Below are 114,600 nucleotides of genomic sequence, written 5' to 3' on the forward strand. Positions count from 1 at the left end.
CGGCGCGCGCCCTCGTAGCTGATTTCTTTAGCGACACAAATTGATTTTTAGTGACAGATTTCTTGCGTTCCTAAAAAGCTATTTTCTTGTATATTAAAATGCGACTATATATATTGACATCACATAAGTTACGATAGTCGTCGTTTTTTCTAAATATCATATACTAAACTCGACATTTTGAATCATGCCTGCGCATTGGAAGTCCAATCTCGGGATCCCGAGACGGGCAGCAGCGTCGACTGTCCAGCCGAGAATGGTGTCGCTGACGATGCAATCTACTCCGGATTCAAGGAGGAAGGCTTCAATCTTGTTCTCCAGCAAACCCAGAGCTCTGCTGAGCTTTCCGGCCATCTCCATCGACGTCGTCTCACTGAAGCTCTCGATGCCAGGAGGGAGGCCGACTTCATCGGACGGCAGCTGGAGAGCGTGGAGCTTGATTTTGTAGCCGGCGCTGGAATCGCCATCGACGTCTCGCCGGAAGCGGGGAGCGTTACCGGTGGTGGTGATGAAGGTGACGTCTGCGCCGTGTCGGGCGAATATTCTGGCAATGTCCATGAGAGGGATCATGTGGCCTGGAGCCAAGGCTGGAATTAAAGCTACTCTGAGCTGATCGCCGGAATCCATGGCGGCCTCCCGGAGACTTCCCCTATTAGAAATGGAGAAATCGGATGCCATATTCTTTAGTTGAGGTTCTCCTTGGCGCTGCCCTACTTAAAAAGAGGGGCAAATTTCAATGTTACGCCACTTTGTCTAAATTACAATTAAAAAATAATACATCTAAACGTTGTCATTTGTTTCAGAAATACTCCTCCTCGTTTCAAAAGTTTTGACATTACCCTCAAATATCTTTTGACAAAATATCCATTAATATTTTAAATTGAAATTGACATGGAAGAATTTGAAACAATTTGACAATTAAGGTCTAATTTTACTGTGAAAGTCTTCTTCCTTCCATTTTAAAAGAGTTTTGCTTATTCCTTGTCTACCAAATTTTGTCATAATCTCCTTTTTAAAAAACGACAGCTTCTTTCATATTTTCTCATTTTAAAACTAATTCAGGCAAACCTTCCATGTTAATTGCCAATTCCTTCAAGATTCTGCCACGTGAACTAATTTTCATTTAAAGTATTCGAAAAATGTCAAATAGTATTTTTGAAACATTTATTAAATGTCAAAGGTGGCATTGAAACTTTTGAAAGGATAAGGATATTTTTGTTAAATAGATGATAAAGGTTAGAAGTAATTTTATAATTTAACTTTAAACTTTTTAAGATTGTGTGTAATAAATTTTTAAAAATAGTGTAATAAGTTTCTAAAATTTAAAATAAAGAAGAATATTGTCTTTATTGTTTTTATTGTATTAATTTTTTAGTACAAAAAATTAGGAAGATGAAGTTTGAACCTCTGACCTTAAATGAATAAATGCATATTAATTATTACTTAACTATACTTATGAAAATATTGCACTACCTAACTTACCCGCTACTTAAATACATAATTAAAATGGAAGATGATAACAAATATAAATTTTGTGCATGACCTATTAATTCAGACGGTCTAATATGTTATTAAATTTTAAAAGAATGTCTAATAAGTCAAAGATTTATAAGACACAAAATTGACAATTCAAGAACTTATATTTGATATTTTTTAATCTAGAAGACACAAAATTGACTTTTCACAGATCTTCTAAACACTTTTTAAAGTTTAAAAATCTATAATCTACGAAATAGAAAGTTTAGGTAAACTAGATATTAAACACTTTTTACCCCTCAGTATCAAAATAAACTCTAAAAATTTAGGGTCTCTTTGTTTCACCGTACGAATTCTATTTCTTGTTTTCAAATTTAATGGATTAACACCGAATTAAATGGATTTTATGCGTTCGGTAGATTTTTTTTTACCACTGTTTTGATTATGTGATCCAAATTAAATAGTATAAATTCTAAAAACAACATTTTTATATATGGAGTGTTTTCAGATTTTGAATTTGAAACTTCAAAATGCATAATTATATAAGAAAAAAATAAAAATTTTGATAAATATATTATTTCCTATGGTATGAGCTCATTTCATTTTATTTTATTTTTGTTATAAATTGTATAATATTGTAAATCATAATTATACAAAATTTATAAAAAAATGTTAACAGATTAATTAATATTATTTTAGATTGAACTAAACATTTAGTTTGACCGCTACCATCAGTTTATAAACACGTATTTAAAAATACTAGAAACAAAATACAATTTCGATTTTCATTTAATTTATTATTTTCGGATCACCAACTAAACGCACCCAACTTCTTGTACCCCTCACCCAAAAGGTCTCATACCAATGGAGATAATTGTCCTCTCTTATATACCCATGATCATTCCCTTCCGTAGTCAATGTGGGACTTTGTTTGCAATCACCTTACAAACCCAAAACTACACAAGCTGACTCAAACACTCGTAGATATAAAAAATAATAATAATATTAAAAAATCTGATGGGGAAGTTACTGTCATATGAATGTATTATTTTAAATTTTTTAATCCCTAAGAATCTTCCAACTCGAATAAATTCTGAAGGAAGAAAGGTTAATGCAAATTATAAGCGTGAAGAATATAGGTTTGCTTTTTATAGTTTGAGTTTAGATTTTCTTTGTTAATTTTAGTAGACAATTTTTTTTTCTTTTAAGTTTAACCTACAATCATTTCACCCTACGTTTATTAAAGTCAAATAAGTTTACCTTTTTTGTTTATTTATTGAGAAATTGGAACAATGAGAAATCAGAGTAATCAATGAAAAGTCAAAGCGAGTATAGCTCAACGATAATTGATCCGTCCCTCCCATATGTTGCACTAAAAAAAAGTAATCAATAAGAATAATGATATTAATCAATAATAACTCAGTGAAATGAAATATGAATCAACTAAATTGAAAATTTGTAATATTTAATCGCATCAACTAAAAAAATAATTTTAGTTGATTTTATAATAAATTCACATCAACTAACAAAATTATTTTTATTAAAGGAAAAATATTATTAAAAAATATAGGTTAATTTTATTGGTATATGTTATTAATAATAATGCTCTATTTCAATGAATAAAATAATAGAAATAAAAAATGACCATTAACATTAATAACTAGCTAACCTGAACATAACTCAATTGGTTAAGGCATATATTTCCGACCAAAAGACTTTGGGTTCGAATCTCCACCTCCACATGTTATTTAACTCAAAGTTTAAATGGACTATTTTGAATGATGCGTAGTAGCATTGAAAGATCACTCTGTGGCATTTAGATTCACTTCGACTCCTAATTCTTTCTTGATCATGAAGTTGTTGCTCTTTAAATGTCAATAACTTGTTGATTCATTCCAAGAAGTAAGAAGACCACGTCAGTTGATGTCACCATCAGACATACAACAAAACCATCTTTGTGTTGGGATTAGTGGACCCAAATCGACGTCGAAACGAGTCAGGGACGAGTCGGGATGAAGAAGGATGAAAAACAGATGAAGAATAATTGAGCTGCAAGGCAAAGTTGGCTAAGGGGGCAGTACTTAGAAGCTAGAATGAGACCTCTAGAGGGTAAATATCTATGGAGAAAATATTTGTGAGCGCTTGTACCAATCTCATATTAGTGGAACCCGCATTTGAGTGGAAGATTGGACATAGTCATTGTTGGGTGAACCAGTATAAAATTTTTTGTGTCGTTATTGCTTTCCTTAATCTCTTATATTTTGTGTTGGGTGATTGGCTATTTATCTGGATAACTATGAAATGAGGAATTATTGGAGTGCCTTAATTTCCTAACATTTTGCCCTCTCCGCCGTTCAACATTATCATAAAAGGAGAAAAAATTAACAGTAATAACTAATAGATTAAATAGATAAACAATGATCATTCACTCTACCCTAGATATGTGAGGTAACAAATAGATAACAAATTAAATATTCTCTCTACCCTAGGAATGTGAGGTTCTCTCAGAATATGGTTGTAGTTTTCAAGATCGGTGGTGGTTTTTTTTTTCCCTCAGGGTTCTACTTCAGGGCGTTGGTAGGATGGCAACAACAGACCTCCTGGAGGAATGGAAAATGTTCAGCCTCACATCCATTGAGGAGGAGGTATCGGTGGATGATGATGTTGGGGTAAGTGAACGATAGAGCATCGGTTAGAGGCTTGTCTGGAAGGAAAGCTTCTGCTTACGTGAGTTATATCGTGCAGAGTTCTGAAAAAGGTGCTACAGCCGTTATGGAAAGTTGACAATCAATTCACGATAGAAGGAATTGGTAGAAACGTTTTTCTGTTTCGTTTTGGATCAAAAAGTGATTGAGAAATGGCCTTTTAATATGAGACCTTGGTCTTTTAATAGAGCTTTATTCGTTCTTTAGAAGTCTCTAAAATTGGTTAAACCATTAGACCTCGAGATCAATTATGTTTTGTTTTGGACTCACTTTTACGATCTTCCATTGGTTTGCATGAATAAATCCATGGCAGTTCGATTGGGCAATGTAGTATGAGAATGTGAAGAAGTTGATTGTGATTAGGATGGCTTATGCTGAGAGGAGAGCTTGCAAGTCAACATAAGATATGATGTTACTAGAACGACCAGAAGGGGTATAAATATTAACATTGATGGTTCAATGGGCAGATGCTGGATTATGATGAAATACGAAAGACTTCCTGACTTCTGCTATCACTGTGGGACTATTGTGAATCTAGTCGAAGATTGCGGAAGCACTTGTGAGGGGATGGAACGGAAAAATGTTATTAGGCACCGTACGGCCCTTGGCTCTATTTTCAGGGGCACGACTGCGGAGTCTAGGGATAGTCTCTCTCACAACCGTAATTCGAGTGCAGATTGGGCCTGGACAAAGTATGGGGGATCAGTTGGTGAAGTTGGGGAGAAGGGTAGAGCAGTGGAGGTGATTAGAGAGCAAAACGGTGCTGAGGCATCCGGGAAGCGGCTAGAGAAAAAGACCATATTGGGTAGTAATTTGGCAGTTGAAAATAACTCTCCAATCCTTTTTCCTTCTCTAGAAGATCGAATGGGGAATTTGTCCCAGATTTTGTGGGGAGTTTGGAAGTGAAAAGATTTTTAGCTTATTTAGAGGAATGAGGAGGGAAAGAAGGGCCTGGCGGAATTAAGGATTTCTCTAAGATTGCAACAACTTACAGTTTTATGGCTTCTACAGCACGTGCAAAAGCAAACTTAGATGTTTCTCTGGGCCCAATCCCACTGGGCCCGATCCAAGTCGCGAAGGATGGTGCGGGCAGCCCAAAGTCAGTAACTCGGTGGAACGAAGGGCTCGTGCAAAGAAGGGGCCCATGGTGGAAGCTGTTGCTCAGATTGGACAGAATCGGGACAGCAATGGCCAATTGGGCTGGAATAATACCTAAAAACTAAAGATCGGCAGACGCTACTATGTAGCCCTACCAGGAGCCATGAAAATCCTATTCTGGAATGTCCGAGAGTTGGGGAACCAGCAGACATTGAGTCACTTAAATCCACATGTTCTTTTTATTTCGGAATCCAAATTTAATTCGAGCATTTTCAATAATCTAAAAGTTCGTTTGCAATATTATTGTTGTTTTGTTGTCGGTTGTTGTGGGAAAAGTGGCGATCTTGGTCTGCTGTGGAAGGAAGAAGTGGACTTAGCTATCTGATCGTATTTGCATTTTCACATTGATGCTTGCATGTCGTGGAACTCCTTGTCGTTTCAATTCTCTAGTATATATGGGAATCCAAAACTTATAATCGTTATCTTACATGGGAGCTTCTAAGACGTTTATATAATTGGGACGATTCAGCATGGGTTGTTGGAGGCGATCTAATGAAATTTTATATTTGGAGGAGAAACATGGGGGAGTAAAAAAACTTTATCTCATTGGAAAGTTTTCGTGAAGCAGTTGATGACTGTTGTATTCAAGACTTGGGTTTTTAGGGCTCCACTTTTACTTGGTGTAACATGAGGAAGAAAAATGAGTAGATCTGTGAGAGGTTCGATAGATTTCTTGGCAATGTGGCTCTCTAAAGTCTATGGACGAGGTGAGGGTGTTTCATCATGACTGGGCCAAGTCTGATCATAGGTCCATTCTCTTAGATCTCTCCGTCAACAATCTGAATCTAGGTCGGCGGGTATTTTCGTTTAAATTCAAGGAAGCTTTGATTAAATCATAAGAGTGCGAAAATATTATTAATACGTGCGATGACTGGGTAATGCTCGGATTAATAACAGTCTGGAGTGCAGTCTGAAAAATTGTGTCGAGACCCTTGGTCAGTGGGGAAAGAGGTTCAACACGTCCTTTAAATGCCAGATTCTTCATGTACATTCGACTATCGCCGAAGCTTATTCTAGTCCCCTCTATGGGATTTTGAGCTTATTCATAAGTGGAAGAGAGAGCTTGACGAGTTGCTTGAAACGGAAGAGATTTACTGGAAACAAAGATTGCGTGAAAATTGTTTAAATTAGGGCGATAGAAACACTAAATGGTTTCACAAATGAGGGACGTTGATAAGGCAGAACATTTTGATTCGGAGTAACGAATTGGACAATAAAAGGTGGTCGGAGGATATGGTTCAGGTAAAGAGCAAGTTTCTGTCTTATTTTGAAGAGATTTCCTCCTCTACAGGCCCTAGAAAGGAGGATTTGCTTAAAATCCTTCAGAAATATACCAGTTTCTGTAAGAGAGGGGATAAATGCAAAGTTGATCGCCCCTTTCGAAAGAAGGGAGATCAAGTGGGCGATTAAACAAATGCGTCCCACTAAAGCTCTGAGGCTTGATGGCTTTCCTATGCTGTTTTATCAACGATACTGGAGGTTAGTAGGCCCTCAAGTGGTGGAGAATTGTATGGATATGCTCAATAGAAGACGATCTATCAAGGAGTGGAACTCTACTTATATTGCTCTTATTCCGAAAATTGCAAGGCCATGTCAGGTATCTGATTATTGCCCTATCAATTTATGTAATGTTGCTTATAAGATTGTTTCAAAAGTTTTAGCAAATAGACTGAAGAATGTGTTGGATAAGATTATTTCGGAGAACCAGGTAGCGTTCATTCCAAGGAGGTTAATTTCTGACAATATTGTGATTGACCATGAACGCATTCATGCAACAAGAAGAAACGATCAGGTTCGAGTGGCCTAGTGGCTGTAAAGTTAGATATGTGCAAGGCGTATGATAGAGTGTATAGAGTGTAGTGGGTTTTTATGGAGAGAATCATGCTGAAGATGTGTTTCCATCTGAGGTGGGTGGAGCTGATCATAGATTGTATTATCACCTCTACATTCTCGGTGCTAATAAATGGAGATGCAAAAGGTCACATTATTCCCCGAAGGGGTCTCAGGCAAGGGGACCCTTTATCCTCTATCTCTTTCTCCTCTGCGCGGAGGATCTTTCTACGGCCATTTAGTGTGCCTAAGAGTCCAACAAGATTTTAGGTATCTCTTTAGCCCGGCCATTATGCCCAAATATATCTCACATTTTCTTTACAAACGATTGTCTAATTTTTTGCGAGGCCACAATTACCCAAATGTATGCTCTGAAAATGATGCTAATCGATTACGAAAAGGCTTCGAGTCAAAAAATAAAATTTGACAAACCTACCCTCTGGTTCTTGCCAAATGGTCACATTGACTTCAAGAACTATATGAAATTTGTTTTGGGTATGAAGTAATTATAACTTGGGTGATCTGGATCTTTGATAACTCTCATAAAAGAGTGTTTTGTGGTATAATTTGGACAATTTTGGTGTGTATATGTGAGAGTCCTTATCAAAAGACCATGGAAAATAGAAGAAATAATTTAGCTAAAGACCATGGAAAATAGAAGAAATAATTTAGTTAGGTCCCTAAGCTGTTAGAATTCTCAATTCCCTAATTTTGAATTAATTATGCTTAATCATGGATGTTTTGTATAGGAATTAGAGAATTTGTTGAGGGCAAACCAAGTGCTTCCAAGGCTGTAAAGGTGTTGTTGGAGCATGGCAAGAAGATGCATTTATGCTAAAGCCTCAAGCTGCTCAGGATGCTCTAAAGCGTGTGACTGTGCAGTAACTGATTTACACTAGTTTTACTGCGTCCGTACAGCTTCCTGGTGTTGTCCTAATTTTAAGGACCCAATATAAATAGAAGAATAGTGCCCAGTCGCCAAAGAGAGTCCTAGAACAGAAAATCTGTAGCCTATCTGTGGTCCGGAAGGCAGGCGAACTGCGCACACTGAAAAAAAGGACGTGGGCTGATTCGCTTTGCTGTCACCATCTTGCTGCTGAGGAAGCTACCATTTCTCTGTTGTCTTTTTCACCGATCGGCTCCATTTCTTCTCTACATATTCTTTTCTTTTCTTTCGTTATGAACTGAACCCCACCTTCGAGGGGGATGGGCTCGTTGTAGCCTTGTTGCTTGTTGTGCTTTAGTGACCTTAAATACTGTTTTAATAGAAGTATTTTTATTCTTCCGTCTCACTGAATTTGTTTGGTCAACTTATTTAGTGTGTTTTCTTGCTTAAGGCTTAGGAGAGTCCTTGTTGAGTGTGATTGCTTCTATTAGTTTTAGATTCCTCCATTTGAAGTAGGATGGTGAGTACTCAGGATGAGACTCACCCTATTGTGCTTATAGACTGATTTTATTGCTTGTTTTTATTACAATGGGAGTTGGGTTTAAGCATGTTTGGGTATCTCAGGAGATAACCACGACGGTTTGGGCATTCAGTATTTCTGATTTGCGAGAACATAGTTAGAATTTAATTGAAAGTCTCTATGGATTCGACCTCGTTTCGTGCTACAATCGACAATTTTTGTGTTTACTTGCACGTGTTGTCAACACGGTTGTGTGGACGCAACAATTATTTAGTGTATACATTCACTAATTTTCCTTTAGTTGTGAGGAAGCGAACAGTCTTCCCTCGAGTCTCCAGGAGCAAGAGCTCGGATTTTGCTATAATAAAAGATAGAATATTGAAAGTGGTTCAAGGGTGGAAATCCAATTTCTTTTCGGCATGATGGAAGGAGGTTCTCATAAAGAGCGTGGCTCAAGTCATTCCAACGTATGTGATGAGCTCCTTTAGGCTTTCCAAATCTTTTTGTGCAGATTTATCTCGTGCAATGGCTAGATTTTGGTGGGGCACGACGGAAGTGAGGAAACGTACCCACTTAATGAGTTGGGAGCAGATGCGTTGGTCGAAAGAGTTTGGGGACTCAATTTTCATGATCTGACGTTTCCTCAACTCTTGGTTTCCAAGGTTATCAAAAGCATTTACGTTAATGATAGCTCTATTTTGGAAGCAGGGGTTGCCTCTCACCCCTCTTATTTTTCTAAAATCGGGTTTGAGGAAAGTGGTAGAGAAAGGCTAAACAATTGGCTTCTTCCTAAACAATCAACGTTCCGTTCTGACTGGTGTTTACAAACCCAGCTCCTAATAAGCAGGTTCGGGTGATGGATTTCATAACCTCTTCCAACCAGTATTATTATTTATCAAGGCTGTAAGTCTCAAATAAAAAATAATGAGAGATGAAATTCTAAAGTAATTAATAATAAAAGTACATCTTTAGTATAAAATTGTTTTTTTTTTTATAATGTAAACTTGTATCTTTTAATCTAGATGCATTTTATATCTTTTAAAGTAATATAAAATGCACTCAATTAACTTTCAAACTCAGCAGGTGAAATTATACTATAATAACATAATCCAAATCAAAACTCAAGATTATAAAAAAAAAACAAAAAAACAAAAACAAAAATCAAAAGAAAAGAAAGAAAAAAAAATTACACCATTACATTTGAAAAAGATGAAAATTTGTAATAATTTATGTTTCAAATACTATCTTGGTCTTAGTAATTTAACTTTTATTAATTTTGATACCAATATGTTAATTTTAGTTTTTATATTTTAATATTTTTTTATATTAGTCCTTGTAATTTTAGTTTTTATACTTTAAATCTTTTTTTTATATTAGTCCTTTGTAATTTTCGATAATCTTTTATTTTTAAAAAGTAATCGTTGTTGTCTATCCTTTTTTATCTCATTTTTTTTTATTAAAATTTCAATATGACATTATATTCAATAAAATTTTAAAATGTAACCATAACTTTGTATAAGAGTTACTTTTTGTAAAATTTACTTTAAAATTTTAAAATTGTAGAGACCAAAACAAACATTTCGAAACTATAGGTAACGTATGGTTGGTTGGGGTGACAAAAGATTACAAAAGAGAGAAAGGATGGTAAGAAAAGGGGCCCAAATCACAATAGGTATGTTGCCCTTATTTTTTATCACATCTATATGATATTTTTTGCTTCCATCATGTGGCAGCCGTGGAGAAACAAACTGTGTGCTATTTGTGTTGCTGCACAAATATCAAAAAAGCCGCGTTAGTTTTTGTGGCAGTTTTTTAGAGGCAACGGCTCGAGGTTGGCAACATACAAAGGGGCAAATCGAGATCGTTTGGGTAATTAGTTCTCGATTTTATTGTGAGTGTTTTTCATTCTTTGTACCTAAGTATATTGGGGTTAAATACTTAGAAGTTAGAGGATTTTTATTGAGACCTCTAGAGAGTGAATATCTGTGGGGAGATATATATTTGAGGGTGCGTTGTAATCCAATGTCATATTATAGTGGAACCCGCATCTGAGCGAAAGACTGGACGTAGCTCATAAATCATTGGGGTGAACTAGTATAAATCTTGTGTCGTTTATTGTTTTCCCTATTTTTCTCTTGTATTGTGTGATTGACTTAGATAATTGGATAAAATTGTGGAAAGGGAAATTGTGTTAGAGTATCAAATTTCCCAATAAGTGGTATCAGAGCTGTAAGGTTCAGCGTCATGGGATCCAGTGGAAAGTCACATCACTACTTCGAGGGAGTTTTAAGATTTGACGGGAAAAATTTCGGGTTTTGGAAAATGCAAGTGACAGATCTTCTTACATACAAGAAGATACACAAAACCTTGAAGGAACGACAGGCTGGGATGACAGATAAAGATTGGGCGGAGATGGATGAACAGGCCGTAGCGATTATCAGGTTGTGTTTGTCAATGAGTGTGGCGAGTCTTGTGGTGAGCCAAAAAATAGCAATTGATGGGATGTGAATCTCAGAGCGAAAGTGGATCCTCGTTCATGATTTTTTGAGAAAACAAAACAAATGTTCTAAGATGAAAAATACAGGAGAAACTTACATTTGAAGAACTTTTCTTCAACGATTTCCACCCGAACACCACCAAATGATCTTCCGTGCTATCCTTTTGGGTCTCGAGATTGCGCTTGTGGGAGCAATTCTTTGGAACGAGAGGGAGAGTTTCTTTAGAATTTGCCACAACACCACTGTTATCACAATAAAGTGTGATGGGCAAATTCATGTTTGGAACGACTTCCAAATATGTCAAGAACTTTCTAAGCTAAACCGCCTCTTTTGCTGCTTCACAAGCTGCAACGTACTCAGCCTCCATGGTGGAGTCAGCGATGCATCCTTGTTTGATGCTTCGCCAAACTACCGCTCCTCCGTTAAGAGTGAATACTGACCTCGACGTGGATGGTAGCTGGAAGCTAGTGAGGGGATCCAAGGTAGTGGCAGTTGGCCACAAAGAAGCTTTAGTATATGTGTCTAGATTTGAAGTTGTTAGAGGATCAAAAAGGCAGAGGATGCACAGGACTGCAGATGGTTCAAGGCGAGATTTGAAAGAATCAGTAGCATTGACAACCAGAACAGATCAGAAGAATCTGTCATCAGTTCAAAGTACAACAACTAGGAAGTAAAGAGAGGGGAAAAAGGAACAGCTCAGTGAGGTGTTCAACATGTTGTCAGTTTCTAGCACCAGTTGTCAGACGGTTTGGCGAGCTGATGAAATCGCATAGGCGACAAAGTGCATCAAGGGAGAAGATTACAGTTGGTGCTGAGGTCGAGTGTAATGTCTTTAGAGTGGCAACATAATTGGGTGGGTGTGCCAAGTTATCAAAAGGGAAGTCTTTCTTTAGAGGTCGTTGGGTTCGATTGAGGAAGGAAGCATCGGGGACCACTTAGATCGAGTGGGAGCACGTGACTGTGTCTCTAGCGTCTGGGAGACTAGACCACGTAGGATTGCTCAGTCTCGGAGCAATCACAGACGGAGCTTGGATAGGTCCAAGCAAATGAGAGTCAGTTACTGTTGGTGCAGTTAAAACTGAGCCTTGGCGGGATTGCCAAGATGATGGGTTTGCAGTACAAGATTGTTGTTTTGTCTCCAAGTAGGAGATTGTTAGTTGTGGAGACAAAAAAGATTACAAAAGAGAGGCGACGGCTCGAAGTTGGCAACATATAGAGGGGCAAATCGAGATCGACATATTTGGGTAATTAGTTCTCGATTTTATTGTGAGTGTTTTTCATTCCTTGTACATAAGTATATTGGGGTTAAATACTTAGAAGTTAGGGGACTTTTATTGAGATCTCAAAATCTGTGGGGAGATATATATTCGAGAGTGCCTTGTAATCCAATTTCATATTATGGTGGAACCCGCATCTGAGCGTAGCCCATAAATCGTTGAGGTGAACCAGTATAAATCTTGTGTCACTTTATTGTTTTCCCTATTTTTCTCTTGTATTATGTGATTGTATTAGGTAATTGGATAAAACTCTGGAAAGGGAAATTGTGTTGGAGTATCAAATTTCCCAACACGTACCTCCAAAAGGATCGAAAACTAAAAGTATAGAGATGAAAATAGTATTTTAATTTTAATTTTATGAAAATTTTCTTGAATGAAATATCCAGTTTATTGTATCTCACCGAAAATATACTTTAATGTTGTACTAAAAAAAGGAAAAAAAAAAGCGAAAAATACTTTAATAAAAAGTTGTATTGTCCCTACATTTTTTTTTTTTTATGAAATAAAAACACACCACACATGGTGTTTTTTTTTCCCTTTTTTATAATATTCATCGAGTAATTATGTTAATTATTTTTTATAAAATTAAGTATAAACCGCATGTGGTTCAGTAGCCTGAAATGACAAAAATTGGAAAAAAAATTTAGTATTACTTGGAGTATCATTCTCTCTTACACGTACTATTTGTCATATCAGAATCGATTCGTTCCATCTATTTTGTGTATGGAAGGGAGTATGGTATTCCCATATATGATTAGTAAAGATCTTAATTACATAAAAGATGGAATGTATAGAATTTACACTTTTGAAAAAATTTATTTAAGATGGTACTCATCGCCTAAATTACAAAACTATCCTTTTGTATCTACACATTAATATTAATTGATTTTTAAATTCTAGAATTCATTAATTGGAAGGTTATATTTTGAATCTCATAATAATATTTGTTTAATGATACTTTCCAAAAGAAACTAAAATACTAAAATATCCAAAAATATCTCCAAATCCTCGAATTCGAAAACCTCCAAAAATATCCTCAAATTCCTCAATTTTAAAAACCCCCAAATTCGAAAATAGTGACGGTTCGTGTCTTCTTCTCCGTTGGTCGGGATTGTTCTTCCGACTGCTTGCTCCTTCTCCGACGATTCACCTCAATTTCGCCTGCTTCATCCGTATCCGACGTTTCACCTCCATTCGTCTGCTTCATCTGTCTCAGAGGTTTAGTATCCATCGCAGAGGTTTCTTATTCGTGTCCTCCATTTCGTCCTCTCGTCTTTCACTGTTTCCGGTGCCGAGGAGTGCGTTCCCTCATCTCCGGTCCCCACGTCCGTTTATCCCAAAATTAAGGTATGCATCCCAATATATCCTAGTATTTAATAGGTATATATATTATATTCACTATATCTATAATAAAATTTCATTTCAAAATTGTTCACAGTGTATACATTATATCCTAGAAATATACCGATGAATACTTAATTATTAATATTCTATAATAATACGCAATAGGTAAGTTATATCCTACGTTAACGGTGTATATACATAATGTTATTTACCTTACGAATCTTAGTAGATTTCAGAAGTACAAGTAGAATATATATTATAACCTATATATAACATAAACATAAAAATCAAATAACGAAACAACATGAACGTAATTGAATGCATAATAAGAAATATATATACAAAGAAATTGGGATGTCTTGGTTGGCCTTATGCAAAGAAATTGGGAAATAAAAAAAATTATTAGAATAATCGTGGTGGCTCAAATGTAATCAAACATTTTAACCAAACTTGTTTTAACAAAATTGGAAATTGGAAGGGGTTAATTGAGTGGGTAGAACAAATCCGAATCATTCTAACAAAATTGGATATTGGAAATTGAAAGTGGTTAATTGCGTGGGAGGAAAAAAATCATACGGACAGAGGCAAAAACCTTGTTTTAACGGAATTGGATATTTTTTGAATTAATAATAATGGTTGCGTCGATCAGTGAGCTATTACGCACTCTTTCAAGGGTGGCTGCTTCTAGGCAAACCTCTTGGCTGCACCCCTATCTCCTTTATCAGTCATTTAGGGGCCTTAGCTGGTGATCCACGCTATTTCCCTCTCGACGATGAAGCTTATCCCTCATCGTCTCACTCGCTGATCTTGACTCTTGTTATTTTGAGATCATATCTAGTATTCAGAGTTTGCCTCGATTTGGTATCGCTCTCGCGGCCCGCACCGAAACAGTGCTTTACCCCTAGATAAATCATAGAAAAAAGGAGTTAATTAAGTGATTAAGGTTGAAAATTTGAATGGGCCCCACAATTATTAAAGGAATCAAATTAAGAATTCAAATCTTTTAAATTAAAAAAAAACTATAATAAAAATAAATGTGATAAATAAGGGTAAAATCGATATTAAAAAAGAATCTTAAAAATGTAAAATTGAAAAAACATTTCTGAAATTAAGTTTCAAAAACAGCCCTCTGAAAACATTATCTCCAGAAATTTTCTCAAAAATCATCTTTTTGGATAAATTATCCTTTTGGTTACTGATTGTGGATTTAGTTAGATTATGGTTAGAAATATATTTAGGGAATGACGAGTTTCTGAAATAATAAATATAAATAATCAATTTAATAAAACAACAATAAAATAGAGAGATAAAAGTAGCATATGATTTTGGATTGAGTCACATTTATATATGGTATCTATAGAAAAATGTGTCACTTTATTTGTAAAATACAAATTTTTCTAATTGTTTGTAGGCTCAAAATAAAATACTCAAATCAATTCATAAGATTTAATATCATATTTAATAGGAATAGTAGATTGGCTAGATAAAAGAGTAAAATAAAATAATATAATAAATAAAAAAGTAATCATCATGAGTTAGCTCTCAAAAGAGCAAAATGAATTCAAAAAAATTTGATATCATGTTAATTAATAATAACAAATATATAATATTATAATTTTCATTTTTTTTTTCTTGTTATCACGTTTAAATGAAAATTAATACAAAAACTAAACCTTGAGGGAATCATTTTTAAAATATTCATTGTATAAAAAAATATTCTTACTTTTTTAAAAAAGTTAATATCAGTATATGACATCAATCATCATGGGTGATTCACCAAAAGAATTTATAGCGAATGATTTAAAATTCTACGATGGTCATCTACCTAGAAATTAATTTTCTATGTCAAACAATTTTTCTATAAAATTAATTGAGGTACGTGAAAATTGGGTCGAATACACATGACATCGAAATATAGATATACACCAATTTGAACTTTTCGACATTTTGAATCTGCCGCGAACTCACGACCCATAGAAGAGAGAGAAAAAAAAGAAAAAGAAAAAAGGAAAAGGTATTAATATAGGTTTTTCTTTGTTTCTGTACTGTGCTCGTGATTCAAAACAAATACCTTTTTCCTTTTTTTTTTTTTTTGATAAAGATTCAAAACAAAGACATTAAATTTATATTATTTTATTGTTAAATTTCATCTTATCCAACAAACTTTTAATGTAATCTTTAATCTAAAAACAAAAATATATATCTCATGGGATTTGTTTTTACGTAGGACGGTGCTCGTAATAAAACTATTTAGACAACTCCACTTTAAAATTCAATTTTTTTTTTCTCATTACTCTGAAAACAAACTTATTTAAATATTATTATTCAAAACTACATTATATTTAAATAAATAGTACCGTGTTAGCTCAGACAAATCCATGTATTTAAATGAGACAAGTATTATGCTTCAAATATGAATGAACTTTCTAATAGATCCATTGTTAACTTTTTAGTTTCATAATTACACTGTCTACCGCGTTACTTTACCTACTAAAATATCGCTCGTTTCCATCCTATATTGAACACTAAATACTATCTATTGATTGAAAGATCTTCGTCAAATACCAGACTCTGCCTTTTTTTTTTAAGAAAATCTTCATATGCAATAGTTCTACGACACTCATGATCAAAATCGACTCCTGGACTGACATTATTCAATTGAATCAACAACAAATGCATCCATGGAAGCCGTTATGTTTTGGTTGTAGTTGTTAATCCGTTTTCTCTCGATTTTCAAGTAGGGTCTGCAAGAGAGCTGATGTTGGTATTCGAGCTAAAACTCCTAGAATAACTCCAAAGATAAACGGGACTAAACGATCTATCGAAGCTCTGGAATGTAAAAATGCATCAATTAGTTTGTCTCATAGTCTTTAAATAATACTACTAGTGTCTCATTAGAGTTAACAACAATGACCAATTAGACACATAACTTTAGAAGTTTATGAACATATTAAAAAACTTCTTAAAGTACAATGACTAAATAGATAAAACTCTTAAAGTTTAAGAAAAAAATTTAGCGAGAAATATATACATATATACCTATAATATAAAATATATTAATAAAAAATAACTAATATTAATATAAATATTAATTAAAATAATTCTTATAAATTTATTATCTTAAAAAATAGAACAAGATGAATACTCTCAAATAGATCATCCTTAAAAAGATAGAGATAATTGTTTCCTTCATTTGAATTAAATAATATATATCGATGTCTTATAGTCTTTGAAGTCTTTGAAAAATCTCCTACCGTAAATCCTTTTCTCTGCCTCTAAATGTGTGAGTTGACCGCTCTATTTATAGAGTTTTTCCTAAGTTTTACGTAGATTTGGGCTAATTGGTTGGACCCTTTAATTTGAGCTTTGAGCTTGGCCCATCTAGTCAATTTTGTAATAGATTTTGGACTCTACTCAAGTTTGACCCGGACTTAGGTGTGTTTATATTTTAGACTCAATCGCCACCTGACATAATTTGATTATACTATTTTATGATCTAGTGAAGGCAGATGACTTTATTTGATCGACCAATTTTCATGTCAGGTCCCAAACGTAATTTGTCATTAATTTAAAATAGTGGTGTGACAATTTGTGATTTGCATAAAAATTACAAGTCAACCGTTGTTGATTTCTGATTTGACCTTAAGTTTAGTTTAAAACAAATTTGATTAAAAATATATATATTTAAACAAATTTGTGAAGCTTTTCTAGAGGTTGATAACATTTTTGTTGTTGTTATTTTAATTTGAACATAAAATTGTATTGTCTTTTTAATCTTGGCCAACATTTTAAATTTTGATATCAACGAAAATACCAAAATCTCCTAGGGAAATATAAGTATTGATAAAATGAATATTTTAAACCATTTATAAAAACGAGGAAACTCATTAAAAGAAACAACTAAATAAGCTATTTGCTCTTTCTAAATAAGTTAAAACTTATTATTATTAATATTATTACCATATTTGTATTTCTTGTTGATATTTTCTATATTTTGTCATTTTCTTTTACGATACAATGAAAATATCGATTCATTTCTTATATGAATGTTAACTCATTGACAAATAAAAATGTCTATGAAAATTTAATACGGTAATCTATACTTATTTAATTTTTCAAGTTTCATTTTTAGCCATTAAATTTTTAAAAAGTGATTTAAAAGATCCTTAAGAGCGTCATTTTTTTATTAGTTACATTACCGTCATTTAAAAAACAAAAACAAAAACTGACGACTTTTTTCTTCTTATTGCTGATTGTAGCATTTAAAAAATTAATATATATATATATATGTAAACCCTCCTTTTTGTCATTAATTTAAAGACAATCATATTTGGAAATTATATGGTTAAACTACATTTTTAAACAAATTTATTTCATTTTGATCTTTGGGTTTCTTGAAATCCTACCCAAATGAACCGAATGAACACTGACCTAACCCTTATATTTTCCAATTAGGCTCGGTCAATTCATTACTCAATCACAAAAACCTAACTCTCACTCTCACTGGAGATTGATCGAGATTTCTTGGTTTGTTGTGTGGATGTACAATGTCGCCTGAAATACGATAGGAGACCACAAAATTAAAAAGGAGAAAGAAAATGAAACGTGAATCCAACCACACGTGAAGGGGAAATTTAAGTGAAAAAATATATATTTTTTATTTATATATTATTTTCGATTTGGTTCAGGTTGAACCGGTTAATATTTTTCCAAACTTGCAAACTGAATCGCAAATTCAATTTTACAAAAAATTGACACAACCCAACAAAAAAATTTCTAAATTCAAATTTAATCACGTTGCCCAGTTTCTTGAATATCCCTAGTCGTTTGGCCCAAATCGGGCCGAAAGTACTATTAGCAAGCTTAGGTGTATTACAAAGAAATATTATACTATTAAAAAATTATTACAAAAATATAATATTTTTCAAACTATTTGTAATAAAAATGTAAAATTTATCAAATTCAATCTAAAGGCTAAAACTTTTATCCCACCTCACTTTTTCAAGTAAAAGATTGACCAATAAAAGCATGAAAGCACCCACTTAAATATAGTTAATCGGTTAAAACACCTTATATCCGACCACAAGGTCGTGAATTCGAATCTCCCACCCAACATGTTGTACTAAAAATAGATAATAACGAAAGCATGAAAGCCTATATATAGAGAGACGATGGGATGCTTTTTAAAAAATCACTTGTCCTCACTTATTCCACCTAAAATTAAAGTCATGGAAATCGTTCTGGTTTCTCATCAAAACTACCATATTCTTTCAAAGCGAGCCCTTTTTCTTTAATAACTTTTAAAAAGTAGAAATATTTTTAAGATATTATCTTTTCAATATCTTTTTGGGACCTTTCAATGTACTCGACATTAAATTAGTAAACCCAAAATAGGCAACCAGATGGATTTCTAACTATTCTTATCACAATATATTACATAACATGGATAACCAGTTTTTTCAACCAAAAATAAGTCTCTAAATCATTGCTTATTGATCCCAGAAATTCCTCAGTTGGGACATGTGTAGAAGCAATTCATCCCGACCTAACCCCGTGACGCTACTCGTCATGATCCAAGAAGGATGTACCTTGTAATTTTGTCTGATAAGTTGTTGAAAGTCCCTGATGTTCTCGTCGGGTCTTTTTCCTTTGCTCACCTTCATTTTGTCGCACTTTGTGAAGACAAATGTCATCGGTATCTGAAAAAACATGACACAACAGAAAACGTTCAGCAAATGCATCAGACAAGGACTATAATCCAACTAGAACATTTTGCACACATACAAAGCAATGAACTTAAAAGTTAGATGCCATACATTGTTGCGACCAAGCCAATTGGCACAATCTAAGTCGATTTTTTGAGGTGGAACACTTGCATCAATAAGAAGCAGCACAGCTACCAGAGTATCACGGTTTATAAAATAACCTTTCGTGAACGAGGACCAATCCATTCGAGCAGCTTCTGAGGCTTTGGCAAAACTAAATCGAATTTGTAGTATTAAACAATGATATTTTACAAGATGTAGAATAGAGATTGCATTATGTTTTATTCAAAAATAGTTTAAAAAACTATATCAATATCGATAAAATGTCAACAAAAGATCCCCTTTAAATACTATACAATAACAAACTCTTATACTGTTATACATTTTGGATCCAACATTATACTAGAATTTCAATACTCTTCCACACATTGTCCAAATCTTCCAATTCTATTGAAATACTTGAGAATGATGATTGATTATTCCTTGAGACGTCTTAATGTGATTCATTTTCAATCACAAAGAGGCAATATGAAAGATTGATTCTCAAAGAGTGGAGAAAAAATATTTGGGACTCGAAAGAACACAGACACATTCAAAATCCAATGGTTGCATATCAAGGAGACCATACAAGATGACGTAGCTGGAAAACAAGTAAAGAGGATCAAATATTTCACATAGAGGAACAAAATGATTCCAACCTAAGGCTCAAATATGCAGATGTTAGGAGATTTTGATTCTATGGGGACGAAGATTCATTCTTAGCTTGATTGCAAAAAAGAAAAGGAAAAAAAAAAAAAAAAAGCAAACAAACTTCAAATGGTAATGATTTGTCTCGAGTCAAGAATTGATATTTGTCTAAGAAGTGTAGTTCATTTTGATTCATCTCCATTTCAATACAGCAGCAGCAACAATTTTCTAACAAACTGAATAAGAATTTAAAATTTAATAAACTATCTGTTAGACCACCTATATTGAAGACTTATTCCAGAAGGGGTAGATTGGGAAATGAACAAGGAGGGGATAAAGGCCTAGAGAGAGAATGTGGGCCAGGGGAAGGGGAGCGTGTTGGTGCGAGGGGTTAGTTAAGGGCCTCGTAGGGTAGGGAGAGATCAGTCTATGCTTTTGTGCCTTGTACTGGGGTAGGAGGAGAGGTTACCCACCCTCTCGAATTAGTGGGGTGGCTTGTATCGCCATTGAGGCTTTTTCTTCATTATCAGAAAATAATCAAGTGAGGAGATATCTCACACTATCATGAGAAATTTCTCTATATCAAGGCTTGTGGACTCAACTTCAAAATGTTAGGCAATATTTCTAAGGTATTTCAAGAACCACTTTGTGCTGGTTAAAAATAAATCTTCATGTTTGACTACATATTAGAAAGCACATTTATATTCTCAAAATCATTTTAAAACACCGACTAAGATATCTGAAAGATTCATTGCTGAGTTTTTCTTGATGGCAAAGAATTCTTCACAATGGTCCCAAAACCAATAAAAAACTCACCCCACAAGTAGATGATGGAAACAAAACATCATAGTGAGAGTCCAATAGAGTCCGAAAAGAAATTATATTTATGGTCAAAAAATCATAGGCCAGAGAGCTGACTTCAAAATAAAACCAAGAGGCAAGAACACCTTTTAAATACATTACTCTCCATCTATCTTGCATAATGCAGGGGGCACAAATATAGCATTATACCACCACTACCATAAGAAAACTAATATTTGTCCCATAGCATAATTTTGAAAATGCATTTATGCCCTTTTTTAACTTTATATTATCAATTATGTTTTTTCTTATGAAATGCCTCGAGTTGTTTGTAATTAATCTCTTAAACAGGATTGTGTACTAGTTTGCCGATCGCCCAATTTTCCTACTAATCAAGAAATTATAGACAAGATACAGACTAGTATGGCCTACCCGTTCAGTCAAAAAGCAATAGAAGTTAGAAAGGGCAGGCAAATTCTAAGTTGCTATCAACTTAAAATACCAAGTACAAAACTTTTAGAAGAGCCATAGTGTATTACTGAGAGATGAACCACAGAGAGCAGATATTGGACTACACAATTAGAAACTTAAGACCGATACACTAACAGTTGGTTGCAAGAAAACAGTCATTCCTTCCGCTGTGTTATTCAAATCATATAAACATAAGGAAGCTCCAATGCTTCTCCAATACAAAATTTCAACAAAAAGGCAGCTCCACTATGCCAAAATTAAAAAGGTAATTGCAAAAATTTGTACAGAAACTTAACAATCATTATAAAGATGTACACGGAGGAGTTGAATCATGTAAATGCTAAACCAACGTGTTATGCAGAGTCGTATTTATTTAGTCTTTGTATTTTAAAAAGTTTCTAATAAGTCTCTAGACCCCCAATTTGATGTGTAACAGGTTCTTTGGCTTCCTAACACAGTTTTTGTCATTAGGTAAGCATCATGATTTCTAACCTAATCCTTAAATAATACAGTAAATATAGCATATAAGCATTAAACTGACTTTTAGACAAGTCAAAATTGAAAGTTCAAGTTCATAATGAATAAAAATAACTTCCAAGAAAGAGAACAGGAATTACCCATAGCCCGGTAAGTCTACTATGTACCAGCTTTTATTCACCAAGAAGTGATTAATCAGCTGCGTCTTCCCTGCAATCAGATGAAATTTCATAACCGTCAAAAACCCAGTAGCCACCAAACCTATCTAATCGCACATGGCGAATCCCCAAAATTCAAAACCAAATTCAAAAGTAGACAATGAATACAGAAGACCTGGTTTCTTAGACGTAAGCGCCACTTCCTTTTTGCGAACAAGGGCATTGATAAGGGAAGATTTGCCGACATTGGAGCGACCAAGAATCGCAAATTCCGGTTTATCATCTTTAGGGCAATCCCTGGCTCGAGCGCTGCTCTTCACGAATTCCACCTCCTTGACCCGAGAGTCGCCGGCGTAAGGGCCGAGCACAATGTTGGAGCCCGGCAGGATCATTTCTTCGGAGACCTCATCGGGCTCGACTCCAGGGGGAATAAACAGAACCGTCCGAGCAAACCGAGCGCTGTCGGAGATCGAGGGCTTGGCGGCGTTGGAAGCGGAACGTTTTAGGCCCTCCGGCGGAGGGTGGGGGGCGGCGGAATGCGAAAGTGGGGTTCTGAAAGAGAGAGAGAGGGGGCCGGGGGAGGTTTTTGGAGAGAGAGCGGCGGAGAAGACGGCTGCGAGAGGGAGATTCTGCAGGCGGCTCTTCAGTATCATTGCGATTTTGGCCGGGAAGACGGCAGTGGCCACCGAGGCAAGCAAGAAATTCCCAAATGCTTAAAAGGATGATATTTTGGAGGAAAATTTTTGGTCATTTTATTTTCATTTTAAATTTTAACATTTTTATTTTGTCGAATTCGTATAAATTTTCGAGAAACTTTACTCTAAATTTTTATTAGAAAGGGTTAATCTCCCACCTATTCGTTGTATTAAACGAAAAAAACTTTAAAAAGTATTACCCAAAAAGAAGTGCTTAACCTAAGTTTTTTTTAGAAGCCTAAGTCTTGGAGTTTTGATGCTCGACGCTACGTTTTATTGAGGGGAAATTGATCAAATGACCCGAAAAGATTTTGAATTTAAATATTAACCCAAAGTTTAAAAACTAGCTTTTCGTAATGTAAATGGATAATTATGCACATTGTTTTAAATGAAATTGTGAAATCTTTCGTTTGACTCTTACATTCTCAAACGTGGGAGGAATAACCATTGGAATTTTTTGCACTCAAATCTAAAGTTCGAATCTTCAGGGTCAATTTGCTTTTCTCTAGTGTATACTTTTTTCATCACTTTTAGGGCTAAACTTTTTGTTTTTCCGACAAATAGGGGGTAGTTTATGGGTATTATACAATGGTTTTTGATTGAAAAGATTGTTGGAGTTAGGGTTTCGGCAGGTTCTGAATGCGGTGGTGTAGCTAATCTTAAAAAATGAAGATGAGTGATTTTGATTTGTGAAGGAGGTTTCTAGTTTCTTGATGAAAACTCGGACGAGTTTTGCTCAGAAAATAAAGCAGTTGATATAAATAGAGACCAGAACTCGGGTTAGTTTGAAAAAAAAATACTCGCTTGAGTGGTATGAAATTCACATGAAGCTATTGGTTCATGGGATGTATCTTAGGCGAGGTCGAAGCTCTTTTTTTTTTTTTTTTACAATAATCGAGCTCGAAGTTTGTAATATAATATATATTATTTGTTATATTTTTAACCTACTATTCACACACCCTTTTAAATTTCATCCCACACAAATTGATCTCACGTGGAGAAGGAGCAGCAAACATGTTCAAACCACAAGTTCATATATAACTTTTATTAAATAACATAACAATTAATATATATATTACGAGCTTTGACTTTATACGAGATAAACTCGCCTGTAAACCAATAGTTACAGACGAATTTCATTCAACTCGGCGATTTTTTACGAACTTTGAGTTTTAGTCCATTGTTTCTGCTTTACACCTCACACTTACTTATTTCTTTATTGGGCATCAAAGTGCTCTATTTACTAAAAAAAAATGACAAAAATTTTAAAGCATAAAACTAAAATAGTGTATTAGGATGATGGGATTGTAACAAAATTTTCAAAGATTATAATTTTTTTAAGCCTTTCTTATTCAGGTTCTGCGTAGTCTCGTATTATAAGGCAAAGTTGTGGTGTTGTAGCTAATGCCTTGGCATTGTCCTCTCAAATTCTATTTTTGACTTTGTGCTACAAGCACTTTGGCACTGTTCTCTCGAGTTCTTGACTCATAATTACTGTTCGCGAGAAATTTGGATGAAGAGATTCTCAAATTAATGAACTTATATTTGTGTTTATGTATGTAGTGTTATAATTATCTCTAATGTATAATCATCCGATGTTTTCTCTCGAATGCCTCTAGCTTGTTGAAGGATCTTTGAAGTCTTTGGCTTTAACCTTGTTGAAAACTTCGATTTTCTTATGAAGTTTTCTTAGTCTTGTATAGCTTAATGAAGTTTTTTGGCTTGGTGAAGTTCATCAACTTGTAGGTTGATACGAAGTTGTTCTTTGGTTTGTTTAAGAAGTTCTTAAATTTGTAGTTAGATGAAGATCTTTGACTCTGTGAACTTTTTCCACTTATAGGTTGATGAAGTTCTTCGGCTTGTTGAAGAAGTTCTTAGGTTTGTAGCTGAATGAAGTTACACTATGCAGATTAGCGAAGTTCTTCAACTTGCAATTTGTGAAGAGTTTTTAAAGTTTTTGACTATGAGCTTGTTGAATATTTTTCTGCTTGTTGATGATAAAGAGAAGATTCAATTCTTGAAGTCTCGTAGTCCGATTCTTCAAGTATTTGTAGAGTATTCAGATATTCAAATCTACAACTTTTTAAATGAAAATACATATCTTAACCAATTGAATTATGTTTAGGTTGACAATTCTACGAGTTTTAACTATTGACATATTTGATAATATTTAATTACCTATAAGCAATGAATATCAAGATCAGGAAAACAAAGGATAAAATTCCGCCCCCACTTCAAAATCATATCTATATTCAATGATCATAGTTAAACAAAAAATCTGAAAAAGGAACCTTGGGCAAAGCTTACCAAACTTATTAATAATATTACATTACAGTATGGTCAAAACGACCGAGACCAATTTAATAAGACTCCTCCAATCTTTAGTGATAGTGAAACCAATCAAGATATATGTCATCGGACCCGATCTCATTCTTTTCGACCTATTTAAAACCATCGAAACTAACCATTATATCATATGAACATAGCTCAATTATCTGAAAAAATCGGAGTTAAAATTTAATAATAGCCTCTAATATCTTTCAGAGAATCCAACTCCAGGATACCCATAGTAAATAACAGCCCCCTCGCCGGAAAAATCCGTGCAAGCGGCGGAACCGGGGGGCGGGCTGGGGCGGGGGGCAGGCATGGCTTGGAGGCGGCGGTCCTGGAACTCGGGCGCCGCAGTTAGCTTCTGGACCACGTCCCGAAAGTCGACGGGGTTCACCTTGTAAATCTGCGGCGGAGTCGGCGGCAGCGGCGCCACGGCCCTGTTCCATGGCTTGACCGCCGGCGAAGAAGAAGAGGAGTGAGGCTCCATAGGTAGCAAAATGGAAGATTTTAAATTTATAGTTTTTTAAAACAAGAATTTGAAGTGCGTGTGGAAGTGATGGGTTTGTTTCTAATTATATATATATATATATATATATAGGCTAAGAGAAGTTAGATTATTTATTTATTAATTTGTTAATTTTGTTTTATTATAAGGTATTTTTGTGAATTATTAATAGCCGTCGGCGGTGTGTTTTTTCTTATTTGTAGCACGAATTTGACCAGGAGCAGCCATCTACCCATACACCCAAAAAGAAATTACACCATGCATCGCACGTGCTCACGTTCTTGGTGATGTGTGATATGACGTGTCGTTGACCAAAAATCCTACTTTGTTTTTGCTTTTACCCGATCGATTTGGCTACCGTGTGCTTGGTTACGAATGTATGACTGCACCAGAATTCTAGCTTCCTAAATATCGAGTTATCAATTTTATGGATCAAAATATTGATGTTGATGGATATTTTTAAAAAGTTTAAATTAATAAATAAATATTTTTTTATTTAAATATCATTAATATGTATATAGTAGTTAACATTTTGTTAATATTTTTCGTATTTTATTTATTTTTTTAATATACTCTTATGTTGATGTCGAACTCATAAATACATGTAAATGTTAAATGGACATATCGATGAGTCAGATGGATATTTCATACCATGCCATGAACTACACCTATATTAATAATAGAACATGGACAATGTCTATGCTAAATAAATTTTGGTTTGAATCCATGTTTTAAATGTCAGGTTTTAATTTCATGAAACTATCGATAATATGTCAATATCGATCTAAAAAAAATTATAAAAATAAAAATTTCGTAAAAAATATTTATATTAACAAACAAACATTCCACTATTTTTGAATATTTAAAAATGATTAATATTAATATTATATTTATATTAGTGATATGTCTGGTGTTAAAACAAAAGATACATGAAAACGTCCATATAATACCCTCATTTAAGTCTCTTTTATTTAGGAGGTCGCTTTTTTAAGATTTGAGATTATTATGTCTTTTATTTCATTTATTCTTTTTTTTTTTTTTTGCAAAGGATTTATTAAATTTTAAATTTTGGTTTTTGAAGTTTAAAAAAGATAACTGTTTATTTTCGTGAGGCTTTATGTAATGACGTGTCAAATGTTTAGGATGTAGGTACAAAACCCATATAAGCCGAAAGCGATTAAAAAGTAAGCCAATAGATGGTAAAGATAATATAGTGAATCATAGCCGAACAACTTCAACAAATTTAAGAACTTTGTCAAGTCGAAAATCTTCAACAAACTCAAAGTTTATGAACTAAAAAATATTTCAACGAGTTAGAAGTCGGAGACACCAATCTCCTTGGTACGAGAACAAACTCTTTAAACCTCAAATCAAGTCTACACTGGAGAGAAAATATTAGAGGATGCTACATTAGATATTGTACACTACATACATAAATACAAATCAAGTTTATTAATGCGAGTCTTTTCTAACAATTCCTTGCAAACACTCACAAATCCAACTAGGTTAATAAAACAATTATTTAAGGTCAATCTGTGCCTAGCTCAAATGTACTATCAAAGGCAAAACAATAAATTAATTTAAAAAATTTAAACACCCATGAATCCAACTAAGTTAATAAAACAATTATTTAATGTCAATATGAATCTAGCTCTAACCGGTAAATGAATGTACAACCCACCAAAAGCAAAACAATAAATTACTTTAAAAAATCATAAATAGTGGCTAGTGTTTAGTATTTAATCAATTAGTGGACTCAATTCAAACAATAATCACTCACTTTCCAAATAAGCAATCTCATTCCTCTTATGCAACCTCATCGATATCATTCTTATTTCATTCACTGGACCCACATATTTTCAATAATTATTTTACAACTTTTTCCATTTTTTTCTTCTAATAGTAAATAAGACTCCTAACTTTTTAGTTAATTATTTTGCAATTTCATTCTTCGTTTGTGGAGTAGTCTTAGTAATTTTTCTTATAATAAAGATTTATACAACTTTGTATTAGTCTATGTGATTTTATTATAAAATGTTATAAAATTCTATTTCATTTATTAATTATTTAATTTTACTTTATCATTATTAATTAATATCAACAAACTTGTTAAAACAAATTTTATTATTATTAAATATTACAACAATAAATTTTAATATAAATTTTATTATCATAAATATTAGAACAGCAAATTTTAATAAAAAACTTATTTTAACCATGGTTGTTCTAATAAAAATTATAATTATTATCCAATGAAGCTGAGACGACACGTGCTATAGCGCACAATATTAAGCAAAGTGCACCGAAGTTTGGAGCTGAGCGCACCAGGTCGAGCGTACCAAACATTTTGTAAGAGAACCAATCAACGAAGGAAGTATTAGCACCCTGTACCCGAATCCTGACACCCCCTAGAGGATTGCAAAGGACACCGCTACACCCCTATATCAATCATAGAGGGAATATAAATGCCAGGGGGCCAAGGGAATCATGCCTCTCTCTCCCTCTCCCTCCTCGCTTCTCCACATGAAAGCGACATTGCAACACAACTTAATTAAGGTACACGAGAATACCTACCCGAATTCTTAGACAATGTTAAGAATCTCACATTAAAAAGATAAGGAATCTAACAAGAGTTTATAATAGACATGGAGTACTCCTCTCATTGCCAATTCGTTTTAAGATAAATATTGATAAGTTCTCCACACACAAACGCTAACTCTCATTTGAGAATTTTGCAATGTACTCTTCGTGCCTCATATCCATCCCCCAGAATTAACTTAAGCATCAAAGTATATTTCGCAGAGCGTCTAGAATACTTTTTAGTTAATGTATTTGTATTTTAATTAAAAATCTCAATAACACGAGTTAGAACTAAGGAATAATTCTAGTAGTTATTATATATCTGATTCCGACTTCTCCTGCTCATGTAAACAAGTGAGCGAATCAAAAAGAAGAGCTCAACGAGACCTACGTGGTTGCTCGTGCATGATACAAAGAGCGATTATCGACATTACATTTTAGTAAATAACATCAATAAACTTTTAATTCCGATTCTAGAGCATTTCTAATAAATAACATCAAAGAAATAACATTCTCATTCTGATTGATTTCATTTTAATGTATTTTCATTCATATTCCTTTATCATTTTGATTGTCTGAAAAATATATTAGATCAATTCTTTCGTTGAATTTCCAAAAAAAAATCTATATTAAAAGATTAATAAACCAAGCATGTAAATTTGAAAGTTGTGTAAAAACATAACATTATTAATAACAAGATTTGATGATTACCATACTACAACAATGAAATTAGAATCATAAGTTAAAGTTCCATCCTTTCTTCTCAGAAGCAAGCATCCAAGAGACAACAGCAACAAAGAGCTGCTAAACTGCAAAATAAACCATACATTTGTGGGTCAAAACTCAACTTTTAATTAAACTAAAGGTTAGATATATGTTTTAATCCTTAATATTCGATTACTTTTTTCATTAACTCCTTAATTATTTAAGAAGTTTCAATTTTCTTCCTTTTTTAATTCAATCTCCAACTGAATTAATATTAAATTTTGACCATGATTAAACTTATATATGTCATATAATAGCATTAACATGTGGGGGTGCTCGATGAAGTGTGGTTGAAGGGATTAGAAAGGTTAAAATTGTTATTATATTGGTAATTAACCACCCACGTTAAGAAAAACATGTCAATTTAAACAACTTTCGGTGGATGTGGAGTCAACGAGTTCAGTCAAACAGCATAACGGTAGTACGATTCTATCTGTTCGAGTCTAGGTCTACCGGTGGGTCGTCCTCTGAATCACTCTCGCAAACAAAGCTTTTATCGACTATCAAAATGTCTATTTTAATATTTTAATGGCAATAAATAACTATTTCTTTAATCCTCTTTGATTTGTCAAAATAAGTTAAATTACAAGATTAAGTCCTTAATTAATATATCTTATATCTTTAAAAAGTATCTTACACTTTCAACTTTGTATTTAGTAGGTCTCTAAATTTTTTTTTAAAATGGACATATATTAAACATAAAATTTTAATGTCAAGAATTTATTATATACAATGAAAAGTCTGCAAAAGTCACTCAGAAATCTATTGGACACAAATTTTATAGATTAGAAAATAAAATAAAATTATTTATCCAATATTCAACTAAATCAAGTGGCTATACTATCTATTTAAATAATTAGAAACAAATAACAAAAGAAACTTAATATAATTCTTTTTCTAAAATAGAGACCAAAATAAACTTCATAAAAGTTTATAAACTAGAAAAGTGAAAAAAAAGTACAGATAATTATTTTGTTTCTAGATTTCTATTTATAAAAATTAAGTTTGTTTTTTTTTTTATATATATAATTTCATCAATAAGTTTTTTGCACTTTTGAAAGCATATTACAAAGAAAAAAAAATATTTTTTAAAAAAATACTCACCTAGATTTTAAAAACATTCATAAAAACTATATAACAAAACTAACAAAACAAAGAAATACGGATAATGGGAGAAACCAAAAATAAATAAATAAGTTTTAAATTCGGAAGAAAGCGAGAGAGAGAGCACACCATCCTTCAAGGAAACCGGTTTGTTGGTTGGGATGAGGCTGAGGCTGAATGTACTGTGGAGGCGGCGGCGCCGGAGGGTAGCCCTGAACAGGATACCCTACCGGAGGATAAGCATCCTTTGGAGGGGACCCTACGATCGATTACAAACAGCCAATTACTTATAATTCTATCATACATACATATATAAACGTGGAAGCAGCAAAAATCAAAATCAAAGGAGGGCAGCGTGTTAAGAACCTTGCGGTTGCGGTGGCGGAGCCCCAACCGGCGGCTGGTGGTGGTCGTAATAACTCATGATCGGAATTAGAACGCCGGCGATTTGCTGAAAAGAGAGAGAGAGAGAGAGAGAGAGAATGGAATACAAACGGAATGGGATTGGAGAGAATAATAAGTAGGAGAATTTAATTCAATGATTTCCCACTATACTAAACCAATGGATTGGATGTTGGTTTCGGTTTTGGTTTTCTTGGAATGAGGGAAACAAATTGCGCCAAGAAATTACAAACCCATTAATGGAGAATCAGATTTGATGAGATTCCAATCATAAAAAGAAACACGCGCTTTCCTTCCTTCCCCCTTTCTTTTTACTTTCACATCTCATTATCACCATCATCCCCCAAAATTATCCCTTTTACATCCTTATTTTCTACTGGTCTATCAGTTCGACGATAACATTTTGAGTAGTTTCGTAAAAAAAGAAAAAAAGGTAAAATATATTTTTAATCTTTGAATTTGGAGATAAGTTTCAATTTGGTCCATGAATTTCAAAAAGTGATAGTTTGATCTCGCACCTTTAAAAAATAGTTCTAAAAAGTCCCTGAGTTAACCTTCTATGACTAACACTAATGGAATGCTGACGTGATTTAGTGTGTTGTATATTCATTTAATTTTATATTACTTTTAACATATTTCTCTTTTCCTTTTTTATTTTTCATTTTATTTTTCTTTCTCTCTCTTCCCCTCTTTCCCTCACCAAGCCAACGTCGGCGTGATGGAATTTTAATTCCAATGACCTAGGTACTAAATAGATACCTATCTCCAAACTCAGAGACTAAAGGTATATTTTATCCTAAAAAAATTAACAAAGAATGAAAAATGTCAATAAAATATCACTAATATAGACATAATATTAATCCTTTTTAATTTGTTTAGAAATGTTGAAATACTATTTTTTATTTAAATATTTCAGATATCTCAAATATGAACAAAGATGTTATTTTAGTATTCATCATTATTCTGAATTTAATTACTTAATATACAAATAAGATAGGTACTCGTTGATTACCAATGATCTAAGCTCATACCGGAAAAGTACCATCTTTTTTTGGCTAATATCGTAATCATGAATTAATTTTCTTTGCAGTTGGTATTCTAGAATCTAATCATCAAATTTTCAAGAATTGAAAGTAAATTAGGTTTAATTATATAAATTCATGTAGTTGATGGTTTACTAGTAATAATATCTTCATACTGAGAGTGATTCGTGCATTTTGCAAATACATCACTTACGAAATTATAGTAGAATTTAATCGCAACAATTTTATAATTTTAAAATGTGATTGGTTGAATCAAAAGTTCACATGCCAATAAATAGTTGAAAGGATGCCTCAATTCTCAACCTATTCAAAACTCATGTGTTTAAGAAAAGTGAAATTTCATCCATCATTTCCCTCCAATCCTAAAAGATTTAATCCAACTTTTGGCCCTCAAAAGAAGAGAGCATAATACTACTCCAAACATGACTCATCCAACCAAGTCAAGCCAGGAATGACTTACAAATCCTGTTGGACATATCGATCTAAATCTACGGTGATCGAAGATTTGGTTGATGTCTGATTTCACCTGAATTGCTAATAATGTAGGGTTTTTTGGGATAATGACACTGACACACTTTTTGTCTAATAAGTTTTCTTTCGTTTGCTAGTTCGAAAATATACGGTCTTCAAAGACTTGGTTTATGTTTGATTGCACCTGAACTACTAATAATGTAGTGTTTTTTGGGATAATGACACCGGTACACATTTCGTCAAAATATATTCTCTTTCGTTTGTCGATAGTTCTAACCTGTAAAGTGGAAAATATGGAAAAGAAAAGAGCAACACACACCTTTCTTTTTACCGCCACAAAAGTTTTCATTTCTTAGACAGAAAAAGGTACAGAATTGCGGAAAGTGCCACCCGAGTTTATAGACCAATCAAAACCTGGTGAGTTGGTACGACCATCTACAATCAATCCTTCCACCTCACATCGTGTAGGCAATGGATGATATATCTTTACTCAGTTTCTATGCATTCGAGCTGAGCAATCCTAGCCAAACACCACATTTGCTCACTCAAAATCTTTACAATTCATGACTCCTCGCTTTAGATAACGCGTCGGTGATTATTTCTTAATACAACCAAGAAAACTACCAATCTTACAACTTGGTCTAACCTACAATTAGCTTACATCGCCAACATTTCTCATCATAATAACGATTATCAAAGTCTTAGACAAAAATAAATTGGAAAGATTCTATTTTGAAATGTGTTTACAGAAAATTCTGTTGGCTAAGTTAACAACAAATCACTTGAATTTCAGGCATTTGATCAACATGCTTCATGAATAGTACTATACTTATGCCAAGATCTCCTTTTTCTAAATGGAAAATTTCACAAGAATTTCAGCAAAGAGAAAACAGACCAATAATATCCTACAAGACAGAACAAAAGAAAGACTGGGCGAAGCTTCAAGCTGCAAATTATCAGTAAGATACATCTTAATGATCATATCAGATCAATTAACAAAGCTGAGATATCGATCTGGGAAAGGAAAAAGTAAGGCTAACAATTAAATTGAAGCCAATGCATCCCAAAAGGCTATGAGATTGGATTACATTGTGCAGTGATACAGTGAAGTGCTACAACATTCTCCCATTTGAATGACTAAACATATGCAAATCTACATGAACATATTTGTATCTTAGATAGATACTCTAAATCTAGCCGATGATTAATGATCGAACATACAAGGAAATACAAGTTAGTGGGTTTGATCAATTTGTCTAGAAACATCCTACTGTTTCCTAGAAAAAATCATGATAACTATGCAACATGTTTGCTCACGTAATCTTAGCGTGTTGTGATCAACCTTGCCTGATCAAGACCAATCGAGCCACTTGCGACGTTTTTCAGCTCTACTACTTTGGGGAGTTATGCTGATTCGATCAGCGTTGTCAACAAGCCAGCTGCTGAAGTCTGGTGAAGAAACTAATTCTTCCAAAGCTTTTTCGGTTGAGTCCTTGGTGAACTTTTCCCACTCGTGCTTTGAAAATTTTTTCCTTCCTGGTGTGGAATGGAATGTTGAAGGATATACATCTGCATCAGGCAAACGTTTGTCAACAAAACCTGAACAAGAAAGATGGCAAAAAAGCATTGCCTGACCGATTGACATTCTATCATTTCTACAACATTTGGGAATGCATCAATGACATAAATAAATAGTCACTGTTATTCTAGAACATCTTTTATTATTTCAAAAAGGTTACTGGAGATATTCGACAATACCACGTTTAGAAGAACTGCAGGACTGAAGGGCGAACTTTCTGTCTTGAGATCTATAGAACCTGGGGTCTTCGTAACTCGGGGGAGACCTCAAAGTGAATTCATCATAAGAATCATCAAGACGTGGCAAATCAGAGATATGAGATCTCTTGTGCATTTTCTTTGGCGATTTGAAAAAATTCCTGGAACGACAACAATCCACAATGTCATACATTACACACGAATCATAGTGCCTTATGATGTTGATAATGTTGACTTGCTATCACTATATATATGCATATATATATATATATATATATACACGATTAGAGGAAGAGATATATTAATTCATAGATTAACTAAGTAAAAAATTTCATATATCACGTTCTGAATTGGACAAGTACAAATTATTTATCAAATGGAATTTCAGAAATGATTCTTACGATAACACAAATGCATGTTAATTGAGCTTACATTTCATTTTAACTTTTAATGAATAATGCAATCTACAATGAGAACTAAAAAATGAATGGATGATACTATATGGCTCTGGATTTGGATAGAATACAAACTTGTATTGGCGACGAAGAAATCTCAACTTGAAGATTTTCCTCAGTATTGAAGAAGCCATTACTCCACATATTAAAACTCCCGTTGCCAGCAAGGGATCCAAAGAACACTGAAAGTAATTTAAATTTATCAAACAGGAAATTGTTTGAAAATGTGATAACATCTTATGCACTGATATAAAAGTTAAGATACTTTGATTCTACTAATTGGTCAGAGATTGTCTCATATCTGGGAAAGAGAAACAACAACAATAATGATAGTAATAGCTTAAGAATTCCAATAACATCCCGCATCCTTGAGGCCACATCAGATATCAGACATCTATAAAATTAATTTTTTTCCCACATGTCGTAGTTTTAGGTGATCTTCAACTTTATATTCAAATAATATATAGAACTTCGGGAGTTTCTAAGTAAAAGAGAGTACTAATAAAGAAATACTTTCCCACTGAAAGTTGTAATTATAATGAGAATACCTGAAGAATGAGAAGAGTAGCCAAAATCCGTATGGACCACGTGACAAAAAGTGATGTACTTGTATGAATTGATCCATCTTCGTCAAGGACAAATTTGTGGACTACCCAAAAGCCCAACCATGCTCCAATCAGAAAAATAAAAGCCAATAGAAATGCTGCAAGCTGCAATTAATAATTTAAGAAGCATTTAATAGCCCGGCAATTGTGTATTTGAACGAACTAATAAAAGAACACAAAAATTGTTACAAACCAGGAAAAGATGATTATAAAATGAAATACACACATATGTCCATACGTACAAGGCTGCAAAGAACAGCAGAGTGGAACAGATTATAAAGAGAGAGAGCATAGTAGGGAAGTCATCTGGACCTGTTAGTCATTTAACTTTCCCTTAAACGTCAAGAATTGTTAAAGATTTTCAATCGTATTGTTTACTGATTAAAAATAAATAAATAACTGCATGTGGAAAAAAAAATGTCTTGCATTAGGGAAGTGTCATTGATGTCCAAGTTGTCCAAGTTGACATACCTTGGGTCGAACATTGGATAAATTGAGGTAAACCTAAGATAGATATCCATGTCCAAACAACAGTCTTGATGACATGTTCTAATATGAAAGGCCTTAATTTGGCCATATGTAGTTGTTTCAAGCATATAGGCAAATTTTAGCCTAAACACATATACATGATGCTTTTCCAGCCAACATGATTACAAAGTGCCAATGCATTAAAAGAGAATTACATAACAAACTTTTGTAATTATATTCACAGCTGAAGTACAAGGCAAATATTCAAGATAGATAAAAAGATAAGTTACGTACAGGATTATACATGTCCTCACTTATACCCATTTCCAAAAGTATTTGATGCAATAATCCAGGTATGTAACGGAGGAAAAAAGATCCCAGACCAACCTGTGGTAAGATGGATTGTAAGTTGTACATTCAGTACTTCTATGATCACAAAAAGAAGATATGTGAGACTGACAAAAGGTTGATACCCACTGCAGATGCATATAGAAAAATTGCAAGTGAGCTCTTCCGACCAGTAGGTAGAAGCTTCATCCCCTGCCATTCCAGGCAAGAAAAAGGTATTATTACATATACAAAAGACGATGTGAGAATGCTATAGTCATTCCCATATATCTTTCAACCATGAGGGAGGGGGGGGGGGGATGGACCACGACCACCAATCCAATCCATGCAACAAATTTTCACACGTTCACAGTTTCAGTTTTACTTCTATTATATTGACCTAGTGACTTAAACTGCCAAATCTAACACAAATTATATAGAATTTCAAAAAAACATGAACTGGAAATACTTTTGAACTTGCAGAAACATACAAGAATAAATTTTGACTAAATTATGTAATAAAGGTAATTGGTAAGTCAATATTGAAAAGCAAAAAGATAGTATGCATCATGCAGTTATCATCAAGATCAACCAGTTAGAAAGTAGAAACCAAACTCTCAAAGACACCATAATATCCTAAAGCCAGAACCAACTTCCAAGTTACCAGAAACAGAAGATATTTTTATGGAGTTCAAAGTAGTGAAGATTTTATATTCCTTTTTATTCCATAAGAAGCATAATATTGGTTGAAAGTAATATGATATAGGAATTGAATTAAGATAAAAGAGAGAAACTAATCACCTGAAAAAGGATCATTAACACTATAAGCAGAACTCCAATTACCATGGCACTGCCATAATAGAATACCAATGACTTGCCCAGAATGGAGGCCGAACTCATCAACACCGTTCCCAGAATTAAAAAGATAATTCGATACAGAAAGAATTCTGCAGAAGGAGGGTGGGGTTAGAGTCTACCTTCATCCTGAAGTAGATATTTAGATAAGGTCAAAATTGAATTTATTTTCACTTTATTTTTCTTTTGTAATTCACAGCAAGCTTACTTACCTTCTTCGATCGATACCTCAAAGCTTTCCAAGGATAACCCAGATGTTCTAATATCTAAAAGCTTGTGGTCAAATGGCGACATGGATTGAATCCAAGAACCTTTGGCAACTTTCTCCCACTGACTTTGAGGGCACATTCCTATCCCAAGGGACATGTTCCTGCAAAGCCATATAGTATTTAGAAGCTAAATCTGAACCAGTATAGGGTATAACTATGTTCTTATTCACTCATAAGAAAATTGCAAGTTTTGTCCCTAGATCTCACCCGACAGAATTCATTCTGTTATATTCTGAATAAATACATCTAATCAACTAATGAAAGTTTGTTTCTTGTACAAATATATCAACCACAACAATCCTATACAAAATTTTCACCTATTAAACTTAAAGTACACCCAAGTGGTCCTCACACTTCCATAGGTTATTTCATTATCATTAGGTCTAACAAATGTTGGTCTGTGATGTCACATGCCGTATTACAATACACTCACCTATGAAAACAAACCTCAACATTTGGTATCCGAGAATTTGAACTTGACACTGAAACCTTCACTTTCACTGTGTGTGCTAGCTTCCTCAGATTTTTAATCCTCAATAATCCTTGGATATATACTCTTTCACAAACCACCACAATTCCAGGCTTGGTACCCGGAGAATCTTTCACAGGCAAACCACGAGATAGTTGCAAAGCAGTGGATTCAGAAACAACTGAAGAGCCCATAATACGAGTAAGTAATATTTGAGGAAAAAAAACTTCAGAGACTCAGAGGGTATTTGTAATTCAATATGCTATGCATTCATAAATCCAATATCATGAAAGTTGGCATATTGAAAAATTTGCATGACATTATTCTTATGAACTTAGAACTTCACTAACAAAGAAATACGTGAAACTGTTAGTCTATTCTACTTCTATTCTCTCATTAATATCCATGGAAGATAGTTCAAAAGAATTTGGATGACAATATTCTTTTGAAATTAAAGGTTCACAAACAAAGATATACAGGAAACTGTTAGTTTACTCTACTACTCTTCTCTCACTAACATCCAAAGAATTGATAGTACAAGAAACTTTTTGCCAAACGAAAATAAATAGAAATAGGTTGTCGAAGAAGCTATATCCCAGAAGGTACTAAAAGGGTCAACAAAATTTATGTGAACATGATGACTAGAAAATGGAAACCCAAAATCCTTCACCAACTTAATAAAATAAATTAAGAGATTAAAAAAAAAAAAAAAAACCCCATCTTCCCTCGTAAACTTCCTGAAACAGCCCCGCCGGCCCACCCCCCCCCCCCCCCCCCCCCCCCTGATCTGGTATAAATGCAAAAGCTGACCAAGTATTGAAAAATCTAAACCCTGACCAATTATCCAAGGCACATATCTAACACTCAAGATGACCAATATGACCACCTTCCCCAAGCACTAAGTTAAAATTTTGAATTTCAGCCATAGAATACAGTATTATTTAAACTAAACTACAGTTCAATCTGCCATGCATTTACAAGGAAACCTTTCCTATGCACCAAGCCACAGCAGTCCAAACAAACAAAATCTATAAACGCCCTGTTCTTGGGGGAGGGCAAAAAATGCAAAAGTTGAATGTTATCCTTCATAATTTCACTCAAACAATCCCGAAGCGAAAAACAGAGCGCGCAATAGAAGTCACATTGGATTTTTGACGCTCGTAAACAAATTAGAAACTTAAAATCTAGAGCAATTCCGCAAGGCTAAAGAACGCGAGAAGTAGAAAAGAAACGCACCAAGACGATGGCCTTCGGGTTCGGGAATAGAGCAAGCCAAAGCGAAGAACAGTGCGAGAAAAAGAATGGAAGCAGAAGCTCGGAACAGCGGCGAAGGGACCATGCTTTTTTTTTTTTTCTGGTTCGAAGAAAGAAACAAAGCTCAAAATTTTCCCCTCGAAACGGAAAAGTAGGGCGGTGGTTGGAAGAGAGTCCCGGCGGAGAACAGAGAAAGTGGACGCTCTTCCCGAACCCCTCATATTGGGCCGGGCCGTGCACAATACAGACCCAACCTAGGCCCAATGGACCTCAACTACTGTTTCCATATTTCTACACATATATTCGGGTTTTATTTTTTATAAATAATGTTTTTATTTAAACTTATTTTTAAAATAATGTTTCATTAAATAAAATTAAACAAAAAAAAATGCTTATTTTGAAATTTATTCCAAAAATAATGCGTTTGAAATTTCACCTACTTGGTCATCCCTAGACAACCATGTCATTTTCAGCAAGAGACGAACACAATGACATGGTGCTATATTGGCGCCACGTCTTTTTTTTTCCTTAAATCTAGACATGGTCGACGACGACCATGTGTTGCCACGAATTTGTGGCTGTTTCGGTTACAGCGATACAACCAGGTATTAGGAAAAAATAAAATTTCCTTATATATTATATATTAAATAACAGTTTCATTAATACAAATCTAGTTTTGGCATAATGGATTTGAGCCCACTTTTCAACACGTTGTTCTTATTATTATTATTTTACGTAGTTGCGTTCAAATCCATTTGGCCATAACTAGCTATACAATCATGAAACAGTTATTTAATATATAATATAATAAAATTTGATTTCCTAATGGTCAGCCATGTGGCCGAATCACACGACCACTATTAAAAGTGACATCTTCATCTCTTGAAGAGACGATCAAGTGGGAGAAAAAATTCAAACGCATTATTTTTGGAATAAGTTTCAAATAAGCAGTTTTTGTTTAATTTTATTTAATGAAGAATTATTTTAAAAATAAATTTAAATAAAAACATTATTTTTTAAAAAAATCCCATATATTCTCTTTGTTAGTTTTTCTTTTTCTTATTTGTTTTCCCTAATTGCCTTTTTTTTCTTTTGAAAAGAAACTCATGTTATTGAAAGATGGATGCCACATGAGCTATAAATTTGATGGTTTTACTACCAACATACTTAAAAGCCAAAAGAAAATTAAAGAACCGAGTGTGTGTTAGGAGGAATGAAGTTCATGTTTAGCTAAAGAGGTTGTTGCCTTGTTGCCTTCACAAGACATGAAAAAAGAAAAAAAAAAAAAAGAAATGTATTCAAAATTAGGGTAAAATTCCTGGAGTTAATAATTCATTTGAATCTATCCTTTAAAGTTTTAATAAATCACCATTGAATAGATGAATTAATGTAAGGAAGTTTGATTCAATCGAGGAACTAAGCAATTTAGGGATGATCTTGCTAGTTGAAGACCCTCGCAAATCACCAGAATCTCTAATAATGGTAGAGGGCATGGAATGATGATGAAAATGGATTTAGCCGCTCGAATTCCACCTATATGAGTCTTGAAGGAGAAGATTCGAACTAATTGCAGAAGATCTTCCATAGCAGATGGCATCAATATTTAATTTGAGTCATCTAGGGATGGATTCCAAAAAATTGAGGATATCCTATGTTGCTTTTAATATAATGCAATTTTAAAACATAATATATTCTCACTGCCCTCCATCTGTTTGTAATTTACCATTACAATTACATCGTGGCACTCCATATTTTCAATATTCTTTTGGTTATGAATAAGCCAACCATAAAAGTTAGCTTGCTCTCTAGTCTTCCCGAAGTGAAATGAGCAAAAGAGCATAGGTCTGCTTCCTAGTCTTCCAGTGAAGGAAGAGGTAGGTCGGCTCAAAGATGACCATCTTCTTCTATTAATGGTCACAGGTTTGCTCTTTGATCTTTCGAGTAGCCGCAGAGCCCTACTACTTAAACTTCCCTTCGGGGAAGATGAGGTTAGCCTAAAAATGACCACATTCTTCTATGATTGGTTAAAGGTATGCTTTCTGATCTTCCATATATGAGTTAAGTATAAGAGTAGAGTTCTAGTACTCCTTGGTCTTTGAGGGAAGAGCGATTAGTCCAAATTAGGTGACCACTTCCTCGTATGAATGGTCAGTGGTCTGATCTCCAGTCTTTCCTAGATGAATCGAGTAGAAAGTAGAGGCATGCTCCCTCGTCTTCTCTTGAGGGGAGAACATGTTGTCTTGAAGATGACCACCTCAATAGTCAGAGCTTCGTATTTTCTCAACAACTTTGACGAAGTGTGGAATCCACTCTAAATTGAGTCTAGTTCAAAGTGTGTCTGCTTGAGAGCTCGATCTCTCTGTTAGAGCAACACTCTAATATAGTGGGTCAAAGTGTGTCAGAGAAGTTATTATTATCGTATTTCTATAAATAGTAAAGGTTACTCCCCTTCAAGGTATGAAAAATTATATCCAAACTTGTCTCACACCAAGCTCAAATATGACTTAAGTAATAGAGCACGTTGGGCTAGTACCACATCGGTATTTCATTTTTTTTCTATGCAGGCTATTCATTCTCAACCTCTACTTGAATACGAGCTACTTAACTCAAACTTGCGACTCATCTAAATAACTCCATCAACACTTAGAAGGTACAAATCTACATTCTATAAAAAAAATTTATACAAATTATACAAACAACTTCAAATTTGATAAACCCAAAACTCTTTTTAAGTCAAATAATATCCACTAATTGTTGAAGCAAATATATTATATAATGAATGGAGAGATTTATTATAGATCGAGTTCACAAACCGCAATCAACGAGAGAGAATGTGAAGCGACAGCTAATGGATAGAGACACCACGAGCTGTATGCATGTTCAACCGATTTCTTCTTCTTTTTTTCTTCTCCTTTTTTAGAAAAAAAATAAAAGAAATAATTTTAACCTATTTTATTAATTAAGCCTACATGAATCACTCAGTTTACAAAACAAATTATTGTTTTTTTTTTTGGGTTTGTTTGTTTGTTTTTTTTTTTTAAATAATACAACTACTGCTACACTTACAACTGTTAGTAAAAAAAAAATAACAAAATCATAATTTAATGAATTATTGTTTTGATTTTTTACAGTTTTCTTTTTATTTTCTTTTAAATAGGAAAAATTAACATATTGATTCAAAGAACTTTTATTTCTAGTTTTTTCCCTGCGTGGTAACAGTTTTTTTTTTAATTTGTAACATGATTTTATAATCATAGCCAACCTTTAAAAAAAATTCAAATAACTTGTTTTCGGTTTTTTTTTTAATAGCATAGGGATAACGAGTAAAACGAGCTTAATTTAAAAAAAAATAAATAAAATAACGAAAAAGGGTTGAAAAGATTATTTTTTTTCCTTAAAATTTGGTTAAAAAATTTAAAAGTATCAATAAATATCAAGTTTTATAAAATAAATTGTTATTAATTTTCTAAAAGAAATGATTGTTCTTCATATGGATTCACTTCTATGATAGTTTAAAACAATAAATATTTTCCTATATTCTATCTATCAAGGTTGATTTTTCTTTTCTTTCTTTTTTTTAATTTTTTAATTTTTATTATTATTTTTTTTTCTGAACAAGTGGAAGTGATCTTACAATGTGGAAGCCATCATCAATAACTAATCTTTAAAAAACAATCTTACTTCTTAAAATGGATTTCTAAATAAATTATATATATATAAAAGAGAGATTTAAGAGAGACAATGACATTAAGGAAATTAAATGAAAAAGCACAAAAATTAAAAGTCAAGATTATCATGTTAATTGCTAGCCATGTTAGATATTAAAGAATAAAAACAAAAGTCTTGTAGAATAAAGTAATTCTTAATGCAAACAATTATTCCAAATTAGTTAATTACTCATTAGTCACTAATAAAAAAAAATCCTTGAGAAAAGGTAAAACAATTTTATAAAAGTATACATTTTGAAAGAGAAATAATTAGTGCAAATTTTTTTAATTAGTTTAATCATATTAAAATACGACTAGTTGCCAATTGAAGGGATTGAAATTTGAATTTTTAAATTGGATTAATTTTGCACGATTTATGTCATAGCTACTGCTTGACCTTATCTAAGTCAAACCCTTTGAATTATTTATTTAATGTATGAACTCTGTTTGGTTTACTCTCTCAATTTGGACATAGCCATCTTGAATTCATGGTATAATTATTCTGTTCTAAAATTAATTATATATTTTTTTTAATTGAAAAGAAGAAATGCTTTTTTTTATTAATACTTTTCTCTAGTTTGTGATGTAGGTTAAAAATTATAGCTAAAACTAGCTTGCATCAGCATAATGGTCATTAGGAGTTGGGACAAGTGAAAAAAATATAAGAATCATGGAGAGAAATAGGTTCCGGTTGAAGGCGAATTATCAACTGCCACGTGTCGACGAAATATATATTGAAAAGTCTTCGGTCATTTCAATAACGCGTGGAACAACTGAACATAACTCGTCACTTGGAAAATTATTTATAGCTCAATACTTGAGCCAACTTATTTGATTCATACCGTTAAGGATCCCACATTGAAAATAAAAGACCTTACAATGATTTATAATAGACATGAGCTATTTCTCTCATTGTCAATTAGTTTTGAAATGAAACCTCATGAATATTGATATGTTATCATGAGCAACCGGTCCAGTAATGGGATCCGACCAAGATCGATGAGCCCAAAGAGCTACAATTTATAACGCAGTCGCTTACCTCGAAAGGTTATTGTACGGGCTCAACTTTATTGTGTTACAAAGGAATCTCGTAATATTGAACTTTTTTCCATTCAATAGGAAAAATTTTTATATTATGAAAGTCTCGTACTCCCTTCCATTTACTACTTATAATAGAGGTATACTTTTGTTTAGATACGATATTTAGACAACGCGTAATGTTAGTTGTCATTCAATGATACATCACCTTTGCTGAGGTGGATAACTTTATGGTAAATAGTTGTATACGAAGATGCGTGGAAATTGAGTTGGTATACAATTCAAATACAAAATATCTTATTTAATTCAATTTTATTCATTATACTTACCTCTTCAATCCTAGTTTTAAATAAAATTTTATTGAGTAGTCTATTATTTTTCTAAAATACTAAAGGAAATGTTCTTAAAATTCAATACAAATACTATTCTTTAAAAATGTAATTATAAATTTAACATATTATTTTTAAATAATCATTAAATTGTGACTAATAATAGTAATAAGTTTATTATTTATTATTTATTATTTTCTGCAATATCTGATGAATTAAATAATTAATTATTACCGCAAAAACGAACATAATTTAGTGGTAATTGACATATACGGATTCAAACCAATGACATCTATCCTAATTTTGTCTGACTTGAGAATAATCTCTAATCTAAAATCTAGACATTAATAAAATTCGTATATGTATGTATAATTGAAATATTATAAATAATTGAGAGATCTTAAAATTTCATTGAAATAATTAGCAATCAATTTGTAATATTATAATAAAGAAACAATTAGTTTAACTAAATTGAATTAAATTATAAGATTGAATTGGCAATGGAATATTGGAATCTAATCATAAAATAATATTTCGAAAAGTATTATATATAGAAATATATATATAGACTAGCCTTCGTCTATATATATATATATTCCCCTGTTTTTGAACTCTCTCATGCACAGAGCTCACAGCGGTTACAGAGGAAAAACAGAGGCGCCATTTTTCTTCAAAAATGGAACGAAGATTTCTACTCCTCTGCCTTCTCTTCGCCGCTCTTCCGATCTCACTCGCGCAACTCCGGCGAGATTTCTACGCCGATGTCTGCCCTAACGTCGAGAGCATCGTCCGGACCGCCGTGACGAAGAAGTTCCGGCAGACTTTCGTTACGGTTCCGGCCACGCTCCGCCTCTTCTTCCACGACTGTTTTGTTCAGGTAAAATTGAGACTCGATTCGATCGATTGAGGTCGTGGATTGACGGAATTGGAATTTGAAAATTTTGGTTTCGATTTGGCTAAATTAGGGATGCGATGCGTCGGTGATGATTTCTTCGAGTGGAGGCAATACGGCGGAGAAGGATCATCCTGATAATCTGTCGCTGGCCGGAGATGGATTCGATACGGTGATCAAAGCCAAGGCGGCGGTCGACGCCGTGCCGGGATGTAGAAATAAAGTCTCCTGCGCCGATATTCTCGTCATGGCTACTCGAGACGTCATTTCCTTGGTTTGTGCTCTCAAAACTTGTTATTTATTATGCTCTTTTCATATATTCTAAATTTAAAATTCTATTCATTTTTTTATGGGGGAAATTCAAATCAACCACTTAAAATGAAGATTGAATAGAATAACATTTCTAATGCACTATTTTGCTTGTGTCAAGGATCTCGCATTGAAAAGATAAAGAAAATATTTTATAATATAAGTGAGTTACCGTCTCATAATTAATTGATTATGATATAGAACCTCATGAATATTGACATGGTGGTAGAGTCCAAAATGCTCAAATCAGCATTTGATCCAAAAATAGAATCTGGTTAAAATTGATGAACCAAAAGAACTACGATCTTAGTTGAATATCGATAAGTCGATTATTCTTTTTATTCATAACATTCAAAAAGACGTGTTTTAGTCTTTAAACTTAAAATTAAATTTGGTCCCTATATTTATTTTGAATTTAAAAAATTAATAACGTAAATTTGAGTGTATATATATATCAAGCAGAATAAACAAACATCTAGAACAAAATTATTTTATCTCAGAACCATAAAATTGAATACAAATCAAGAAGTTCAAGGATCAAAAGACTTAAATAAAGTTTATAATATTACATATTTGAGGTTGGAATTTTGATTCTATATGATCTTTTCTTTTCTTCCTTTCTTTGAATTCATCAATAATGAGTGTTGAGTGCAACCAGAATTTGAACCTCTAATCAAGATTACTTCTACGTCGTAACTAGTTAAGTTATTTACAAGCATAGCTTACTGAAATGAAGCTCATATATCTCCAACATATTATTGTGCTAAAAAAATAAAGCTCATATATCTCCAACATATTATTGTGCTAAAAAAATAGTTGAGCTATATGCTTAGACCTATGTTTAGACTTTAGCATTACAAATGATATCGTCACATGATTATTAAAGAAACGTAGAGTGATTTGATACCACATGACAAATATCGATGATTGGATAACGAGATAACATAAAATAGCTGGTAGCACATGCAAATATGTATGTTAGGTAGATCGTATCACAGCTCTATTTGATCTATCACGATGTCATGTCAAATAAGTCAACATTTTGGAGACAGCGACGTTGAATTTGAGATGTACATGAATGGAATACAGGCTCGTGGACCTTCATATTCTGTGGAGCTGGGGAGAAAGGATGGGCTTGTTTCGAGAGCTTCTGATGTTAATGGGAAACTGCCTCAGCCAAGTTTCAATCTCAATCAGCTCAACGCCATGTTTGCTGCCAATGGCCTTTCCCAAGCCGACATGATCGCTCTCTCTGGTTAGTATCACCTCAATCTTCTCTTCACATATTATAGTTTCAACTCACCATTTATTCCTTTCAAAACTTTCACTAAATTTTGTCCCATTTCCCGAAGTCTTACTAATTCATTATGCCCTTATCGATAAACTTTTAAAATATCTATTTTAATCTCAAGTTCTATTACTTTAATATCTGCTTACTAAATATCATAATCAATCATTTATACAATTAGTTAATACACATTTGAAATCACGTCATCCAAACGTTATACAATTAGTTAAATAATAATGGGGATGACCAAAATAATTATACTTTTGAATTTCAAACACTAAAATAGATAGTTTGAAAATTCAGTAACCAAAATAGAATAAAATTTAGTGATCTAATTTTCAAAAGCATGAAATCAAAAAGGAAATATAAGAATAGACCAAAGTTAGATTTTAGTGGGAAATTCTCACCATATTGTAAAATGTGTATTACATTGCAGCTGCGCACACCGTTGGATTCTCCCACTGCAGCAAGTTCGCGAACCGAATCTACAATTTCAGCCGTACAAATCCGGTGGATCCAACTCTGGACAAGGCCTACGCAACGAAGCTTCAAGGGATGTGCCCCAAGGACGTGGATCCAAGGATAGCCATAGACATGGATCCAAACACCCCCCAAAGATTCGACAACGTGTACTTCAAGAATCTCCAGCAAGGAATGGGCCTCTTCACTTCGGACCAAGTTCTGTTCACGGACCCAAGGTCCAGGCCCACTGTCAAGGTTTGGGCCCACAGTGGCCAGACCTTCTACAAGGCCTTCATTGACGCCATGACCAAGCTGGGCCGGGTCGGAGTCAAAACCGGATCCGACGGCAATATTCGCACCGACTGCGGTGTATTTAACAGTTGAAAAACTAAGAACGCTTTTGGGGGTATTTTTTTTTACTATTTACTATTTGTTAACATTGGAATAAAGAGGCCATGGTTATTTTTAAAATGCTTCTCACATTTGTTTATTATATGGTTATGAATATGATTATGATTTGATTTTTTTAGTGGACACATGTGCGGTCAGCTGTGTTGGATTTGTGCGCTTTGTAAATGGAATTTGATTTCAGTTTTTACTTTTTGAAATAAATTATTTTTGTTCTATGTGTTATTGGTTTATGAACACGAATGGAAGAATCGAAATATTTAAAGTAGGTGGTCGGCATAGTTTGAACTCAAAAGATCAAAGAAGTTTTTTTTTTTTTTTCATTAGACTTGATGGCAATTATATCGCTCTTGGAAGAACACAATTACGACCTAAAGTGTAAGTTGATGGACTGCTCAATGAGAAGAAGTGTCAAATGACTTTGACAGTTGTCGCGCTGACTGAGCAGAATCCATGATGGTTAATTAATCATTATCATTAATCCAAGATGATTTCACTATAATTTTGGAAGTAATTTTCCCTCTATGGATGAGCAATGTTCACAAGTATAATTATCGACTTGACCATACCTCAAACGATGAGACATCTATACTTTCCTCATCTTTTTATTATAGTATAATCTTATATATATCACATTGCAAATGATACTCCAAGTTATATGTACTCTCCAAATAAGTTAAATGATCTAGATAAACAACTACAATATTACAAATTGCACTGTATCAATAGGGATAAGATCTAGGAATACTAGTAAAAGTCAACCAAACAGTTAATATCTATGGACAAAATTACCCCTACACAACAATCAACCGACAAATAAAAAGAAAAAAAAAAGCCACAGCAAAATTCTCCAATGAGTAATGAAGTGTGGCCTACTCTCTGCAAAAAGTAGCATACATTCTCCCAAAATTACTTGAAGGAATTGAGGGACATGACATGTTTCATTTTGGTCAAAATCAAATAATGTGATTTTGACTAAATTCTAACCAACATCTTTGACCAAACAACAATAGTATGTTCCTCAAAAAAAGAAAGAAAAAAGAACAAGAATGTGTAGTGTATGTACTCTTTGGTCATATCACCCATGGTGAAATTCTTTAAAACTTATTCATAAAGCACAAAAATTAGAATTTATAAGATGCATTATTTGGGTGTACCTTTTCAATTCTTGTACTTATTTGCCATTTTTTTTTGCTGCAAAGTAATGTATATTATAAAGAAAAAATGGATCTTACAGAATGAGATCAATACATAGAAAAAACCCAAAAAAAAAATGATGCAGGAACACGGACAAGAAAGACAACAACGTAACTAAATTAAGTAGGCAAATATTCTAAAAATGCATAACATACCCTTTAAGAGTCGAGAAAAAACAACAACCCGATTATTTGCAAAAAGCTGCTTGGAATTTGTTTCTTTAGAAATTTCGTATTAATATTTAGTGATCAAAGAAGAAAAATTGTAAGTATTCAACTAACATTAGGTATGTGGTGTTTGTTAAGTATACTCCGGCAATCAAACCAAGTGAGAATTCGACAAAATTTTACTAAAGAATCTAAAAAACGATATGTAAATTGGTCATGCTTGAAATATTTTAAAGAGATCGATGTTGGTTGAAGATTAGAGAACCTGATAAAGTAAGACGAAAGACCACATGGTAGATCATGACACAAAAAAATATCAAGCTATAATAAACATCATCTTAAAAAAAAAGTCGAGTTGAGGAACTCACGAACAAGGCCAGAGTCATTAAAAAAAAAAGTTGTAAAAGAAAAAGTATCCTTTTTGGGTAATGGGCTAAAAAGAAAAGTGCCTCAATGTCCCCTCAACCATTCTCATACCATTACTCATATTCCTTTTGGTTTCAACTTTTTTACATGTTGCTATTGAAGGACAAAAAATAAAAAATAAAAAATAATCCCTTTTTACTTTTTTTTTTCAATTTATATTTATAGATTAAATTACCAATTTGAACTTAATTTCAATTAGATAGGTTTAACTTTAATTTAGGTTTAGGCTTAAATTATTTTTTTTCCTATTGATTACTCAGCTCAAACTCTAGTGTTGGCCACTAATATAATCAGCCAAATAAAAAATATCAGCATATTGGTTAAGAAATTGACAAAAGAAAAAACAACAAAATAAATATAAAAATTATAATTAATGATTATATATGAATAATAATTCAAAAACAACGATAGAAACAAAAAATATAATAAAGTTTTAATTTTAAAATTAGTATTAGGGACAAAATTGTGTGTGTATATATTATGAAAATCTTAATAATATAACTTTAATATATGAAAAGGTTTTTTGGCTTTGTTTGCCGACGGATTTGTGGGAAGTGGGGACTTACAAAAGGAAGAATAAAATTTTTCCTTTGCAAACAAATAAGAAATAAAAAATATTTAACAAAAATAAAAAGAATAAAAATTCCGTAAGGACAAAAGGAGAAACATTCTGACATCTTCCTTTCCACTGACACCATTGCCAGCCTTGGCCTATTATTTGGACTCTTTTTTCCATTATTCATTTTTTTAACCATAAGAATTAAGAAATAGATAAAATATTAATTTTCTTCCTAAAGTTTTAAAAAATCTAGTTTAATTTCTCAAGTTTTTGTGGTGCTAAATTGAGTTATTCAATTAAAAATTTTGACAAAGAAGTGATCTACTATATGTTTCGAAGCGAATAGATTATGGTAAATATATAGACATATTATACATCGCTCAATAGCAAACGTTGGTGAAACTAAAGCATGTTCAATAGCAAACGCTGGCGAAAGAAAAAATGAAAGAATAAGCTTTTCAAGTTTTTACTAGAAATGTTACATATAAAAAAAATTAATACTCCGATAAAAATTGGAAAATTTTATGCATTCAAAATCATAAATATCGGTAACAAGAAAGCAACATCAAAGATTTAAATTATATATTCCAAAAAATGACAAAAATGTAACTAACTTATATATCAATGATATATTTTATCGCATAAATGGTATATCAATGATAAACTTTATTATAATAAAATCCGCATTACAATAAAAGAAAAGAAAAAAGAATCCAAAGGGAGTAGGGTTAAGAATTGGTTAAAGGTAAGGTTGGAGGGGGATGAATGAGGACACAACATTAGGTCCTATGTGTAAGCATGCTTGAGGAAATTGCATTTTCAAGTACATTTATGAGAATCCTATGTTCAATAATTATTTCATTCATATTCTCTTTTTTCTTTTTTCGGTTGTTTAAATACAATTTTTATCTTTATACATTCGATTTTGGTTCATATACTCTCAAAATGTTTTTCTGTTTATTTTGGTATGTATTCTCGAAACATTCATTTTGGTTTTTGTAATTTTGAAAAGTGACTGTTTTGGTCTTTTCATTTTGATTTTTATCCAATTTCTTTATTTTTTTAGTAGGAGGTGGAAGATTTGAACTCATGACCCCTTGGCCAGACATAGGTGTTAATTGAGCTAAGTTCAGATTGACTTTATTAAACTTTTTTAAGATTACAACTTTAGCATAACACTTTATTCATTAAATTTCTCGAAACGTAGCTAATTTTCCATTGTGTATAGAATTTTGCAAACGGAGACTAAAATTGTCACTTCTTAAAAGTATAGGGGCCAAAAATAGATGTTTTGAAAGTACAAGAAACTAAAATTAGCAAAAGTGGAAAGGACTCCGACTAAAATGAACCTTTTAAAAGTACAGAGATCAAAATAAACAAAAATTGAGAGTACAAACATAAAAATAGTACTCGTTAAAACTAAAAGTATAAAGATCAAAATAGTACTGGTCAGGATCCCTAACATTGAGTCAATGCCTATTTCGATATTGTCTGCATGGTTATTTGAAGGGTTGTTTTCATGTTTTTGCTGGAACCAAATTTGTTGAATTCCATGCCACTCATCATTTAACCATATACTCTCAAAACGTTCATTTTGGTATCTACACTTTTAAGGAATCTGTAAGACACTTTTACTATTCAAGACTCGTTAAATACATGATTGAAAGTTAAGAAACCTATTAGACAAATTTAAAGTTCAAAGGCCGATCGATTAGACGACAGCCCTAAAGTTTTCGGGACTAAATTCCAATTTAAGAAGGAAAAAAAAGAGGGTTAAATTTTGGTCCACCAGGTATGATCCCCAGAAACTGCAAAATCACCCTTTTAAAGAGAAACGACACCCACCACAAAATAGAAATGATAAGACTTCGCAGCATATATTCCATATCAAGAAGACTGAACCAAAAAATTGATATTTATTATTATTGAACATTGAACAAATGCAATAACATATTACCAACAAGTCAAAAAAACATTCTACTTTTTTCTGGAAATGTGTAGGAATCTGATCTAAATAGAGAACTGTGTCCTATCTATAGCCGTGTGTTCTTAAGTGGAATATTATGGGATGGGTGGTTGTGTTTGTTTCAACTTTTTATTCATCTCATTTCATTGAGACGTACCTTTCAAGTGTTGCCATTGCTCCTCCTTCCATCAGATTTGTGTTTTTCTCATCACAAATCCCTGTTTTGAGTAACTGACAAACCTCGCGAGGCTGTCGTTTTCTGGAAAGGAGATTCTTTGCCCACCATTTCTGGTCTGAAAGATGCCTAAGGTCTAAGAAACGAGTGAAATTCCGCCTGTGCGCCATTAACGATGGAGGATGAAGCCAATCTGATGAACTTCCTAAGAGGTTATGTGTTTTGGAAGTTCATGGAGATGAGCTATCCTCATCGGAGCTTTGGTCGTGTCTGATGTTGTACCTGCTCAGGACTGGGAGTGAGGCTGTTGCTGATATCCGAAACGATCTAGCAGCGCCCACCATTACTCCATCCTGCATCCTTCCGACTTCTTTGCATACTTGATCCAGTATGGTTAGGAAATCCCTAACGATCATGAAGATTCGGAAGGGATGAGCTTCCTCCTTGGCAGCATCGCCGTGGAAATACTCTGTGGCTGCTTTCACAAGCGATAAAGCTTTCCTTTCGTCGGCCTTGATCCTAACTATTTCTTCTTCTGCCTCTTTCAAGAATGTTTTCATCGAGTGGAAGAATCTTCCCTGAATTCCTGGCTTTTCGAATTGCAAAACTGACCTTACTTTTTCGAGCCCCATTTCGAGCTTCGTGACATAACTGCTCAAGACGTCTGAGTCCATACCGGCCGCTTTTTTGACATTGCTAAGGTCTCTGCTTAGTCCAGCCACAACCTGCAAGCCCTGCTTTCTAAACTCATCCTCGATTTTGGATTGCGTTCGGTGTTGAAGGTTGTCATTAGTTGTATCAGCACCACCTTCTGATCTGATAATTTCTTGGACAACAAAATGAAGTAATGTTGTTTTCCCATCTGTTCCCTTTATATCTACTAATTTTAAGAGGGTTTCAAGCTTAAAGGCTTTAGCATCACCACGATTCGTACCGACATTCATCCTATTTCCCGTCTTAAGAACTGCTTCAAGTAGTTTAAGAAAAAGTCTACTGTTCTTTAATTCTTCACTTGCACCCTGGAAAATTTTTAGATATTTTGTAAGCATCAGCAATCGATTGGGATTGAAAAAACAAATTACTGGATCTCATATAAGAAATTTAAGACAAACTACCTCAAGGGTTTGGAAAGACTTTCTCAGGTACTTTACTTCTGAATCAAAATTGGCTCTGTACAGCATGGCTTCAACTCTTCTAAAGGCAAATGGGACTTCAAGCACTGCCTTGAGAAATCTTTCTGCAGTCCCTAGTTTTGAAACATCACCACAGTACTCTCTGAGTTTTATTTCTTCCTCTTTGGTTGGAGCCATCTTTACTAGAGTTTCTAAAAGCTCAGTGCCAAAGCCTTCCGGGTTACCTGTTGCCAACAAAGACATGTTTTATATGATGAAAATAAAATTGCAAAGACAATAGACAACCAAATACATTTTCTCTGAAGCATATCAGCTTGTTCTAATCTCTCAGTCCTCAGGAAAGAAGATGAAGTTCCAAACATATAAAAGAAGGTAATGAAAGAGAAATCTAATGAGCAAGTTATCACAAATCAAAACTGCCTTTGAATCTCTTTCTCAATGCAATTCGAAACACCTAATGATCAAGGTTCTTCCCTAGGCCCTCTAGAACTAGGGAAACAGTTATAGTTCATTGGATGAGAAAGAATGGCCGATACTCGACTGTAAGGAACCAATTTTATGAAAATTCAACATCAAGGCACAAAAACAGGGTAGAGATGGAGACTCATTAGTCAGTTAATGTTAAAATGGCAAAAGTGGCAGGCAAGAATATAGCATGATACTAGAGATGCAAAAAAGCAATGGCCAATGAGTGAACTCTGTACGTGATAGAGAAATAAGAAACATGGAGACACAGTATAATGATCCAGACTGTACGATCTTAAATTTAGTGCATAGACGACCTAAGAAAAAGAAAAGAAAATCTTAGATTTATTCAGTTGAGGACCCCTCGAAATCACCCGGTGAATTTTTCAGCTAATGTTATCTTGCCCATGATTGAATGACAAAATTGTAGAGAGAAGAAAGAAATTTGAACTTCTGAACGATTCATAATTATACATATGGTGAGAACAACATTAACTATAATGAAAATGATGCAGAAGGCTGACCAATCTTCTAATGTTGCTGATGATGACCACAGGGTCATTTCTTAAAACGTACTCAAACTGCTTACAATGAAAAACAATCATGCTAGTGATCAAAGCCATGATTCTGAGCTACTTGTTCTTTAAGTTCGATCCCAACGAACTACGGAAATTATTCATAATTTGACAGAAATTTAGAAAGCACTCACCATCTTGAAGAGCTTCGATCACCTCATCACGCGTGACATTAAGTGCTCTTAGGAGTATTGCTATGTTCTGCGACTTTTTCGGATCCAACACCCTATTTTCCTTCTCAACGGGGGGGAGAACAGACTTTCTCGTGACCTCCTTGGGAACAGAATTCGCAGAATTGAAACCGAAAAGTGTCTCCATCATGTCCTCGTTTAATCTGAAAAAATCTCAGTTCAGAACTCTATAAATATTCAAATAAGCTGCAAAAATCGGTAATAAAAGGCCTACTCACTGGAATGAGCTTGATTTAAGTTGATCCCAGACTGTCGCTCGGTCTGAGGTTGCCCGTACTTTGTCCCAGTGCAAGGGCTTCAATCTCGGTTTTGCACCCTCTGTATCCTCTGCTTCAAGCCTCTCCATAGAATTAATCCTCTGGTAGACATCTTCTTGAACAGACTTTGATGTCCCAGAACTCGGAGTGGAAGATGGATTTGATCTCGCTGCCGAGTAGGACTGCGATTTAGATGAGTCCGGCGTAGTCACTGCAGACACTCTCGTTTCTGATAACCCTAGTTTTTGTGGAGTGGAATAAGAAGCCGGACGCACAGGGGGCGGCGGCGGTGGGGGCGGTGGAGGCGGAGGCGGAGGTGGAGGTGGAGGTGCAGCAGGTTTCGGAACTTGAGGAAATGTGGCTGAACTGCTAATTGTTTGAAGAAGTGCCAAATTCGGCGGAGGCGGAGGCTTGGAGAATTTAGGTCTCGTGGACGAAAAAGGCATTGTTTCTTTCGAATTCGGAGTATCACGAAGGTCATCAATCGGATACGGTGGTGGAGGCGGCGGCGGCGGTGGCTGAGATGAAGTGCGCTTCGTCGAAGAAACTGAAAATCTCGATTTAGGAGAAGTTCTTTTAGAATGAGGAATAGGAGGAGGATTAGAATTCGAATTCATATGGACATTCTTAAAGCTTGCCGTCGAACAGCTCTGAACTGAATTACTCCGACGAGAACCCGGTGAGAAATAGCCATCATCGTTACTGACCACCGACGAGCATTGCGGAGTATGGAATGCCGTATCATGGCTTTCCTCATCGGAAGACGACAGAGCAGGAGGCGACATGACAGCCGGCGGCTTCGGTAGAGGCGGCAGCGGCTGCAATTCCGGACTCGGACGGTACCGATCCGACCTCTTGATCGAATTCAGCTTGCGATAAGGCGAACTATTAGCACCATTAGCACCACTCTGCTCAACGAGAGAGCTCTGGCTCGGCTCAACAGTTCCGATGTAGAAGAAACTCGACGGCGGCGCTCTGGAGTCCTCGGCAAATCTCTCCGGATTATTTCCCCCAACAAGCTTCTGCGATTCGCCGGGATGCTTCGCGCGGTGACGATACAGAAAGAACGCCAGAGCAGAGAGCATCCCCAAAGTCACAATCCCAACCGAAATCGCAATCGCGACGGTCTTCGTCGGCTTGGACGGTTGCGTAGCGGCCGGGATTGGCATAGTTCCATTACTCCCGGAAGGAGGCGGTTGACTACTCTGATCTGGACTCGGAGGGGACTCATGGAAAAAAGGCTGGTCGTCCGAGGGAGAGTACGGCGGCGGTGGCGGCGGTGGAAAGTCAGTCACCGGCGGTGGCTCGGAAGGAAAGAACGGCTGATGCAGAATCCTTCTGGAAACAATGGCGGAATCGTGGAGAACCGGCAAGCCGCGGATGGTGAGTGTATCGAACAATGAAAGAAACAAAATGAAGAAGGTGATGAAGCTCAAACGATGAGCTCTCATGGCGAAATTGTGTGAATCTCTTCGTTTTCTTTCACCAAATTCATTGCTCTCGCGCCAATCCAATATCTGAAAATTTTCTAGAGAGAGAAAAGAAGAACTAGAGAGAGAGAGAGTGAGGTGTGAGAAAGGGAAGCTTCTTACAGCTGCAAGATCTGAATACCCCAAGTAGGTGTTAACGTCAACACAACAGAACCTACAATTTTTTTTCTCTTTTTTTTTTGGTTTTATTATTATTATTATAATTAATTAAGTAATTAATTAGTTCATATTCCTTATTTATTATAGAATACAAACTCTGCGTCTGTACAGGGACATTACGCAAGGCAATGTAATCGTGGCCATGACAGAGGACACGTGGCACCTTTAGTTGAAATGGATTTGCTTTATTTTATTTTATTATTATTATTTTTTTCACAGGACGGAAGATAGTCAGAAAAATATTTATATAGTATCATAATCTTGTCTTTACCATCGTTGAATATTTGATTAAAAAAATACAAAAACAAATATATTTTTTTAAAAGATATAAGATCTGGTTTTAAAGGAAATATCATGATTCATGACCACCTAGTAGTATTATTATATTGGAAAAGTTGAAAAAAGCTTACCTCTAATAAGGTATTTTGTGGATTGGAACATAACTTAGTAGCTAAGATTTCGTCTGATAACTATTTTATTTTTAGTTTATTGTTTCTTTTAAATTAAGCCGGTATACTGCAAATATGTTTTTAAGAGATTAAAAACTTGCTAAGGGAATTGTACAAAAACAAATATAGTTTTTAAAAGCGAAAAACTGAAAAACGAAGTGGTTATCAAACGTCAACTTATCGAGGATTTAATTTCTCACCCCTATAATTATTGGACTCAAGAAAAGCAATGATAATTAGGTTGTCGTTATCAATTTAAGTATAGTTCAGCATAATACATTTGTTCATCTCATCCGTATTTGAATTCATACTTTCAAATTGTCGAACTAAAAAAAAAATAATGATTGTTATGTAAGCACAGTGTGCCTACATTTTCGCCAAAGTTGAAGGTTTGTTTCTCACCCTACATTTATTGAACTAAAAAGAAATTATATGATTAGCTACCTTCTTACTCTCAATTTTCAAAATTTATATTTCTAAACTTAAGAAATCACTGCAATTTAATAGTTAAAAGAGCGTACAAACCACCTACGAGTAATTTTTTAGAAGAATTGAAAAAATGAAGTCCAGTAAAACCAAAATAGATCAGTCTCTAATAGCGGTTTTTTTTAGTAACTATTTGTAGAGTTAAAAAAACAAAAAAGACCACGTTGATGTTCTTTTTTTATCAATTTAAAAGAAAAAGAAAAAGAAAAATTTGGGATGCATCTCAATGTTGGGCAAAGCACATATTCCCATAAATTTTTTTGCTTTGCTTTCTTTGGTGCCGTGATATCCTTCGTCAAGGATCATGCTTTAAGTACTTTTCGGTCGACCTCCCCGGCCCCGATCCTCTACGGACGGGACTACGCAACGATCCACTTCTTTCCCACATCATCTCCATCCGACGGCTGTGTACGGTAACCTTATGGATTAATTAATACGGAAATTCGCTTAGGGATTTGGAAGGTTATGCGAGTAATTTCAGTTATTATTATTATTATTTTTTAAGTTTCATTTGGGGTTATTTTATTTTATTAATGTTTTGCCTTACAAATTAACATTGTCTTTGTGCTATGATGTGGATTTATCTGTCCTCTCTCTATTATTTCTCTCCCACAAATCAGCTTTATTTATTTGTTCTTAGGTATAGGTTGGTCCAACCTCCCACTTCCACAAATTTACTTTAGGTTAGTTAATAAAAATGACATTGTCAAAATATAGGTTAAATTATCCATTGGGTCGGTTTGAACTTTGTTTCAATTTTATTCCAAGTGAAATTATATACTAGGTTTACTTGAAGTAAGGTCAAAGAAATGACGTTGGTCGAGCCGACTAGATCGAGCACTTCGACTAGATCAGACTAGACCTTGTTTAGCTGTTCATCCGAACCTACTCTAGGAGCATCTCTCTATAAATAAGAAGAGAGTTTTAAGGCGAGGTATGTTCTATGCAACTTTACTTTTTACTAGAGAACCCTTTGTCTGACTTAGGCATCATAGTGTATTAAACTTAACACCACAATGGTGTGCAGGTCTCTTGTGTATGCAGGTGTTCTTGGAAGCCTGAATCCAAATCGTAAATAAATAAAAAATCTCTATAATTTTAAAAGTTTCAATTTGGTCTAGGTAGTTCCAAATGCTTCGACATAGTTCATATGATTTGACCGAGTTGAGTTTCACAAATTATTCCTAAACTATTGTTAATCATATTGAACTTATACACGAACCTAAGTATTATTTATTGAAAATTTGAAAATAAAGGAGAGAGATATAGAAAGATGAAGTAATCAAAGAGGAAGTCACTGCTAGTAGTGACAATTTACCCCAATGCACATAGTACAGTAGAATGTTTTGGTACGATCATAGGGGAAGTCCCTCCAAAGACGACTCCTATACAATTCTTGTGAGAATTAAAGAAGCGTTTGTGGATAAAGCACGTACGCTCTACCATCCGTTCAAACTTTAGAAACCGAGGTAATAAAATCGAGGAGGGTAAATTTCTTTCAAAGGTTAGAAAAGAGAAAGTCATTTAATTAAATGACTCAACGGCTCAATTGGGCAATATGCTTTGTTTTTATGGTAATGCTTTAGATTTTTGGGGCTTTCTTTTTGGGCCTATGGTTGGACACCACCCAAAACGACCATGTTGCAAAGGAAAAGACAACATTACCCTTTTATACCAATTATATTATTTCCTACTTACTTTTACTTTTTTTGCTTTTCTTTTTAGTATTTTATTATTTTTATGTTTGATTGGATACCGTAGGGATGATGATGATGGTAGTAGTGGAAAATAGGTTATTAAGATAACAATGATGGTTGTCTTCTGCTATTTCCTTCTAATTTTAGTTTACATGATAGTTGGGGAATTTTAGGTCCTTTTTTATTATTTTCGTTTCATTCGGTAATACTTTCTATTTTTCGTTTTTCATTTTTAAGAAACAACAATTTTTAAACGACAAAATCAAATTTCTTGATTCTGGTTCCATTTCTAATTTTTTCTGAAACATAAACAAAAGTATTATTTTTATCATTTTTACTCATAAAATGTGTAATAAATATAACAAAAAATAAAAATTTATATTTGATTTTAAAATTAATTTTTAATTTAATATTTTAAAGAATGTGAAACTATAAATGGTAATTGAACACGGTCCGAAGAACAAGAAACAAGAATCAATTACATTTATATTCATTAGAAAAGAAAATAAAAACCAAAAAACAGCTGAAGCAAATATAGCTTAATGGTAATTAGCATAGATGGCACCACAGTATATGATCATGCAGGAAATTTTAGAGAGTATATCATATTATTATCATAGTTAGATAAAACATAGCATGTATTATATAATTTAATAGTTTAATATAAATATATCAATAAAAAATATATATTATATAACCTTAACGAGTGTAGGTTTATCATACTATTATGTGTAAAATAGAGAATCAAATGATTTTTGTTATAAAGGTAAAGAATTAGAGATTATTATTGACGACAGAAAATTGAGGAATGAATTAGATGGACCCACGAGAGTGAATTTTAAAAAATTTGGAATCGATAAAAGAATTTAAATCTCGAAATCAAGTATGAAAATAATAAAAACAAAGGTCATTATGAAATATAGTTTATATTTTGAACTGTGAAAGACAATTTAAGAAATGTAGTTTATATTTTGACGTACGAAAGAAAATTTTTAAAATCAATATTTGTGTCCTATTGATAATATCTAGAGTTGTGGTAATTGGATGGGATAGAGATAACTATTAGGGGCCGTTTGTTTCGTGAGACAGACATCTGGATTCACACGTTTGTTTTGTGGTAATATAAGATATTCGGGTATCTCGAAATGCTCGGGTATCCTAGGATGTTTATTTGGAAGGCATCGAGTTGATTTGGATGCCCTTTTGAAACATGAGTTTCCATGATTCCTATGTCGAAGACATCCAATGTTGACATTTTTACCCTTCGTTATTTTTTCATATATTTTCTTTTATCAAATTTCTTTGATTTTATTTGTAATTTTATAGTTTAAATAAATTAATATACTAATGGACTAATAAACAATTAAGTATATTCATTTATTATATGTACATATAAAATAAACTTCAATTGAATTATATAATATCTCCATTTAATTTTAACTTTTTTTTAACGATCAGCTTACCGAAGAAAAAATATAATTTGATAATATAATAAATGAATTTTAGCCCATATAATATTAATTATATAATTGTATTTTTTAAAAATATTAAAATTGAAAATAAAATTTATATTCAATATTAATTCTTTAAAAAAAATCTTATATTAATATGAATTCTACCTAATAACATACAAAAATTAATAAATATACGCAATTAATATAAAAACCTAAAATATTAAATTAATTTTAAGAAAATCTATTATATAAATACAAATTATATTAGATTAATGTATAAATTATATGAATATCCGTAAGGACGTTTTTGGAACATTATATAAGTTTATAACATTCCCATGAATAAATCCTACAAAACAGACGTGGTTATCCAGATATTTCCAGACATCCTTATATATTTTTCGAAATAAAGGTGGCCATCTGAAGATACCGGACATCTAAAATTTTGGACATCTGAAATTCCAGGCATGTGAAGATGTCGGACATCTCTATTCTTAAAAACAAACCACCACTTAATGATTTGTTTGGTTGCTTTCAATTTTACTTTATCAACTATTTCTTATTTTCTCCTTTTAATAAAAAAAAATTTGGTAACTATTTCTTGTTTTTTATTTTTTAATGGGATAAAAGAATGTAATTTTAAATTCAAAAAGTACAAATTTTATATAAATTTTACTTTTTAAATTAAATATATGTTTAGTTTATTATTAACTATTAATATTTATCATACATTTTATAAGTAAAAAAATAATGATGAAACAATATTTTTACTTATATCTTGAAAAGAGTTGAAAACAACTAATAATAATAATAATAAACAAGAAACTTAACTTTATTCTTTCTAAAATCTTCGTACAATTTTGTGAACGTTTCTAAAAAGGGAGAAACAAGAAACATAAATAATTGTCAAATGTTTAGGTTTTTCAATACAACAAAAAACGAAAAACAAGTAACATAATCGTTACCAAAATGAGCCTCTAAGAAAATAGAATACATGAGATCATGAGTAAACACGTTCGAGCAATGACACACCTCATTAAGATCAAGTCATATCAAGTAGATCAACATAAAGACTAGTACACAATTTTATATTCAACAAGTTAATTCGATAAAGGAGATGTCGACGAATAGTCCACGTAACTACTCTACAATTTTATTTATTTAAATAAATGATATATAATTTAAAGTATCATCTAGATATCATTTACATCTTTATCTTATACCCAAAATGAGGAGAAATGTATTGCTTAAAAAAGAAAGAACCTAAAACCACATGTTAAACTTAAAAAAAGAATGACATAATCATAACTATCCTATAGAGAGAGGACAATATCCCTACATGACTCTATAAAGTGTCAACATGTTTAATTAGTCCAAAAGTTAAATGCCTCCAAAAGACTTCATTCAACAAATAATACGAGTTGTACCAACTTCTATTTTAACATATTATAGGACTCACTGGTTAAAAACTTCAGATCTTCTCAATTTTAACCATCTAAAAATCTTCAAGAAAAAAACATGAGAATGAGTAAAACGAGATTGTAACGATAGGTTAGGCCTTGTGTTTGGAACCTTGATTTGCTAGAATTTGTAGATCGTAACGATTTTGAAATCATTTGATCTCCCGTTTGGTTTGGAAAAAAAAAAAAGGAATTTGAAATTACTTTAAAGGCCAAAATTTTTTGGTCCCAAATGGGTTGAATTTATCAGGATGGTATCAAATTCCAAATTTACCTTGTTTTTTATGAGGAAAAATGGATCTTTCATTTTGTCCCTAATGTTTTTATATTTACATTTTTATTAGTTGAAGTCTTGTTTTGTAATTCTTTTTGCATGTTCCGTTTTATTATTGTGTTTTAGTACGACATTTTTCTATGTTATTATTTCATATCAAAATATTATATTATTATTACCATAAAATCATTCATGCAAAATTATAAGGACATAACAGTAAAAAATTATAAGGACATAACAGGTAAACCATACAATGATTTGAAATTCATTTTGTTTCAAACGTAATTAGAAATTAGAAATTATTTCAATTTTTTAAAATCATATAATGAAATCATTTCTGACTAATTTCAGACCTCAACCCAACATAAAACCTTATAAAATAGCATTATTAGAATTTTTCATGGGGAGAGAGAATTATGAATTTTTTTATTTAAAATGATTGTATTATACAAAATACATCATAGTTAAGAAGAGAATTGAATGAGATTTTTTCTCTCCCAATTATGCAACTCATACTTAGAGTGGGCTATACACTATGTTTGAAATTGAATAAGTATAAGACTAAATAATTAGGGAATTCTAGGGCCTATAATTTCTTGGATGAAACAACCAGTCAATACTGATAAACGGGTCACATCTTTGAACAAAAAGTCTATGAGTTCACAATCAAGATCGCACAATATGACAATTAAATATTTCAAATATAATTTTTTTTAAAATTACTATCTATGAATTAATTCCAACGACTTATGTTATATCTCTATTTCATATATTTATTACTTCATTCTACCGTCACATTATATTCCACAACCTATAAACAAAAGAAATATTGGAATTTTAACGATATGACACATGTAATTGTTTAATGTGCTTTTACTATTTTAATTAAGCCAAGGGACGTTGTCTAATTATACGTAAGTTTTGATATTGAAGAATAATTATAAATTTACGAAGGGTAAAATGTGTAGATAACATAATTAATCTCCGATTTGATGAAGGACCAAATTAGAAATAACAAAACCTTGTAATCGACCCGTCAGTTATAAAGGAATTTTGGTCCCCATATCAAATAGTCAATTCACGAGAAATTCTTTCACCCCTTAGAGAGAATGTTCTTCTTCTACATTTGCAAAAAAAGAGAAACTTGAGGAAATTAAAGCCAAATCGTGATCTATCTAGATTTGAAAGATCAAACCAGTACAACAATTAATTACTTTAACTAAAAAATATTTAATTTTATTTTTAATTTAAATCATAATAACATTTAGTTTATTTTATTAGTTTTCTCTCCCACCTATTAATAAGATTCATAACGTTTTTTTATTATCCCTATTAAAGTTCAACCTACAGTCTAAAGTCAAATTGTTCAAAAAACATTGCCTAAAAACACAATCTCTAGAAAACATTAATTAGTGTCCTAAAATATATTATATAGTTTATACTAGGAGCTGACTCAATAATTAAAAAAAAAACATATCTTATGCTCATTTGATCGAATAATTATGTATCACTTACACACTCAAAATCCAGTCACTCGATTAAACTAATGGATAATAAATTACCATATAATCATGAATACGAAAGCAAATTTATAATAAGTGTCATTTTCTAGTCATTAATGAACTTTTATAATTACAAATTTTCCCTTCAATGAAAAGGAAAGAAAAACCTCTCATTGATTTTGGCTCCATAATCAAATCGTATCCACCGACAATTTCTCTACCTATACCTCTCATTTTTAGGTTCAATTATCAAAATTTTCCCTTTAATTTGGATTTTGTTTCAATTTCATCCTTTTTAATTTTAGGAGACTTTAAGTAGTCATTATGATTTGAAGGTAATATTAATTTAGTTTCTATAATCTTAAAAGTTTAATTTTGATACTGATGATTTGATCGAATTTTACCGGAGAAAACTGTTTAGGTTTAGTTAAATTATTAAATCAAATAAAATTAAGCTTAAATTACAGGAGATGATATTGAAAATTTAAAAAATGTTTAATTACTATATATAGATAGATAGTTGGGAGTCAGAGCTTTTCTCCTCTATGTTTAAAGACACTTGCGCCTGCTTCAACTTTCCAAACGTTCATTTTGATTCTTGTACTTCCAAATCTTGTTCGTTTCACTGTAATTTTCAAAAGTGACCAATTTGGTTCTTCTCACAAAAGTTTAAAACAAGTTTTATATACAATGAAAACCCTTTAATATAAATTAATGGTTAGACTTCAAAAAGTTTAACAAGTAAAGTACCATGCAGGAATTATAGTTAAAATAAATTAGATGAAAATAAAATAATCAAAATAATCACTTTTAAAAAGTACAATAATTATCAAAATTACATAGACTATAATGTACAAAGTTGAAAATAATAAAATTATCCGAACCAAAATAGAACCAAAGTAAAAAATATAAAAATCAAAATAATATTTTAAAAAATATAGAGACCAAATTAGAAAACTATATAAGACTAAATTAATAATTTAACGTTTATTTTATTTTATAGTGTCGGTTTGGTTCTTTGTCCTAAAAATGAGTAGTTATCATTGGAAATTTGTTTCATTAAAAGATGAGAAATCTCAAAGTATGTTAGCGTAGCGTGCATGTTACTTTTTTCCAACCAATCACAGCCTCCCAGAAACTTTATTTTATTTTATTTGTCAAATAAATGATTTTATGACCTTTTTCTTTTTGTTTTTTTTTCCCTCATTAAAATGCTTTTTTAGGCTGAAAAAATGTATCTTTTCTTAAACAAGATTTGATTGATTGGACGAGAGGGGTTTTAGAGTTTTTAGTTTGCCAAAATTATGGCATTGGATGGGAGATTCCAATCTAATCAAGAACATATTTATAGGCCGATTTAGTTGAAAATTAAATTCTAATTTAACATTGAATTTATCCCTTAACATTTGAATTAAGAACGACCATATCCGTCTTTTATTCGTTCTTCTAAATATTAAATTCAATTTTATATTTAATTTCTAATTAAATTATAAATAAAAGTAATAAATTTTTTTAAAACTCATTATTTCAATTGAAAAATAGTATAATTTAAAAGGTTTTTAATAAAATATATTATCTTATATATTTGTTAACCCATAGATAATATTTTACTTAAAAATAATATACTATGAGATATTTAGAATCCCCGCCCCAACTTGATTCCTTAAATTGGGAAATGGGTAGGGATGAGGATAGGGAATACATTATTATCTCTACCAAGTTTTGTTTTGATCTCTAGTTTGAATAATATAAATTTTTACTTAGTAAAATGTTGGTAGTTATATGCTCATTTGCTTTAATCGACCTAGTTATATTCAACTCAAATACAAGAGTTTAGATATAAAATCGACCTCTACTTCCATTATAGCTAAGTTGAGATCACACCTCAACAAGTCACGTCAAACTCAAGAAACACCTCACACATGGTGCATTTGATCTCTTACTAATCTCTTAGCCAAGTTTAGCATGACAAGCACTCACCATAACACCTCTTGGCTTGGATGTTAGTGTTATATTCGGTCTCTATCCTAATACAATGGGGATCTTTTAGCCAAATGTGACTTCATCCTAATAAGACTGAATGAGGACAATTGAATATTCTCATTAATTAGTAAAAAAGATACAACTATCGACATAAATATAAGTGTCACTAGCAAATTGTGACAAGATATAATCGGAGGGAGAATAACTAAATAACTAGCTAATAAACCCGAAAGCAACTTTCTCCTGAACAAAGTGACAATCAAGTTCAATATGCCTCATACGTGAAAATTGGAATTGGAAGTGTTAAGAATCCCACATTGATAAAAGAAGGGACTTAACAATGGTTTATAATAGACATGTGCTACTCCTCTCATTGCCAATTGATTTTGAGATGGAACCCCATGTATATTAATATGATATCAGAGCCTACAAGCTCAAACGAGCATTCGGTCCAAAATGGGATCCGATCCAAGATTGGTGAACCCAAAAGAGGCACCATCTTGAGGGGGCATGTTAAGGAAGAACTTTAGCGTCGAATTACTTTCTAGCAAACATCACATCAATATTAGTTGGTCCTCTCAGACGTTCTTTTTGTTTTACAAGTCGTCATCAAATGACCGACAAAAAATTTATGACATCTAAACTTGACTTATAATGTTGGTTTTAGAAAAATAAAAAAAGACAATATTTTCTTTTACCACATTACATTTTTCATTTTATTTAGTTTCCATTTTAAATAATATTTTACGAGTTTTCTTTTCTAATATTTTAGAAGTATTTTGGAAATCTTGAAATAAATTTTAAAAATTAAGAAAAATGGTGTTTTTTTCTTTTTGTTTCTAAAAATACATAGATTTATTAATGAACAAATAATTTTTTCTTTAATTTCTACTGAAATTATTTATTTAATTTATCTTTTTCACCAACTAATTCCACCAACGTGATTTTTACTCAATTTAGGGTCCAGGCCCACGGTTTCTAGCCAATGGGTCGGCCCTTCACACTTCAGCCCATGTTTGTTTAAGAGTGTAGGTAGTAAGCAAGGTGACCAACTTTCTTTCTTTTTTTTTTTTAAAGGTTAAAATCATATTTTGGTCATAAACCTTCAATGTTAAATTTAGTTTCTAAATTTTTATATTTATTTTAGTTTTGAACTTTTAAAAAGTCATTATTTTGATTTTAATAAATTGATAATGTTGATTCGAGTATAACATATTAACGTAACCTTTGTTTGGTCGGCCTTCACAAACCACCTTCTGCCCGAACGTTTCTTCTAGGCAGTGTGCTCTTGCTCAGGTGCCTTGAGTGCTGCAGATAGTGTTCGTGATGCTGGCGATTCCTGTGTAGCCGTTGGAGGAGCTGAAGTTGTAAACTATGCCTCTCCTCTTTCCCCCCTAAACTAATTAGAAAAGAAAAAAGCTCCGCTTCCAGAATGGATCCATTTGAAAATCATGAGATGCTGACAAAATTCTCAAAGATTGGTGTTCTTTATTCCTATTCAACAACGAACGTACGAATAGTTCCTTGATTTTTACTAAGGGATTGTTGAACCCTTGTCTTGGAATAAATATAATAAAATGGATTGATATTGGTGCGATATGACTCATTATTAGAGATCAATTCTGAACTTGACGGATCGTTCCTTTTTCTGATATACGAAACATGATCGATTTAGCTAGTGTGAAGAAAAAGAAAGAAAAGCACCTCAGCCCAGGGATGTCCCCACACAGAGAGTTTGCTCCCCCAGGTATGTTTGCCATAGATCGGGGTGGAAGATGGAATCGGGGCGATTGGCTGTGGAGCCTGATGCAAGCCTTCCCCAGGCGGAATTCATATTTTAGTAGAACCCGAGAGAGTTTTGACTATTAAAAATTCACTGTTCTGGGGTGTTGGTTGAGATAGGTTGGGTAGGGCCCCAAAGGTAGTTGCCCCATCTCTTTTCCACCCTTTCCCGTGATATAGAGTCCCGCACAATTTCGAAGGTGAAGGCAAATTGATTGATTGTTTATTCAAAAAAAATGCTGAATTGTCAGCTAGCTCTTCCCGTTTCCCGGCTCACTCATTATGCAAGCAAGCAGCGGTTCAACGCTACACTGCTTTTGCATCAATTCCTTCCCTGTTTCGAGTCTCACTCCACCTATTCCTACCATCCAACGATAGAGAGCATATAGTTCTTTGTTCATCCCTAAACCATATGGTTTAGGAATGAATTAGCTCACGCGAAAAAATCGATCGCTTCATGCATGTTCCAGATTGTGGCTACGACTTTCTCTCCTGACACCTCAACCGCTAATGCAAGTATCCAGAGGGGAAGAACTTGCATCAGTATCTCAATTTCAATTCAAACATGGGTTTGATTCACACTCCATGTTCTGAGAAATATTTACCATCTGAAAAGAGGAAACAACGGCTGAAACATTTCTTTTGTCTCGATGCGGTTCTCCCCAAAAGAGTGAGCGCTCACTCTTATTATGGGGCCCACCCCGTTTTTTCTTATTAGAAAGATAGGTTGCGAACTCTCAAGAAGCAGGACGATAAAGATTCCATTTAACTTAAGTTGATGTTATTTGTCATTACATTTATTAATGATTTGATTTCTTTGTTTCCTTTTTATCTCATTTTTTCAATGAAAAACTTAAATAGGATATTTTTTAGATCATAATTTTAGCCGAGCACTATATTCAATAGGAACTTTGCTTGCATCAGTTTTTACCAGTCTAAGTGATATGCCTTTGTTTCAAGCAAGCCATGCATCATTAGAATATATTCCCTTGTTTTGTACTTTTTTTTTGTCAATTGAATTTAATCTATTAAATTTTTGTTCATATTGAAATGAATCAGAATTGATAAGGAGTTGGTCAATCATGCTCGAACATGTACTTGTTATAAGTGCCTATTTATTTTCTATTGGTATCTATGGATTGATCACGAGCCGAAATATGGTTAGAGCCCTTATGTGTCTTGGTGAAGACCAGCGGAGGGGGGCCGAAAACCCCAACGGGAAACCTTTCACCGTGCCACACGATTCTTTCCCGAAGCGCTCTCTCAGACGTTTCCACTTCTGCCCCCGCAAGCAAAGAGGTTTCATTCAATCCCATCTCCAGAAGGACACAGTGGGGAAGATAGTTTTGAGAAGGAGAAACGGCATGAGAAAGATGCGGTGTAGTTCGTCTCAGAATCAAGAAACTCCATGAAGACTCGCTTTCGTTACGGCACAGGTGGGTTCCCTTAACCAAGCCACTGCCTATGAGTCGCCGGCTCATTCTTCAACAGGCACAGAAATGAATGATGGGCTCTTTCTTTCACTGCTAACCCCAAGAAGTTTCAACATGTTGATACTTTAAGTTTCGTCCAGCCCCGAGCTTGTGGTCCTCCTTTTAGTGTGGGTTCAATTAGAAATACTGTATCGGGTCTGACTTTTTTTTTCGATGACTCCCTGTGCAAACAATAAGTCAGAGTCCTATATGTTTCTCGGGAGCACATACACAAATGGAATTTGTACGATACAAAAGAAATTTAACATACTATTTTTACTTTTTTTTTTTAAGATTTCAAGTCGATTTTTGGCTCCGTAACTTCGGGATCAACCTCAATGAATTACAAATTGGAATTTGAAACAATCCGGATCATTCAAATTTCACACTGAACTTTTGATATATACGTCCCATTACTAATTCAAGGAAAGAGGATATTAATAAGATCAAACAAGGGTCCATCTCTCTTAGCGCCTTTTGAAGGCCCTTTCTATTCTCTTTTTAGTATGGTTCCACTATAAGAACACTAAATGCCCAGCTTCGCAGAGCAGCTCTCAGAAAGAGCTTAACTGATTGCTCGGCTTTCTATTTATTTTTTCATAAAATCAATATTAAAATGTCAACTTTAGGCTTTGTGAATTAAGGAGGACTCATATGATTCTCCTTCCCCGACTTCGGTTCTGTCTCCTGGTTTTCCGCGGGACCACCTACCACTAGTTTTCGACCGGAGTGGTTTATTGCACAAAAACGTTGGGACGCAGGCCCCCGAACAGGGAAGCCCAACGAATTTCAGATGCAAAGCCTCACACCTCATTAAGATCATATTGGCATACTCTAAAAAAAAAACCTTAGCTTCAAGATCTCAGTTTGCACCAACCAGGATTTCAGCTCTCATCAGGAGTCGATTGCATTCATAAAAAGTATCTAATGAATTATGAGTTCAATACATCCTTTTTAGCAGAAAGACGGACATTCTCCCCTTCTTTTTACTAAACCGTGGGGAGCCCCGAGTAGTACCGGGCCGCATGCTGGCTGATGACCTGATCCAAAAACTGGTTCAAGTTGCGGAAATCGAAATCCGAGCGAAATAATCCCCGGCGGAAGATTTCGGCTTGGACCAGTTTTTCAAGGACCCCCCGGAAACCCTGTCAAATAGAGATTTTTTCTTTCGACCATCGTTCGATTGTTAATACGATATATAAGGACCACTGCTACAAATAGTACTACACCCGTGAAATATCGATTGCTTGTTGAACCCTGTGTGATAAGGGTTTTGTGAAATCTTCTAAGATGTTAATGGGTAAAAGGATTGGAGTTGTTTGAATGTATTTACCAAAATAACCCAATCCTTTTTTGCTAAGACCCGCATAGAAATATGCTACTGATGGGGGGAACGAGCCCGATAGGGTCCCCCCACTGACTGAATCTTTAATAGTCAAAAGGCCTAGAAAGGACGGATCGGACACCGCAAATCGTTATTGGAGTCACCATTTCCGTAGAGGTCTTTTGACTTTCGTTTGGGCCATGGTGGCCAGTGCTCCTAAGATCATGGTAAATAGAAGATTCAAGAGGCTCCTAATGATCAATATAAATACGAATGAGCCGACTTGATATTTGGGCATTATAACTACAAAGAAGACTTTTTAGATTTTGATCTTTAGTTTAGACTCTGAGTTGTTTTTGGGTGGAAATTTTCTTCGCTACTAGGGGCAACGAAGTTCTTGGTAATTAACAAGGGGGAAGGTGCACGTTTGTGAGAACTTAGTTGGGATGCAATGTATACATACCACATAGGTGGTAGGTTAGGTAGAAAAAAAATATAGTAATTGAAATGACCTAATTATCCAAGTTATTTAATGACTGATAATGATGAATGTAAAATTTACTTTTCTATTGTATAAATAAAAATTAATTTGAGTTGTAAAAATGCTAAAAATATGCAAAGCTAAATAAGTAGATAAACACACGATATTTTTAACGTGGTTCGGTTAACCTATTCCACGAGGCCACGCCCAAAGATTTAAACTAGATTATAAAAAGATTAGTACACAATACAATATTGTCTTATGCATAAATTTAAAAGAACTTCCTTCTTGAATTTTATGCTGCAATCCCTTGCTGTAATCCTTTTGACGATCTACGTTCACAAGCTTCCCTTGTGTTAGATTCAGTGTGCTCAACAACCGTTTATAAAGTTCACCGTCTTCAATCGAAGTCCGTTCTCAATAACCAAAAGAGAACAAATAATCCGTTTTGATTTTCACCAAAAAAGATCAAGCAGTAAGTAAGACAAAATTGAATCGATCAACACGTGAGAAGAATAGTGTTGGTCGATCGATCGAATTGTCTGAACAACATTTCAATATTCAAAGAGTTAAAAAATCACGTAAATATGGAAAAGATTACATTAATCAATTAAAATTAAATGTAGCCAAATCAAAACCATGATCCCTCAAATTTCTCAATCAAATATATGTCAAATTTCAAATAAAGCCGTTGGACAAATTTACCAAAAAGAAATAATTAATGCTTAAGAAAATTATGAAAGAATCCAAAAATAATGACAACAAATAAAACCTTTTCAATCTCCCCTCTATCGTTGTTTTTGGCAAAAACACGTAGCTAAAAAAATCTACAAAATCACCCCATAAAAGTAACATCAAATCAATAAAAACAACTCCGCGAGTGTGATAAAAAAAAAGCTCCCCTTGATTTTGATAAAAACAAGGCCAAAATGGAAAAAGAAAATTAATCACAAAAAAACCATATAACAGGAGTCTTACCAAGAATTGTAATTAAAGACTATAACAAAAAGTAAAAACACAATTAACTAGAAAACTAAAAATTAACACAACACACGCCAACTCCTTTTCTTGAAAAATCGAATCTATTAAAATACAGAGCCTTAGTAAACATATCAGCTAGTTGTTTTTCTGATGAAACATAATCTAAATGAATCAACTTATCATCGACTATATCTTTTATGAAATGATGTCGAATATCAATATATTTAGTACGAAAATGATGAACTGGATTTTTTGAAACATTGATAGTAGTAGTATTGTCATAATAAATAATTAAAGTTTTTGTTTGAGTACTATAATCTTCTAACATTTATTTCATCTATAGAAGTTCAGTATAACAATTTCCTACGCCTATGTACTCAGTTTCAGCAATAGATAGATAAATAGAATTTTGTTTTTTACTACGCCATGACACCAAATTATTTCCCAAATAAAAACAACCTCTCACTAGTACTTTTCCGATCATCTATATTTCCAGTCCAATCAACATCACTAAACCCACATAATCCAAAAGTGAAATCTCTTGAATACCAAAGCCCATAGTTAATGGTCCCATTTACCTACTTTATAATTCTTTTACAGCATTCAAATGAAATTCTTTAGGATTGACTTGATACCTAGCATAGACTCCAATACTATAACATAGATCAAGACGATTTAGCTGTAAGATAAAGTAAGCTTCCTATCATACTTCTATAGAGAGTGAGATCAACATCTACACCATTTTCATCTTTGGTAAGTTTAGTGGTGTACCCATGGGAGTTTTCACATGTTTTCCTAATTCTAACCCAAAATGTTTAACAAGATTTTTAGCAAACTTACTCTGAGTAATAAGCATTCCATTTTTTTATTTGTTTGACCTGGAGACCCAAAAATAATTAAGCTCTCCTACCATGCTCATTTCAATTTTTTTTTTCATATCGTTAACAAACTCTTGAACCCGACTTTCAGAATTATAACCAAACACTACGTCATCAACATAAATTTGATTCCTGAGGTTGATAAAAGAACATCGAAAAACAACTCTATCATTCTGCTAGTTCATACCTAGATCGGTGTCATACACTATAAAATATTAATCAATCCATTAAGTGTTACGTTGTCACATGCCGCGTACAATCCTAAGTCAGACTTCAAGCCAGTCCTTCATTCTGGTCAAGTGGCTTGCCTTATGCAAGAGCCTCAGGCCTAGAGCTTCCCAAGACCCATCCTAGTCAACCACTCCAATTCAATGTAGCTGGTTGTGGCTCTTTTATGATTGACGTATCCTAATTGAAGTACTATAATGTCGTTGTTATAAATGAATCTAACATTTTCTCATCCATAACACTAATAACTATTAATTTTCTCCCAAATACTAACAAAATATTTTTAAAAAATTGAAAATATAAACCATAAAATTAGTAGAAGTTGGATAGTACATTGTAATAATTCTTTTGAGAGGCTATTTAATTTCCAATATTATTTTGGCAACCAATCCTAATTCTAAATTTCCTAAAACCCAAGTGTAGAAAACGGACCATCACAACGCCAAAAAATCGCCAAAACTCGTGGTGATCGGCCCATTCTCTAAATCTTTTTTCTTCCAAAGAAAAATACTCTTCACATTCTTTCCTTCCCATTTCCTCGGCTCTGCCAATTCTCCTCCGGATCTTCCTTCTCTCTGCAAATTCCGACCGCCACCATGAGCAAAGGACCTGGACTTTTCTCCGACATCGGCAAAAAAGCCAAAGGTAATCGTCTAATCTACAGTCTTCTTTGTTTTCTCTCCGATTCTGCTCTTGAATCCCCCTCGATTTGCAATCTCTGCCGCCTCAGCCATCGGAATATTAATCGTTGCTGTTTTTCCTTAGATCTTCTCACCAGGGACTACATCTCCGATCAGAAATTCTCTGTCTCCACTTATAGCCATGCTGGAGTGGTAAGAATGCCACAGTTAGCGTTTTTTGATTTGTTCTGCTGTTTTCGGTTCTCTGGGGCATGCTGCGAAAGGTCTAGGTCGTCAGTTATTAGGATTTGGATTCGCTTTTATGTATCCGTATTCTGTTGTGTAATGATGTGGTAGTTTGGGATGATTATGCAATTGTACTGTTTGACTTATTTTCGGAATTGGATGAATGCTCCAATGTTTTCGAACTTCTAGGGCAGATGTTTCTGTTAGGATCTACGATTGAATGGCCGTCTATAAGGCTCCTTGTTGATTAGTAAGTCGATTGGATTTGAACTAGGCATTGTACAGCCCACTTTTTTTTAATTTCTACCGTCACTTGGTGCTTCTTTCTGCTGTTATAGGTTTTTCATTGCTATTGAATTTGGCTATCTAAATTCAACTGTTACTGTCCTGTGTTTTTCCTTCTAACTTCAAGTTTTCTATGAATTTTTGCTGCTTTGAATTATATGTTAATGTCTTTTAAGCTGAAATCATGGTTTTTGAGTTCATTTCTCTGCTAGATTCCTTCTCCAATTGCTAGTGCATACTAGGTAGTTAAATTAAGGAGCAACTTCATGCCAAACTATATTCATATGTATTGTTCTTCCTCTTGTAGGTCCTCACCTCAACAGCAGTGAAGAAAGGGGGGCTTTCAACTGGGGATATTGCTGCGCTGTACAAGTACAAGAATGTTACATTTGATGTCAAAGTTGATACAGAATCAAATGTGGGTTGTTTTGCTTTCTCAGCCATATTTATTTTGCATTTGTTTTCTCTGGACTTGGTTCATGTTACACATCCTTTGTGTTTTCATCTTACACATTCTTTTGTTTTTGCCAGATATCTACTATCATCACTTTAAATGAGATTCTCCCATCCACAAAGACTATTGCTTCAGTTAAATTGCCTGATCATAACTCTGGCAAGGTAGAATGCAGCATTCTTTCTGTTAGAGTGTAGGTGATCTCTTTTACACTTAAAATGGCCAATATCCGATTATTTTCCTTCTTGCAGCTGGAGGTTCAATATTTCCATGACCACGCAACCTTCACGACTGCAGTTGCCTTGAACCAAAACCCCTTCATTGATGTTTCAGCCACCATTGGTACTCCAAGCATTGCCTTTGGAGCAGAAGCAGGTTATGACACCACTTCTGGTAAATTTACTAAGTATGCTGCTGGCATTAGCGTGTCAAAACCCGATTCATCTGCATCGGTTTTCTTGTAAGATATCATTCCATTGGCTAAAGATCAGTTTTGTCAAATTCTGCAACTTCATTATTGTCTTGGATCTGTTGCACATTCTAATCCATAGCTTCTCTCCCCATTAAAGAGGTGACAAGGGAGACTCTATAAAAGCTTCCTACGTGCACCATTTGGATCAGCTCAAGAAGAGTGCTGCAGTGGGAGAGATTATTCGGAGATTCTCGACGAACGAGAATACTTTCACGGTAGGAGGGTCGTATGCTGTTGATCATCTGACAGTGGTGAAGGCAAAGCTGAACAACAATGGGAAGCTTGGTGCACTCCTCCAGCATGAAATTGTTCCAAAATCTTTGTTGACCATCTCTGGTGAGATTGACACCAAGGCATTGGACAGAATTCCCAAATTCGGTTTGGCTGTTGCCCTCAAGCCCTAGTTTTTTGCAAAGGTTTTTTTGTGAAGAGGACTCAAATTCTTGCGTTGCTCGTGAAAAAGAAAGAGCACCCAATAAGTAGTTCCACAGATCCATTTGTTTAGGTTTTTCCAATGCTGTGGATTGTTTGTTACTATTTTTCCCTCCCTTTATTTTGTTGGTTTTCCTTTTTAGGCTTTTGGAGGCATTTGGTCATCTTGACAACCTAATATCTTCTTAAATTGGAGAGAGTTCATGATTCTTGATTGAGTCAAAATGTTCTAATTTCGTTGCTTTTCTTTTTCTTTTATTATTTTTTGGCTTATTTACATTAGGATCTTGTGAATTTTGTTTTTAAAATAATATATATGACTTTTTTAGATAAGATCTCGTTGATCTTTATTTACAAATATAAAGAGAGCCAAATAAGAATAAATCTAAGTTGGAATTATTAGTCTAAAAAAATCGAGAGAATACGAAAAATATCAATAAAATATCACTAATATAAATATTAATCATTCTTAACTTAGTTATAAAGAGTATTTTGATTTATTAGTTAATTTAAATATATTTTTTTAAAAGCTACTCATTGGTATTGTTATTTTATCGATATTTCTATGAAATTGAGACCTCGATATTTAAAACTTTAGCTAAAATAGTTTTAAAACTTTAGTTAAAATAGTTTGTATGGGGAGTATGTCCACCTCAGAAAGTAGCGATATTGCTAAATTCTTCTTCAAGTCCTTGTGGCCATTGCATCTTTATCCTTATTCTTCATTTTCCACATCCAACATGTGAACGTAATAATAATAATAATAATAATAATAATAATAATAATAATAATAATAATAATAATAATGAGGAAATAATGAAATAGGTCATCAATAGGATCGCCTATCCAAACTCATCTTTGCATTTTTTTTTTCACTTTGTAAATGTTAATCTTTGTTGATATTATTTGATACTGTTTGAGTTTGGGTCGGACCGACCCAATCTCGGACTTGACTTATTGGATCAAATTTTGAATTGGGCTTGGCCCATTAAATTAAAAAAAATTTATAAACCTCTCTTTTGATTAAATTTTACTTTGAAGCTTTAGTTACTTTTTACTGAAAAAATTATTGATATTATATGTTTTCTTTTATTTGTTTAATTTCAATAAACACTATTATTAAGTTATATTTTTCAAAAATAAATTAAAGAGTTCATTTATATATATATAATTGATTCATTAAAACTATGGTGGAGGTTTTCTTCCATCATTTGCTATATCATTAAAATTATGGTTGGGGGGTTGGCATTAGAACATTAGTGATGCCCCTACCAAGTATGTTGGTTGGAAGTATCAATACTCTAATGGAAGAAAATTTTCACAAGAATGTATACTACTCCCATTCATCATCAACCATCTCGATGTCAACCATATATTACCTATGAAGGACATATTACCATATATTACCTATGAAGGACATATTTCATCGCATTGCAAGTATGTGAACAATAACAAATAAACACATGTTATTAGGATTCACCATCGGTTTCCACATATAACACCAAACTAAAAGAAGCGGGAGAAAAATATACGACATGTGTACCTAAAATCATATGGTCTAAGGATGCTTGAAAATGCATTCATAAAGCTTGGTGCAAATCTAACCATATAGAAAGACCAAATGCAAATTGTCGAGGATAAAGTATAGCGACTAAATACATAATAGCTATTCTATGATTTCTAATTGATTGATCAAAATTAACTTCTTGGGCTGAAATATTTGAAAATGCCCATAAATACATCAATTAAGCCTATGGTTGTGTAACATGGTATATGGTATACAAAATATGAAAAAATAAGTTTCATATGGACCGAAATACATTTACGTTGTTGTAGAAATAGTTCAGTGGTAATTGACATATATTTCTAGCCAAAAGATTGTGAATTCGATCCCCCACCACTACATGTACTAAAAAAAAAGAAAAACAAACCTATAATATGGGATAAACAAACAATAATTCAAACATAGATTCAACTCCTTGACTCCAAATTACAAGAATTCAGGGATTCTTCTAGTCACTAAGAAATCGGTTAACATTCTGTAAATTAGCAATGATGGGTCCATAGCCTTAAAATGGAACTGGTTTCTACTTTACCAAAACAAATAATAGTATTTCATTTTGGATCAAAATTCATTTGCAAAACAGAGAGACTTCTAAAACATAATTTTCATACAATAGAAAAAAAACCAATAACTATTAATTTGGTACTCTTCTATGGTTTCAGAAACATAATATGAAAAAAGAACAATAACAAGACTATCTTTGAAGAATGGCCTTCAGTCAAGGTAAAATAACAAAAACTTCACTCAACTTTCAAGGCAAAATATTGGTATAAATTCAAAGTGCAACCCCCTCTAGGCCCTAGAATCTAATTCATATGTTGTAATGTAATGAGCTAAAATAAATCCAAACCTCTAATAAACATACAAAAATTTACTACTGATAGGGAAATCTTCAAAGGGGAATAAAAGGCACTATACGGTGAAAGGGCTTCAATGCATCAAGGGTTCAAATCTTGATAAAAGCAACAAAGCAGAGTTCTTGAAATTTGAAACCCAAATGGTTAAACAGTTCAAAGTCACAATTGCTTAATGTTCTTCAACAATCATCACTGCCGTCCGGAAGTCAAATAATCTCAATATCAGATAACAATTTTCAATTCAGAGAATAAGAACAGAGGTATTAACAAAAGGAATCTTATGATATTGCATTGAAAAACAACCAAAAATCCAGGTACCGAGAGCAACTGAAGAACTCAAAGCATTAAAACAATAAAACATTGTCATCGTCTATTCGGAGGAATAGAAAACAAAAAAGCATTAAGTTATCAAAACAGAGAAAGGGATAGAACTAAGGAGATAACTTGCAAAAATTTTCACCAGATCAAAATTAGTCGACGCTTTGCATGATATCCTCCGCGGTGAATTTAGTGCCCTTATCCTTATCGGCAGAAGCGCGACCCTTGGCCTTACGATCGAGCAGCGACTTGCGGTCCTTGTCGAGCTTGAGCTTCGTGATCATAACCTTGGAGGGATTGATTCCGACGTTGACGGTGGAGCCGTTCACCTTCTCCCTGGTGATCCGCTCGATGTGGATGACCCACTTCCGACGGTAGACCTGCACGACCTTGCCTTCACGGCCTTTGTAGGTCCCTCTCAAGACCTGAACCTCGTCGTCCTTGCGAACCGGCATCGAGCGGACATTGTACTTGGAGCGCAGGTCGCCGGAGAGGGGGGCGCTCATCAGAATCCGGCGGACGCTCGACGGCGCCGTGAAGTGGGCCTTGCGGTTCTTGCGGCGGGAGCTGGAGACTCTAGGGTTGTACTTCATTGCGATTCGATTAGGGTTTTGCCGCTCTCTCTCTGAATCTGTGGAACAATGCTGAAAGGCCCGGAAAAAAGAAACCCTAATCCCTTTTATTTGGAGGAATTGGAAAATTGGACTCGACACATATTTACCAAAATACCCTCAATCTATAATTTCCAATTTTCTCCCTCATTTCATTTGAGGTTATTTTATTTTGGTCAACGTTTTAAATGTGGAAACGTCGAGATCTCAATTTCATGGAAATATAGATAAAATGTCGACGTTGATGGATATTTCTGTAAAAGTTAAAAAAAAACTTAAAAAATCGTAAAAAATATTTAAATTAACAAATAAATATTTTCCTATTTTTAAATTATTTAAAAATAATTAATATTAATGTTATGTATATATTAGTGATATTTTGTTGACATTTTTTTTTATATTTTATCGATTTTCTTGTACTATGATGGAAATGTCGATTTATGGAAACATGGATATGTCGATGGAAATATCAACGAATATTTAGAACCATGATTTTGGTTTGCAAAAGTTTCGAAATGTTTATTTGAGTAATTAGAGTTGGAGATGAGGATATATATATATATATATATATATATATTCTTTTTCGAATTAGTTTTTGAAGTAGGGATAGGAATGTATTTTCCCTGCTGCCTATGTTCCAATCATAAATTTTTTAATCATTTTTGTTATGTTTATAAAATGCTAAGATTTATTAAATACCTTTATAATTATAAATGCTAAGATTTGTTAATCGCTACAAATTATAATTATTATAGCAAATTAGTTCTCTCAATTTTATTGTAAAAGTCTGTATTTTATATGTTATTTAACATTTAGGTAAAAAATAAATAAATAACGATAATAATAACATAAGCAATGTATATCACAGAGTGATAAGAAAATCTAATGACTTAAAAAAAATGATCAACCTAATCTAATCTATAGTTTTAAAAAAAAATTTGATGAATGAAAAAAAAAGTTGATAATCCCAATTCAAACTATATAGATTAGATTTAATTTCAAATTTGTCTACATCCTTGTGGGTTTGATTGATTTATGAATTCTCTTAAAATTAACTTGAATTGAGTGGAACCATCTTCCAACTTATTGTTAACTAAAAACATCCATTGCTTATTAAAAAATTACACATATATTTTAAATTTCATTGAATCTAATAATTATTTTTATATTTTTCCCCTCCAAGGATTTTAGAAAAAGAATTGGCCTGACTTTTTGAATAACTGAGAAACACTTTTAATAAATTAAAAACACCTTAAAAATTGATCAGAATATTAGAGCATTACGTTTGATTGGTGATTTGTCGAATACAATAGCAGATTTTAAAATTAAACCTTAATTTAAAAATTATTTGTTTAATAATAAATTTGTAGGATAATCTAATTACGAATTAAATACTTAGTTCAATATAAAATAGTATTAATTAATTTATTAACATATATGTTATAAATTTGGTGTAATTATTATTTTACATTATTATAATTTATAATATATTATGTTTTACCTATTTTAATTTTAATAAAATGAAATGAATTTATGAAATATTATATTTATCAAAATTTTTATCAAAGCATTTTAAAGTTTCAAATTCAGCATGAAAACTAGACATACAAAAATCTCTACGGTTTGGATTACATAATCCAAAAACAGATACCAAACACATATCCATTTGATTCATTAAATCTGAAAACAAAATTCTCTACCAAACAAACCCTTAATTCCATAGCTCTTTCTTTCGGAGGGAGCGGTTAACAATATGCTTTTAAATTAAGCACTTCTATATATTAGATGCAAAAATCATCATCAACTAGTTATCTTTAGAGCAAATAACACTTTTAACTTCTAAGTTTTTATTTTATTGTCTATTTGATTCAACCTCTAAGTTTTGCAAAATAGTTTCATTTGGTCTCTTGCAATAACGAAAAGCTGAGTATTTTTTCGAAAAGTGTATATATATAAAATTGATGTTCTAGTATAAAGAATTAATTTTTTACTTTTAATTTTGCTGATATAGCAAAAACTATTGTGTTTTAAAAGAATCCCTAATTGAACACCAAAATGCAAAACTAAACACAGGAAAAAAAAAAAAAATCCTTCCTATCTGCTTCAAACCCAAAAGATAATAATAATAAAAATAAGAACAAAATAAAATTTCTTCCTTCTACTCTAACCCAGAAAATTAAAATTAAAATTAAAAAAAAGGACCAAATAAGAGTTTTCTAGGGAAGAAAAAAACAATTATGAACTCAGACTGAGATGCTGCATACTGCAAACATATAAAACAGCATCTCCACAAAAAAGTCTAAGAATTGGTTTCCAAAATCTAATGTTTAGAATGTAACTTCATTTCCCTAGCAATAGATGGTAACCATTTTTCTCCTCTTACCTTTTTCAGCTCTGCTACCCTTTCCTCCTCTCTTTTGGCAGCTGCTTTGGCTGCTGCTTCTCTAGCTTCAAGCCTCACAACTGATTTCTCACATGCACGTTTCGCACTAGCGATTATGTCTCTTCCATCAACGGCCACGGATTGGAGCCGTTGCTTGAACTTTAAGGAGATAGGAAAAGAGAGATGATAGTATTAACAAAATGTGGACCAATGATAAGCAATAAAAATGGTGGATATGAGTGATGATAACCTTCTTCGATTTCTCGTTGATTTCTTTCCCGGGGATAATTTTCGGTCTCTTTGTGGGACGTTCGAGCTCATCTGAAGGTATTATACATGTAACGTTAAGAACTTTCATTGGAATCCGTAGTATAAAGGACATGAATAACACTGTAAGGTATATATGCTTGTAATAATTGTTGGGGTTCTAATTAGAGTTGGGCAAATATAACAGACATGCATGCAAAAGTTCATCTGGAAATTTTCTAACTCAAAAATTTGATGACCTTTACAATAGAGCAGATGCAGTACGTGTCGGTTGCAAATGCAAGTTTTTGCACTATTTCAAAATTACAAAATTCTCTTGAATTGGCATACCAAGAGTGCCCCCAAAGAACAACCTCGTTGGTAAGAGCTTAGGGTCTCTTGATCATTCCAGTTTAAAGGTTTGAAGTTCGAACCTTTGGGTGAGCTTAATACAAAAGTTTCTTCATGTCTCCTAAGTCTGGGCCTTAGGACAGACACGGTGCCCTCGGGGGTATAGGGAGGTAAATTTAAGACTCCCAGTTATATTAAGGAAAAAAAAAAGAAAACCAAAAGTACTTGGAATTTAATTAATTCCACCAAATCCACCAAGCTAGAAAACTTGTCTTCAAACAATCTTCAAATCCGTTCCACCTAAATTCTCCAAAACAGTGGTTTAATCAAACTGATCATAAGACCTTTGCTTCCTTTTAAAACAGTGACCTTCACCAAATAGTTGAAGTAGATCATTCTTAACATTTGCATCAAAAGCCCAAGCAATTTCTGATTTCTTGCAACACAAGTCCCATACTTTTCTGCGATGAACACTGAAAAAAAACACACAGGAGCTCTCTTTCCCTGCTGCGAATGAAGCAAAGACATTCTTGGGCCAATATACGAGAAAGGACACTGCTTTTTAAGCTTGTCTGCTGTGTTAGTATCCCAAAAGCAAAATCCAAATCAGGAAATTGACTTTTCTTGGACTATTAGTTTTCCATACACGATGACCAAAAACATCCTTTACTATCCTCTCTTTTTTCGAGAATAACCTCATAAATCAGCAGGAAAAAATAACAAAATTCTTCCAATTCCTCACCGCTAGCATTTCTTCTGGTAGTAAATTTTCAAAAATGTGTTTTCTCATTCCGTACATCCAAAACAAGAGGCTAATTTAGACACAGAAATTTCATAAATTTTTGGAAAACAGCATAAAGGAGCTGTTTTTGTATCCAAATATCCTTCCAAAGAGATGATTCCCAATCCCAATATTAAAACGAAGAGAACTTCAGAATCAGAATAAGGTCTTTTTTCTTCATAATATTTCCCTAAAGGCAGTCAGGCACCTTGAACATCCGATCATCCTCAATTTAGAAAACCACTCAAGATCATCTAAACCATAATCCATAATTACTCACGAACACTTATGCAACAAGCTATTATCTTCTATTGGAAACCTCCAATTCCAAAGCCATTTAACTTATAATGCATTGCATCATTCTTCAAGTTACAAGTAGTACCCAAACTTCAACTACATAACGATAAAGATTTTACCATCATGTTCCACCCAACTAAGTTCCTCAATCTATTTTCCTCAAAACCGCTCCACAGAAGATTTTGTTTTCAATTTTCCAAGCCACCTTTCTTGGCAATTGGAAAATGGACATATAATAAATAGTAAGATGAGAAAGCACCAAATTGATTAGTATCATCCTTCTTTGGCTTCTTGACTAATTGTCAGGAATGAGAACTCTGCCCTCTTGGCTAAGTATTTCGGGTGCTTTCTTTTAGAACCTTATGATCTCTAGCAAAACAATCACTGTCAGCAAGTATGGATGCCTAAATAAAATCATTGTTAGCAGTATGAGTGTCACCCTAGTAGATGGGATACTTCTATTGTGAGTCGTGACTAAAGGAACATTCAAGAATCCTTGGAAAGCTATCTCCCCTAGTCTTCCACGTTTTAATAACTTCATAAAGTTAACTGTAGGGGACAGGTCTCTCACAATTCTTGGTGAATCATTATTGGCAATGACTCTCTTGAAACCAATTTCCCTTGTCCTTATGTCCTCTTTCTTAAGAAAGATGAGTTTTTTATCTATGTTTTGTCTCTTACTGGTGATCCTCTGTCCCTCTCTGACAACGTTCATTTCAGAAAACCCCTGTTATAACAAGAAACCTTCGATTTATCTGCCGCTTTGATTCCCTTGATTCTTTTTTTTTTCTTTTTTTGGTCAGAAACAAGCATTTCATTGAGGTATGAAATAACCAAAAAGCCATAAAGGCTAATTTCAAGGGCCTGTCCTTTTGCAAACTGTGCTTGGGGATTTTCTCTAACGAAAACAATAGAACATAACATTAGACATTTGGTAACAGTTAGAGATGAAGTGCATGGACTTCTAGAAATTTATCTAATAACTTGGATCAAGACTACACTTGATAAAAATTACTCTGTACAACAAAAGAGTCAGGTTCGTGACCAAATCTTCACCCCTATTGCAAAATGAAAGTGTAAGGTATCTCCTTACAATATTGATATTAAAAACAGAAGAATTCTACCCTTGGGCATACAACAAGGTGCCCAACGGTTAGAGAGGGTTGGGAGCTCTCCTACCAAAGCTAAACCTTAGCTAAAGAAAAAACATACCTGTCTTAGCTAAGCCCAAAAGTATAAGTACCCCCCTTACAAAAGACTTACCCACACAACTAAGGGGAGTTTACCCCTTTACAACGATAGGGGGTCTCACAGAAAGCTATCGGAAAATGTCCATCACCATAAATGAGGTCACTTTATGTCCCTATTTGTGAGGTTTTCAACTCCTCAGACCTCCTTGCTAAATGGGAGAAGAATCCTTCTTCTAATTCACCAAATGACTACCAACTGCCTAACGTATCCACAAAAACTCATTTTTTTCTCCCAAAGTTTGGCCTCTTTGGTAGGTATTTTCTTCCATAGGAAATAGAAAATAACATTCAAGCACGATCCAAAAGTAAAATAAAGTATAAAAAAAAATAAAATCAGTGGGAGATTAAGCATCCACCCTACCGCAAAAATAGCATAAAATAAAATATAAAAAGTTACCCCAGTTGCCTTTGAAAAAAAGATTGAATAGTTACAAAATAAAGAATACACCAATAAGAACCCAAAATTAATAATAAGATCACAAATTTCTTAACAAAGAAAACTACTATAAATGCAACAAAAATTCATTTCTTTCCTTCGAAAGGACCCATAAAGTAGCTTGACAGCATTTGGCCGACAGCTTTTCATTCTTCTTAGAAGGAAGAAAAAGTAGCTGGTTAGTATCACCCATAAGATTATGAGAAGGCCGTCAATCTAGTTTAAACTCCCACAACAATCTTGTCCAGTATTTGTGGACTCGGCCCTGGTCTAGAAGTAGACATTAAGAAAATGTGAATATTATTCTATGTTTCCTTGTATACACATGACACGTGATAAACCAATTTTGTTGACAGGAAGCTTTTAGATATCCTCTTAAAATGATCTCCAAAGAAGTAGTTCCTCATAGAAGCAAATACCAGATGAAAATTTGATATTCTTTGTATATTTCAGTTTCCACATGAAAGCAAGATCCAACTAGTTTCTTCTCTAGGATTCTGTCTGTAGCTATAGTTGACTAGAGAGAGGACTCAGAAGGGAAGAAACCCGAGCTCTCGAGCAGCCATCTCTGACCATCCCCCTGTTAGCAAGGAAAGTTATTTTCCAAAAGCTCTAATACGAGAGCCCATTCCTGGAGTTTGACTTCTAAAAGTTGCCCTCTAAAATGTAAATTCCATACCCAACATCACTTCTATTACAGTAATTGACACAATGAACTCCTTGGACAAGGCCAATCAAAAGGGCCTAGGGAATCTAGTGCTGAAGTGACTGGTTAATTAACCACAAATAATCCCAGTAAACGAAGGCCTACTATCATCAAAATACGTATCATGAAAATATTTGTTGATCTCTTTCTCAGTTTGCTCGCATTGAAGATGTTTATTCCTTCCTTGGACTGAACATTAATACGAAGCATCTACCAGAGGAAACATCATGCAACATAAAATTGTTTCATCCTTGTAATAGCAATAAAAATCATTAGGAACATAGATTTGGCTTACTATTAGCATTATCTATTATCTACATTTATTAATTAACCATTTAAGGGAGTTGTTGGGAAGCATTTAAACAGTCCTATAACAGGTAGACAATTCTTGGTCAGTCAAATTGATGACTACGATATATAGATATACTTGTCTCATAGCAGTTTAATATATCCAATATAATGGGTCTTAAAAACATGCATCAAAATATCACTACTTCTGTCTCCGTCCTAACTTCTTCAAATAAGAAAATACAGCAAAATCTACTTACCCACGTGATCAAACACAACCCCAATGGGAGCATTTTTAAACAAACGAATTCCACCTACACAGGCCTTGGAATCATCAGAAGGGACAGAAATGGGATGTTCTACCACCTCTAAAGTAGTTTCTAAAATATTCTCCAACACCTTCCGTGCCTGCAAAAAGTCCATCAGTTATTCTTAGAAATTACAAAGTAAATAGTATCTCCATCTGAAGAGAGACATCAATTCAAGTGGATCAGACATGTCTAATCACAGTTATATAATTATATTGTCTAATCGCGTTACAGCGCAAGAAGTCTAAATTTATAGCACTTCATAAGCCGTATTCTCAGTTGTGCTAATTCTCCATATTCAATAAACAATTCCAATAAACCATAAAATGGAGACAAAGTATGTTATGAAGATGTATACTTCTAGTGGTTTCAGATTCAGAGTAGCAACCAATATGCTGAGGTTCGTAGTCATCATCAAGTAATAAAAAGAACTCGAACTCGAAATAGCTCTCAGCCTTCACGGTCAAACCAAATTCAACAATCATCATCTTTCGCATCTCGAATAAACTTCATATGAGTGATAAAAAATGTACACATTTTAACTTCACTAAATTTTTTATCATCTAAATAACATTATATTCCAATCATTCCCGTTCCAACTACTTCACCATAAAATAGCCGCAAAAAATAATAATAATAATAATAATAATAATAAGAAGAGAATAACTGAAAAAAATAAGTTTAATGCTGGAAAGGGGAGATGATGCTACCGAGACCTTGATCTGATATTGCTTGGGCGGCAGAGCAGCGAGATTAAGCTCAGAATCATCGTTCGAGATTGAAGCGGCGGTCGTTGAAGTAAGAGGAACACCATTAGTTAAAGACGAGATGAACACAGATGAAGTAGCAACGGAATCGATGGCGGCTCTCCATTGGGCGTCGCCATCTTCCTCGCCGCTGCTGCTGTCGCCGCCATAGCCGCCGTTTCTCCGATCATCCATTCCGTTGTGGAGGCCGGACCATATTCGGTGCCTAATTCTGGTGGCTTTTGGGCTTCGGATTAAAAAGGCCCATAAAAGAGCGCTCATTTTTATACTTGGGCTATTATCATGGATAGCCCATATTATGAATATTTTTTTTCTTCTTTTAAGAAAATATCATGTATTCCATTTAAAACTAGCAAAAAGAAATGAGAATTTACCACACAAAATAATAATAATAATAATAATAATTCTTTTTTTTTTCCTTTTACTTGTCCGTTAGAAATATTTTAAACGACTAGTGGTATAAAGCTTTGAGAGATTTTTTTTTTTTAAAAAGAAAAAAATAGAATTGCGAAGAAAATTTTGTATGATTGTAATAATTTTTCCACCTAGATTCTTATGCTATTTCCTACTTTTTCATGCTATATAAAAGTGCGAGGTTTTTTTTCCCAACATGTGATTTGTGCATTTTTTTAAATTATCAGTAAGTTGTAACATTGTTTAATTACAACAATTTAATAAGTTTGGGGTATAATTACTCTAAATGGTTCAAGGTACTATCGTAAAAAAATATATCATTATACATATGCTCTTTTGTGTCACATCGTGTCAGATTATCTTAGTTCAATCTCAATACGTCGTAAGTAACGTTAATGATGTCAAAGTGAGTACAGTCCAACAGTAATTGGTATATACCTTCAACGAAGATGTTGTGAGTTTAGATCCCCTCCCCAACATGTTGTACTAAGAAAAAAAGTAACGTTAACGATAAAAACAATTATAATTAGAATCAAGATCAAAGTTCTAGGATTCTAATTTTTTTTTCTATAAGTTAGATGGACTAAAGAAACAACATTACTAAAATTTTGGAATTTAATCCTTATCTACACTATCATATTTAAAAATCTTATTAAAAAAGTGTTTGGTCTTTCCACAACCTCTATATATATATATAACTATTATTGTTGACTAGGTAATTATTGCAACATGCCTTGATTATATAATAAGGTGAGAGCTTAAGGGAGGGGACAACATTAATTTAATCAAATTACATTTTTCAGTCTTTGGTTTCTGTTTGACATGGTTTTAATTTAAACTTTATTATATGGTTGGAAAGTGAGAGAATGTTTAGAAAACACTCAAATAATTGAACAATTAAACAAATTAAATTAACTCTTTGTAGGACTGATTATGCCTTTTCATTCACCTTGAGAGGAAGACTCCAAAATAGTTGTTATTTGGTATCTCCAAATTAAATACTGTTTTTTTTCTCTCTTTTTCATTTTGATGAATAGTGCAATGTGTTGGATAAGTTAACCAAAAATTGACTTGTCAACCAAATCCTTTAATGTCATGAAAGCTATTTGTAAAATTGACTTGACCCTAATATCTATTTTGTTATCATTTTAGTCTTTGATTTTTGATGATCGCATGCAATATAACGAGTTTCAATTACATCCTTGAACATTTTACTAAAAGGTTAGTACCTTCACTTGATTATTGACAGGTATTTAATTAGATTAATTAGTGATAATTTGACACGACGTGATACAAGAAGGTGAGTTAGTTAAATTTAAAAAAGAAAAAGTAGGTGAGCCAAAAAACAAACTCAATTGGACAAACAATAGCAAAATGCATTTTAACTAATTGAGTTAGACTTATATTAGTTAACGTTTATGAACTGACTTCGTTAAGAAAAGCTGCTTGAAAAGTGCTCATATCTTCGCTCTTCTCCCTTCCGCTAATGCGAATATCCCGTTCTTGGTTCTTAAATAAAGATGGGCCTCTCAAAACACAAAGTTGGCAGGCAACCTTTCTTTCTTTATAGTTCGACTAAGTGACTTCGTAACCTTAACTCCCTTTCTTTCTTACTTTAACATAGGCCTTCGCCACTTCAAACGGCCCCTCTTTTCTTTTTTGAATTAGAAAGAACGAGGTCTCGTGCATTGTTGGAACTGGGTTGGAACGCCAAGGGCACTACTAACCAAGCCAAGCCAAGCCTGAAATATGGATCACTAGCCTGAAATACTTGTTTCAGTCTTAGCTCGAATAGGTCGAATACAAAGGGGATAAGATAAATCACTTATATGATCAGTTCGGTGGAAGCCCAACTCGACGCCAATCTAAAGAATCGAATATCAGTAACATAAAATATTCTAACACCAAATACGAAGTGTTAGAAGGACAGGGTCACGTGTCCCAAAGCTCCTCTATACAAAAGGTGAAACCCCTTATTCTCAAAATTACGCAATTTCTACGTAACCAAACCCATATTCAGCTCAACATCATCAATTCAGGCTAAATTATTATTTAAGCTTCATAATGTACCTCACCACACAAGTGCTAGCTAATTCTCTATAAAAATACTCAGCTCGGTTGACCAAACGTAGATTTTGAATCAAAAACTAACATCTCTCACCCCATCCAGAAATCCTCCATTAGAAGTTTAGCATAAATTCAAAGCTTAATTATTTCTTTTCAATCTTTTATATCCAATTTGGAATAGGGTAGCTAAGTCAATAATCCCAACTTATTAAATTGCTACAACTATTCATTTCTGTCGGTATATTAATCTATGTTTATAAATACATGTAAATATACTATATTATATTATATATATGTATATATGAATTATGAATTATGTAGAAATGAGTTGATGAAGGACAAGAAGATTGAGACAAAATAAGACCCAACTGGGGTTTGGGACATAATCATAACCCAACCCACCTTTGAAAGAGACCCATTTCTTTCTTTTTTTAAGTTTCACCAAAAAGCTCTCCATAGGGTACATTTCTTTTGTACTACAAAACATTAATGTTGTTTTCAACCTACCCATTATGCTAATTTGTTTATGTAAATTATAAATACACTCCTACAAACAAAATCAAATTATAAAGCATTTTTAATGCCAATTTACCATATAATTATGAAAGAATATAGTCAATTGTGTCCTACAATTATTGAATTGATAGGATTTTAAAATGTCTTGTTAAAACTTTTGAAGTACGGGATTAGGTAGATAATTAACCTTAGGGCCTTAAAAGGGTGTTTGCGAGGACACGTGTAAAAGTTTGGGAATGTTAAGTTTTAGGGGTTTAATCGAGTGAAATGATTTTTTTATTTCTAATTCACAGTACGCAATTTTTTACTCATGCCTATAATACCCAGAAGATTTACCTGTTGATTCTAGTAAAGGTATCATCTTTTTATCACAACAGACGAAAATCTCCAATTCTGAGAAAGAGGACTTATCTGATCTTTACAAAACATCGATGTCTTAAAAAGCAAAAGTTTAAAAAACATCTATTTGAAGTGTGTAGATTTAGAAAAAATTTGGGTTTATAAAGAAAACTACGAGAAAGAGAGGTGAGTTTGATGAGAGTAGATTAAGAATAATGAACTTTGACCCAACTAATCCTAGCTAGGCTTGACTAAACCTGGTTCGAAACCATCTAAAGCCAAACTGACCCAAACCCGAACTCAAACTCTCACCTCAAACATGAGAAATGTTATTATTACAAAGTTACAAACCTAAGAAAATATCGGAACTAAATAGACACAATCAAAGTCAAGGGACCAATGAGAGAGATGAGAGAGATCAGAAGCAGCTTTTTCGCTTGCCATTTGGCGGTCTCTCTCTCTTGATCTCAAATTCTAGAGAGAGAAAGGGAAAGAGTGGGAAGAGGGCAGTGGAAAGCCAAAACGAAACCCACTAACCTTGTGAATATGATCTCGACATTTCTTAACTTTTTCCCCCAACACTCACTTTTTATATCATCTTCTTTTCCTTTTGTCAGAACCCTCAACATTTTTTTTCTCATCTCACACACCTTTGATTTTTGGTAATGGTGATTAATAATGGATGCCTTATTCTTCAGGCAGCAGCAGCTGGTTTCTGATGTTCAATCTTACAGCAACTCCACCCGAAACGATGTCGTCGTCAACTCGTCGAGTAGCTTCGAAAATTCTGCTACTGATCGTGATCGTAATCAAAATCCTTACTTCCTTGACCAGCCAACACAAGAATGCTTCTCCAGCTTGTCGGTCACGGAGGATGAAGATCATGACCATTTCTCTGCAGCCTCTTCTTCCAACCACTACCGCCATCCTCCACATCCCCATACCGCTACCGTCAGTACTACTTCTATCGGTACGGTTGAACTATCACTTAACTCAAAAAAATTTTTTAATCGTAAGTTGAATTTGATGGGAAATGTTTTAGTTTGAGCGGATGGATAATGATAGAATTTTTTTTTTATAAAACATCGAAATTAAGATCTTCAATTGATGGGTTATGATAATTTATTTTGGAAAATACTTAATATGAGGATCAAATCTTGTCCTTCACCATCATTAAATATTTGACAACTATTTTTACATTTCTCTCTCAGTTATTAGCAGTGATGAAATATTGGTTTATAAAAAATGAGCAAAATTTTTTTCAATTTTTTTTTAAAATAACGGGTGTAAAAAATCTTGAATTGATGGGTCATGGTATAAAGATTTCATTTTTAGAGACTATTGGACCCAAAAGCTTAATTAAACTAGTGAGTTAAAAGTTTACACAAATATAATTTTTAACCTTAGGCTTGAATAAGGTTAAAAAAAAATAAAAAATAATAATAATAACTTTTGCTTGAATGAGTAGTGTAATTAATTCTTTTTAAGAGTTCATATCAATATACGAGACTACTTTTACAGGACATTTTATGGTTAATTTTGAGCTTTTTTTTTTGTTTTTATTTGATTCATTTTGTGGCTAGATATACGAGTATTTTGGTGATTAAATTTGGGCAATTTGGGGTAAAAATGAATTTTCCCTTTTTTTTCTCTTTTAATCCTTAACGGTTATCTCTGCGTGTGGTTAAGGAAATGACCTAATAAAAGATTGTTAATACTAATTAGGGTAGAAATGACAATATTGGAGTTTGAAGACCTCATGTTCTATATCACATTAAACTAACATCAAATCCAAAAAGTTTAATATAGTTCTTATGGATTATAAATATATTAACAGGTACGGCTACTCCAACAGATCAAAGATTCTCCCATTTCATCAAAGACTTGAACTTCAAATTCTCCGACAATTGGGCCTCTGAGTTACTCCTCCAAACAGCCATCGCTATTACCGACAATAACACTTCTCGCATCCAACAATTCATGTGGATGCTCAATGAACTTGGCTCCCCGTACGGCGACACTAACCAAAAGCTGGCTTTCTACTTCCTTCAAGCCATGTTTAGTCGCGTCATTGACTCCGGTGACCGATGCTATCGAAGCTTGGTGGCAGTGTCGGAGAAACGATCTTGTTTCGAGTTAACGAGAAGGATAGAGCTGAAGTTTCAAGAGATGAGTCCATGGATGACTTTTGGTCATGTAGCTTCCAATGGTGCCATAATGGAGGCTTTTGAAGGAGAACGAAAGTTGCACATAATTGATATTAGCAACTCCTTTTGTACCCAATGGCCGACCTTACTCGAAGCTCTTGCGACACGATCAAACGCCGAAATTCCTCACTTGAAGCTAACAATGCTAATTACCGCCAAATCTAATACCACCCTCGAATCTCAGAAGGTGAGAAATTTTACTAGGTCACATAAATTTAGTAATAAAAATCTCTTATCGCAATTCTACTATGTTTTTTACCGGCAAGAGATCAAGGAAATAAAAAAAAGGATAGAAGAGAGATTTTTTTTTAGTGTTACAAATATGTCTATGTTTAATAAGTTTCAATTTAATTTCATATAGTTCATATATTTTAATATTTTAAAATTATATATTATTGTTAATATTTCAACAGTGCTCAGAAAACAATTTAGAGAAAGAAATATCTTATCTAAACGGAAACTTTTAATTCCTCCTCCTAACTTCTAAGAATGGGTAGAAATTTAAGGTTTTTTTTTCCAACATCTACTAACAAAAATGAAAATTTTAAAAATATAACTAACTAATTAAATTGAAAATTTCAAACAATAATAGAAACTCCAATGAGGAAAAAAAACACATGTTTCGTTATATAAAAAAAAAAAAAAAAAAAAAAAACATGTTTCAACTAGATTTTAACATGTCTAATTTTTTCAGAATGTCATAAATTTCACCGATGAATTTCAATTGTGAATTATTTCAGAAGATAATGAAGGAGATAAGTAAAAGAATGGAGAAATTCGGCAGACTTATGGGCGTTCCGTTCAAATTCAAGCCCATATTCCACTCCGGCGACGTTTCCGATATCAATTTCGCCCAATTAGGCGTCAAGACTGGCGAAGCAGTCGCCGTCAACTGCGTCGGCGCGTTGCGCTCCGTCGCGCCGGTTGGTAACCGGCGAGATTTTCTGATATCGCTGTTCCGAGGTTTGCGGCCGAGGATAATCACGGTGGTGGAGGAGGAGGCGGATCTCGCCGGCGGCGGCGTTGACTTAGTCAAAGACGTTCAAGAGTGCTTACGGTGGTTTTCGGTTTACTTCGATTCGTTGGCCGGAAGCTTCCCGACTGCCAGCAATGAGCAGTTGGCGATTGAACGCGCCGCCGGACTTGCCGTCGTGGACTTGCTGGCGCGCGAGCCGGCGGAGTCGGTGGAGAGGCGCGAGACTGCGGCGCGTTGGGCGCGTCGTTTGCATGGGGGTGGTTTTAATGCAGTGTCATTTAGCGAAGATGTAAACGAGGACGTACGGGCGCTTTTGAGGAGGTATAAGGAGGGGTGGACGGTGACGGAGGACGGCGACGGCGCCGGAATATTCTTGGCCTGGAAGGAGCAGCCGGTGGTGTGGGCCGCCGCATGGGCTTCCGGACCGCCGGACGGAGAGAAGAGTCGCCGGAGCAGTTCAAGCGTGTGACAATTGGCCCTGGCACGTGTGTCCAGGGAATTGTGTTTTTAATTGGGAAGACAAAAACTGTATTCAAGATTTGAATAGAAATGAATTGGAATTTTTTTTTTCTGAGTTCAGAATTTTTCATTAAATATGTTGATACGGTTTCCAATTTAAGATATTGTGAATTGAATTTATATAAAGTTATTTTCTTTTACCAAATTACATATATTTTTTTTCATAATATATGATGAATTAATTACAAGGTTGATATTTTTTAGAAAAAAGAACAATTTTTTTAGTATAGTGAGAATTCGAACTTCCAATGGAGATAAATATATTAACGAGTTAAACTAGGCTGAAATTGATGCCTCTAAGATGTATAATTCTAACTTTAATTTACCTAGCTTGATCTTAAGTGTTTTGTTAATATGTTGTATTTTATTGGATTTATTAGTTGGTTTGTAATTTTCTGATTTAGTTTTAGGAACTTCAAATTTAAAGTTAAAATCGACCCACTAAGCTAGAGACTTAACGAATGAATAAATAAAAATTTTCAAAAATATCTTATACGGTTTCTTTATTGTTAGTAGTATGAATTCAAAAGGCTAAACAAAAGTTTATTTTCAATTTAGTCTCTAATATTTTAAATGATTCAATTTCGTCTCTTATGTATTGAATTTATTTCAATTAAGTCGTTACAATAACTAAATAATAAAAGAACACCGATGTAGGAATTTTGAAACCGTATTTCTCATATTTGTCAATTAGTAGTATACAAGTCAATTTTCTATAACAAGAAACGACTTCGTATACAACAAATCAATTTTCTATAACAAGAAACGACTTCGACTTCAAGTCGTACTTCACTTTTAATTGAATTAACAAAATGTATTTTCATATTTTGTCGATTAATTTTGACGTTGAGTAACAATTATGAGGACTTAATTGAGAAAAGATTCAACATATGAATAGAAAAAGGAAAGACAAGGATTGAAATTTATAACCTAATATCATCATTATTAATTAACCATTAGGGGTATAAATTCATTCAAGGATTGAAAATTCTGTGCCTATAATATGAACTAGTAAACATTATTCAATTGTTAAGGAAAACTATGGGACACTGTGAAAGAATCAACCAAAGATCTTTCTCGTATGGTACATCTGAGGGTGAGATCAAAGAAAATGTGTCATTTTGACAGACTCCTGCCCTGAGGAAGCCTCCACTTTCTATGCCAATATATGGACACTCTTGGCCACAAAGGGAACCCGAAATTGTAGTCGAGTGGTTCATCGACAAGTCCTCCGACCATCAACGGCAACCAAACGTATCTTGAGTCTCTAAGATCTGCGGGGTTCCATCGGTCTGCCATGAAGATGAACAAGCTAGGATGTGAAGGTAGGGGAAGAACAAATGTGCTCTGGGCAAAGAATGTAGCTAGTCGAAACATCTTGTTTCCTCCTATACATGGATTTCCCATCGTCTCCCATGGACCCAACATCGACTCTGATGCGTGTGCCAGTGCCTCATTCGGGGCCCATCCTGTGCATCCCGACGTGACCATATAGTAAGTTCCCTGGTGTTTGAACAAAGCTGGCGCTTCCCGGTGGTAGCCAATGAAAATCCTTCTCACGACGTTGGTCACGTCGAGATAATCTTCTGTGAGAGGCCCTATATGAAGTTCACTATTGTCATCAGATGAGTAAATGAGATACGCTGTACCGTCATCATCTTTAAAGATTGTCATGTCTCTGCTGTCAAATCCATGGGGTCTTTTGCTGTAAAGATAATCGAATGGACCGGTGGGGTAATCGCTGATGGCAACACCCACGGAAGCTTTTGTATAATTCGCATCGTCTATATGCATCCACATTACGTATTTTCCCGTCCTCGAATTGTAGATAACTTTAGGCCTCTCGAGTACATTGGATTTGTGAAGATCATGGGTCTCATTTGTTTCTACCGCTGTCAAAACAATGCCTTCATTTTTCCATGTCCACAGGTCTTTGGAGGAGTAGCAACCAACTCCTATAATGTCGACCTAATCATAAGAACACAAAAATATTTTAGTCGAGTTTCGGATACTAATTTGTTGTCCATGTAGAGAATACATTATGTTAGTGAAATAGAAGACAGCAAAAGTTAATGGTAATAATATTAAAACAAAGGACCTGATTCACATGATGGACAAAAGGACGACAGAAAATGTGATTGTATTGAAGCTAGTAATAGCATAGGACTACAAAATATCCAATCTCAAAGCAAGTCACAACAAAACAATTGATGGTTATAAGATAATTAGATCATAAGAATGTCACGCTCCAAATTATTCAAGTTGTACAACTTAATATCAATTATTCTGACAACCTTCCAACTCCTCAGAACAATTATCACATTCAAAGGAAAAGTGCTAAAACCATATCTTTGACTGACATATTACATTTTTTTTTTAAATACGAAACTGAGACTTGCTTAAATGCAAGAGGAGATGCAAATGCGGGTGATAAGAAACCAGCAGGATCTACTTCTCATGGACCAACAATCACCCACCCTAGCAAGTTTATGGCCAGAAATCTGGAGAAGTCTAGACAAGGTGTATCTCAAAGGACTGTCAATAACCCAAGTAGAACTGAAGCAGCTAGTGAAAACAATTTCCAATTTGGATGCCAAAAAGATTCTCATTGGCAATCAAGATGGAGTCAACTTGAGAATCAGTTTGATCCGATGGCTCACTCTGTCTCACAACGCTGAACCACTATTGTTGTAAACTAAATCAGTATGGAATATGCTGGATGCAGGAAGTTGCAAATCAGTGTGAACTTCTCTCATAGTTGCTACAAGAAATGAGTTCGCCACACACTTTTTGCTGCATTTCTTGGACAGCTCCATTTCGGGAACTGGTATGTCCCTTGGGTGATTAGAAAGGCCCAGGCAGCAGCAAAAGGAGTAGCTTGGGTTTTAAGAATGCAGCAATGGAGTTATTTTGTTGGTTGGCTAGAGGAAGGGTGGGTAAGTGACAGTATCCCTTGGGCTTCGACCCATGGTTGCAAATGGAAGTATGAGTTCGAATCTCTTCAGCAAACAAAAGCCCTTCTTTGCTTGGGTTTAGGCCGAGAGTTGAGGTTCGAAATTGGTCAAGAGCGGCAAGGGACAGGCCTGACGTAAATCTCTCATGCTTAGAGGCCCAGCTTTGGGTCTAAAGAGGGGCCTAGAGGCTTGTTGGAGTTTGCTTCAGGAACAAAGGCAGAGGGGGCACGGCAGATAGGGTAAGAAAGGTACTTAAGTTTCAAACGGGGCTTTGGTTGTCCTTTTGGGTTAGGTTAAGGGTGGAGCCTGAAGAAATGTTTTGCTCTGAAAAGGAGATGTGCAATTTGAAGAGGAATTAGGTTATCATTTTCGTTTTGGTTGGAGGTGGGACACGCATTTGGTTCGCATAAGGAGATTTCAGTAGATGGGTGAACATTAAAGGAGAGGAGAGCAGATCGTTATGGAAACTAACAGGTTTAAACTTTTTGGCTTTGTTCGTTTCTTCGGAAGGGCATAAGTGGCCAGGGCTAATAACTAGGATAAAAAAAAGGAAGGGTCTTGCAGCCTCTATTTGGCCATTGGGTAAATCGAGTCACCTTCTCCAAAAAATCCTGCAACTGCCACCTGGAGAGATGCAGCCATAGACATCAGACCCTTACACATGAGAAGCATAAAATCGTGGATCACGCTGATTTCTGATATGGACAGAAAAGCTTCTCTTTCCATTGTTTAGCTTGATTTCAGTCAGCATATAGCCATAAAAGTTACATTGAACTTCAATACAAGCTTCCATATATTCTAAAAGGTTTAACGGTTTGAGTGGAGTATTCGATGAAGCTCCCACATTTATCTCCAATCTGATTTAAAATCTTGGTGGCCCACTAACTCGGGGAAGGTTGTGGATTCTTATCGATCTATCATAAAAGGGTGCAGGTGAATGTTTGCTATGGATTTTCTTATTCCACTTTTCCAACCTCCAATGTAAAGGGTATAGCCGTACACCACAAGCTGTTGTAGCACGTAATGTTAGCCTCAAAATCACAAGGATATAGGAGAATGGACTTTGTCTGGTTGAAAAGGAATAGGAGCAGATGGAGTTGGTGGATTCTCTATCATTTACGATCTTGCTCCAATCATCCTGAGTATTGCTTTTTGTCACAACAATGGTTCTCCTCCAACAAAGGTTGGTTTAGAACTGTGAGGTCAAGCTTGATTTAGAACTGATAGCAGGCAAGCCAGCCAATACTTCTTTATAATACAAAATCTGATTTGCTTGTTTATCAGAAGGGAGACTTGAGATTTTCTGTGGAAAACAAGGAAGTTTGGAAATTGAAGACCGTTGGGAAAATCTTTGCGTCCTTGAAAGTGACTTCCGGTGGGAATGAGGAGGTTCCTCTTCCTTCTATTGTTGAATATCTGTCATTTTTACAACTAAATCATGCTTTCTCTTAGATTCTTGGAGCCAAAGGAAACAGTCATTTGTTATGATTTTTTTGTAAAGAGTATGATGATGGAGGGGGTGATGAGCAATTCTTAATGATCAAGGTTCCAGACTGGTACTAGAAATGTAGGCTCAAGTTGTTTCTCTCAAGTCTGACTTTATTTCCACTTCTGGCAAAATCAACAGGAAAATGTTTGCACTCAGTGTAGCAGCACTTACAGCTTGAGTGTTGGCATGGTGAGGTACCAGTGCAGAGTCCAGACAACAGAAAGGGAAAGTTATCGGCAGAGGGAGAGGGAGAATTGATCCCATTAGACAGAAGTAAGGTGAGTCAAGAGAGACGGGAGTTAGTTTGGATAAATATTGGGAGAGCTCGGCCACAACCTACTTCAGAACAGTGGAATCATCTTCCCATTTTTCATTTAAGATAAATCAACAATCTAGTTATAATACAAAACAGATATCCAAGAAGTACAAAAGATATCAAATAAGCAAATAACCTCTAGACCAATGAATTCACCAAACATCTTTCCGACATTTTAGTTCCAGAAAAAACTTTCATCCCATGGCAAAAAGCTTCTACAAGTAGTTTGTCTGATTCTTATCAGACCAAACGTTCAATGATGTGATGGGATTGAAGATACTGACCGCAAATGTTTTTTGAATTTCTCAACTTATTTACACTTTAAAAGATCAATAGGCACCTAATTGATAGCTCAATGATTAAAGCATCTCAACCTCTCCTAAATGGTCATAAAGTCGAATTCCCACCCCATATTTATGATGTAATATTCTCAAAAAAAAGATCAATATACCATGATTGTATTTGAGATTATTCAGAATTTATATCCCTCAGGAGAATCATTCTTTCTAAGTATTATAACTTTAGTATTCTATTACTCTAATTCTTACCTAGGCTATCACTATAGATTATATTAAGATTTTTATTTCTTTCTGACAAAACAATTTCATTGAAGATATGAAATTATAAAAGAGGAGAAAGAAAGCTGAATACCATGCCGAGGGGAGATACAAAAAATTCTTTCAATTAGCCAAAAAGAGTGTTAACGCATGCACTCAAAGTTTCCACCAAGAAAGAGCAAAAAGGGTAAAAGATTCAACAAACCAATCAAAGTATTTTTTTTCTTTGTTGTTGAAGCTCTTAATGTTTCTTTCAAGGCAAAAAGTCCAGAAAAAGGCTCTAACATAGAACCTTCTTGTCTTTTTTATGGGATGCCCCACTAGAATCATAGGAGAAGGGTGTTTGTGTCAATGGGCCTTGGGGAGGGTCAAATGCCAATAAAATGTGTAAAGCAAGAAACTTCAGAGCAAAAGAGCAGTTGAGAAAGAGATGGTCTTCAATTTCTGATTCTTTCTTGCAAAGAGTACACCACAGTGGCAAAAGCACATGGGGGGAACCTTTGGATCTTTGTCATGGGTGTTTAGACTCTTGTGGCTAAGCTCCCATACGAAAATTCTGACTTTCTTCGCACAGTGAACTCTCCATATCATTTTGTATGGAAATGGATGAGGTCATTTGGTTGGGAATTTGTCAGAGGGACGTCCACTCAGATTTTATCTTCCAATGACGTTTCTTCTAGATGATGGTTTCGGTTGGATAAAGAATAATGTCTTGGAAACGCCTTTGAAAAGGGGGCATTGCTCAACCAATGATCTTCCCAAGACTGTGTTGAAGCACGCCACTGCCACCTTTATTCTAGACTTCTAGAGTAAAGGAGGTCTTTTCTTTTTCAATCGAAAAAGTTTTTTGTGAGAGAATAAAAAGGTACAAAAGGGTCAATACAATGCCCCAAAAGGAGTGAAACGGGAAAGGAACTAACCTATTGAGACGAGTAAATGAGATTTTGGTGCTTGAGAATATATTTCCAAGGGCCATTTGATAAGCGTAGAGAGAAAGAGCTCAGCATCATGCTAAAATTGAAGGTGCCAAATTTACCCTCAGATCTTGATAACCTTTGTTTATATTAATATATTGGTCACTCATCAACTATGTTTTAGAATTTTGATAAGCACGTGTACTTTTTTACCACTCCCCATTTAATTTGCTCTCTTCCCTCCCTATCATTCTTTTCTATTCTGATCCTCATGGGGGAATATAGCAAAGCTAATGCAGTCACATAGTATATTCAGGAAGCTCTACAGTCCTACTTTAATTGAAAAGAATGCAAATGCAAACCTCAGGAATATAAACTTATGCATTACTTAGGACAAATGTTATATCTATAGACTTTTTCATACGGGCAATACAGTTAAAAGCACCGAGCTTATATGCTCATTAGAAGTTTTAGAGTTAAAATAAGACATTAGATGGGGACAGAAACTAAACGAACAATGGCTTGAAGGAGGAGGCAAAAATTCAAACTTCTTCCATAAAATTTATTCTGCAAGCAAGAGAAAAGCCTCATCACTAGCATGCAAAAAGAAACAGGCATTATCTTTTCTAATGAGGTGCACCTTGAGACAGATGTCCGGTACTTTCAGAAGTTTCATACTAGAGACCCTGATCTAAGGTTCATTTCCTCCGGGTCTGGACCTCGATGTCAATTTCAAGTGAGGATAGCATTTGGCTGGAGAGACTATTTAAAGATAAAGAAAGCTTTTGTGCAGTTTCTAAAACTTCACAACTTGAGATGCCACCAGCAAACATAAAAGAGTGGGGGACTGCTGGAATGCAGTTGAGAAAGCAATGGTCCTTATGGCAGACCCTTTCAGGATAAAAAGATTGAAAATTCACAAAAACTACATTCTCTTGTACGTCATTTGTCCTTGGATTACAGAATTTGGTCCCTGAAGAAATAGGTTAATTTTCCTAGTAAATCTCAGCCACTAAGCCTTCATTCCTGAGATCTTCGTAGGATGATATGGGGACAAAAATGCCAAATAAAGCTAACTGGTACTAACATGAATGATAGAATTCAGAGTAGAAATTTACATTCCCCCCTCTTCCCTTACTCGGGCAGTTTGTGTAGGTGCAATGGTGAAAAGTGCCTCAAATTTATTTTTCTGGTGTCCTTTCTCTCTACTGTTTTTGTGACATTCTTCAGTGTACTAATTTCTTTTCTTTTCTTTTCTTTTTCTTCAGTGTTCCAATTTCAAGGTGGCAACAGAAAAAACTAATACAATTCCTTAAAATTTCCTCAGTCATCCTCCAAGACCTTATCACTCAAGAATCACACACCATCTCAAAAGCTAATAAGATTCATAAGTTGGACTTGAACCTAGCGATTTAATTGTAATGCAGCAATGATGACTGAATTTCTTATCGAGAGTGGAATAAGGTAAAAAATGAACTAGAAGGATTCAACATATTATGATCACTCAAGCCGATGCTTTATATTTAAAAAGGTAAAGACATAAAGTCAGAGAAAACCACCACGAAGCAATAATTGAAATTTTTTAAGTCCATGTAATAAAGAATAAACTATTGCTACTAATGAAAATGGAAGAAAACAGGATGCAGTATTAATCAAACTGTGTTGTTTCCATACAAATCTGTATAGGTGCATGCCAACAGTTTATGTGATAGGAATTATATTTATTTATGGAAGCATTAGACTAGCCTAACATTACAAAAAATGGAGGTCAGAAAGGCAGAGTATTGATGCTTTTACCCGTGCAGCTCCCTTTTTGTGAGCGTGGTAGGTGGGGCCATCTTTATACTCTCCATACCAATAGTATGATTCAGATCTTTCATCGAACAAAATTCCACCTCCATGAGCTTGAATGGGATTCCCTTCAGTATCCAGCCAAACTCTCCCTGGATAATAGTACATACTATCATTTCCTGTTTTCATTGGATCAACGGAAGTTTTATGATCAGGAAAGAACTTGTGTCTAATCTGTGAATCTTCATCAAGAAATTCATCAATTAGCGTGGTTGTTTTCTTTGGTCTTCGCTTCGCTGCACGTGGGGATCTCTTACCCCTTGGAGGGGGAATTTGAATGTTTTCCTCATCTACCTCTTCAAGTTCATGGAAGCGAAGGTGGTGACTTGTTTGAAGTTCGATGCCCCGACCTATCTCATCCTTGCGGCTTATAGGAGAAAATATATGTAGTATAAGAATACACCCCACTAGACTCCCTATTATCACAGATATGAAACATCTACTCCCTGCATTGCAACGTAAAGTGGTTGATTTCCTGTATTTGTTCCTCATCTTCATTTCCTCTTCCTTGTTATCTCCAATATAATGCAGCATTTAAGAAAATGAAACCTGGGAGATCAAAAAATCCAAGCAAACATAAGTCACAGGCAACCTGAAAAACTCAACTTTGAAAGTTTATCGCATACGTTTCGGTGGAAAACTACACAGGATATAGATGATATAAATATAAAAAACCTTGACAGAATATACATGGAGTAAATACCCATTTAAGGAAAGGGCATAAACAAACGACGTAAAATAAGAAGGATATCAGTTGGGTAAACTACAAAGCAAATCATCTAACAGAAGTCAAAGTATATCAAATTAGCTGGACCAGAAACAAAATCAACGATCGTGAACCGCAACTCCGAAATCGAACCCACAAAAAACAAAAACCTCAAAAGGGTTTAAAAAACCAATACAATAAATACGAAAGTGACCCAGAGCAGAAAGATCAACACACTTGAAGGTACATAATGAACAAAGGGTTTAAAAAAAACACACATCTCCAGTAACAGAAGTAAACACACCTGAAAACCCACAAACCGAAAATCCGGCAAAATTCCGAGACATGGGTTTCCGACGGAGACGATCGTTTGAAATCAGAAAAGAGCCGCAAGTGTCAGTAATTCAGGCAATCCAAAACGGAATGCAGAGTTTTTCCGGCAATATTCCGATGATTGAACAGGTTGCAGAAGGAGAAAGGGAAGAGGAAAAGAAGTTGGGATGTTGGATTTTGGTTCGAATGTCGATGGATTTGGATAGCGACTCCGACAAGTGACCAAAGATCCCGTGTGTCCTTCAGTGATTTGTAAGAAATGTCTGAAGAGAGGACTTCTGAATTACAGCTAAATTCCACTGCTGTTCTTGAGCGTATGACCTAGGGCTTTTATTACCAAAAATTGCGCCCCCATAAATTTGGTAGGTGTGATTTCATTCGACAAGTTTTAACTTTTAAGTAACTTCCAATTTTCTTAAATTGAGTTTTTAATTTTCATATCTTCATTTCATGGGGTGAATCTGACATTTTCGCTGAATACAGAGTAAAATTTTAAGAAATATTACTAATATAGACGTAATATTAATACAGATAAATTTTAATTTATTTGAAAATGGTGAAATGTTTATGGATTAATTTAAATATTTATTGTGAATTTTTTTAATAAATATCTATCAACAGCGATATTTTAATTGACATTTCTATAAAAGTGAAATCTTGATATTTCATCCATATCAATATTTAAAATAATATATATGTATTGTGATTTTTATCTAATTTCTAATTGAAAAATTGTTTTGAAACAATTCTCATATATATTAGTCTGTTACAAGATGGATGGAGTTATAAAGGGAGGAAATAAATTAAAATTATATTGAAATTGGTGAATTTTAAGTGATTTATTAGATGGTTGATATGTGCATTAAAAAAATGGTAAATTTGGAAAATTTTCCTAAAAAATAACTCTAAATTTAAAGTTGGCTACTTTCATTTTATCTACAATAAAAACGCCCCTTTAATGTTTAGAGGCAAAAAAAACTTTACCTCTGCTCTAAATTAAAGGGAGTAAGATTGTAAAATCTTCATTCTAAATTGTCCCATTTTCGTTTTTTGTTTTTTTACAGAAAACAAATAATAAACCGAACCTAAGGCACATAGGAAAACTCTCTCGGAGTGAAAGATATATCCAATAAAAAGTCTTCACAGATAGCTTCAAGAACTCCTTCCATCCAATATCCTTCCACACTACGTTCCGTCAGCCATTCTTATCACTGCATGAGTTGTTTGATTTCCAGATCTCTTGCATAAGCTGAAAGAGCAACTTCGTAGCTTCGATGCAATGAGATCAAGTATTTCTCTTGTTAACTTACCTACTCCAAACTCATCTTTTTTTCCTTAAACTAATTAGGTTTGAAAATTCTTGTTGAATGAGTCTCAACTTCCAAACCGTTAAATTCCACTCTCGATGCATTGGAGATGCTATCAGAGATTGTTAGGGTTTCTACAAAATCAACCTCTCTCAAATAAAAGGAAGTAGTTTTGACATGGTAAGCATTACCTCCCTTTTTAATTTTGGAAACCGCCCTTCTATTTTGTGTAATTTGATGGGCTACTTTTTATGTAATTCAAATGGTGAGATTGATTTTTGGGGCCTTTAGTTTTTAGAAATAAAAGATTATATATAAAGTGAAAATTTATCATTTTTAGGAAAATTTCTAGCTCTGACCGTTGATATCTTCAATCTTGATGAACCCATAAACCAAAAGTAACAAAAACTTGAGTTGTCTGAGTTCACAAAAATATTAGGGGTATGTGAAACAAGTGTTTGTTTTTTATTTTAATCTAAGTCTCACCCTTATGTACACACAGGTATCTAAAAAGAGAGAGGGGGTGTGCGTGGGGAAGAAGAAAAATGAGTGAGAAATAGAGATGTGCGGCTAACAGCCGTGAAGAAGAAGAATTAGAGGTGTGCGAGTTAGGTCGATTTTTTGTAGGTCCAAACTAATCACCAATCGACCGACTTTGGTTCGGTCAGTCGATTCGATTTTTCAGCTATCCATTATCAAGTCGATGCATTTGAATGAGAACAGTGTGAGGAAAATGTAGAAAAAGAAGAAAAAATGTGGGATGGATGGATATTATATATAGGACGGAGTCGATACTTCTAGTTCTTAAACTAGAAAGGCAATTTTTTGCTTTTGTAAAGATCATGTATATGGCAAGGGAAAAAAAAATTTGATCTCAGAGCCTTAGATCAAGGCACAAGAGGGAAAAAAACCTCCAAATAAACGGTAGAAAAATCGAACAAGAAAACCAACCACACAAAACCAAGAAAAAAAAGCCAAAAATACAAACAAAAGCAACAAACTACCCAAGTAAAAAGATAAAATAGTCATGAAAATAACTCCCAAGTAGACTACATCAAACTTCGGCCTCGAGAATGAACATCACGTCAAGTAAAAGCATGAGCATAAACATCACTCTGAACAATATGTAATATAACCAAAGTCAGGCGATAGACACCTCATGGATTCTGGAATTACGTTCTCTCCAAATATGATATATAGATGTAGCCCAAACAAGCCTCCATAATTTACATCTATGTGACCGACCTCTAATAATACGACGGATCCACTCCAACTCTATACTTCATGGGCAAATACGATGTGAAGAGCCTGTCGAAGCAATCATACCACCTCATACAAAATTGCTAAAAATACAATCAAGGAAAAGATGGTCTCGAGTTTCAATCCCATCAGAATAAGGACACGATAACCTGAACTAGAAGAACACCAAAAACGAATAGGATTATGAGTCGATAGATAGACGATCACGAATAGTCAATCAGCTCAAGAAAAAAATGTTTAGCGATACGACTAAAAGACCAAATCACATGATGCCAAAGTCCCTCGATACCGTGTAGAGCGAAGACCATTCCAAGCATTTAAGATAGAAAATAACTCCAACGTCGTGGAAGTCCAAATAATCATGTCCTCCCTCTCCACAAACTTGTTGATTTGAGGATATAGCTTCTATAAAGGCTCGTACTTTCAGAAATCCTTAATATTCCTTACTCCATGTCTCTATACTAAGGAAGGCACTTGGTCAAGTAATTGTTTATATATATATATATTTTCGGGTTTTCATTTTTCTCTGGAAGTTTTTCCTTATTTACAATTGTGGATATCATATATAAAATATATCAAAGTTAAATGTTTAGTATTTAAATGTCTAAAACTAATAAATATTTATGTTTGGATATCAATATTTGTATTTTCTTAATATCACTAATATTTAAACTTATTTTGAAAATAATTTTAATTTGAAACTTATTATAAAAATAAAACTATAGAAATTTATCGGTCACTAGGCGACTAAATCTACTTCAGCAATAGTTCATCTCTTGAAGTGAAAATTTTAGAAAATTTTCACAACACTTCTATTGAATTTATGTTCATATATAATCTATTGGTGGTATTATTATGTAAATAAAATATATAAATAAGTAGACCCGAAAGTAAAACACACTCTTAAATTACCTTCTCTCTCCTATTTTGTTTAGATTTTAAGGTGAGATTTTTATTTTTATTTTCTTTCATTTTTTCATCTTCTATCATTTTTATTCCAAACTTTTTACAACATCCTCACTTTTCTCCCTACTTCTCCATTTCATTTCCAGATTTTTCTCCCTTCAAACTAAATGTGTTCCTTTTTTTCCATTTACAGAATATTTATAGTTCAAAGTATATATATTATAGGTTTCTGCGGTCTAAGGTATTAATTTTTTTTTTAACATGTTGATATTTCCATCGACATTCTACATGTTCATGGTTCGACATTAACATTTCCATAGCTTTACAAAAGATATTGACAAAATAGCAACAATATGGACGTAATATTATTATTAATAATTTTTTACTTATTTAAAAATGGTGAAATACTTATCTGTGAATTTAATGTTTGATATGAATTTTTTTATTTTCTTTTATTATTTTTCAAAAAAAATCTATCTGGATTTGAGATTATTCCAACCAATGGTTGAACAAAAACCAAACTTTGCACTTCTCTTTTTTCTTTTCTGGAAGCATCAAAATTTGCGTTATTGTTGGAGTGTTGGTAATACGCCAAAGTCGGTAACAATAATGTCATTTTATGGAGTCCAATAATAAAGTTGAAGTTTAAAGGGAATGGACCTAATTGGGTCGAATCCAAATGATACTATGATTCTACTCTATTCTAAGTAACCTTAGGTGTAAGAATTTAAACCAACTAATTATGTGGACATCCGATGCAAAATTGCTTCAAGTTAAATATGCTTAACTTTAAAATTCTTATGATCGAGCCATCAACAAGGAATGTGCGCTTTGTTAATGTAGGTAGTAACTATCAATTCTTTTAAATCTTTCTTAATTATACTTCCATGATGTCAAAATCCCTATCATTTAGATGTGGTATCGATTTATCCATGTACCACTCCTCTCTACTCCGACGCTACACTCCAAGTTGATACTTTTCAACTCATTTGACTCACGAAACTCTCGGATCATTAGAATGTGGTCATATTATAAAGCTCATTTGCTACATTTACAAATAACTTTATCATGTCGGATTCTTGTTATTCCCATCACTATCAACAAGGATTTTTTGGTAAACTTTAGTCAATGTATAAAAGCAGTAACAAAACTTTGTGAAAATTGCAAAAATCACCCTTAAAATATAGTTTAATTGTAGCAATAAAATCCTCGAAATTTCAATTTCATTAATCACTCCCCTAACTTTACAAAATTGCTGCAACGAAAATATTAAATATTGTAAAATGCACAAACCACACTTAAACAATAAATATTATCACAATCAAACTCTCGAACCATATGATCATTACAATTTAACATTCTTTCTATTCAATTCTACAAAATTTGAAAACTATAACACTAACCACAAAAAATTTAGTTTGTAGATTGATGCTAAGCAAACATCTCAATTTTGTAAATTTTATCGGAACGATATTCTAGTTGACAGTTCGTGCATTTTTGCAATATCTAGAGATTTAATTGCAATACTTCATAAAAATTTAGGAGGGATGATTGATCAAATTAAAAGTTTGAGAGTCATCATCATCGGACCAGTTCATGCTTCAAAAACTTGTTGGATAGCTACCACTACTCTATCAGCTATTTCTTGCCCAAACAATCTTGGCAAACTAGACCCCAAGTCTATATCAATAGTCTTCTTCTTAACCAACTCATCCCTTCTCTCAATTTCACCTCTTTCAACCTCTCCAACCTCTCTCCTCTTGCAAGCACATTCATCCATCCAAATTCGAAGCACGTCCCTCGCGACGGGACCGACGTGGTCCTTTATGATCTCCTCCATGCGTTCGGGTCCACCCGACTCCGTTTCGATGCGGGCAATTATGGAGGTTGGAGAGACCAGGCAGCGGAAGTAAAGAGAGGACATGACATAGGGGCGAAACTCGGGGAGTTCTTCGAGCGTCTTTCGGTAAGTGTCTAGTCTCGTGTCCTCGTAGAACGATTGGAGGTAGTCGGGATTGAGCACGGGATCCTTTCGGGGAGGGAGATCGAGGATGAGAATGAGGGAGGTTGGAGACCTTTGGATGAACTCTAAGAGGAAGTTTGGAGCATCAGTTGAAGGCCTCAAGTAGGCAGAAAGGCTTGCTATGTTTAAAGCTGCTCCTGTTGGTAGCTGGCTGTGCAACCAGCTCCCCAATATGAAATTAATCTGAAACAAAAGTTTATAAATTTTATCAGAGAAATTTCATTCGATAGCAGTGTGTATTTTTTTTTTTTAGTTATGTTTCATTTTATATTACATTAGAATTTAGTTTCATTTAGATTGTACTAGTTTTTATAATTTCTATAATTAAAAATACGTATTTATTTTATACTATTTACGTAAATTTATATTTAAATTATAAAGAGTTTAAATTTGAATCTTTAATAATTTCAAATTTGGCACATCTCTCCATTAATTAATTAATTTTTTTTTTTTTTTTTGGTAAAATTGTGGTAAGAGTTTTAACTTATAACATGGTAGAGGGAAAATTGAAATTTTTGATATACCTGCCAAATCTTTTTGGCCCTTTCCAGTTGTTAAATTATAGTTTAAAATAGTATTCTTAGTCTCAATATTTTTAACTTGTAATTTAAAAATATTCACTTGGTTAAGGTATTTTTGAAAAATGATTCTTTTTAGTCCTTAATTGTAAAATTTTAATACAAATTTTACACGTAATTAAAATTCTACAATATAAAGTAATGTTTACATTTTAAGAAATATATTGATTATAAGATCGTGTTGAAATTATGATAGAAAAAAAAAAGATTAAAAATAAAATTAAAAGACCAAAATTGTCACTTTTTAAAATTGTAGTAACTAAAATGAACATTTACTACTGAAAGTACCGAAACCAAACAAGTATTTTTAACCTATCAAACAAGTATTTTTAACCTATAATATATTAGTGAACGAACGTGTTAGAATCCAATAATAAGTTGACAAAAATTCAATACTTTCAGAGTGAAGAATCTAATCGTTGACCTTTGAAATAGTGTCTTATGCACCATTTAGCTACGCGTAAATTAATAGAAGTTCAAAAGACTTAATTGGAATTTTTTGAATTGAAGAACTAAATACAATCATGTTAATTTAGTTCTCCACACCACGTTTGTTGAACTAAAAAGTTGAACACTAATTTATCCTTAATTTTATTAAATAAATAAAATCATTCATAATTCCTAATTCAATCCTCAATCATTCTTTTATTCTATTTCTATCCAAAATTATCCTCGTCGTTCACAACATGGAAGAAGAAGAAAAAAAAAATTACAAATTTAATCCTAAACATTTAGATTTATAATTAATAAAATTTTAAATCTTATAAAAGTATCCAATAAATCTTATATTTTCAATTTAAGCTTTAAAAAGCTTTCTAATAGATCCCTAATTTTTCTTTCTTTAATTTTGTACTTTTAACACAAATGAAGTTTAAAAAAAGTGTGGAACAGATTTGAACATACATATTATATAATTTTTCAAAATTAAGAATTTAAATAGGCAAAATCCGTAATTTAACCAAGCAATTTCAAACCAAGAACCTCCAAATGATGAAAGAAAAATCGGAAGCCGATCTGAGAACCAATTCAATGGCGATTTCCATCAGAACTGGAAAGCAATTGGAAAACCTAAATCATCGAAGAGAGAGAGAGAGAGATACCGAAGATTGTGGCGAGCCAGATCGAAGGAGAAGTGCGCCTTGCGAAGTGCCCCTTTGATTCTGGTAGAACTCGACATCGGGAGGAAGCGCGCAGGGAAGAAGACGATCCTCGAATCGATCTTCAATGGCGGCGACCAGATCGGCCATCAGAACTCTGTGCGAACCAGACAGATGCGGAAATTCCTTCAGCTTCGGCGGCCGATTCTCCATCTCCGCCGTGTTCGACGCCGCGTTCCGTACTGTTATCGCCGGTTTCCTTGCTCCGAATCGCGATTCCACCGCCGGCGGAAGACGGAAGGGTTTCGCGGATGGATAAACCTTCACCAACGCCAACGCCATTAGAATCTTTAGATTAGGGGATAGCGAAAATATCTCTGCAAACTCTGCTTTCTTCGGGCCCCACCACAGACGAGGAAATATTACCGGATTAAATCTTTGTATTAAATATTCATCGACATATTGATATATCGACCCGAAGTTTTATGTAATTATGGGTTCAACTAAATCCACATTTCATGCTAAAATATTAAAAATATCAACAAAATCTTATTAACATAGATATAATATTAATATCAATTATTTTAAACAATAGATACGATAAAATACTTATTTGTCAATTTAAGTAGTTTTTACGAATTTTTTATTATTCTTTAGTTAAAAAAGATAATTAACTTTTTTATGCTGTTTCAAATTTCATGGCCTAATTTTATATTCTAGTTGACTTAACACTTTTTTTAAGTCAAATTTTATCACTTCAATCCAATGCTTCACTATTTTTAAGATTTAAAGTAACAACATTAACAATAGATAATTAGTAGATTAAGAATTAAAAATACAAAGCTTAGTCGATTTGGTACCAGTTTCTTACCAAAAACAACCATGAGTTTGGATTCTCAACTCTTACTTGTTGTACTCATAAAAAAAAGGAAAAGAATAATTCTTAGTTATAGTTATGTGAATTAATCATCATTTTATCCCCATAATTTGATATACTAAAAGTCCCACTAGTTCTTTATATTGATCACATCAAGGCTAAAAAAAAGTTGTTGCAATGGAAATATAAACATCTAAACTAAGAAAAAGCACTTGTAGAAAACTATATATATCATCAAGCAGCTGTGTTGAAAGCAGTTCTAATAACTTGAAGAACTCTGTGTGCAACTTCTTCTCCAAATTGCAACGGCATTGTTTTGCTCAAATCCATCTCTATTGCCTTCTTCTTAATCATAAGGTCTCTCTTCTCCAACAAAATCTTTTCATCTTCTGCAATCTCTCTTCCTCCTCCTCCATTCAGGCACAGCTCCATCCATGTCCTCAAAACCTCCTTCGAGATCGGCCCGATCTGATCCCGGACGATCTCGTCCACGCGCTGCCCCGACTCGCACTTCACACTCACCAGAATTCCCGTCGGCGAAACGACTTTTCGGAAGTAGAGCGACGACGAGAAGTAGGGGCTTACTTCTGGGACGGCAGCGAGGCGCTGGCGGTGCTGCTCGAGGCCGGTGTTCTCGTAGTAGGCAGCGAGGTAGTCCGGGCGGAGGGTGATGTCGATTCGTGGGATCAAGTCGAGGAAGAAGATCACGAAATTGGGGCTGCATTGCACCAGCTCGAACTGGAAATGAGGGATGTCGTTTGTGGTTTTCAGGTAGCCGGCGATGTTGGTTATGTTGAACGCGCCGCCCTGAGGTTGCTTTAAGTGTAGCCAACTTGCTATCATGAAATCAATCTGAAAATTCCAATACAAACCAAATCAAATATCCTAAATTCAGTACTTTTTTATTTTGGTTTTGCCGTATTTTTTTCGAATCGCCGTATTGACCCTTTACCGCTCGAAGGCGGATATCAATTTTCTTTATACACTTAGCTCGATGGTTAAACAACTCTCCGCTCAGCTCAATGGTTAGGTTCAATTCTAATCTCGTCAGATACCATATGAAAGATTGACATTGCATTACATTACATTACAGAGATGCAGTTTTCCAATTCATCTACGTGAGGGAGAGAATTCGAACCTCCCACTATTTGATTGAAAATATATAACTTAACCAATTCAACTATATATATTCACATGAACACAAAAGGAAATTGCAACAAAAATGGATTCATTAACCAAATTATATCCGAAACAATGACCAAAAGTTCCGTTGTTTAAAAAAGATGAGGGAAAATATCAAATTGATTTAAGTGCAGCAATCTTTTGACTTAAATTTGAATAAATATTGCAGTGATTACTCTTTAATAAATTTTCACTTGAAAATTCATATCATCAATAAAATATTTCCCTACGCATTTAACTAATAGATGGAGATATATGATAATTACGACTTTGTCAGTTTTATAAGATTATTCAATCTCTAATTGGATGCCTGATGCTTGAAATTAGTGAGTTTAAAAAGGATTTATACTCAACTGCGAACAGTTATTTAAAAGCTAGGGTTCAATTGGATGAAATTGAAAGTTAATTGAGGTTTAATTTGAGAGAGAGAGAGAGATTACAGGAGAAATTGGAGAACCAGATCGGAAGAGAAGCGTGCCCTGCGAAGTGCCGCTCGGATTCTGGTAAAATTCAACATCGGGAGGAACCGCAGAAGGAAGAAGATGATCCTCCAGCCTATCTTCGACGGCCTGGATCAGATCCACCATCAGATCTCTGTGCGGAGCCGTCAGATGCGGAAACTCCATCAGTTTCGACGGCCGGCCACTGCTCATGCTCGCCGACGACATCGCGGCGGCGTTCACTCTTCTTCTTCCTCCGCCGCAAGCTCCGGGAGTCGCCGATGGAGAAACTGAAAGCGCCACCGCCAGAGCGAGACTCATCTCTCCCTTTTCATTTTTCTCTCTGTTTCTTCCAAAACTTCCCAACTTCTCTGCTTTTGCCCCGCCTTATCTTGTCGCTCTGTATGATTTCTGAATCAACTACGTCTATGTTAAATTACAAGTTTTATCCTCAGTAAATTTCAATTTAGTTCTCGTGATTTTAAAAATGATTCACCTAAGCCTTGTTTGTTAATTTTAACAGTACAACAGGGTAGAAATTCCAATATCTTGATTTTGAATAAGTAACTAGTTGAGGTATGTCTGTCGTACATGTTTCTTATTTCCACTTTTAATAAAGAAAAATTTTTTTTATTGACTATTTATTGTTCCTAGCTAAATATGTAATTGACATATATCTTCAATAAAGAGGTTATGAGTTCAAATCACCTCCCAAATAGCTGTTTGTACTAAAAAAAAATATTGATAGCCCATGCTATTTCTAACGAAGAGTGCTGGTAAAAGCAACATGTGGAGGATGGAGACGATATGTTATCCACTAAAACTCGTAGGTGTTTCGTGTGGAAGAAGAAAACAGGATTGAGAGAGATTATCCTCTATTGGGAAAGCAACATGTGGAGAATGGAGACAATATGTTAATAACTCTTAAAATAGACATCTTTTACAACACATAATCTATTGAATTTTTTTTTTAATTACAAGAGCATAGCTAAACGGACATATATAATTTATTTTCTTGAAGTTGGAGATTCAAATCTCGCACCTAACTTATGTTGTACTGAAAAGAAATTTATCACCCTCGGTTTAAGAATGATATGTAATTCTTTTTACCAAAAAAACCTTTTCAAATTAATGAAAAAAAAAGAATATTTTTGAATAATATTTTTTAAAATAGAATAATCCACAACCATGACAAGAGTTTAGGGAAAAAAAATCAAGTGTATCCGATTTATCAATTTTTACCGTAAACTCTCAAGTTTCGGAGAGTTTATCGAATTGGATCCGAGGCCTATTTATCTAGTTGCAAGTTTTTACCATGTTCGATTTTTTTACTAATTCATTGAATAATTCTAACAAAAAAAAAAAAAATATATATATATATATATATATATTAACAACTTCACTAATTTCGATAAAATTAAGCTCTGCACAAATTAAATTTGATGGATACAAAAAATTGACTGTTTTAAGTTTGATTAATGCACAAACTTTGTCAAAACTTACCAACCAAATTTTTCAACAAGACAGCTCTTCATGTCATTTTTTTCTTCTAAAATTTTTATCAATTTTGTAGAATACATATGTTTTATAGATCATTGAATGCAAATATGAGAATACTTTTTTAGTTTTTTGAATAATTCTTCAAATGAAAATTTATTCGAAAATAAAAATTCCAACACTCTATGAATTTAACGTAATTATTGTATATAAAAAAAATTGAAGATGCAGTTTGATTAAATTGAAAGTTTAAGGACAACAATTGATACTCACTGTGAAGTTCGAGTAAAAATTGATTTTTTTCTTCGATTGTTTCAAAATATTGGTGGTCTTTGTTAGAATGGTTGCCTTTTGAAATAATTTTCTTTGATTCAATAAAGCTACGAAATACGTCGGCATAGAGTATTTATGCGGACACATTTTACTATCATTTGGAGATACTACTTCTACTGACATAGCACGTAGCGTCGACATAAAGTTTAGGAAAAAATATACTTTTTGTCCCTGAGATTTGAACCAAGTGTCTATTTGGTCCTTGAAGTTTCAAAATAAACACTTTTTGATCCCTAAGGTTTATAATAAGTGTCTATTTGGTCCCTTAAATTTCAAAATGTACATTTTTTGTCCTTGAGCTTTGAGAAATTATTCTAAATGGTCATTTGACCGTTAGTTGACCATGTGTAATTTTCTCACTCTTCCTCCTCACTTTCTCTCTTATTTCTAGCCACCTACCACCACCGCCAACCCACCACCCACCGTCATCGTCGCTGCATTTTCTTCATTTCTCATGACTGCTGAAACGAGGGAGAGAGGGAGACCTCCTCCTCCCACCAACGACTGCGAAGGGGCAGATGTTTCCCTCTCTCCTTCGTTTCAGATCTGGAACGAGGGAAGGAGGTAGACCTCCTCCTCTCGCTGGCGACTGTGAGGGGTGGAGGTCTCCCTCTCTCCTCCTCTTACCACCGGCAACTAGAAAGGAGTAGAGGTCTCTCTCTCTCCTTCGTTCCATATCTGGAACGAGGGAGAGAGAGACTTCCTCCTCCAACCAGTGACTGCAAATGGGGAGAAGTCTCCATCTCTCCTTCGTTCCAAGCCTCTCGTCGACAACTACAAAGAAGAAAATACGACGATGGCACGACGACAACAATAGTGTAGCGATGGTGCAATGAGGAAAGGGAAGTTACACTGGACAGTTGGTTGGCAGTGGAGGCTAGCCGGAGATGGGAGAGAGAGAAGGGAGAGGGAGAGAGAAAACTATTGACAGTCAATTAACAGCCAACTAACGGTGAAAGGACCATTTAAAACAATTTCTAGAACTTCAATGACCAAAAATATCAATTTTGAAACTTGATGGACCAAAGAAACACCTACTACAAACTTTAGGGATCAACAGTAGCCATTTTGAAATTTCAAGGATCAAATAGACACTTGACTCAAACCTCAGGAACAAAAAATATATTTTTCCCTAAAGTTTATGCCAGCAAATTTTCAAGCGAATATAGTAGTCTCGATTGATGGTAGTAAAATGTGTCAGT

The 114,600-nt window shown here is 33.9% G+C and overlaps 11 protein-coding genes and 1 non-coding gene across 13 annotated transcripts; 3 read left to right on the plus strand and 9 right to left on the minus strand.

Annotated features, from left to right (window-relative positions):
- Window positions 1-19,062: 19,062 nt before the first annotated feature.
- EMB2001 (P-loop containing nucleoside triphosphate hydrolases superfamily protein) lies at window positions 19,063-22,784 on the minus strand. The gene is made up of 4 exons (XM_022293749.2): window positions 22,226-22,784; window positions 22,033-22,102; window positions 19,508-19,670; window positions 19,063-19,390 (listed from the first exon to the last, which is right to left on the minus strand). The coding sequence occupies exons 1-4, from the start codon at window positions 22,701-22,703 to the stop codon at window positions 19,181-19,183; spliced, it is 921 nt and encodes a 306-aa protein (XP_022149441.1). The 5' UTR covers window positions 22,704-22,784; the 3' UTR covers window positions 19,063-19,180.
- A 6,031-nt stretch (window positions 22,785-28,815) lies between these two features.
- Window positions 28,816-30,689, minus strand: LOC111017938 (uncharacterized). Its single transcript, XR_015789379.1, has 3 exons — window positions 30,397-30,689; window positions 30,160-30,289; window positions 28,816-28,970 (listed from the first exon to the last, which is right to left on the minus strand). It is a non-coding gene; the product is annotated as an uncharacterized LOC111017938 (transcript).
- Window positions 30,690-33,005: 2,316 nt separating this feature from the next.
- Window positions 33,006-38,591, minus strand: LOC111017862 (uncharacterized). The gene is made up of 10 exons (XM_088120485.1): window positions 38,407-38,591; window positions 37,135-37,351; window positions 36,645-36,802; window positions 36,379-36,524; window positions 35,728-35,790; window positions 35,545-35,637; window positions 34,726-34,887; window positions 34,253-34,359; window positions 33,705-33,883; window positions 33,006-33,515 (listed from the first exon to the last, which is right to left on the minus strand). Exons 1-10 carry the CDS (start codon window positions 38,507-38,509, stop codon window positions 33,298-33,300), a joined length of 1,446 nt encoding a protein of 481 aa, XP_087976611.1. The 5' UTR covers window positions 38,510-38,591; the 3' UTR covers window positions 33,006-33,297.
- Window positions 38,592-44,098: 5,507 nt separating this feature from the next.
- LOC111017932 (peroxidase 51-like) lies at window positions 44,099-47,075 on the plus strand. Its single transcript, XM_022293827.2, has 4 exons — window positions 44,099-44,375; window positions 44,464-44,664; window positions 45,789-45,954; window positions 46,424-47,075. The coding sequence occupies exons 1-4, from the start codon at window positions 44,175-44,177 to the stop codon at window positions 46,831-46,833; spliced, it is 978 nt and encodes a 325-aa protein (XP_022149519.1). The 5' UTR covers window positions 44,099-44,174; the 3' UTR covers window positions 46,834-47,075.
- A 4,028-nt stretch (window positions 47,076-51,103) lies between these two features.
- FH6 (formin homolog 6) lies at window positions 51,104-55,577 on the minus strand. The gene is made up of 4 exons (XM_022293826.2): window positions 53,930-55,577; window positions 53,655-53,854; window positions 52,463-52,704; window positions 51,104-52,366 (listed from the first exon to the last, which is right to left on the minus strand). Exons 1-4 carry the CDS (start codon window positions 55,417-55,419, stop codon window positions 51,578-51,580), a joined length of 2,721 nt encoding a protein of 906 aa, XP_022149518.1. The 5' UTR covers window positions 55,420-55,577; the 3' UTR covers window positions 51,104-51,577.
- Window positions 55,578-72,506: 16,929 nt separating this feature from the next.
- On the plus strand, window positions 72,507-74,795 carry LOC111017963 (mitochondrial outer membrane protein porin 2). The gene is made up of 6 exons (XM_022293865.2): window positions 72,507-72,713; window positions 72,834-72,901; window positions 73,527-73,637; window positions 73,751-73,837; window positions 73,925-74,133; window positions 74,243-74,795. The coding sequence occupies exons 1-6, from the start codon at window positions 72,665-72,667 to the stop codon at window positions 74,547-74,549; spliced, it is 831 nt and encodes a 276-aa protein (XP_022149557.1). The 5' UTR covers window positions 72,507-72,664; the 3' UTR covers window positions 74,550-74,795.
- Window positions 74,796-77,261: 2,466 nt separating this feature from the next.
- LOC111017871 (large ribosomal subunit protein uL24z) lies at window positions 77,262-77,981 on the minus strand. The gene has a single exon (XM_022293751.2). It carries the CDS (start codon window positions 77,907-77,909, stop codon window positions 77,469-77,471), a length of 441 nt encoding a protein of 146 aa, XP_022149443.1. The 5' UTR covers window positions 77,910-77,981; the 3' UTR covers window positions 77,262-77,468.
- A 2,043-nt stretch (window positions 77,982-80,024) lies between these two features.
- On the minus strand, window positions 80,025-85,962 carry LOC111017872 (uncharacterized). 2 transcript variants are annotated; one of them, XM_088120459.1, is made up of 4 exons: window positions 85,684-85,962; window positions 84,926-85,073; window positions 80,561-80,631; window positions 80,025-80,469 (listed from the first exon to the last, which is right to left on the minus strand). In XM_088120459.1, the coding sequence occupies exons 1-4, from the start codon at window positions 85,912-85,914 to the stop codon at window positions 80,248-80,250; spliced, it is 672 nt and encodes a 223-aa protein (XP_087976585.1). In that variant the 5' UTR covers window positions 85,915-85,962; the 3' UTR covers window positions 80,025-80,247. The 2 variants fall into 2 exon arrangements, with proteins under 2 accessions (XP_087976585.1, XP_022149444.1); XM_022293752.2 differs by having other exon boundaries at window positions 85,690-85,958.
- A 3,477-nt stretch (window positions 85,963-89,439) lies between these two features.
- On the plus strand, window positions 89,440-92,830 carry LOC111017941 (protein SHORT-ROOT-like). The gene is made up of 3 exons (XM_088120584.1): window positions 89,440-90,046; window positions 90,914-91,470; window positions 92,024-92,830. Exons 1-3 carry the CDS (start codon window positions 89,755-89,757, stop codon window positions 92,726-92,728), a joined length of 1,554 nt encoding a protein of 517 aa, XP_087976710.1. The 5' UTR covers window positions 89,440-89,754; the 3' UTR covers window positions 92,729-92,830.
- Window positions 92,831-93,694: 864 nt separating this feature from the next.
- LOC111017920 (glycosyl hydrolase family protein 43) lies at window positions 93,695-102,238 on the minus strand. The gene is made up of 3 exons (XM_022293812.2): window positions 101,870-102,238; window positions 100,806-101,408; window positions 93,695-94,746 (listed from the first exon to the last, which is right to left on the minus strand). The coding sequence occupies exons 2-3, from the start codon at window positions 101,391-101,393 to the stop codon at window positions 93,895-93,897; spliced, it is 1,440 nt and encodes a 479-aa protein (XP_022149504.2). The 5' UTR covers window positions 101,394-101,408; window positions 101,870-102,238; the 3' UTR covers window positions 93,695-93,894.
- A 4,640-nt stretch (window positions 102,239-106,878) lies between these two features.
- On the minus strand, window positions 106,879-109,458 carry LOC111017870 (red chlorophyll catabolite reductase). Its single transcript, XM_022293750.2, has 2 exons — window positions 109,073-109,458; window positions 106,879-107,577 (listed from the first exon to the last, which is right to left on the minus strand). The coding sequence occupies exons 1-2, from the start codon at window positions 109,409-109,411 to the stop codon at window positions 106,966-106,968; spliced, it is 951 nt and encodes a 316-aa protein (XP_022149442.1). The 5' UTR covers window positions 109,412-109,458; the 3' UTR covers window positions 106,879-106,965.
- Window positions 109,459-110,022: 564 nt separating this feature from the next.
- Window positions 110,023-111,977, minus strand: LOC111017957 (red chlorophyll catabolite reductase, chloroplastic). The gene is made up of 2 exons (XM_022293859.2): window positions 111,569-111,977; window positions 110,023-110,798 (listed from the first exon to the last, which is right to left on the minus strand). The coding sequence occupies exons 1-2, from the start codon at window positions 111,887-111,889 to the stop codon at window positions 110,181-110,183; spliced, it is 939 nt and encodes a 312-aa protein (XP_022149551.1). The 5' UTR covers window positions 111,890-111,977; the 3' UTR covers window positions 110,023-110,180.
- Window positions 111,978-114,600: the final 2,623 nt, after the last annotated feature.

The sequence above is a fragment of the Momordica charantia genome (genome assembly GCF_013281855.1).
Source record: "Momordica charantia cultivar OHB3-1 chromosome 2 unlocalized genomic scaffold, Mcharantia_2.0 BLBB01000002.1, whole genome shotgun sequence".
Lineage (NCBI taxonomy): Eukaryota > Viridiplantae > Streptophyta > Magnoliopsida > Cucurbitales > Cucurbitaceae > Momordica > Momordica charantia.

Excerpts from the sequence above, each read along its gene's own strand:
- EMB2001 (XM_022293749.2), bottom strand. The coding sequence starts at position 22,703 with ATGATACTGAAGAGCCGCCTGCAGAATCTCCCTCTCGCAGCCGTCTTC. Across the intron at positions 22,103-22,225 it reads GCTTACGTCTAAGAAACCAG|GGAAGACGCAGCTGATTAAT; the intron begins GTCTTCTGTATT and ends ATCTGATTGCAG. Across the intron at positions 19,391-19,507 it reads ATTGGCTTGGTCGCAACAAT|ATACCGATGACATTTGTCTT; the intron begins GTATGGCATCTA and ends ATGTTTTTTCAG.
- LOC111017862 (XM_088120485.1), bottom strand. The coding sequence starts at position 38,509 with ATGGTCCCTTCGCCGCTGTTCCGAGCTTCTGCTTCCATTCTTTTTCTC. Across the intron at positions 37,352-38,406 it reads ACCCGAAGGCCATCGTCTTG|TTGTTTCTGAATCCACTGCT; the intron begins GTGCGTTTCTTT and ends TGGGCTCTTCAG. Across the intron at positions 35,638-35,727 it reads TTTTTCTATATGCATCTGCA|GTTGGTCTGGGATCTTTTTT; the intron begins GTGGGTATCAAC and ends ATCTTACCACAG.
- LOC111017932 (XM_022293827.2), top strand. The coding sequence starts at position 44,175 with ATGGAACGAAGATTTCTACTCCTCTGCCTTCTCTTCGCCGCTCTTCCG. Across the intron at positions 44,376-44,463 it reads TCCACGACTGTTTTGTTCAG|GGATGCGATGCGTCGGTGAT; the intron begins GTAAAATTGAGA and ends TGGCTAAATTAG. Across the intron at positions 45,955-46,423 it reads CGACATGATCGCTCTCTCTG|CTGCGCACACCGTTGGATTC; the intron begins GTTAGTATCACC and ends ATTACATTGCAG.
- FH6 (XM_022293826.2), bottom strand. The coding sequence starts at position 55,419 with ATGAGAGCTCATCGTTTGAGCTTCATCACCTTCTTCATTTTGTTTCTT. Across the intron at positions 53,855-53,929 it reads CTTAAATCAAGCTCATTCCA|ATTAAACGAGGACATGATGG; the intron begins GTGAGTAGGCCT and ends AGATTTTTTCAG. Across the intron at positions 52,367-52,462 it reads AGTCTTTCCAAACCCTTGAG|GGTGCAAGTGAAGAATTAAA; the intron begins GTAGTTTGTCTT and ends AAAATTTTCCAG.
- LOC111017963 (XM_022293865.2), top strand. The coding sequence starts at position 72,665 with ATGAGCAAAGGACCTGGACTTTTCTCCGACATCGGCAAAAAAGCCAAA. Across the intron at positions 73,638-73,750 it reads AAGTTGATACAGAATCAAAT|ATATCTACTATCATCACTTT; the intron begins GTGGGTTGTTTT and ends TGTTTTTGCCAG. Across the intron at positions 74,134-74,242 it reads TCATCTGCATCGGTTTTCTT|AGGTGACAAGGGAGACTCTA; the intron begins GTAAGATATCAT and ends TCCCCATTAAAG.
- LOC111017871 (XM_022293751.2), bottom strand. The coding sequence starts at position 77,909 with ATGAAGTACAACCCTAGAGTCTCCAGCTCCCGCCGCAAGAACCGCAAG.
- LOC111017872 (XM_088120459.1), bottom strand. The coding sequence starts at position 85,914 with ATGGATGATCGGAGAAACGGCGGCTATGGCGGCGACAGCAGCAGCGGC. Across the intron at positions 80,632-84,925 it reads GGTTGTGTTTGATCACGTGG|ATGAGCTCGAACGTCCCACA; the intron begins GTAAGTAGATTT and ends TAATACCTTCAG. Across the intron at positions 80,470-80,560 it reads TCAACGAGAAATCGAAGAAG|TTCAAGCAACGGCTCCAATC; the intron begins GTTATCATCACT and ends ATCTCCTTAAAG.
- LOC111017941 (XM_088120584.1), top strand. The coding sequence starts at position 89,755 with ATGGATGCCTTATTCTTCAGGCAGCAGCAGCTGGTTTCTGATGTTCAA. Across the intron at positions 90,047-90,913 it reads CGTCAGTACTACTTCTATCG|GTACGGCTACTCCAACAGAT; the intron begins GTACGGTTGAAC and ends ATATATTAACAG. Across the intron at positions 91,471-92,023 it reads CCACCCTCGAATCTCAGAAG|AAGATAATGAAGGAGATAAG; the intron begins GTGAGAAATTTT and ends GAATTATTTCAG.
- LOC111017920 (XM_022293812.2), bottom strand. The coding sequence starts at position 101,393 with ATGCTGCATTATATTGGAGATAACAAGGAAGAGGAAATGAAGATGAGG. Across the intron at positions 94,747-100,805 it reads ACAAAAAGGGAGCTGCACGG|GTCGACATTATAGGAGTTGG; the intron begins GTAAAAGCATCA and ends TCTTATGATTAG.
- LOC111017870 (XM_022293750.2), bottom strand. The coding sequence starts at position 109,411 with ATGGCGTTGGCGTTGGTGAAGGTTTATCCATCCGCGAAACCCTTCCGT. Across the intron at positions 107,578-109,072 it reads CTGGCTCGCCACAATCTTCG|ATTAATTTCATATTGGGGAG; the intron begins GTATCTCTCTCT and ends CTTTTGTTTCAG.
- LOC111017957 (XM_022293859.2), bottom strand. The coding sequence starts at position 111,889 with ATGAGTCTCGCTCTGGCGGTGGCGCTTTCAGTTTCTCCATCGGCGACT. Across the intron at positions 110,799-111,568 it reads CTGGTTCTCCAATTTCTCCT|ATTGATTTCATGATAGCAAG; the intron begins GTAATCTCTCTC and ends TGGAATTTTCAG.